We start from the raw sequence: 144,179 nt of genomic DNA, 5'->3' as shown, positions 1-144,179 counted from the left end.
TAGTTTAAATAAACGCGTTACATTTTATTAATTTAAAACGATTCATTTCATATACCATAACGATATATCCTTCTACCGAGCACGAGTATAAATAAGTCTTTGATTCTTGCCGGGTTTAAACCAATGCTTACACCGAGATAGCACAATTGCTATCTCGGTTCAAAATAACGCAATAATTAATTAGAAGAATCACGAGAGCTTAGTAACAGGAAAATTTGATTGAACTTTAAAATAGAAACAAGGCGTTGGCAGCAGTTTTTATGTAAAAATCAAATCGAATAAAATAATTTAATATACCTATAGGGTAAAAGTGTAATTTGTTAATGTAAACTTAATAAGGATTTATAAGAAAATAATTGTCAAGTTCAAATTTACTTCTTACCAAATATTATCAAATTCAGTCCAGTGGTGCAGTCTTAAAGAGCAACAGACAGACAGACAGAGTTACTTTCGCATTTGTAAAATTAGTATAGATTTACAATAATTATAATAAAAAATACTTACCTTTCAAATTATAGTAAGACAGTAGAATTATTTAAGTTACAAGTAGATAATATTTTAGTACAAATTTTAAAAATATGTAAGTGCATTTTATTGCTTTTATTTCTTGCAGCATTGGACACATAAGTTTTTCCCTTAGAATACACAAAAGCGAAGTCGTAGTTAACAATCTATACGGTGTTACGGGATAATCGGGATAATCTGAATTAAATTTTAAAATTACACAGACATGCAGAGAATAGACGAAACCGTGTAAAAATAGTGTCCATTTTAAATTTGTAGCATAATAGTAAATATTCCTATAGTCAGCATGTAAGAGTTAAGTTCCTCAAAGTGTTGACGATTATCAAACATTACGTATAATTTACTTGAGGCTATACGTTTTAGTGTAGAATAATCTCCTATCGTAGTCTTTAGTCAGTATCTCGCATCCGTCCTCTAAAAGTTAACATAAAAACGAACCATATAAATTAATTCTTCATATCAAAGAGGAACAAGTATCGTTTAATTTAATTTGAAGGCTTAAGTAATTTGACAAAACTTCTGTAATAAAATTATCGAACATTGACCGTGGATGCTGATAAACAGCGAGAGGTTGACGGGGAATCGAACGTGCGACCGGACACAAGTCCCCATGTTAATACACGTAAAACGAAGATTATCCATAAAACCCACAAAAGGTGCCGAGCCGTCTTCATGATTCTCTCGGGTCCGGTTACACAGTAAAATAAACATCTGATCTCGAATCGCAGTTTAAAAGTGTCAACAGTCAATATTTATCCAAAATTTCGTCATCGTTCGATACGTTATTTAAAATTTATCGTCATTTTCGTAAACATTCAACTTGCTAGTAACATTGTTTTGCGTTCAGGTCTAGAGATAAAAGCGAATAATTATGCAAATTAAACATGAAAAAGAAAAAAAGCATAGGTCGTCGAGTAGCGCGAGTCTGTTTTGAGACGCACATAAATGCTTGGATGCTAATAAATTTGCATTGCTTATTCATCAGTGAAACGCGATCCCCAGCAAGCACTTAAGCACTTAGCGTAAACACATCGATTCTCAATACTCGGCGAGCTCCCGAGGGACCGAATGACAATGTAAAAACGCGACGAAGCCGAACGCTGCGCCGCGTGATTCACTTATTTGCTCTCCTGTGTGGTGAACGAGCACCGCCAGTTAAACTAGGGTTAAGATTGCGGAGGGTTTGCCCCGGCTTTATAATATTATAACGTGTAAGGAGTAAAAGAGTCGCTCTTATCTCCAACACGAGCCCGATTCCTGACCACTTTAATGGGAAAAGCATGTTAGAATTAAACTAAACAAAGACGACGCATCAATTAGGGGCGCTCCTTTTTTTCTCCTTTTCCAAAAAGGACTTTTAAAGCTTGTACGTTGACCGAGATGCGTTTGGGACTGTTCGTTATTTTTTACTGACTCATTTGATTAGATCAATCTCAATGATTCTTGTATGGATTTCAATTAAGCCGATAAAAAGATAAGTGGGTGCAAACATCGGCCTTTGTTGCTTTTAGTTCTTTTTTGTAAAAAATATTCATATATCAATCGCATTATATCGATACACATCGAAATCTTAAGACTTATGGACAGTTTATTTATAAAAACTCCTTATGAGATTCGATATAAGCCAAATGAATACGTCTAAATTTTATGCCCAAAAATTATCATCATAACTTCAGAACCTTTTACATCTCTGGCATTAATGCTTTTAATAACAACTTGTTAATCCGTTTTAATTAATCCACTAAAAGGAGAACCGAGTAAAAAGCGCAAATGCAATCACAATGCTGTTATTGCATCATCAACTTTATACGTGAACGCCGTACGAGGCTTGATCATACGAAAAAAATAGGCCATAAAGAAGACGATAATACCGGTGTAATCAAGAGGAAGTAAATATGGGGAACGTATTGACGGATCGTAAAGTTGAAGGATTCGAAACAACGCAAACTGCAAGCAGTTTACGACGGCGACCGAACCGCTTTTATTGTTGTTGTAAAACTCAAGATCCATTATTAATTATTACAGACATCATTAATCTACTAATCTATTTAAGGACGCTCGATAAGAATCTCATTTAAAGTATTGAATGAAGAGTGTCCGTAGTGGACTCGAGATAGGCTTAAATTATCGCAGACGGGCAGGTGAGAAGTGTAAAGATTGTTCGAGGTAAAATAGATCTAATCTCGTTGCGGTAGAGGCGTGATTAGAATGTCAAAGTGGATAGGTTATGACGTTAAGGGGTTTGCTGATGCGAGTCTGATTTATTACAGGTTGGTGTTTAAACGACAAATGCATCGAAACAGATAGGAGCGACATGTCGGACAACGGAGGACCGATGTCTACGTATATAGGCGGATACACCCTATTATCCACTTAAAATATATCATGAGATATGATAATTATTATTAAAAATAATTATTTACATTTTTTTTAAATTAACAAGCCTATATTATTTTATTATTAAGAATTATGTCGTTAAATGAAAGTAATTATAGTTATTAAACATATTTTGTATTAGTCTTAGTGAAAATGGTGTAAAAATTATACGAAAATATGTTTTAAATCAATACAAATGAAATCGAATACCAAATGATTTTATTAAAACTTTATAAATATCAACTTAGTAATCGAAGTAACGAAATGTCTTAAGATTAACATTCGTCTAATCTCATGTGTGTCCGAGGGACCCAAAGACCGGATGAGGATTTCTTTAGGACATAATCTTTACAACAAAATTGTGATCAGATCGTGCACTAACGAAGCAACAGGAACACGTAGATAGATTAGACCAATGGGAGTATAAAATTTTGGGCATAAATCTTCCTGACTATTGTTTTTAAACGGTAATGGTCATGAAAGGAAAGAGAAAGATAAAATCTTTTTTACGTAATAAATATGTAACGAGGTTTCTTATTTTAAATGTAAAAGACCACTATTTTTTTAAATATTTGTTTTTATCTACTTTCTAAATGGCAAACGTCGTTCAATGAAATTTAGAGTTTTAAAAAGCTGAGACAAGTCAAACAGTTTTTTTTTAGACGTTATTAAATATCAAATCCATAAATGCTTATTTATATACAAATAATATAAAAGTCAACGAACAGATATTAAAAATAAAAATAAATTCGATAAACAATGAGTTAATATTAGCAGATATAAAAATTAAAACACAAGTATCAATTAATACAAACATATATAAAACAAATGCTTAAAACATTACACAATTGATGCATTTAAAGTAAGATCAACTGTTAAAAGTACGTTCAACTTATATAAAATAATAACTCAGTGTATGACGCAACGAACGTTCTCGATGTGGGGGTGCTGCAGGGCGCTGTACTGAGGCCTCGTCTCTTCCTATTATACGTGCTGTAGTTATACTCGTTGCCGTCGACCCTGCAGCTCTTTAAAGCCCGGTCATCACTAATTGGATATTTTCAAGTGTACGTTACAATGCTACGTCGGAACAAAGCAAACTATGCGTGTGTTTGCGGTTAATTAAGCTTTTGGGTAATTCGTTTACTTTTATTTTAAACATCGCTACGCTTTCGAATTTTTAACGCGATCTTTAAATAAATTAAGAAATATAATTTTGTTTTAATTTGCTATGATATATAATATAAAAATTAATAATGGATTCGAAGATATATTGAGAATGGAATAATGTTAAACAATGTTGTTTAAATGAAATTAATTCGATTTTAACAACTTCACTTCACTTCGAATAGAGTCAAATAAAAAATATTACTATACTACTGATTAAAAGTGAAAATTTAATTACGGAAACGATATTATTTGTTACTAAATATTCTTAAAGAAACTGTTCTTAGCCTTAAGAGAACTGAGCGGAACTATACCGTCACAGGTTCTTGTAAACGCTGCCACCGGCTTAAAGCAATTTGCAAAACTTCGCAGCATCGCTGAGTCCACCCATAGTTTCAATCTCAGAACAAAAATAAACTTAGAATTAGAAATGGCTTGTAACGGATACATGTGGTACGAAAAAGATTAATATTATTTCAAATATATACATAGATATAATATAACTGTAATTTAAATTATAAAAAATATACTAGTCACTTTAATAATTTTTTTTTTTTTTTATTCGTATACTTGGCTTATTAATTTAATACGATATTCCGTTAATAAGCAAATATAGTTTTATTAATTATCACACTGAAATTAAAATCAGAATGTTCTCTACTCTTCCCTGGTAGAATGGCTTTGTGTATATTACAGATACCGCCAAACAGTGTTCTGGTTTTAAGGGTGATTTAACATAAGCATAAGATTCATGACATTTTAGATCTATAGGTGTGTGGCGCATTGATGATGTAAGAAATGGTTAATATATCTTACTACCAATATTATCAGTCAGTTTGAGTTTAATTCATGTGTTTGATGTCTCTTCTCTTGTAGTCGAAGATCTTAGGTTTTAATAAAGCCCGCGTGGAGATTGCAAAGATATTAAAATTGCTCGCCGCCGATTTCATTTGTTTTTCGTCTTACTCACATTTCTATACGAAAACGAGGTATAGTTATACGGAGTTATACGGATAAAAATATTGCGGTCACCCGTTTATTTATTGACGTTTCATTTATTTTTAAACAATGCCCATTCAGCCTTGATTAGGTACACTGGAATTACTCATTTATAGTTGAGATAATTGGAATAACAATTATTATTTTAAGGTACATACTGTTAACATTTTACCGACTATTGGTTAGTTTTTATAATGCTTAAAAGATTTTGACGTATGGCTAGTTTGAAACACGGAGACGGGCGCCGGGACCGATGCACTGAAATATCTGTTCACAGAAAATACCCGTGTACTCGTAAAATAAGAGCTTTAACAAAATATATTTAATTCAGTTTAAGGCACCTTCTTATCCAAACTTTATCCGCAAGCAGCAGCAGCAGTACGTCAACAGACTATTACTGTAAAAAATGCGTGGTAATAAAATATATATACTATTTAAATATTCAGAATACCTTTGAGCTATTTTTTAAACATTAATTTTCTAAAATAAACATTTCTTACTAAATTACGTTGTACTGTTAAAGGATGAAATTAGCTTTGATATTATTCTCTGAAATTAGTCAACATTATCATATTATAAAATTGTATGTATCAATACCGTCTTACGCCTCAATGTCTGAGATGTTAAAATACATAATTAAATATTTATTTATAAGTGGTAAATTGTGATAGGTATAATTTCCTTTGCTCTAATGACTATATAAGTATTCATTTAAATCAATTATATGTAATAAAATTATTCAAAAATAACGATTAAGTGCGCCGTAAATCTCTAACATAGCTTAATAAATCTTACAGATATTACAGAACTTGATATGCTTAAAGAGCATACTGTATCATTTAAAAGTAGTTGATCCCGGATTTTAGACATTAAAAACGTTTTTAATTAACTTTAGAGCCTATTCTGTAATAGTTTATTATGTAATGTTATTTTAATCTGATTGAAACTTATACAATCTTTTTCTTATATTTGGCTGAGTTGGTGAGTAACTACAGGCACAAGGAACATAAAATCTTAGCGCCCAGAGGAATGGTTAACGAATCTTACAGTGCCAAAGTCTACGGTCGGTGGTGACTACTTATCAGTTGGCCCATTTTCCCGCCCGACTAGCTATATTATAAAACAATAACAGTAACCAACAATTGAATATGTGTTTCAAACTATTGGGGTAAAGCCTAATCCTCCTAATGAGAGGTTTGGAGGTTATTTCCACAAACTGTTACAATGTGTGTTCGATGGAAAAAAAATGTGGCAGGATTCCATCCGATGCAAGCCGCTATCCTAACAAAATTTTTCTTAACCACCTATCACGAAATATATGTATATTTATTATAAACAAAAATGAAAACTCTATAATCTTTAACCGAGTTAAGATTACTTAGTTGGCTGACTATATTCTGGCTAGTAAAAATAAAGACAATTTCATTATTCCTTAATCTATAAACGACAACGTAAAAAGTGTATACGTTTGGATTTCAGTTAATATTTCATCAAAACAAAAACATTTAAATTAAAATACTTCCGTTATATAACTAGACGGCTAAAATTGTTTCCGTATATAGGGCTCAGTTGAAAATATATTAAAAGACGAACATACTAATATATGAAGTTCATATCGTTTCATCTCGTCTAACTTTTTCAACAACAAATTTTTACTCAGCACTTTGTGTTCTATTTTTAATAAACTTTGACATGAACGTATCCGATTAACTTGGGATCTGTCTGGTTTAAGAAAGTTTCCGATCTAGAAACTTCGATATGAGTTCTTACCTTTTTTTAAGTTAAAATGAACTTCCCATGCAAGTTTCAGTGCCTAAAGAATGATACTCATGTATTAACTACATATATATTCCAGTGAGTTTTTTCAATCTCCACACAATAAGCAACGATTTTTTTTTAATTAATGCATAAAAACTACATAAATTTGTTTTAAATATAGTACCTATTTATAAAAAAATATTCGTGTTTTATGTCGGCTTAATGACGTCAGAAATAGGCCTAGGTCATCTTACTTTTGTTGTTAAGACTGAGCTTTATCTCATCTGGGTATCCACCAACTCATAATGTCACCAGGATTTCTACTGTCATACAGATAATTATTTAAATTAACTAGTGTATTTACAGGCAGAACAGAACATATAAGATCTCGATGCTGATGACGCTGCGACGGTATAAGAAACGGCCGATATTTCTTTTTCCGAGGATGTGTTTGTGTGTGAATTTAACTCACCAACGGCCATGTGCCGTATTCGCTTGTTTTCCATTCAAAATAACACATTATTTTATAAGTCATGATATTTTTTCTGTTTGTTATGCTTTCACGGCCCAAAAACTGAACCCAATTTGATGAAATTTGGTATCGAATAAACTTGTACCCCAAGGAAGGATATAGGCTACCATTAAAAACCAAAATTAAACTGTCACCCACCGTCTTCTTAATACGAAGCCGCGAATAAAAAAAATCTACTGGATTTTTATAAATTATAAAAGATAATGATATTAGAATACTTTTGTAGATTTGTATTATATACGTCTCTAAGCTATGTTTCATGATAACAGGTAACTTCAACTGCTTTTGTTCTTTATCTTAAATATTGTCAACAGTTTAAGATAAGTAATATCCTCTTTATAGTCGACTGAAAAGAAAAACGATAAATTTAAAAATGGCTCCGAGTATATGTCGATGTTTATGTGTGCGTAATAGTGTTGTGTGTTTAAATAAAAATAGTATTTTACTAACCTACGAATAACTTCAAACTGTCATAAATGATTTCCTTTTATAATATATTTATTTTTTTATCTTTGAAATTGTAAAACAGTTACTCAATTATATCATCTATAAAAATCATTCTTGGAATATTTTAATTGATTTAGTACTTCTAGTTGTATAAGTCATATATTAAAATATAGTTTTATTTACTCTCCACGTGTGTTTATAATTCATCTCGTGCTCGGCGGTGAAGGAAAACATCGTGAGGAAACCTGCATGTGTCTAATTTCAACGAAATTCTGCCACATGTGTATTCCGCCAACCCACATTGTAGCAGCGTGGTGGAATATGCTCCAAAACCTTCTCCTCAAAGGGAGAGGAGGCGTTTAGCCCAGCAGTGGGAAAATTTACAGGCTGCTAATGCTAATGCTAGTCTCCACGGCTTGATATTAGTATGTCTAGCTTTGATTGGTTTATTTGTCCGTTTCAATTTATTTCAATTGATATCTGTATGAAAGTCTTCTATGATAATAAAACAATATTTCTTTTTATAAATAAGATAGATAAAATAAATTTATTATAAATCACCTGTACTTTATACATACATTTATTGAGTTGAGTCCGTTATAATTCATAAATAATTATACGTATAAGTGATATAGTAATTTTACTATATTATAAGTACAGCACACACATGAAACTATATACAGACCTTATTTTATATTTAGGGTACTAAACGAAAAAAACACAAAACATTCATGTTACATACAACAGATAAGCATAATATTTCACGCGAATCCGACGGGAAAATAGCGGGTGTTCTTAACAATAACTCAGTAACAATTTAGTTTTCAACCCCTAGTAAGTAACGACTTATTAGCCAGTACGATAGATCACTGGCCTAATTACCCTACTTAGTGTATAAATGAAATTACACCCTATATTATAAGCATAGAGTCGTTTTTTTAATATCATTTATGATATTCGTACGCATGTCGTCCGGTACCAGCAATGAATGTGAAATCGGCTTGTGGCATAATAACGTAATTGCTAGTGACCGTTGATATACCTTTGAATAAATATATTAGAAATGGTATTATTTTGTTCGACCACTACGGCTACCTGTATTGAAATATATATTTTCAAAAGCATCTTCTGTTTATGTCTGTTTTATTCGGATGGCGAAGCGTAGACCGGCGAATTACCTATCAGATTATCTGCAAGATATCAACCAATTATGTGGCAATAAGTGGTCGGTGGAACCATGGGAATTAAGAATTATAAGATGTCCCTTGTGCCTTTATTATATTGAGTTACAGGCCGAACCAAAATACACCGGTACAAAGTATTGCTGTTTAACGGCATAATTAATTATTTGGTACCTACCCAGACGGAATATACTTCCGTCTGGGTAGGTACCAAATAAGGTCGTCGTCTATCTATCCGTCTTCAACACTAAATTTTATAAATATTTAGACGTTAGATTGTAAGACGTCTAGGTTTAGGTAGAGCTACCATGATATTTATACTTATAAAACCGTTTGCCCTAAGTGACTATCAACGCACATCTAAAGCTAGTCTAGGAAGCAAGCCAAGACTGGTCTAGGAAGTTAAAATTAAACATAGGTTTATTTCACAACGTATGTAGCCGCTATTAAAGGATATTGGAATTTTAAATTAATGGAAAAGAAATATAACTTTGTCACCCAACTTTGTATGACACATTTTGTTCTTTAAAACTATAAAAATGGATAATTTTAATTCTTAAAAAAATGACATTTGACTCCCACAATCCGTACCACTTCCATTGAGGTCAATAGTCGATCGTAAATAATTATTCGGTACATCGTTCACACTTGACCGTATAATTGCTCAACGTCCAGGGAAGAAATTTTAATAACTAATTGTAGGTTCGCTGAGATATTTATCGAAAAGGTGGTGTTACTTAGCTTAAAATTGAGTACGTCGTTTCTGTATGCAACAAAAAATATTTTGATAAGATTTTTTAACATTTATTACTAAGTTTTATCATTGGTTGTAAATCGAATGTCTAGCTTATAATAATAACAGAAGATTATATTGTTCTAAGTTTATATCACAGATCAGGGCTGTTAAAAGTGATGGAGGTTTTCAAATACTGCATTTTTAAGAATTCTGTATTCTGAAATCACAGGCCTCAAATTTAGTTTTAATTTTAGAATGAAATCATATATAGAAGTTGTTCATGTGTGAATGTACTTTTTGCGAAGCGTATATCGGATTTTATTTGAGCAACTTCGAGCCAACGCAATCATTTCCATTGATATAACCGTAATAGTAATCACGCAAATAGCACGTATGCTCGCGTAGACGCGTTCCTTTGCTCTACTTTTTGAGCTTCATTGCGATTCTCTCCAGAATTTAATTTAATATATCTTTATATATGCTTTGTTTCTAAATACTATGAAACTTGTTAATTAATTTAAGTTTAATTAATAATGTCAGCAGCTTAATTACAGCAAAGATCAGACCAAAAGTAAAAATTATCGCTATTCTTATGATAGTATGGATCGTTTGAAATAAAATAGAATATCTTTAGATTAAAAATGATTTTTAAACGAAATGAAATCTAACGCACGTTCAGTAACATCTAATCTTTCATTAGGCTTATTTAAGATAAAACATCGCCGGTAAAACAAAGAAATAATCGTCTTTTTTTATATAATGTAAGCTCCTCCTTCACGTGAGGCCCAATCACGAGACGCGTCTTATCTTTTTCGGAGAGCTTGCCTTACATTACGATGTTTGTCTAATCTCTCCGTATCAAAACTAAACTTTAAACGTATTAAGCACTTCAAAGTTTACTTACTACCCAAGCTTTATTGTTGAGTTGATATTTTTAATGTTTGAAATTTATGTTTCCGTAAATTTTAAATTAGGTGGGCTTGTCAGTTCGTTTTCATTTTATTTTAATGTATTTATACGTCAATTTATCAAGAATATTTTGAAGTACTTAAATAATATTCTTGTGTTATCTTCAGAGTATAGATATCAATAAGGATTCAAAAACGATCTCAATGTAAATAATAATAAAATGAAAACGAACTGTGAACGAAAATGAGTATGATATCATTTTTTATAATTTTTTTATTCATTGTTACAAAATTATAAAACTCTGTCAAACAATGTCTCGAGTTCCTAAACTATTTTATAATTTAAAATGATTATTAATTGACAATAACAATTTATCTCAAAAAGATGTATGTGTGTATGATAGTTCTAATTTTTTAACCATTAGAAGATAAATAATCGATACGAAAAAAGCAATTTAGTGCAGCGCTAACAACGTCATATTAAAAAATTACCCTCTAATATTCGTTGTATGCTAATGAAAGTAAAATCACCATTAAAAACAGACGCCGTCGAATCCACCAGTGCTCGCACGACGGACACAGTTGACAATGTCGTTTCAATTTCAAAATGCAATAAAAATTCAATTTTAAAAAATTAAACTTCCATTTGACGGCGTGTGCGTGACGAATGAAAACCTAGACAAGGGTTCGTCAACCCTTCCTTCGCATCGGATGCGTTTCGACAATCTGTGTTCGGTATTACGGCGACAGATTTTTTTTTATTATCCTATTATTTATTATAAGCACGTAAATTAATTTATTGGTCCATTGACGCGACGTTAGTTTTAATAAACGTTTATAGTCGGTTGGAATTGGAAATATTGATTGATATATGACTTATTCGGGTTGACTAGATTGCTCTTTGAAAAATGATTCTCTGACGTCTACCATTTTTAATAATGATAATGATTAAAAGTAATGATTAAAAGTTATAGTTATAATTAAATCATCTCGTTTATTTTGAGACGAGTATTTAGTATATGTATAATTAACTTTTATTAAAACTTATGTTTTTATTTATTACTATTATAATTATTAGGTTTTACTCGTAAATATTGGCAGTTACATGTTACACTTCAAACGCATGTACACAACAAAGCAAATTATTGATATATTGGTGGTTTGTACGAACCTCGTTGAAAATAAAAAAAATAATAGTATTGTTTTGAAAGTCAGGAATGCTCAGTGGTTAGATAGACCACGTGAATATTTACCAGTGATTTTTCATTGGTTTATCATGAATCTTTTATAAATAATAATTATAAATATAAATGGTCAGATGAAAATTCGTATCAGTGCGGCATACTGCTGAGTTCCTTATCTATAACTGTTTCTATTTTATATCTATAACTTAATGTGTAATGATGTAAGATGTATTTTTAAATATCAAAAGTGTACTTATACTAATATTTTAACAATATTTGTATATTAGAAATATTCTCTGAGATAAATTTACCTGAAACTTACGTAACGGTTGCACGGATCAATTATAGTACAGAAGTCGCTTAACGAAAACATGAAAACAAATGACAGTTGAAAAAAATATTAAACAGTCTTACCAAAACTCTTATGAATGTTTTTAGACGAATATTAATTATACGTACCAAAGCTTTATGGTAGGAATAGACCTGTAGTTATACCATAAGTAAGTACATAGTGTTTTTTTGTGGTGTGCTGTTTGTGATGCCATTAAACGATTTGTGCCAATGGAATTTAATATATTCAATATGCTGGGACCGTTCACAAATCCAAATAAAAATTAGGTACATAAGAGTTATTTACATTAAGGAATTCGTTAAATATATACAGAAATATAAAATTAATTAAGGTACAAATTATGACCGCGTGGATACTCGTGGACCGCGTGACGAGAATGTTAGCAATTTGAATGTTTTAATATTAAAATTATGAATTAAAATGATATACTTACACATAGAATAAAAGATTTTAATATACCTAGACAGAGTCACGTAGCCATGGTACTTGATGAAAACCCTATTGGGTTTTGTTATTTTGCACAAATCTGTCTGTGTAGATACCTCCCACGCGTCAGATATTCTACCGCCAAACTTCCCAAAGTACCCAATACTTCACATTGTTGTGTTCCGGTTTGAAGAGTTAGTAAATTAAGGGATGGTTAATATTTGTTATATTTTATTTTAAATTAAAAAAAAACCGATTACCAATTTAATTTGTAGAAAAGATCAAAATATAATGAAATATGTGTCCAATTTATCGTCCTCAACAATTACCGTTCTATATTGAATTATTTAGTCGTCTAAGTGACGTTTGGAATGTCGAATGCACTTCGTCCTGTCCCCTAAGGCTCCTACAGTACTTATGTTTATATAAAAATACTAAAATAAAAATAAAAAAATGATGAAATAAAAAATACTAAAATGCCTTGTGCTTGATGGAATATCCCATCACAAACATTGTTAAATAACCCACCGAATTCTCTCAGGTGTAAGTGATTTCTGATATTTTTAAGTTCCATATAAACCTTCAGCTTAAATATATGTAGGTATCGGGTGATTAGTTTAAAAAATCAATTAACAACATTTCCTCAACTCATTAAAGTAGAAGAGAAATGTCAAAATCCGTATTTACAAATACGGATTTTGACATTTCTCAAATTATAAATGACGATATATATCGACGATATTTATCCTTTGAGCTTACCTTATTTTAAACATTTATTTTTGGCTTTTTTATAAATTACATAGGCTATAAATATTAACCGTTCCTCACGTCGCTAATGAAAAAAATGTTATGTCCCCTGTGCGTATAGTTACAGTGGCTTACTCAACGTACAAATCGGAACACAACAATACTTAGCATTACTGTTTGGCATGTGGAATAAAATATTACACATAAAACTATAACCAAGTAAAAAAAAAAAAAGATAAACAATATGATATAATAATATTGAACCGTTGCCAATTATATATTAAATAATTTAAAAAAGTTACTTTTAGCCTCTAATTGAAAATGTACAGGACAAATATTTAATTACCTTAATTCATTGTAATAATCATAATAACCGGATACAGTGTCATTAAGTAATTAAAAAAAAAAAAATCTACGGCTGTAACATCTCACCAAACTAATCGACGTGTTTAATTAATATAGGCTTAGATATTGTCCTTGTGAACGGAGTTTAATTATATAAAGGATTTCCGAGGGATAATCAGAACTAACACTAACTCACTTCGTCACTAGTAATCCCCTTAACGCAATGAATTCTCAATACATAACCCCGGTTAAAACAACCGCAAAATAAATACCGTATTCTCACACGAGCGTGAAACGATTGAATTGAAGTAATTTACGAGTTATATCAAAAAATATGTCTATCCGATACCCTCTTCGACACAGATGGCTACACAATATCGGTCCCCTCGAGGGGGCGAACCACTTATTTTATAAAGTTTGAAATAAGCCTTTAAAAGCTAAGTCCTATAACTGTATGACGACTTTCGGATCCCTTCGAGGGGAAGACCGGGTAGAGCTCACTAGACTCTATAACAAATGTCATCTACAAAAACTAGATACGTATTACACAATACATTATGTTTTAACAATTAATTTATTAAAAGAGTATAATTTTTGAATATATGTGAAATTAGTATAATTCATTACGTCTGAAATTCGAAAAACATAGTTTAATAAATGTTAAGAGCATGTTGGATATCTTTCACATATCAAACATGGCATGGCTAATTATTACCACTCGTTCATTTTAATAGATTGCGGATTCAAATCCGAGCAAGCACCACTAAATTTCCACGTGCTTAATTTGTGTTTATTGTGTATCGTTAGGAAACCTACATGTTTCTTTATATAAATGAAATTCTGCCACATGCGTATCCAATAACCCGCATTGGAGTAGCGTGGTGGACTTAATTCCAAACCTTTTCGTCAAGCGATTTTTACAGACTTGTTTTTTTATTTATTTATATTTCAAATCTCTATTTATAATCTGCATATAAACACTTTAGACGCGGTAAAGAATACATTTGCCGTAGTCACCGTCAAAATAGTTATTTTGTATAAAATAGAATTAAAAAATGGAGAGACAGTTTTGACAGTTGTTTTAAACGTTACATTTTCCGGAATAAAAGTATATCACGTTGGCTGACGCTAGAAACTTAATCTACTGTCGATTTTCATTAAAACGTGTCATATGCTTTGTAAGCTAAGCGTTTTCAGAAAAACAGAAAGGGCTCGGAAAAATTCGGAAAGTAAATGTTTAATACAACAGCACGCGGTGTAAGAAACTGTGATCATCTAATTGTTATGTCATAATTATATTATATTATATTTAATATATATATATGAGCGGCTAGTGAGTTAAATTTCGTTTTATATGGTTGCTGTCTTAGCTACTAGTAGGACTAATTATTATTTTTTGGTGGTTTTTGTGTTCATATTTGTAACTAAGAGTTGTATCCAGTTTTGCGAATAAACTAAAAATGAATTTCATCGGCTCTCTTTTTCCAACCATCACCATATTGTGTATGACGTACAAACATACACTATGTGTTCCGGTTTTGAAGAGTGAGCCAGTGTAAGTCTATAGTTACAGAGACGTGACATCTTAGCTCTCAAGATCGGTGGTGCATTGGCGATGCAAGGAATTGTTAATATTTGTTACGGTACCAATGTCTATGTGCAGTGGTTACCACTAAGCATCAGGTGGCCAATTTCCTCATCCGCCAATCCATGATCCAGAATAAATAAATAAGACGTATCTACTACACGTTTGAGATTGTATATTTTTTTAGTGTTTTACAATAAATATAATAATAGTTACTTGTTATAATTAATTCGCTAAATGTATGATAATGAAGGCTACGAACTCCTTCTAATTGACACATTTTCCTTTAGGAAAAAATATATCCTGTTACTTTAATTTATCTCGAACGAAAATAAAACTATAAACGAATATAACGGGAATTCACCCCAAATAAAAACTAACACAACATAACCTCATAACATCGCTGTCGGTCAAAGTGTAGCCATAAAATATCATCTTCGCCTTATTGCCATATTTCCCTGGACAGAATGAAAGTTTGCGCTGTCGAGTAATTCGTATGTCTACGTGACCCAAGACGTACGCGTATCCGACCATCGCCGTAGGCTTCCTGTTTCATACCAAGTAGTATGGGTTTATCAGAATAGAGTTTGTAAGATTTAGACACGACACTTTTGATTACTGATTTAAAAAAAAAACAGACGTTAAAATTAAGACGTATCACTGGTTAATATAAACTGATTCAAGTATAAGGATTTTTTTTTAACGTTGGGTCTCTTTAAGTTTACTGTATATCTATCGATAAAAACCACGGAACACAAAAGAGTACCTTCGTCTGTGTATGTTAGTCATAATATTCAATATAGAGGTGACAATATAATTCAGATATTAAACTCACACGTACATTTTTATTATATAGAAAATGTATAATTCATACTTTATGTAAATTACTCGAATACAACCTTAGTATTCTGAAGGTGTCCAAAGTGTTCATCTTGTTAAATTTTATTATTGTATTTCTAACCCTTCAAAAATTCTACCACTATATAAAAATCTGTTATATACATATATTTATAACGGCTGTTTGTAATACAACCTAGTTGTAAAAAATATATTTTGCCGCTAAACAGTACATAGGGTTCTCTTTAGTCAATCATAAATAAACATAACTAAAGTTTAATTTATGCCGCGCTCAGTAAGCAGGTGACAGGTACTCGAGAATATATTTAATTAAATGGTTCCATTAAGTTTCAAGCAGAATGCTTCTAGAAATAATTTCAAGTGCAGTTAAGAAGAATGTAATGAAACTTTGGCGTGTTAACTTCAGCTATCATCTCAAGATTTGAATCACTCCTAACATTGCTAAGAGCCAAGTATACATTTTATAAAATGAGCAGCTAAAATGAAAATGTTTTGTTGAAGCGATTCGTCATATAGTAAAAATTACTAGTTGACAATTTAAAATTAGTGGTGTTTAGGCCACCGTAAATTCGACTGTTTTAATTGATTCAATTGCGTTTTTTTTTCCTTTTTTATATTCCGATAACTAATGCTTAAATCACTACGATTACTAAAAAATAAGAAGTACCCTTCTAAAATGGTATTAAGTCTATGGTATGGGTTCTTTTATTCTGATCGCGTAGTAGTCTTCCCGCGCCCTTTGCGCCGATGGCTTCTGTCATCATTGCTTTTTGCACACAGACGTCTGCACATCATTGTACTGACCACCCCGTACCAACTAATGGTGTGAGTATACATACGATACCTCTATACCATATAGAGGATACTCTTTATCCGAGGCAGGTATTTTGAGTGTTTACGCTTCAAATGAAGAGTACCTACATTATATAAGCTCACACAGTTTATATCCGAGGCTTTTCTGGCCATGACACTTATTGTGTACGAATAGTTTTAGTATAGTTTTGGTTTTTATTTTTAATATTTAGAGTATTATTATTATTACAAGGATAATTAATTAATTAATACATTATTTACTCTTCAAAAGAAATTCCAGGAGAATTTACAAAAAAAAACTTTTTTATTTCTATTAGAAGCGAATATAAATTCAAGATGTCGTTACTGAGAACTGAGTCAGTAGTTCACGTGTCAACTTCGATTGAAATGAAACCGACATCCGGTTTTTCTTTTCAACTATTTTGATATTGAAGCGATTATCGGAAAGCTATTTATACACATAACAAAAATGTAACCGGACGGAGCACGTTTGTATATTTTATGAGTATATTGAATAAACTTAACTTACTATATATATTTAAATATAATAGAATATAAACTAATAAGAATTCACGTTTGTCTCATTAATAGACTAAATTAAAAGTGGGTGTAATTCCGGAGCTCAATAATATATCTAACGATTTCTATAAAATGTTCTCGAACCTTCTGTTATCTTCTGGAATAAGTATTATGAAATTTTGTATTTTTAGTAGTATTAAGAATTATATCAATTTTTCACGAATTAACAACAATAAGTCTTTATAGTGTGTACTAGGTAAAGCTCCCAAAAAAACATCGTATGAAATCTTCCATGTGTGCCTGCAAACATGAATTAGTTACATCCCATTTCATCAAAAGGGGAGGAGGCAATTGACCAGCAATGACTACAAGCTAATTTTATATTGAATGTTAACATCGAAGCAACACCTTCCCCATAAAATTTATGTCCAAGTCTCAAGCTACTCCTATTCAATTTCTTTAGAACCATTTCATTATTTAGCCCTTAAAAGTGATAAACAGACACAAATTACGTTAAAATCCTACTAATATAAGTGCGAAAGATCGTATGTTCGTACACAATCACTCAAAAACGACTGAACTTATTTAGATGCAATCGAAATAGGTGATATTGTGGCTCAACAACCAATCCCAATAAAACGTGAAGTCAAGAGCGGACTGTAGCAAATAATATTTGTCTTTTTACAATTGGAGTGCTTGCTATATTACTAAAACATTATTTTAGTTACGAAGTGTATATACGTCTTACACTTTATAACCACGTAAACGAACATCAGGCTTACACGTGTGGTATAAACTTTACGATACCCAGCCGTAACTATTTTTTATTAGTTATCGTAACTATAAATTTCAGTTTTGATTTAGTTCTTTAAGTTTATATTGTCACGGATATGAAATTTACTGCTAAGGTAATTAACTCATTGCTTAGGGTTATTAAATGTATTTTAATTTTGTGGCTAAATACCTACACGAATAGAAACGTTACTGTTTTAATAAAACTGACAAAGACCCGCTGGAAGGCTTGAATGTTATCGTAATCTTCAAGTCCGGGTAAGCTCCAATGAGTTTTCGTTAATTAATTTAAGTTTATGATTCGTATCGTGGTCATTAGATGGTGAAATAATAAATATCACACGTACTTCACAGCCATATTACATCGTCATAGCTCTGTAATAATTTTTAAAACCTTTCCATTAGACAAATATGTACCAATATAGTATATAAAGACTTTAACCAAAGATCACGTATGAGAAATGCAGGAACGCTAGTGAGTTTGTGAAAAGACAATTTAGCAATGAATTTACGTTCAATTCCTTATCCAAGTCAATAAAATATTGACAAGTTTAATCGATAAAGTTACAAAGAAGCCTAAAGAACAGTACTTTAAAAATCTTCATGACGTAATAAAAAAAAATATATTAAATTTTTTTTTTATAATTAAATACGATGTCGACCGACGAGGACTTCCTTAGTCTGGAGAAAAGCCTGTATGTCAATTCAGGTCTAAATTACCATAGATATAAATTGTTATCGGAACTGAATTGAAATTTTACAATTTCATCTCCGTGGCCCAAGGAGACTCTAATACTGCTTTCAAGATTTGACTAAAAAACTAAATTAAGCTTGTGGAAATTAAATTACAATCACTTCCATATTTTTTTCCCAAAAATGAGAATGAAACGACGCAACTATCAAAACAGCGTAATGAAATATACCTACTTATCCGTTTTGATCCGTCATCGAAATAGCTTAACAATACGTAAAATAGAACGAAATTGAACATCGCTTAAATCTGATATCCTTTATTAATATTCCACAAATCAACATACTTCATTCGACCATAAATATACAAATCACTCATTGAAGCGTCATACACACCGCAGGGTAGCTTAACCAAGCTGAATTATAATTAAAATGGCCGATTCCATTTGTCAACGTCATATATAATATAGCAGGGTTAACAGGGATAGCGTGTAAACTATGCTACCACGGGGACATGTTTGTTTACCGCCGAAAGGAGTAAAATGAAAAGTAGACACGGGTCCGATAAATAATTGAAGGCTTTCGATATAGCGTCGGGAATTCCTGAACCGAGCGAGATTCTTAGGGGAGTCATCTTTCAAACCACCCTCCTTGATACTGAATTATTCTGCAATAACACACTTGTTACGGACATTTCTCGAGGAGTGATACTTTTATGATTTACTCCAACTTTTATTGGCACTTAAAGCGAGTATACGATTTATTTTCTGTTCAATATGAGGTGAGGAGTTTAACAACTTTTTTGGAGACTGGGCGTTTCGGACGAACGACATTTATTTTCGGGGCGTTTCCTCGTAATAACGTTTTTGATAAACGCATGCGGCCGATTCGATCAATTTATCAATTCAATTACATTATAGAGTCGTAACACTTTTTTTACAGCTAAGCCTTATTATATTAACGCTTCAAGGACATTACGGCTAAGAATGAAATTAATCGACGTCTCATTAGATAAACTTTTTCAGTCTTTACTTCGATTTGAATATATGCTGTATCGTGTACATATTAAGCGATGCCAAGCTAAACTCTCCGCTGAATTTCTCGCATCGTATGCATACAATCATCAATAGACATACCAGCCGTGCCTAGTAAGTCATCGATACGTCTATTTCACTTTGTTCGTGTTCCGTATACCGTGCCGGAACGTGATGCATATCGTGGAAGGAACGATCGGAAATTATACGAGTCGAACATTAAACTACGGTACAGTGGTTTATTGACGTCACTTCCGCGGCAATAAAATCTACTTGTCTCCGAAATGCATAATTTGTACGACAGTCACGCGCATTACGCTACTAAACGGTGTCTCTGAGAACACATTTCACACTAAACTCTCCGAGGGCTTTCCGATCGTAGATAAAGCATTGTTTTATGCGTTTGAATTAACATCGTCGACTATGTTTATTGCCGAGGCGATTTTAATATTGCTTTATAGAGCACGCACGTCGCCCCAGAGACGAACATTTGCGTCACACGCCACGGCATATGTCGACAGTTCGCGTCTAGGTCTAAAGAGGGAGATTATTTTTCGAGCGGTGTCCTTTGTATGTGAAACGTTTCTAGCGAAACCATTAATTAGTCAGATATACGACGCACCCGCACCGTTTGACTCTCGATTACATCCAGCCCTTTGATGCTTGATTAATTCCGACACAGAACTGACCTATTAGGCGGCTCTTATCGGCTGCGATCTTATCGATTCAAAGCGCCGCGCACGCCGGTTTGGATAGCATCCTGGGATTCCGTAGATGCCGGTCGGGAAAAACAATGACCGAGGCGTAAGACGGAACGGGGGCAGTGTCACGTAATAGCTGGGGCTTCCGGTGCATTTATCAAAAAATTTATTCGGACATTCCTGGCGCTCCGGCGTCTGTCCCGTCGGGTGTGCCGGCATTTAATTTATCTATCACGCTGAAAATACCGGAGATCGGCGCAACGGTTATTGCCGGATCGAGGCTCAGGCCACGCACTTCCGCTATGTCAATGATTTATGGGTGCTTACGGAATTTTCGACGGTCGACGTGTGTTGTCCAATCCATTGTTGGGGAATCGCGGAATATGGACGAGGAGGATCGCCGGTGAATTATTGCTAGGGAAGGGAACTTTTGATTTCATCTTAAGGCTTCCGTCGCTTTGCGAGCATACAGATTTCAAAACGGATTATCCTTTTGCGAGTCAAAACGTTTACATCAAAACGATGTTTGATTATATTCCACGATTTATTGCTTCCTGTTAATTGTCTGAGATAAATACATAACGCAAAAGCTAATACTGATTGAGGTTTTATTACTGATTTATGTTAAAATATATGTGTGATTTTATTTCCTTTATTGTCATATCAGCTTAAACGCCGTAAGGGATCGACCACACTTACGGGACTAAGAGAAACAAAAGCGACTGCAATGTGGACTCGGTTATAAAGATACAGCTAAACCAATGCTATTAAAATTTTACTGATTATATTAATCAAGTCTGTCCAAAATTCTTTCATTATTTAATAATGTCGTAATAAGAATAGTTCGTTTTTTTAATTTAATAGCAATGTAATCAGTATTCAGTCCTTTGATGTTGTGATATATTATCAAGAAGCGATGCTTCCTAGCATAAAAAAAATAGTTTATATTAATTAACCACTAACTTCTTTGAAACTTTAACTTCTTACAAATTATAGATAGAAGTGAACAATCGAACTAGGGGAGGTATTGTAATATCGCTTGTCTTTTTAAAATTACTAAAACTCAAACTCAAACTCAACTTCGTAGTGATGAAATACGAACTTTATTTACTTCTCGATCGCAGCGCCATCTATATCCATCTAGACCTTGATCGAGCCAAATATACACTAATCATTCATCAAAATCGGTCCAGCCGTTAAAAACGAGTTCAATGACATTCACGTATACAGTATATAAATAAACATAGTAATCTCAGTATACCATAGCTATTCCAATTACTTAGAAATATCCTTTCGATGAAATATACCCTTTATAAAATCGACCAAAGATGCGGAACTGTAACGCGTAAATCATCTAAAATCGAAAGGCAACTATTCCTCTAATAAAAATATACCATACTAATTACATTTAACCCGTAATAAATTTAATATTATCAGCATATCTCAATAAGCTAGTTTCGACAAGATCTATATATAAATAAAATGGCGACTTTAATATCAACATTACTATCTCAGATAAATATGCAGTCAAACTTGATTTTTTTCTAATAAATGCAACTCGGCGATCGTACGCATCAAACGGAAATCGAACCACACACAAACGGCAGGTGCTCGATACTGTTTATCTCGACAATGTTGTCACGTTGAAAATGTTCAGAGAAATTTATATATAATTTCATATGCAGGCAAAGAATGAAAGTTAAAAGAATGCCACGAACGGCCGTTTGTAATTTAATTTATTTAATACCAGCTAAGACATCGCAAGGTTAAATTAAATTTTAATTCCAAGTTTTGATGTAAATATCAAAACAGTCGGTTGGCTGACTAACTCAGTAGACTCGCTCAGTTATAAAACAACATAACGTATGTCGTACACTTATTTACATATGATTTTTTTTCAATAACATCTGATATAATTTATGCAGCGACATATTGGAGATAGATTATTTTCAAAAATGTATCATTTTTTTGTTTGTGACTATAAAATGAGTATAGAACATTAGCTAGATTCACAATAGTGTTGTACTAGAAAAATCTATTTAGTTGAGATTTATTTAATTTAATTACAACGTCATATTGTAAAAACATCTAAATGAATTATCGAATGAGTTGATTTTTAAGAATGCAAACGCCTACTTTTATTGGTCGATTGAAGCATCGACTAATCATAGTAATAAAGCTGAGGCTACACAAGCACCAGATAGATTTTAGTTTCGCGATTTAAACCAGCCCTAAAACGTGTCGTATTTGTAACAATTCACATATTTTGTATCGAGTTATTATTCAGTCGTCTATATGTGTTTGTCGCCTGTATGAGAAAACAAACATACAAAAAAAACGCATTGCAATTTTAGTAATCGCTAGTGTCAGCCCTTGCGTGTGAATTGTATTATTTTAAATTAAACTAATAAGACAATGTACGTATTTTTCTAAAAGATCAATTTTCCAAAACATGAGAGATGTCAAAAAACGATTCGAAATTCAAAATGTTGTCACTAATACAGTAGCTCGATTAAACACTGCCATTACTCACATTGAGGAGAATTTAAAAAAATTCAAAATCGATTTACAATCGATTCCTAGTACAACAAAGAGCAGCGCAATATTATTTTACCTTTTTAAGGTTTAATTTTAATCGATTCTCGAGTGCATATTGCAGCTGGTAAATTCCACGGTTCCCCCTCTCGAGGCGTGAAATAATGACACATATTTGGAATATGATCTGGACGAGAATTCCTCGTATATGTGTAGCGCAGACATTAGACAAGGATTTCATGAAAACACAATCATAATTTCGAAATCCATTATTATAATTGGCAAAGAAAATAAGTAATACAGAGATTATTAGGAATAAAATTCAATGTCTAGGCATTAATAAAAATAATTTATTGAAATGTCCGAACTCTTCGAAGTCGAGATCTTCTTTTTGTAAGAAATGGAGCCTACTCCACGATGCTAATGCGAGTTGGGGGACACATGAGTTTCATCCGACACATGAAAGATGTTTTCTTACACTGAAGAGAGTGACATGAATTATAAATACCGACTAGACACATGAAAATTCATTGGTGCTTGCTGATTGAACTCGGAATATTCAATTAAGGTATTAAGTAAGTTAATACAATAAGTATTACTTATTTATACTTATTTATTGAAATAAACTTTTAAAATTACGATAACGTTACGATATATAGTATTAGTTTGCAACTTCATCCGCATGAAAGGGTCAGGTGTTCTGACAGTATGTTTGCAATCTCATAATGATCGGTGTAGTAGTTTAGATGTGAGAAACAATCAGTCAGTTTCGAATTTAGAATATTAGTCGAACGTCTCGTTCGGGATTCAAATTTCGGGACAATTTATTATGATGATATTGTTTTCACATCAAATATCAGTAGCTGTTCGTATATAGAATATGATGATGTTACACTCCGGTTCTTCGGAAAGAACGTACATTCTGCTTGTTTGTACATTGTGCTTGCTTTTTTTATTTCAAACGGATAGGTATGCAAATCTACCAACTGGCACATCATCACCTTCTATAGATTATAGCTCTAAGAAATATTAACTAATCTTTATCCTTAATAAGCCACTAACCACGCTAACGAAGATATTATTTTATTGTTTCAACTCAACCATAACAACACTAAGTATCGCTGTTTGTCTGTAGTATATGTGATGAGCGAGTTCCTGCAACCCCCAATCACCAAGTGAACTGGTCATACGTTTGTGCACCTCCTATAATATCTCCAATTCTGAAATACCATTACAATGAATTCAATTTGTCCTAATAGTTGGTCTATTATAATTACTGAAAATTTTATTTTTAAAAGCGACATAAATCCTGATAACTCTTCAAATCATTGTCATCGTATCAAATCAAAATTCTATGATATTGGAAATTTCAAACATAATTAAATATGACATAAATATTGGATAATAAAGACCTACGACAAAAATATTTACGTACTACCCAGTCAGTGGTCGTCAAACTGTGGACCCTCAATCTATATTCTCAATTCTCACGCACTCAAGCTGTCAGCGTAACAATGACTCTGTCAACATACAATAACTTAAACGAAACGTTCATTAAGAGCTCCATTTACGAGTAACAAGTGTATATAATTACTAGGTCACTATAAAAAAAAACTAATAAACTACGTAATGATTTCGTTCGCAGGTGCTCGTCTGTATGTCGGCCAGCGGGGTATTTGCATTTTAATAAAGATTCATTAAAAACATGAAATAACTTGGTACTTACAGATAATTTTAATGTTTTAATTCTAATTTAGCAATAATTTTGCTAACGGTACCGCTACGAACCCATCCTATCAAATCTTGTTACGAAAGGTTTTAAATATTTTTTCCGCTAATATTGTTATTCCATTTTCAATACATTGATATTACAGTTTTAGTGTAAAATAAAAAGTAAACACAGTCAAACAACAGAACGAAGTCACAGTGTCACAGTGAGTCTACACCACGCTCCACTAGAAAAGCAATGCAATGTCTCATTATTTATAAAATAAATTATATTTCTTGAAGTATTGTCATTAAAATTTAAAGTCGATTAAAAGTGGACTTGCTTTAATATAGTTCTCATTTCTTACATTATAGTTAAGTTTATTCACAATAAATTAAATAAATATTGAACACATTCGAATCGAAGGCTTATATAACGAGCGAAAAGCATGCATTCATTAGAAGAGTGAGAACCAGCACGTCAATATTGTATAACAAACTGTAGCTCGTATAACTTGTTGTCAAATAATATTTCATAAATATATGTAGTAAGTTGTATTTTAAATTAAAAATCCGTGTTAATTCCCAAGCACAGGTGGTTCAGACCATGGCCTAGGTACAAAATTACACATCGTGCAGATCAGCAATAAAAAGCCACGAACCGAACCCATCCTCTGCCAATTAAACGTTCACAAACATTCTGTAAGCCGAGATTATCGTATCGTAACAAGAATCGGGAACCAGCCTCCTTCTCGCACCGAATAAATTAAATAAAAACCATTTATAAAATAAATTAGACATTGTCACCGACGCCTGCATTTCGTTTCATCTCATTAACTTCTGAGTTTTCAATGTAGTTTTTTAAAAATTCACCGGGTCATCAAACTTATATAAGCCTTGTTAAATTTAACGTTCAACTATTAAATTTATTTTATGTTTGAATTTAAACGGAATGTGTTAATTAAATAAGGCCGATAAATTAATTAGGAGCAATGAAATCACTATTCATTTGGGTGATTGTAGTAAGAAAGGAGATTAACTCCAATGATGATACACTTGCACATACATTAGTACTTTTCTTATCAGTATATGTATATGTACGATATGTTGTCTTACTCACTCTAACTGCTGATAATCATGATGATCCTATTTCAGCCATGGCAGCAATTTCCAATGGTAACTGGCCAGACACTTTCGAAGTATGTGCGCAACATGTTAAAAGTCGTTAGGATTAAAATTAGACACGACCGCAGAGTGTAGTATTGACACAAAATGAAAGTAGGACGGATATGCATTGAAACCGAAACATTTAAAAATAAAATAAAAAATAGCAAAAACATGCCTGCATGCATTTTCATGCCTAACGCCTAACGACCACAGTAAAACGCGAAGCAGCGAGCGACAACTAGCTTCCAATAAAAGTAATCCAGAAATTATATCTGACTGACCACGTCATAAAATCGAATTCGTTAGCTAAAAACACACTTGTTTAGATCTGTATCAGAGTATAAATTTTTATTAGCAATTTTATTCAATTTTTAAGAAGATTTTATAACAGAAATAAAACTTTTAATAATCGTGTAAATAAACAGCAGCTTCAAATTTTCAAATAAAACAATAAAAAGACATTAAACCTCTTTTTGAATCTGATAAGGTACCTTGAATACAACATTAATTTTACCGTAAAATAGCAATACCTATTGAAGAGTTTTATTATAAAGGGTTAGTGTTGCCAGTGTAATTATAGGCACCAGAAATAAAACATCTTAGATACCACAAATGTTGCACTGTAAGTATAAAAAAATCTTATAATGTCAGTGTGAAGTAACTCACTATTAAACATAATCATGAATAAAATTAAAAAATATTAATCTTTGATGTGGCCTGTGGTCTGGGCAGTTTTGTATCGTGTGCTTTACCTATTTATCCTGTTATTTTTTCTATGTGTTTTTTTTTAAAAAACAATCATAGATCATGGCTATAATATCATGGAAAACATTATCGTTCAAGACTAAAATTGAGAGACTTTTATCCTATTGCCAAATTAAAATCAAAATATTCTCTATTCAAATAAGCTAATAAAAGCACTTATGAATCGTCACGTAAAAGCGTACATTAAAATATAAAGCTAGCTAGCTCAGTAGAATCTACTTTCCGTACCACTGGTAGAGTCTACCAAGAAGAACCGACAAAGAAACTCAGTAGTCACTCTTAGGTATTTTACAGGACAAGCATTAGAAAATGATTTATTTGTATAAGTTTTCAATGACATATGTAGGTTTTGTTTTGAAGTTCCTTTAATTGTTAATATATTAATTAGAAAGGTAACCGGATCAAATTGTTAGTCGTCACCTTTGAATGAACACCCTGTCTCTGAAAGTAGTATTAACCTCCTCTTGTACCATAAACGCCCAACCAAGAGATCTACTCCTAAGATGTTATGTCCATTGTGCCTGTAAACTGCCTCAATCATCCTTCATCGAAATGTTTTATTTAAAGTAACACCTTGGCATCCAATTCATATACGCCTAAAGAAAAAAGACTTCTTACAAATATTTTCATATTTTAAAAGATGTCACGTATAACGTCAAAGTCTTTTATAGACATACATTCCGTTGTTATAGAATGTTTTTAAAAAAGTCTAAAGATTTTTCAAAATGCTATTTTAATAATTACTTTAAGGTTTTAATTTTTATTTATAATTCATATCATGACTAGCCCTTAAGAAAATATTGTATGTTTTGGATGATAGTATAGCCAAATGTGTCCACCTTACAGTCGAGCAGCGTGCCATTATGGTGTATATCAGCACGCTGATCCTCATCTCAAAATAAGAGGAGTCCAAAGTCAAGCAGTGTAAATTTATAAATAAAATAAAATTATGATATTAATATAATTTACAGCCTATAGTGCTCAGGAATAATGTAGCTTCCCCCCACCGATGATATTTTTTTTTAAATTGATTCTCTATTTCCAAAGTTTACCCGTACATGCAAACAAACAAATTTTATCTCCGTATAATATTGAGATAGATATATCATAATGGTGCTTTTGGAGATTGAGATTTAAATGTGTTACTTGAAATTCTTTTTTTTTTGTAATTATTTTTTCATAAATCAAAAGTTCCTAATATTTCGAACACTATTGGTTCATACGAAGTATGGTACAATTAATTCTAAACTCGTTCGCTTGCTGATTGAGAACGTACGATATGACCAAACATAAGCATTCTTGTGTTATAACTCCAGTAAAACGTGAAAAAAAAATTGACAGTATCTTAACAAATAAGGATTTGACACGCAATACGAGTCTAAATGAAACAGATTCTTAGCCGGCTAATTAAATGGTCGATATTCAATTTCACCTCATTAACACGATGCGATTTGTAAACTAAGGCTGCGTTTCCACTAAAGGGAAACTGACAACTTTTGTTTCGTAATAAGTTTATCGAATTTAAATCTAACTAGTGAGTCGCCAGCGAAACTTCGGATTATTCAACAGATTTTTAGTATTTTCGAAACCAATGACGGGTTTTATTTTGATTTAATTTCATTGTAAGCTGACGTCTGTTCGAACGTTTTTTTTTTTTTTATGTACAGTCACAACGCCGCTCTCTACCCAGCCAGTAACGTTTTTCCGCTCTCTAAAATTATTTTTTTATTAAATCGTAAGAATTTAATTAATTAATTAATTAATGGAAATCAAGAATGCTCTTTATTTTTCTGCTGGCTGAAGCTCTTCAAAATTAGACCTTAAACGATTTTTTTTATGCAACTATCATCCCATAATCAATCATTTATTCAATATTGTCAAAAGAAGAGTCAAGGTGTCACGTAAATTTTGGTGTCTTGAAGAATTGCGAACTATTTTCAAATAGATCATGCTATGCTAGCTATTTTAGTTAAAACGCTTCTTATGAAGGCTGAGTGAGAACGCGTTTTAATTCTGATCATTTTGCGAAAGATCTATGCAAGTTTTATTGAAAGCGTAAATATATCTGATTTTGATATATATGTTTTAAGAACGTTGGAATATTAAAAATAATCATATCTCAAGGGAAATTAGATCTCAAGCTTGAGTATTGATGATGAGCTCTATAATTAATTTCGTACTCGACGTGCATGCGAGTATCATGAAGTAATCGTGGCAGTACTTCATCCGACATTCCTAATTCCATCAATATTTTACCAACTGTAAGTCAGAAATTGTTTTATACGAGTCAATTCAATAACACACAACTTTATTTACTAATATTAACGTAACTCGATTTAATGTGTATATTTTCAGCATGGTGGAATAGACACCAAATTTCCCCATGAGGAAAGGATGACTTTGGCCAACAGTCTTTCACGCCTGTAACTTTACTTTTACTTTTATTTTAGTTGTGTGTGTGAGTGTGGTGACGTATGTTTATTATTATACAAATTTAATATAATATAAGAATGTTAAATGTTGAGTGTTAGATATCGAAGAAAATATTAAAATAATTGCTAAAAAACTATCTTTTAACTAAAATCATTTTAGGACGCAATTCATGTAATTTTGTGTAAATTTTCATTTATTTTCCGTCTGTTTTTTTATTATTTATTTTCAACGATATAGGTAGACATTCAAACGGGCCACCTGATGGTAAGTGGTCACTGCCTCCCATAGACATTGTCGCTGTAAGAAATATTAACCATTCTTTTCATCGACAATGCGCCACCAAAATTGGGAGCTAAGATGTTATGTCCGTTGTACCTGTAATTACACTGGCTCACTCATCTGAAATGTCATCACCAAGTAAAATAATAATGCGTTTTTATTGGAATCACGTAATAAATAACATAAAAAAATGCAATAAATTCGATGATCAAGTATTAATATACGGATACTAAAATCAAAACTATGACTAACAAACTTTGCCCCTGTTTTTGACGCTCCGAGGATGCGTTGTACAATGAAGTTACAAATACGACGTTGTCACGCGACCGCTAATCAGCGATCGCAATGTACTCCGCTGCTCTGAGCTTATTTATGCGTCTCAGTTATCGAACGACAAGTTTTTATTAAGAGTCCGCCCTTGTTATAATTCATACGTTCAGTCGCCGCCTAAATTATATCGCTCGCGTCGATAATGTCGAATATCGGGTGCAGCGAACGAAGAACTTTGTTAAATATAAATTAAGGAAAGTAACCAGTATGAGCTAGTAATGAACCACGGATTTCCTCAATTCCCAATGAGAAGGTTGGGAGTTTAACATCTTGATTTATTTTACCACCAAACGCGTGATTGTTAATTAGCTCCTAAGCTAATAATTGTTGAAATTATATACTGTTAGCGAGTAGCCCTAGCCTCCATTACGGTATTACGTCATACGATGTCATAATTAATTATATCACATTATTATATATAATGATTATAATCGAAACTATTTATTTTACATTATTATGTACTTATAAAATTATTGTTATAATTATTTGTTTAATAATTTGTTAAACTTTAATTAATACTAGTTTATTTGGTACACTTTTTAAGACTGGCACAAATACATATACATACTTCTTGTTTCTAAAAAAGATTGAGCTGTCACGAGAAATAAAGATTTATATTAATTATTTTATTGCATTTTTTCATTATATTGTCATCTTAAACTACTGAAATTACAATACATTTGGTTGAAACCGACGTGTGCTATTTTTATAGGGCTATCTTTAATTTTTATCAGAACATATCCAATACCAACCAACTTGATAGCTCAACGGTCCTCTTTTAAATTAGGATTCGAATCAAGCTGTATGAATGTATATATATTATAATTGACATTGACATTACAATTCATGATCTAACTTTGGTAATAAGTTTTTTGTGTACAGTATTGACCTAGCCTATTTATTCGGCATATTTTTATCCTAGTCTGCACATTGTTGTAAATCGCTTTACGCTTTTTTTTTTGTAATCTAACATTCACTATCTTAATTCAAAATATACATTATTTACTAATTGAGTGATAGCTATTAATAAAAATCTTGTATTTAAATTTTGTTTTCAAACTTTCCGTACTACATGTTGTCTTAATACTGTATATATATACTTGATTAATAAATATCGAAAGAAGATAATAGCGTTACTCAATAAGAGACCATATAAATTGCAGTCACGAAGAAACCCTGCTCTATTTAAGTACATTGTAGTATGCCAATGTCGATCCAGTGCGTTTAAACGTCAATACAAAAAATAACGTCTTAATTATGATAGCAGACGGTCTATCAGCTACTAAGTGTATGAGTTTAATTCGGTCCGAGAGGATAAACAAAGTCGTATTATTTATAATGAAACGTATGGTAGCATCGTGTGGCATTCTCCGCATCACGTGAACTAAATGCATGGTTACACGTTCCTCCCACTACGAGCCCCACTCGCTACTATTGGCTCTCTGAGATCAGACGCCGCCTCCACTCCTGCACACATTTTACCTCAAAACAACTCCATCGACTCAATAAACAAGACTTGAAGCCCATTGTCTCAGCACCATTATGCCGACATCGATGTAGCGCGCACCCGTCATAGATTAGTATTAGAGTGAAAAAAAAACCGCCGACGAAACAGGCTCGACTCATTACGGAGCGCTTATAATCGACCAGTTGCGACGCAACTCAAAAGCCCCCGTGTATTTTTGTCGGAGTATATTCGACGGACGTTTCCTCTTTAATATAGTAGTAGCATTTATTATTACTTGATGAGGACGCTCGGCAACTCGGTACGCGATTGACAAGGTCCGTAGGATGAGGGTCCGGTTCCGCGAGGCTCTAGCGGCGAGGCGCCGGCTCCCGGCGTCGGAAAGGTGTGATCGTGCGAGGGGGTGCCACGGGGAGAGGGGGAGGGAAGGAACACAGTTCCTCGCTAACGCCCGCGCTCCCCGACAAAAAGTCGAAGATGGAACGAAGCAACAACCGCAGCTCGCCTCCACGCGGATAAAATCGACATAGAATTAAAGAGAAATACAAAAATCACTCATTGTTCTCATAAAATGAATGTGCCGGGAGTTGAATGTGAGGCTTTTTGTGAAAATATTCTCATACTTTTAAATGGGATCTCGTGTGGCGCCTTCTAATGGGTCGTTCTTTTTGCATCGGCGCGGACGCCGGGCAGCGCTAGTCGCTGGTGCCTGTGTGTCACCTTTTTATTTCGCTGTTTTGGATGTAAATTAAACAGTTTAGGCGGCATTGTTTTCAGAGACGAACGACCGGAAAGGAAATATTTCATTATCGTCTTTTTTACTTTTTCTTTCACTAATGCCTCGACTGCTGACTTTTAAATACTCTTATTAGGAAACACTTATTCTATTATGACTAATGCTTATTATATAACACGCTGCATTCTAACAGCCTTAAACACTTTTATGGCTTAACACAGGAGCCTTTGTAACTATTAATCTGCTTACTTCTCGCAACACTCCATGTAAGCCAATATTCTTTTAACTCTATCCTTTATATATATCGTTTACGTACTCAAATCGATCTCTTTATAATATTAAGAGATAAAGAGGATCTTTCAATAATATTAAATGAATTGAACACAGTTTCGGAATTATTTTAAAGCTCTGAGTAATAATTACCACAGTTACGTGCTCTGGAACATATTCAATATTTTTATTTTTATTTCGATACCCAAATAATATACTCCTACAGTTACTTAGAATTTTCTTTGCTATGCAGTATATGATTCGTCAAATTTGATTTAAACTTGAAAATAGTTAAAATTACAGCCATTTAATAAGTATGTGCTCAAAGATATAAATTAAATAATTATTTGAGTAATACGCGAACATCGAAATTATTATTTTTTTCTTTTTTTTACATGATTACTTGTGGCTAACTCAGCCTTTCAGACACACGTTGAAATGTTTGTAAGATTTTGTTGTATACCGAAATAGATACGCTGTATATCATGCCGAATTCATAATATATATGTAATGATATTTTTTTTCTTTTTGCGTGATCATGTGTAAAATATTGAACGTATCGGTGTGAGACCAATCGACGTGAAATCGTCCCTATATGGGTTTAGTCTATTAACTTTTTTAATTCCGTTAAATCTTCCCCTTTAACTAATGCTCAGCAAAGCACGTAAGGACTAGTGACTTATTATAAAAAAAATAATAATTGCAATTTATAACCTAGAATAATTAACACACAAATATAGTCGAATAACATCCAGAACGCAAGACAAGATGTCTATCAACGATATTAATATTGTAAGCTTGAAAATATTGAATAATAATAATCTGGAAATTGACCAACATTTTAACCATCATTTTAACCAACATTTTACAAATTAAAGGAATAAGGAAACGAACTGATGCTACTAAAATATATTACTTCTTATTTGGTCCAATGAATGGTCATCACCGCCTGATATTGGCACTGTAGAAAATATTAACCAATCAGCAAATAGTAAATGCAAGACCAACCTTGGGAAGTAAAATGTTATGTATGTGTGTAATTATACTGGTTCATTTCAAATCACAACAGTACTATTGCTGTTTGTGTTTGGTGTTAGAAATTGTGATGTGTGTCGAACGTTCGATGACGGGCTTGCACAAAGCCCTACCACAAATTAATATTAGTAACGGATAGGAGTACATATATACTACGAATATTATATACGGCCAGTCCGTAGTCCAAAAGTCTTTAAGTAGTACATTAATGATTGCCGGTGAAACTTTAAGCATCGAAATAACGAATGAGAATATTAAAAGGAAAATCTTACACGTTATCACAAACGAATTCACTTCGTGTTTATAAATATAATAGTGTAATAGATATTATAGTAACAAACTGTAAATTTCCCACTGCTGGGCTAAGACCTCCTCTCCCTTTGATGAGAAGGTAAGGAGCACAGTTAGCGGAGCACCACGCTGCTCCAATGCAGGTTGTTGGATTCACATGTGGCAGAATTTCGTTGAAATTAGACACAGGCAGGTTTAATCAGTATGTTTTACTTCACCGCCGAGCTTGAGATGAATTATAAACACACATTAAACACATGAAAATTCAGTGGGGCTTGCCTGGGCTTGAACCCCCAATCATCTGTTAAGATGTACGCATCCTAACCATTAGGCCATCTCGGATCTTTATAAACATAATACTCGATGAACTCTGGACATTTTAACAACTAAATTCATTGGTGTATAATTAGGATTAGGTAACTACAGTTTAATGTTTTAAATTTGTTTTCTGAGTTACTAACACAATCATTGTTTTTTTTTTTATTATTCAATTTTATGAATTATTCTTTAATTTACCGCTGCGCATTGGTTTTTGCTAAATTTTGGTCTTGCTTTATTTTGTTCAAATATACTTTTATTGTCTGTAAATAGTTAATATGTGACGGTAAAATACAAATAATGTATTTAGAGGGAATATTAATTACAATTACAAGAAAAATACAACGCTAGAAAAGAACTATTTAGTTTCTTTGACTTAAAGCTTTGCAGTTTCACATATGTTCCAAAATTTATCTTGACTGACATAATATATCTTGAAACATATCGAACTCTAACAACGTTCGATCATTTTTAATCTAATTTCATTAATATGAAAATTAATCATAATAAATTCACATACATGTTGTTTTATTAAACTTAGGTATGAGATTCTAATTCATTGATCGTAATAGTATATATATATATTAGACGTACCACTTACCGCGAGCTGTAAGGCCCATTACAAGCAAAATACATGAACATTAACCGAAGATTGTGGCTTTAGTGGTCTTGGTGGCGAAGGATAACATTACAACAATTTTTATTGAAATTAAACCAATTTTTTTTAACGGATTTAATCGCGTATATTAATTATTTTATTTTAACATCCCGACGTTTCGAGCACTTTGCAGTGTTCGTGGTCACGGGCAGACTCTACAAAACAAACTAGTTTTATTTCAATGTGTAATAATCGCGAAAATCTAAGACAACATTATGTGAACAATTTTTATGTTAATCTTATTAACATATATCCAATCCACTCTGCATTAGACCACCGCGGGAAAAAAATTCATCTCTTCAAATTGAGAGGAGGACTTAACCCAATCTCCTGGACTAGAGTTAGACGACCGACTAAAACAACGATACCTAACGAAAGCAACAAGGTCGCTTTCTCGTGTTTCTATATTTGCCCTGATGGCTGAACTGGAATCCAATTCTAGCAGGGTGTCGCAGGAACACACCCAATCCCCATTACTAGACTAGGCTATTCTATGAGGAGCTCCATTTTGCATCGTCGAATCGTACTGATTTTATCTGATTATGTAACTAATAGTTCCCTCAAAGAAAACAGCAAATTCAATTATAACTCAATCGCAGGATTAACGTCTTCACGTGCTTTTCGAAGCACGAGAACACACTACCAACTTCAAGACTTGGGGCTGTTACTGAGAGTTTTTCGAAAAAAAAAAAAACATTACTGGTCTGACCTGGGATTATTATTATCCCTTTGATTGCAGAACCTCAGTATCTGTAACCTTATACCAAGCCACTAGACAAACGAAGCAATCAAATTACAATAAAATAGCTACACTATGATATCACTTTTCAAGGTAACAAGGAAAACGAATTATAATCATAAAAAAATCACTATTTTGTGATTAGCGGCAACAGCGACCAAACAATACGTACACCTTTGTGTGATTGTATAAAGATGATAATATATTTTTTCTAAAAAATAAAGTAACACATATTATAATACAAGATGCATATTACATTTAAATGCTACTGACTCGTTCGTTTAGCAACTAACATACTTTATTGGGTAGTTCTGGCAAGAAATCCTAAGAAATCTTAAGATTGGGTATTTCTGGTAAGATAGAAGTAAGGTCTACGATAGAACTTACACGTAAAACCATTCGTTCAGTGAGCCAGCACAGCTACAGGCACAAGGGAAGTGACATCTTATATATCTCGAGAATGCCATAGTCTATGGGTGGTGGACTTACCACCTGGGGGCCCATTTGTCAGTCTGCCTATCTATTAATAAATTCATTTTATAAATAAAAATGCGAGAAACCTTATACAGATACAAATATTTGTGCATATGTAATTTTCAGTCTATTCCGTAAGTTTATTACGCATGATATTTAAATTGAACGCTTACATATTACAAAAAAATTATAATGAATGCAGCAAAAATAAATATTGCCTCCCTACGTCGTTTACAATAATTCATTATAAATTCACAATGAAATTTCATGATATGTGTATATTATGTTAAAGAATAATTTATTTTTTTCAAGCAAACACAGTTTATAATCAGTTAAATTATGTGTAGTTCCTGACACCTGATCTCAGTTTAAACCTGGGTTACAGATATTATAAGAATTAAAGTTTTGATACATTTAATTAATCAAATGACATAGGATACTTTTTTATATTCAATTGTATAATTTAAAAGAATCGTTAAAGAGCGTTTGTGTGTAATGACTTTTTAATTGATTGCACCCCTAGGGAATTACATGAAAACATGAAATATATATGTACATATGTACTACTATACTTGTGAAAATGAAATTAAATATATATATCCCGCTGACTTTCTTTCGTCGCTTCTTCTCAGGTCCGAGGTGTTAATAGCCGAACTGGTGGTAGATTTTTGACTATTATTAAACAAGTGTAATAACTTCCATATAGAATAAAGATTTTTGACTGTGACTTTTTTGACTAAAAGCTGTGCAAAAAACAAAAAACTTAGAACACAGATAATGTATTAATGACAGTAATAGATCTTTAATTGTCATTGTTTCTATCAAATAAGTGATATGAATCACAATGAGGCTATTAAATTCAATGATAACATGAACGGCCATTACAAAAACTTCAAATTAATATATTTCTTTGGTCTTATAATTATTAATATGTGATAATCGGGCGAAGAAACATCATAACATCTTAATACTTAATATATATTTTTTTTCAAATATATCTTCGTTAAAGGAGTCTTTATTTATACTTTTTAATTTGGTTACAAGACCCATTTCAGTAGGTCCATGCTAAGTCCGCGATCAGATATTGATTAAACTATTTTATATTTCTTCGTGTTATTTTAATTCACAACTGATAGCTTGTGATTAAATAATAGTAATAATAAAATTAGTAAAGTTTATTTTTAAATTCGCTAATATAAGGTCTTTGAAAATACATACCTTCATTGTATGTATATTATGTAGATATAGATGATTATCAATAAGGTTTTATTTAATGACTTCAGTACTCTGTTGTAAAGCTTGGATATGGGCTACTTTTTATATCTAAAATAATAAAACCCTTAAAACGCGATCGAAGCCACGTTGACAATTAGTATGATATAAATAAATGTAATGGATTTCGAAACTAAAAAAAATATCCAGGGCGCTTTTGAATGATTTTCTATACTTACTTTCTTCTAAATCAATTCAAAATTTACTTAAATTAAGTGGGACTGTTCTATCACTTTTGAATCATCGTGTTAACGTGGTAAAAAGAACATTACACTTTTTTACAACCGTTATGTATTTTTGAATATAATTTATATATTTTCCAATGAAAAACAAATAAAAGAAAAAAAAATCGAAGTTCGTTTACTCTGTCTTAATTAACTCTGTCTGTTACTTTTTACGGCTGACCCACTTAAAATATTTCGATGAAATTCGCATTTTGAGCACCAAGCAAGGACTTGGGCTATTTTATGCGTAACGCCTTTTGACCCACCCCTAAAACGCGGGCAAAGTCTCCGGCGACAACTAGTACTATACAAATATTATTAAGTGATAGAAGATACTACCAAGAATTTATATAACTAACTTTTTTATCTTTCTTTTTTATGTATATCGTAATTTAAAACACAAAACGTATGTAACAACCTTACTGCCTCGCTGCTGAAACTTCTTCTTTGAGAAGATGGTTTGGAGCTTAATCCACCACACTTCACTAATGCGGTTTGGTGTTCAATACAGGAGTCAGATTTTTAACCAACACGTGCAAGTTTTCTCACGATGTTTACCTTCACTATTTGCTCGTATTTTAATGTGAATCTTTCTATAATATACACCTTTTTCTTATCACTGGCCGTGAGACTACCAATACCTAAAAAAAATTTAATAGTATCATCAAAACAAAGATTATCTTTACAATTAATAATATACTTTAAATTTTGTATTAAAAGATGATTACAACCTTCAAATATAAAACGAATATTAGATAAATAGCCGGACGAAGTCAGGAGACGCAACCAGTTAAAGTGATGTCTCCATTTTAAATAGATCCAAGTATTCCCCATGCATGAGCGTTCATTTGTTTGTCGAGTTCAGTGTATATAAATAATAAAACCACAGGCGGAGTCGTGATGTCCCGCTCTCGGTAATGGAGCCCTGACGCTAAGTTTGTACTGAGACCTAATCAAGATCGTTCTCTCTTTTTATTGGTCAAAGTACATCTCATTTATTGTCATTCCCAGCTTTCGTGAACACTCTACGCTACGCTGGTAAGGTTTCTAAGTTTCAGTCCATTTGTGTTTCTGTGTGAGTTTGCATGTGAAATTGTGACTGAGTATGGGTTGCGCTTGCATTAGCGAGGCTCGTAAACACACACTACGATATTAATCTTTTATATTTGTGTCTTGTTTAATTAATTGATTTATATTTGTTCATTCCCAACAACATGTACATTTTACACGGTCCAATAACTTTAACAGGATGAAAAATAATGGAAAAAAATTGCATTCGTTCAGAAAATTATATTTATAATAAATATTGATAAGCACGGTGTAAAAGTTAAGGACATGTTTAAGCAATGCGGCAGCCACACACGCAAAATCAAACTTTACAACCGTAAGAATATCACGCACGTGTGATCGTATCGTTATACAAAATTATCAATATTTAAAACTATGTCCAATATTAAATAAATAAATATGTGAAGTATGTTTATAGCAAATATATGAAAAATATATACGACTAACTATTACCTCATAATGCCACAATGCCAGGTGAATAAATGTGGTAGAATTTAATTGAAATTAGTCACATGCAGGTTTACATACGAAGTTTTTTTTTCACCACCGAGAATCAGATGAATTATGAACACAAATTGAGCGCAGGGCCCGGCTTTGAAGCTACAATCATAGTTAAAATAAACGCGTTCTAACCAGTGTGCCATTCCAAAAAATACCCAAATACTAAATACTATTATTTGAGTTTAAAAATAGATAACGGTTTCATAGCTTGTCTTTACTGTTAATCGAGAAGGTCGTATGTGAAATTATATTTACTTACTAGTATAATATAAATATATATATATATATCATTAAAATGAAATAAGACAGCTGAGATAGCCCTACACGTACATACGACCATCTTAACCGGGGATCACTGGTTCTAATCTGGGTAAGTGTTCTGAGTTTTCATGGCCTTATCGTTTATAATTATTCATCTCGTTGACATTACAACTGATACATATAAACTTTAAACCCTCTACTCGAGAGAACAGTAATCTCTCTAGAGAACCGCTAAATAAATTCCCTTTGCTCTCGTCAATGAATTTCCATGAACCATTAATAATTTAAAAAGTATCATATCTAAAAGCACGAAGTACCTGAAGGGTCATTTGAAAAAGTTAATTATCATCTCGGAACGATAAACGATTTTCGATACAATAGTCTGCGATCGGCCTAATGCATATCACCGAACCCGTGCACTCAGCGACGTTACAAACTGTCGTTTAAGATTAACCCCATCAATTTTAGATAAAGCCTGCTTACGCTTACCCTGTGTGGTCAGAGATACCTACAGTTTGTATCTATGAATGAACCAGTTACTATAAACGGTAATTTAAGCGTTCGATTCGATGAAATCGGGATACTATTTTTATTATATTCTTATCTTAGTTAAATATTGTTAAAGTTTAAGTTTTTCTTTTGTATTCATATATTTTGCAAGATTTTAATTGAATTCGAAATGATTATCAACACGTAATTGCATATCTTGTGGCCGTTAATTTTTGTCATAGTTTCTTCTAAGTAGAATCTATATTCCGAACCGGTGATAACACTACACATTTTGTCTTGTAAAGTCACGTCTGCATATGGGAAATGATTTTATGTCAAAATTCGCTTCAGTAAATTCTATAAATCTATTTTGATCCACTTTGTCTCGTTTGACAACTTAAAAATAGCTCACGTTCGGCGATGGTATTTACAAACATATATAAAAATATACATAAGCGGATTTACAGTTTCCTGCTCATTGAAATCAATTAATAAGGATTTTCTTTATATCTTATTTATGTTTTAATTTCGTTCCGTTCGTAAAATCAAATATTAATATCAAACTTTAGGTAGTTTATCCGCTTCTATATTTCCGCTTTAAATTTAACCGAACCGAACCGGCCCGGCACAGATACGTTTATCTTCCTATTAAATTACATAGATATTTTAAATTAATATGTATACTTTACTATTGAAACAGTTGTCAATGATTTTGTTTGCAACATTTTACAGATCATCAGTGTCATTAATTATATTTTTAATATTTAATTGAATACTGAATTATCTTTTAAATTTAAAGTGCAACATGCAGTAATAACTTTGTCCGTTCTTTCATTTCGCACACAAATGAGAATAGTTCGTATAAATAAAAACATTTACACTAAGAACGAATGTTTAAGTTCTGAGACAGCACGTCTGTCAGAGAGGCTTGAGCCGTAACTGCCATTTTGTAAAACGTAGGAATTATTTATAATATACCTCAATAGCTAGTTGCTATGAATATATATCTATTATATATACGAATGTTTGACCGTCAGTTAAGATTGACTTTATTCCTCATGATAAACGGCATCATGAAAAAGTGCATATTATTTGCGTGTATTGACAGCACTTGGTTTTAAAAAAAATTAAAACAAGAAACTAAACGGTCCATCCGTGACAAAGTAAAATGAGAGCTGGCATCGAGGTTAAACCTGCACTGTTCAGGTTCAATTGTGTACAACGTGGAGTGGAGCATCGTCGCGGAATCAGCCAAGTCTTATCCTCAATAGGACAGGAAGACTTTGCACAGATGGTGGGGAACACAGGACCTGTTAATTACAATTTATATTTTATTTTTTCGATATCAATAAGACTTCTCTCCAATCATGCTCCTATAGGCCTAATATTATTAGATAGATATTCGTTCTTTTTTTTAAATGTTGATGATTTTCTTCTTCAAGAATTGTCAAATACTTTAAAGTTAAGTAAATATATTATTTTTAATGATAAATTCATGTGACGTGTTTTTTTATACCAGCACCCGTTCGCTAACAATTTCAATCCATGGTGTTCACTTCGCGTGATCAGAAAAAGTTAGTAGGACTCAACTTCGACTTGTTCACCTAATTTCATTTTAACGTTCTTCGTTTTCTTTCATTTTGCATTCGTTACAGTGATTTATAACGTACCTTTCGAACCCCGCTTTGTACCGCAACGCGTCTTTGACTATTTTTTGTAACGGTTAGTAATAAAATTGAAAGGTTATTACCCCTGATATTACTGAAGTTTGAATGTCTTTTAGTCCGTGGTATTTCAGACGCTTATCAGATATATTCAAGTTTTAGGCTTTTGTTTATGATTTAATATCAATAAAAAATACTTGATTAATTAACGAAGGCTTTCTATTGACTTTTTCGTTTGTTATTATTACAATACTTAATCGGTACAAGATAAAAGAGATCGTAAAAATGCATGGACGTGTTAAACGTTGATTTTTATGAAAAACAATATCTACGTATAATAATTATAAGTATATGGTTTATATATTTATGTAGTTTTGAAGGTTGAAAGAAGAGTAACTATAGAGTTTTATACAGGTTGTTCTCGAGATAATCTACGTTCTGCACCGTGATGTTGTACGTTCACGATTCGATGCTTGAAAAAGTTATAGTGAAATGATTTTTTTTATTCTTCTCCGATAATATTTTTTTGTATAAAGTTTGCCGTATACTGATTTTAATGCATCGTTAAAACATCAGCAATTAAAGATACATGAAAATCGTTACTGAAATAATGATTGTCAATAAAAATAGATAAGATTCGGCAATTATGTTAAAAGAATGTTAAATCGGTCTTTAACTATAGATAAATTTTTAAGATTGCCCAAAGGGAATCTAAAAACGACAAATCTAAGCGATCTGCCGCAATTCTCCCACGTAAACGGTCCGCCATTATAACGTCGAACATTCTTGCCGAAAGTGGCTGTAAAATTTCTTACTGTTGCCATTTTATTACGCTGCCAACTTCCACTCTAATATGCGGCAAAAAAATGTTTACAAAAAACAGGCGCCACCAAAGAGAATCTCGAGATGAACGGGCGTCGACAAGCTCCAACTCAAATTTTGCATATACTGTTTATACTATTTTCGCGTTACCCATGATGCAATAAAGTTGATAATGGCGTGCACGCGTTTGAGTTATGGATGCTATTGTTCCACAGTTCGGCAGTCGGATGCTTATATTATCGTGTAGCGTATTTTTTACGTGTACCTTTTGTAGTTTTGGGTTTGTGTTAAAATACACACCTAAGTACCATTAGCTATAAACACAGTCCTTTGTGTCTACCAATGGAAGAAATAAGGGCAATAAAGTGGGAAGATTGAGGTACTGAGCGGATATTACGTTAGTGTGGAGTGCGCTTGTCTTTGGACGGATAATATATAATAGCAAACCATACACATAAATTAAACAAGGATGTGTGATTTGTGTTTAAATTATTATTTTCATTTGTACATTTTAAAAAGCCAAAACAGTCAGTCGGTAGAACATGTGAGTCGTACTCGAAATATGTGGATTCGAATCTGTGCAAGCATTGAGTTTTCGTGTGCTTATTTTGTGTTTATAGTAAATCTCATCCGCAACGATGAACACAGGCTCGGTAGTCATCGTAAGAAGACCTGCATATGGCGTACGGATTACACTCATAACTGTACATTACAACAGCTCCGGAGGTTATCAACGGGAATGAAGGTCATTGCCCAGAAGTGGGAATTACATGTTATAATTACATTTTTCGTAAAAAATACAATCCTGAGTATTTCGCCGTCACTCACTCAATTAATTTTGATCAAACCGATTTACGATTTTAAGATATCAATGCACGCTTAACTCTTTCAAAGACAACATTGATTTTGATTTTAACTTTAAATCAATGATATCATGAATATTCATAATGGGCATAACTTTATTTGCCATAATAGAAAAGCGAGCATTCGAAATAAATTAATCGTTCTCACTCGTTTAATTAATAAATCAAAGATCTATTAAAACAAACGACAAACGGAACAGATAGACGTGAACAAATTGTCAATAAATAGCGGCAAATATAAATATTTACTCATAAACATCATAAATTTCACGCTCAAACGCAACATAAACTGTAACACTACGAATTGGATACAAAAACTTAAACTTAAACAAACACGAAGAAGCCGATTCTATAGTTCCTTAAATCCGGACAAAGTGGCAGCGCCTACGCAGCCCGAGAGCCCCCCGCCCCCCAGCCCCCGAGTTCACTGTGGCGCCTTATTATGTTAGCTTTGTTTTCAAATTTAATTGGCCCCTCACAGATAAGCTATCTTGATAATAAACGACTACCAATAAACCGGGGTACGGGAACAAGCGACTGCTGAAGATAAGATTCCCTCTGAATGACATTTAATAGTAGCGTAGAACATACCTGAATTGATAGTGGTATAGATGTAATTCATATCATCCTACCTGCCTTCATTCTATGGGTACTGTACTCGGTACTATGTCCCGACTAACTGGCTAGTTTGAAGTCTGAACACATTTGTATACAACATACTAAATCAACATGGTTACTTAAAGTACGTAGTAATAGTCTTTTTTAATTTGAACTCGTTAGTACTCTTTTTTGTTTATAATTTGTTTTCTAAGCGACTTTTATGATGCTTGGTCGTAGAAAATTTGATGATAAATTCAAGATGATTTCAGATTGTGAAGAGTTCTTAAAGTTATGAAATATTTAATTATTTTAATCCAAATCATTTTGTATTCCATGTCCAGCCGATTTTTTCCATATTTAATATAATTTTATTTGAGTTTAATTATTTCAATAAAAAACACTTTAAGTTTTACTTATACACTAAAACTCGAAAACCGAAAATCGAAGTAATTTTTGAAAATTAATCTAAATACTAAGAAACTCACTGTCGTCCAGACAATACTCCGACTAATAAAATAATATTTTAAATAAATATAGAACATCTTTAAAAAAATAATAATATCGAAAACGATTATTAATAATATTTTATTAAAATAATTAATACGTACACCAATATTTATAAATCATATTCTGTGATCACCTTCGTCGCATACGGAATAGAAAAAAAAACCTTACAAATAGCAACATTATTAAGTACTAAAATATTACTTACTTTAATAACGTATTTATTTATTTAATTAATGAGTTTCCAACGAAAGATACATACTAAATACATATTCTTAAAATTAAACAAGTCTGTAATGAATATAACACAAAATTTTCCAGTATTGATATATTTACAGAATCAGTTGCTAACTTCAGGAAATTTGTGTTAGAACCATAAAGCCTAGATCTTTTAGTTGTTTATTTTTAATTTGCCCTTCTTTCATAGGTTTGTTTTTTTTCTTATTATTATTATATTAGATATTATAATTAATTTTGTTCTGCTCTTATTATGTTTTTAGTTATAAGTGGAAACTTTACTGGTATATGTGCTAATTTTTATGTTATAGCTTTAAGGATGACTTGTACTGTTTGTTGCCCTAATAAAGTAAAATAAAAATAAAATAAAATAAAACAATATAAGGGTTACAAATTTTGTGATCCTTCAGTTATAGGAGACCACAGCATGCACTATTAAGCAAAAATATTCAAATGCAGTTGAGATAAAAAGTGATATAATACACACCAGTAAAAATTAAATATAAATTAGCAACTTAAAATGAAGACTGAGCTTATTAATTAAACATTTTAATTTGTTTTAGGTTAAAATTTAGTGAGACACGGACGTGTGACGGAGTGAATTTGAACAAGCTGTAACGATGAATATCGAGTTCATTGTTACTCCTAGAAAGTGTGTTATATTGTCCACGTAGCCTTGGAACGGCAGCGCTATGCCCTAAGTTTGATTGAAATGTAGGAATATTATATAGGTTATATGCTTTTAAGCGAGGCAAGCGAGAAGGATTAACTTGAATCTTTTATAGCAGATTACTACAATCTGCTTTTTGACTATATTTTTAGATGTTGAAAAAGAGTAACTACTGAGTTTCTTGCCGGTTTTTCTCGGTTCAATCTGCATTCCGAACCGATGGTAGCTTCACTTAATATATGTTGTTAAATGACGATTCAAAAGTGCTTGTAAAAGTCTACTTTAATAAAGTATATTTGGATTTTGATTTTGTCACGCCATGTATTATTTTGTGAAGAAATAAAAGATCTGTAATATTTCTACGATTTATAAAAGTGGTCATGCGATAATATTTGAGTCTGTCGTTATATTATAATTTATAAAAAAATATGTAAGTGAGTGATGAAACTCATTGTGATTCCAAAATCATTGTCTCTGCGAAAGATGATAGTATTCTCAAATATGCATGGTTTGTATGATAAATTTGAAGAGAAACTCAATAATCATATAGAGTAGAAATTCTTAATCACACAGTAAGAACTAAAACTCTGCTAATTGTACCTACACGAGGTATGAATTTATAGCACACGGGAAATATTTGTAACGCTTGATTTTATACAAATGTTTTCCCTTTTCCTTTGTCATATTGTGTTTAGTTATTTCAATCAGATCAGCATGACTATCGCTTACATTAACTATATGAATGTAAATAAATTTATAAATCACAACAAAAACAAAGAGAAAAATAACAAAAAAATTCAGTAAAATCCAAAAATGGACGACTTATAATTTTTTGCCGGTTACGGACGTGTTATAGGGTTTTACATTTGAATCACGATAATTTTTTAGCCTATTTTTACCTTACGTTTAAATAACATTAAATTACAGTTAAAATGTACAATGGCGTCCAAGCTATATTCCTTGATCTGTATATATATATATATAATAATAAACATAGTTGCGGATTTTTTTCGATCGTAATAATCTCTTAGATGCGTCACATCTACAGTCGTAACACATATAAACATTAACCTTGTCAACAATAATACTGTTATTTTTTACAATTGAAAACATAGGTATACAGTATATTATTAGGATAATTGTATAACATAATCAAATAATTAGCATTAGCAGCCTGTAAATGTCCCAGTGAGCCGAGCCGAGATGGCCCAGTGGCTAGAACGCGTGCATCTTAACCGATGATTTCGGGTTCAAACCCAGGCAGGCACCACTGAAATTTCATGTGCTTAATTTGTGTTTATAATTCATCTCGTGCTTGGCGGTGAAGGAAAACATCTTGAGGAAACCTGCATGTGTCTAATTTCAACGAAATTCTGCCACATGTGTATTCCGCCAACCCGCATTGGAGCAGCGTGGTGGAATATGCTCCAAACCTTCTCCTCAAAGGGAGAGGAGGCCTAATCAAATAATTACTAATATATTATGAATCATTGTTGCTTCAGACAGACAAAATATGTAACGTAGTATATGCATAAAAATGCTAGTTTTGATTCTGCAATTTGTATGAAGACTAGATATGACAAATTCGCGTTAAAGTACTAGAATTCTCAGAAGATATATTAAGACGTTTTTGCATACATTTCTCACGAAACTTAATTCTAACATACATTTGTTCTTGCTGAGGTTTTTTATGAAGGACTCACCAATACCAAGAAGTTGATAAACAATTCTTTTTTTTTAATTAGTTCCTCATTTTAATTAAAATGATTTAAAATAAAGAAACAACTTTATGTATTAAAACTTAAAACATTATAGACAAGAATTATAGTAAAACTTTATTATGGTACGTCAATATTATCTATTATAATAATATAAATTCGAAAGTAGCTCTGCCTGTCTGTTGCTCTTTTATAGCCCATGGATCGAATTTGATGAAATTTTGAATCACTGAATTATGATGGCGAAGGATGGCTATTTTATCCCTGACAACTTAAACGTGATCAAAGCCGCGGCTGTTAAAAAATAGTTCTTCTTAAATATGTTCCAACATGTACAAATGTTTTAATTCTACATATTTCATACTATACAAAAAACACTAACACTTCTTACGGCTTATTAAATATTACGGTGTAATTAATTATGTATTTTATTACAGTCTTTCATTAAGAAGGTCTCTTTATGAATTTATACTCTATTTAATTTATACAAAATAAGTAAAAACAGGTAAGTATGTGCAGTGTATCAATGAACGACTGCTTCTTAAATTTATTCACCTAAGTGACTTCGGTTGACCACTACACAATAACACGGTTTGAAATTTTCAGGATCGAAGATGGTACCTTAAGTCTTTAACGAAACTGGGTATGAACTACCATTTAAACTTTATAAATATCGTATAACGACTCTCTTTTTGAGGAAAAGGTGCACCACGCTGCTCCAGTACAGATTTCGCAGAGTTTCATCGACTCATGCAGGATGCCTTCACCGCCAAGCACGAAATGGATAAAAGACGTAACATCAAGTAAACGAAAACTCAGTCCATGTACGGGATAATAATTATCATGTTACATAAATGACCACCAGTTCGAAATTAAATTAGTATAATTCTATTATACCCTATGTAATAATACTTAATTGTTAAAATAATATTTATGAATTACTAAAAAAAAATCAAAGAGAATTTTTCAAAGAAACGATACGAGTAATGTATTAATTAGTAATACTTTTGTTTTTTTAATACGAAGAATAAATTAATTCGCATTTGAGATGGCCGAGATGGCCCAGTGGTTAGAACGCGTGCATCTTAACCGATGATTTCGGGTTCAAACCCAGGCAGGCACCACTGAAATTTAATGTGCTTAATTTGTGTTTATAATTCATCTCGTGCTCGGCGGTGAAGGAAAACATCGTGAGGAAACCTGCATGTGTCTAATTTCAACGAAATTCTGCCACATGTGTATTCCGCCAACCCGCATTGGAGCAGCGTGGTGGAATATGCTCCAAACCTTCTCCTCAAAGGGAGAGGAGGCCTTTATCCCAGCAGTGGGACATTTACGGGCTGCTAATGCTAAAATGCTAATGCATTTGAAAAAAATAAAATAGATTATAAAGTTCATTTTAATACTAAATATTCCGTTTAAGTTACATTATGTTTGTTAGATTTCTTAATTTGTATAATTTAATTACTTCTTCGTTTCATTTAAATCGTAAAGAGGTCGCAGTGTCACCAGCCCGACGATTTCCTGGCCTTAAACAATGCCATCATTAAAATTATCAAGTACATTCGATTCGATTGTTACGAATAACTCAATAATGTTGGCCTTTTACAAAGAGTTGCACCTTGAACTTGACAGGATTGTTATCGGGACAAAAAGATACCGTATTAAAACTCTTTATATGTAAAATACTCTGTATAAAATAATAAAAGCTATATGAAGAAAAATTTGTATGTACTTAATATTTTTTTAAAATTGAATCTAAATATTTCAATTGTTGGTTATTCGTACTGAAGTCGATTAATGAATAATCGTATGTATACTGTGTAGTGTACTTAGTTTAGTGTTCCGAAATATCAAATTACAATATTATTTTAACGTGCTTAAATTATTTTCTTGAGAAAATTGGACTGTGTTGTGCAGAAGTGTACTAACTCAAAAAACCCTGATCAAAGTTGTTAAGATTTAATAGAAAATAACAATTTGATAGTGCCAGTAGCCCTGTTAAATTCTATCTTGCATATAACTACTATATTATACACTGCTGCGTATTATTTTGAAGACGTTTCATATTTTTGAGTCTAAATCTTAACAAATATTAGTGCTTCTGTAGTCTTGGTACATTTGTACACAGCACGGTGAACAAAACAAAATATATTTTTTGAAGAATTTTCGGATAGAAAAAAATAAAACACGCGAATAAGAGTACTAATTTATTCTTCAAACGGTACAAACCTAAAAGAATGATCAAAAGGACTGATTAATTAATCTAAAACTCGAATATCGAATAAACGATTCTTGAATTAAAAATAATGTAACAAACAATTTCTTCTAGTTATTTAATACATATATAAAAATGTGAAACATTATGTGGAACATAAAGTAAATAAATGTCTCGTGTTAAGGACACAGAGGGCTGTGTCCTTAAAACTCAACTAAACTCAACTCAAATTCCTTTATTTAACATAGAAGCATTACACTTACTTATTGATAGTCAAATTAACACTGCCGCCGTTTCGGAAAAGAAAATACCCTGACCTGAGAAGAACCGGCGAAAGAAACTCTGCGGTACTTTTTTTGTCAATTTTATTATTTACAAATAATTAAGATTTATGCAACAAGCAGCTCCAACGTGGTTTGGTGACTACAAATTTGACAGTATTTCGACAGAAACGTCCAATTTTTCAGATTCCCTTCACCGCTCATAGAGGTTATTTTTATGATGACTTACAATCTATGTGTATAAATAGAATATAGCAACATCACAAACATATAATATACCCCATCGGGAATCGTATGGCACTCAATTGTACGAGATAAATACATTTAGTGCCAATGAGCCCATAACAACGGGTTGCTTCTGTTAGCTTTAACTAATGGTCTTAAAATACCATTGAGTTCATCCAGTTAATATGATTGACAAAACTATTTACATTATATTTTTATTGCTTTTACATAATTATCACATAACATACTCATATCTTCACACGCACACAAACATACCCGTTAATATCAGCAATTATTAGTAACAAGACTGATGTGTAATATTTTTGCGTGCGAATCGTTAAAGTAAAAAACGTTTTACTTTAATTCGACCTCAGCCTGATTCTCATCACGCATAAGTAAGAGTTTAATCCTAAAAAAATGGGTTTACAATGATGCTGAATTATTTAAAAAAAATTGTTCTCTTTAATGAGCACGTATGCCTCAGAATAAGATCAGCCGTGGTATTGGATTACCAATAAAACAGCCCATGAGCCTAAATGTAAACTTTCCGCATCGTCTGGTAAAATATATTGAAAAGTTAAGGGTCAGTTCTGCTAACATTTATACTCGGAGTATATACGAATTAAAACATGGCTCGCCTGTAATTGGGTAAAAAGTGTAGAGTCGCCTCGTTTAGTTGACGTCCATCAAATGCTTCAGAGTTAACTTCGCTAACAAGCCGAGAGTAGTTCGGAACAGGCTTTTTGTGGTCGAGCTGGAAATACTTGGAACTTCATATACGCAATTTTATCTCAACTGCAATAGAGAAGTCCAGCGAAAAGTTGCTGTGAATTAAAATTTCTATGTACATACCGATATATTTAGCCGCCATTAAACATTTTATAATTGTAGTAATAACTCGGTGAGACATCTGTTATTTATCATCAAAATAACTAATGAAATTGTGTTTTTTTTAAACAGTTTGTACGTGGACATACGTGGAAATTCCAAAAGAGAACGATTTGACAAATTTCTATTGTTCAAAATTTTGCTTACGACACGTGAAATAAAGTGGATCCTGAAAAACGTTTTCAATCACTTCGGTTACCCTTTTTTTTTTTTTTTGTTTAACGAGGAGGAAATGCATTTACGCATGCCGCCCGGTCGGGGGACCGGGACGGGTATGTGGGACTCAACCGGGAACTAATGCCCCGTGCCAGGGCACGCTAGTGCTAATGCCCTGTCCTACCCACTAAAACCATCCTCGGGTTTCCACCAAGCCGCCGAGTGGTAAGGCCACGGGATCGCCAAGGGCATGCAACCGCGACCCCACCAGCGGCAGCCGCCGTAAGGCGGCTGAATATACATGGAAAGCGCGCCTAGTGCGCGCCTTCCTCCTCATCCTCCACGCGGGAATGTGGCGAACTCCCCCGAGTCCGCCACTGGAGGCTGGGCGTCAACGAAGCTGACGCCCTGCGGCGGATAAGATGGTAGGCTCCGCCGCAAACCGCCGGTGTAAAACACCTGGGAGGCTCGAGTAGCGAGCCCTCCCACTCCCTCCTAGCCAACGAGGCCACTCACATGGTCCGCACTGACGCCGATCAGGGACGTACCAGGAGCAGCCCCGCGGCATCCCTCCCGCCAGTCTTAGCCGTGGCCGACGAGCAAGCTCAAGCCGGCCCCGTTGCCCAGGGTACACCACGAGGAGGTGACTGACATGTACCCCAATACCGGGCTTAGTGTGGACGTCCAGTCAACATGGGCCACACACCGCCAGGACTCCCGACCTCAAACCATCCTCCGGCCCCGACCTCCGAGTAGCCGGATTACAGGAGACGCCACGCTCCCAGTCTCACTTCGGTTACCCTGTATCGTCCAAAGTTTAAGATTTGTAGCGTCCAAATTTTATAAGCACGCTGTATAATTGAACATGACCTATACAAATCTGCTTTTGAATTTAATAATTCCATATATAATTAGTCTCCGTTAAATAAGACAAAGAAAAGTATTATTACAACGTAGTTTATATTTGACCGCGTTCAATCGATGTCACCGCCCTAAATATTCAAAAGTGATAATGTTTAAACACACAAACAATGTTATGTACTGTTCCCGGTTAATATTAAGTTGTTATGAGTGCCGAAAGGGTCAGCGATCCGACCCAAATGTAGGGCTGCCATCTCCGTAATTAGTTTTAGGATAATATATCTGGGATTATAACCCGGAAACGAAGGCGGTTTCGTCACGATTATAAATTTTAACTGGTTTTATCTTTTTATCTAAAAGGTACTTGAAACCGGAATACGGAATTATTTAATTAAATTACCAATATAAAATGACACTTGATAATTTTATTCATTCTTCGCCCAGATCTCAACTTCCATATGAAGTACCAACGGCCAACCAGAAGCCAGCCAGCAATAAAATATAAACATAATTACATGATTATCTTTGACTCCATGGAGATAATTAGCAGTACCTTTAAAAAAACATAAATCTCACTCACCAATAAACCACTTTTTTAATACAACAAAAGACTGTTATGAAAAATAATCAGTGTATCCGTGGTTTATTTCACAATACCTAAACATGGCGACCCTACTTAAACAAAATACTCATTTAAATTTCGAACGATGAAAATTATGAATATTTGCATTGTTATTAATCCGAAGGTATCTATTTAGTGTTGTATAATTTAAAGTTCCTACGAACAATGGTCGGCGGGAAAATTTGCGGTCATCAACATTTAAATTATTTTTAGATGACGGTAGGTTAGCGTATGAGACAACCTTTTCCTTTCATTAGTAACCTTTTACCCACTACCCAGTGTAATATAATTGACTGGTTGTATGAAGTGGATTGATTTCACTATGATAAACAGTTACTCAATTTTAATTTATTGCTTATTTATCATTTATCTTTAAGGCTTTTAAATAAACCGAGCTCAGTGATTTGAAGGTGTAAATCTTAATCGATGATTCCGAGTTCAAACTCGGACAGTTTAATTTTCATGTGCTTACATCATGTCTATAATTCATCTCGTGCTGGCGATGATGGAAAGCATCGCGTTTCCTTCATGTGGTGAATGAAACTCTCTCGTGTATTTCCACAAACCTGCATTGGGAAAATATGGTGGAGTAAACTCTGAACCTTATCCTTAAAAGACCTAAACTCCTTCATCAGACCTAAGCCCAGAAATGAGACATTTGCGGCCATTTACTTAACTCTTTATTACTAAGTATATACAATTTAAGACACCAAAATATTTTCGGTAGATCATGATAAATTTGTACGTAACTTAGTTTCATTCTTTTAAATAAATTATTCGCACCATTTAACTAGGATCAATGAGAATGACGAATGAGTTTGTAAGATTAAATTAAAAAAGGTTATCGATACGTAATGTATATTATCCAGACAAGAACCATCGAGTTACACTTTACACTTTTCTACAAGTTATATTACTTGGGTATTATATATTATACCCAAAGATAGTTGGATGTTATGCAATTTTTTTATATTTATTTCCCTATCATATCATAGCTTTTATTTAAATTAAAATGTGACTTCAAATTGTAGTCAAAATAAACCACAATCGAAATTATTGAGCACATTAACTCTTACAAATGAAACCGAATAACTGCTACAATAACATAATTTCATCTTTATATAATCTGCAATGAGTACCACGTTAATTTCATCTTTATATAATCTGCAATGAGTACCACGTTAATTAAAAACGTAAAACGTTTATTTTTTTTTAACAAGTTTGTACTTAAATATAAAGTTGTTGGAGTCTCCTTTTAAGCATATGAAAATCATACTGGTAAGAAGCTGCTACCATAGGCACGAAAGCGTCAAGCCTTTACTTGGTTTGCTTGGTGCAAGCCGGGCGTCATAATATAAACAGCAGAACTTGGTATCGTTTTGCTGCGGTTTGAAGGGTGAAAGAGCCGGTGTAACTACACAAGGGACATAACATCTTAGTAACTAAGTTTGATGGCGCTGTAGTGGATATTTCTAATAGCGCCATTTACCATCAGGGATCATTTGTCAGTCTGCCTACCTAATTTACAGAATAAAACTGATATGTAAAAATCTGACCGTTGGAATGAATCGAATTGCGCTATGTTACCACGAGCGTAGATATACATCGAATGCTACTTTAATTCTCTCTTGCAGGTGAGAACAGGCAAATGATGGTGACCGAAAGCAAATACTAATTTAATCGATTTAAGATCTAATTCTTTTTAATTTTAAAGCGTTGGATGTAAAATTTAGTAGTATTATAACTTTCTTCTTATCGGATTCTTCTTAACTTGAATCAAAGACTTGTTCAATAATAACGTCTTATTTAAAGCAAATGAGATTGACAATGCTGGGATCGCATTTAACCAGTTGATTATAACAGACTACTACTTACCTACCTTTAATTTGTACTACCTAGTACCTACTAAATTTCAAAATTAGAACGGTTGGATATAACTAGATAAATAATTTAGTTGCTTAGTCGATACACACTAATTTAATTAAAATAAAATGTATGGTAAGTCCCTAAACAAACTACTGTCAAGTTTCGCTCCTTTTGAGAAAGAAGCGCGGTTATTTTTCTACAACGCTGTTTTAGTACAGGATGGACACATTGCTGAGTACGAGATAACTTGCGTTCATAATTTTTATTAATGAATAAATTTATACACATAAATTAAAAATATTAAAATAAACTGTATTATTAATTAGTTTTTTTTTCATTGCATTTCGGCTGTTAAAATAAATACTAGTAATTTTTTTAATACTTTTAATCGATTTTCAATTGGCAAAGCATATAAATATTAATATTTTAATGATGATTAGAAAGAAACACTGTTAGTATAAACCGAGCATTAATCAAGGTATCGATATTAGTTAGAGGTGCCTTCATATCGATCAATGACATTGCACTGAAGTTTGGAGACTTAGTGAGAGCGTAGCAAATAATACATACTGATATCGGTTACAAGATTTACATATTTTGATTCGTTGTTATTACAATGTAATACACTGTGATTGGCCAAATTCAAACCTTTCATTCAGATTTAAACACTGACTATAAATTACAAACAATTCCTCAATTTTCAAGTTCTTGGTTGTAGGGCTTTGAAAGCCCGTCTGGGTAGGTACCACTTCTCATCAGATCTTCTACCGCCAAATAGCAGTACTCAGTATTGTTTTGTTCCGGTTTGAAGGGTGATTGGGACAGTGTAAGTACAGGCACAAGGGACATAACATCTTAGTTCCCAAGGTTGGTGGCGCATAGGTGATGTAAGGAATGGTTAATATTTCTTACAGCGCTTGTTAAGGGCGCTGGTGACCACTCACCATCAGGTGGCCCGTTTGTCCATCCGCCTATCTATACCATAAATTAAAAAATAAAAACAATGATAACTGTTTTGTTAAAAATCTTATGTAATATTTAAAATAACGAATAAATGTAATTAAGACATTATTTAACTTTGTAAATTGGCTCCGACTTCCGTTCAACCGTTGTCAAGGTTGCAGTGCGGGACAAATGTAACAATAGTAAGAATATAAACAGTATAAATTAGTATGTAGTATATTACATTAGTTAAAAATAATTATTTAATCAGTGTAAAGGAAGAAAGTCTTAAGCGACAATATAGTACTTTCGGGATATGAGTTTTATAGTAAAGTTGGTAAACCTCATTTCCCAAAAGCACAATTTTGACACTTCAGCCTTTCTACATTTCTACATTCCCACTGACAATATAATAAATATTTATGAGATTTTATTTAGCTACTTAGTTTTTTAAATGTATTAAGTCCACGGAGATTTTATTCGACTTAATACATATATAAATTATAGGCTAGTCACAATTTGGATGTGGACTGTTCGAGAATCTTTTTAGGAGTAGTTGAGTGTTTTGTGTTAGGGTTGCCACAGCATATAGATAAGTCTATAGTGTTACATACTGTTACAATAGTACAGAAGAAAAACTGTTATTTCACGTAAGAGGATTTTCATAAATTATCAAATCTCTACACGCGTGTTAGCTGTGCTTTTGGTGCGTCCTATCCCATTAAAAGTTAAGTTATTTTCATTTGATACTACACAACTTGAATTGGGAATTAATATTTAAAAAAAGAATTGTTTTCTGTACACCTATTTGTTCTGATTTTTTTTTTGTATGTTGGCACACCCAATTCTTGAACAGTGTGAAGTTCTTCGTAGGCTTCTATTATATTCTACGGACTGTCTGTCTCTGATGATAGATATGCGTGGCTTACACAGATGGTGATGAATATCAGTGGTCGCACTCGTCAATTATTTTCCCACAACAATATCACTTTATAGCTGTATTCCGGTTTGTAAGAATGAGACGGAAACAAACACAAGAGACATGAACTATGAGTGCAGGCGGCAACTTACCCTCAAGCGAGACATTACGGTTCTATGTTAAAAATATCATTCAAGTACTAGAAAATATTTTTCGTCCAATAACTTAAAAAAAAGTTTAGTACATTGTTATCTATCAAATATTTTATAACTCGGAATGCTGCTGGTATGACAAACACTAATTAAAGGATTTAGCATTAGCAGCCCGTAAATGTCCCACTGCTGGGATAAAGGCCTCCTCTCCCTTTGAGGAGAAGGTTTGGAGCATATTCCACCACGCTGCTCCAATGCGGGTTGGCGGAATACACATGTGGCAGAATTTCGTTGAAATTAGACACATGCAGGTGTTTTCCTCACGATGTTTTCCTTCACTGCCGAGCACGAGATGAATTATAAACACAAATTAAGCACATGAAATTTCAGTGGTGCCTGCCTGGGTTTGAACCCGAAATCATCGGTTAAGATGCACGCGTTCTAACCACTGGGCCATCTCGGCTATTAAAGGATAGACGAAGAGAATAATAATTTATTTCAATGTAAACTCTTATGAGTTTTGAAGAGTTTTAAAAATTATAACTAATAATGACGTACATTCCGAAATGTTCTAAAATTACTAATAAAAGCCTATTTAAATAATAATATTATGGTTGTGATTTACATCTATCGAAGCTAAGGATGGGGACCAGTATGTGTCTCGCAAACACGGTAACAGCCTTGCGCTATAAGCCTGAGGCTCCAATAACACTAGCGTAGGCGGTGACTGCACGACTAGACAGAGGACTGCGGAGTGGCTTCTATACACCATATAAAAATGTCTAATATAGAGTTTGCAATTCGACAAATATAAAAAAAAATATATATTTTTAGCAGCCTTTCCGCTCATAATTATTAGAAGTGTTAGTATATGTGTATAATATTAGGAATCCGAATTACATCCGATATACATAGATATCTTCACGATGTTCTCCTTCACTAATTTCTTATTACTTACCAATAAATAAATAAATATTCGCGGTTCAAATACACAATGTTACACAAGGATTTAAATAAAAAGCTTTAACCTGATATAAAGTAACGACCTCTGACTGTCCTCTGATAGTGTATTCCATCATTGCTCCTATGCGGCTGAATAAACATGTGTCAGGGTTTCGTCTGATACGTGTAGTTTAACGTCACCATCAATTACAAGCACATGAACAATCTTCTGATAAGATTTACGGGTTGCAACTTCTAGACCATCTCTGTCTGTTTTTTTTTTCATATAGGTAGGCAAATGTCCACATTATGATAAGTCACCACTGCTCTTAGGCATTGGTACTAAAAGAAATATTATTCTTTCCTTATATCATCACGTGCCACCAACCTTGGTAACTAGGATATTCCTTGTACCTGTTGTCAAACCAGGACACAAAAGTACTAAATATTGCCGCTTTGCGCTGAAATATTTGATAAGTGGTACCACCTACCCAAACCCAAACATGCTTGTACAAAGTTAATTTCTACACAGATAACTACTTTGGAAGAAATTTGTTATATGTGTTAAAACAACAAAACTAGTTTAGTGGGTACTTGAACTGAAATCTGTTTTTGGTATTTTATATTATTTTTTTATGATTAAAAATAAAGCCTGTACGCTTCTCTGGGACTCAAACTATCCATACGAATCTTTTAGTTTAAGCGTGAAGAGGTAACAGACAGAGTTGTTTCCCATTTATAATAATAATATAGGTTTATGTACATATGTCCCAGACTTGTTATACGCGTTTTGTCTGTCTCTTATTATTAATTAATTTCACCCGCACCACCTAAATATCCGAATCCACAACACCGCGATTTTTAGGACATTTTCTGCCTCGCACAACCACTCTGTAGAACCAGCTTTCTCCGGCAGTTTTTCTGAACCGATACGACTTGGGAACCTTCTAGAAAAGAGCGTACTCCTTCCTTAAAGGCTGGCAACACATCTGTAAGCCCCCCGGTGTTTGAAATGTCCATGGTGGTGGTAGTCACTTTCCATCAGGTGAGCCTTCTGCTCGTTTGCCACCTATCCACATAAAAAGGGTACCTTTAATGTTTTTATTACTAGTATTATCACAATCTAAATTTTAGAATTCAAAATCCATAGAATCAAGTATCAAAAAAGTATTCTATAATTAAATTTAACGCATTCAATTGCGTTTCCACTAACCAACATTTGCAAGATTTTGAAAGTTATACAATAATAACTACAATTAGGTTTATTATGACGAATTGCAAGCCTTTGTGAACACTGTTCTAACTATTTGGAAACGCAGCGTTATGCGTTAGGGGCCTTAATCGCGGAGTGGGCGTAGAACATCGCGTATAGAGAGCGCTAAATACACTAGTTTCGTTTAAGCGGAACGTTGAGTTAAACTACGTGATATGCAAATCTTACTGACCATTTAAATGTATTGTAGACATCAGACATTGACACCATATTGTTGATAACGGGACGTATTAACGATAATAAAATTAGTCATCATTCCATCGATATAAATTAGAAATATTTCTTTTTAAATAACAGCCCGTAAATATTATAAGGGACTATCTACTCCCACATAAAAGCGGCTGGAATTTTGAGCACGAATTCATCAATTTAAATATCTAACAATTACATAAGATCACTTGCTTTTTCCTTGTCAGAATATACATATGGACACTTTCATTTAGCATGTTTGTGAATGAATTTTATTTTTTCCCAATTGTAATTCCCGATCAACTTACGTTTGACTGAAAAATAGTGCTTGGTATTATTCGAAACATTGTGTGTGATAAAATAATAGTACATTTCAATTACCGCCTGGCAGCGCACAATGATTTATTTAATATTTATCCTGCAATCTAGACACGTCACGTCTAACGTTTTTGTTTTAAAAACTGACTTTTTTACAAACCAATTATATTCTGGAAAACTTCTAAAGAATCACCGAGGCAAATGTTTTTATACACAATGCATAAGATAAAATGGCATTCATTTAAATACAACAAATACACTCGCGTCATTTAAGCGATACGGTGACGCAAAAAAAAAACAGGCGAAATGGATTGCTGCGTAAAGAGAAATCACTTTAATACCTTCGGAAGTGGTATCGACGGAGCAAAACAACGACAGACAGACAGGGGAACGTTTAATCAGTCTATGTAGCAGACACGAGGGGACTACCTTCTACTAAATGACCAACCCTCTGTTAACCCAGGCCACCGTATCCACAAACAGTATACTCGGTAAGTACCACAAACGATCGAGCTATGGAAATGTGTAGACGCGGCACTTTTGTTAACGGTTAATATATATCTATATATTTTTTTATTAGCTGTAAATATTTTACTGTTGGTCATAGGCCTCTTTTACACTTGTGTCGGTTTAGAGTTTATTCCACCACGACACGTGCGTATCAACACGCACTTATATTACGGATACGTATTTCGTAGAATTTCTTCGACACATACAATTTTCGCTCGGTTTCCCTCCTACTAGGATAAAACTAATTATAAGCACATAAAAACTCAGTGATGTTGGCTTGTGTTTGAGCCCGAAATCTCATATCAAGATCCACGTGTTGCGCCACTGAGCTGACTCAGATCAAAGCTCAGATTTTTTTAAATTAAGTTAATAATTTATAAAGGCCTTCGTTTGTGAGACCTGCAAAGTAATATGACTTTAGTTATCTTTCATAACATAGTTATCAATTAAACATAATTCTTACAAGATTTTATAAATAAAAATATTCTCCAAAGATCCTTTGTCTATCAGTATCGTAATATTTAGTAACATAATGGATTATATACAAAGCAATATAGAAATAGTCAGATTATTAAAAAAAAACCGCTTGCAGGTACTTCTTGGTAAAATTCGTATTGCGAATGGTGCCCTACCAGATAATTTTATCTTGTAAAATGATAATTAAATCGTGCTTCTAGATAGCCAACATTAATTATCTATATTTTCGTTTTAAATATTTAAATTTTAAGTATGTCACATTTAAGTATCAATAATACCTAATATATGAAATAATTATTACCAAGAATATATTCTTATAACACGATAAAAAATATATTTATTCATCTGATAAATATGCGTGTTTATATCAAATATAATGTTTATATAAAAATATAATTCACTCTTATTATCTTTGCTCATAACGCGCCAAAAGATGTTTAACGTAAAAAAAAAAGTTTTGCAAATGAACGCATTCATGTTGAGGTTATTATTTCAATATTATCTGTGGACGTTCTTTAATTTTTCAAATTACTAAAGAGCCTGACGATACAAATTTTATGAAATGATTGTAGTATACGCTTAACCATCAATGTATAAATAAAAAAATACGTGCTAATAAAAAAAAAACTAAAAAGAATGTACAGAATACGGATTTGACGTTACAGTTTAATAATATGTATACATAAAATTATTCTAATTTCGTTACTATCATAGAACTACTATAATAGATTATTTATCTCTGTTTCGATAAATAAATCAGATAAAAAAGATAAGGAAATAATTATCAAGATTTTAAAGATAACATAGAAATCTATTAGCACTTAACTCATTTGATAAATGTCAAATCGATACAAAAAAAATAACATACTTTAAACCATTTTAATGTGACTATGTTTTCTTGGAATTCACTCTACTTCGGGTTATAAATTATGTATTTACGCTTAAAACTATTCGTCGATCTGTTTATTCGAGACATAAAGATTGAGAGTAAGACATTGTAAACTAAATTTCAATTATAATATTATCTTAAAGAGACCAGCGGTTGACGTTTCGTGTGGCCGAAAATCTCTGAAAACTGCCATACTGGCTTATCCTGAATTTGCGCAAAACTCCAATAATCTTAATTAGCTCAACCAAGATAAAAATATAACTACAAGTCCAACGCGTAATTAAAAAAACAACGTCAAATTAATCTATGATAAATGTGATAAAGGCGTTATTAATTCAGCCGATGCAAGCAAACACACTAACAAATCAATATTTTAAATTTTAAATAGAATAATTATATTCTAATGATATTAATACATTTTAGCAACTAATGCTTTTATTGATCATTAAATTACATTTTCTTAAAACATACAAGTTCCAATTATAACTAAATGATTGTCCAACACCTTATGTTAATTTATTTATATTAATTATAGTTACAAAATGAAATAACGTTTTAAATTTAATTTATTAAAATCCGTTTTACGTTTCTTTTACCGTTATTTCTAACGAGTGTGTTTTTTTTTTAATTAACGAAATACTTATTTGTTTATTCTATTTCTGAGAGTCAATACACTTACAACGTTAAAGAAAAGTATTTATTATTCTAATGCGGTCGTTGTATATGAAATATTAACTATAAGATGCCCCTTGCAATCAATACACTAGCCAATTCGTCCTTCAAACCGAAACATACCGATACATATAAAGTATATTTTCAAATTTCGCTTTTATTCGTTTCATAACGTTACGTCACCACTTGTTCCGTTATATAATGTTTTCAAGAAATATAATCCATAAAAAAAAATGCGAATTGTACTCAAAATCCCAGTTGAATCAATAAATGTACTTGTCTAACAGTTTGACGGTCTACGGTTCGCCTCCTATGTTGTTACCGTGCCCTCTCCGCCTCCCCGAGCATCACCCGCCCTCCCAGATTCATTTCTGGTTTTCGCTACTCTTTTTTGTCTTAAATTGTTTTTGTAACTTGTCCCCCTCCTTCACGGAGAAAATGTTTTTCTACTTATATCAATGATTCCCGTCTCTATCTTTGCTGATAAAATTACGACTTTTTTTTTTCTTAGCATTTGTTTTTTTAAATTATTATTCACTAATGACTTATTTTAAGTTACAATTGTCTCTGTTTTATAGCCTAGAATGTTCCATTTACAATATATATAAAACTTTAAAGAACATTAATTATTTATTAGTTTTAAAAGTATTGTTAATTAATTAATTCAATATATTACAAATGACACTTGGTGTGTAAAAAAACGTGGTTAGTGAGTTTCTTGCCGGTTGTTCTCGGTATGATAAATTCCGAACCGTTGGTAGTTTACATTTAAATTAACCTTGTTAATTGTCGAATCAAAAGTAAAAAAGTCTTCTAAGAGAATATTTTAAGAATTTTTATTATGATTTAGTTTTTTGATAACGGTACGAAAATACGTATTTTTAATTATCCATTGATATTGATTTCAATGTAACAGTTTATCGTAATATATATATGTAGTATGTAAGATATTTTTTAAACATAATATTGCTGGCCTTGTAAAAGGGTCATTGTCAATGTCGTGATTTATATTAAACAAGAAAAATGAATCCTACTTTTTAAAGTAAATTAGAACTTATCTAATCTGCACTATTGTTAAAGGCAAACCACCAAAATTTCATTATCATCTGTTAAGTAGATTATGAATGAACTCGTAAATTAAAAAAAAAAAACTTTATTTATTAAGAACAAAAATCTTAACATCGTATTCCTTGTTGGGTTCTATAAGTCTGTGAACTAGTCGTAGCAACGTGTGTCGACTTTTTTCATTGCAAAAACTTGCAAACGTACAAACGATTTTAATCCTTATCGTATATATATTATGATTGATTTTATAGAAATAATTGACCAGATACAATTATTCTTTAGTACAGAATAGGTATTTAAAAACTAATGTGGTGCATTAGGTACGGGCATTGTGAGAAGGCAATTAGTATATTAATGTCTAATTACAAATTGACGATAACGTTACCGTTTTCATACATCACAGATAATGTAAATTACAATAATTTATGCGTAAAAAATTTACTTAAGACTAAGTTATATATATTATATTGGAAACTAAATATGAAAATGATGGCTTTATTTCGACTAATCGTATATATTAATAGCGTAAGCCGATTTTTGTTCCAGTGATTACGGGACGGTAGTTGCACATAAAGAATCGGTTGTGGTCTCAATTCGACGAGCTCGGGTCTAGATGTGCAGAAAAATAAAGAGGATTCTTGATTGAAGTTTACTATTACAATTTAACAAAGAATTGATTTTAGAGAGCGGAAAATAGTTACTGGCAGGTTAGAGAGCGGTACTACGGCTGTATAGGGAAAGAGTATAGTGTAATGAGTGACTTGCAGTTTACAATGAAATGAAATGAAAACAAACCTGTCATACGTTCCGAAATTCCTGAAAAATCTTTCGAATAACCGCGAAGTTTCGTTGGAGACCCACTTGTATATATAAATATTTCAAATTGTCAAATAGCGTTCACTGTAATATCGTGCGGGGTGCGTGGTCAATTCTCTTCGTATATAATTCGTGAAATGTTCACAACCGACTTACGCATAATAGTGATACGCAATTTTGATACGTATCCTTTTCATTATTATAGTCAATATCGCATGTTATATTCTAATATTTACCGCTCGTATTCTGCGATGAGTTCCGAGTATCTTCTTACAGAATCGCCATAGAAAACGTTTCCTTACGCAACAGAGAAACTACTGTAATATTTTTTATTTAAAATTCAATGTTCAATACCCGTTTCATCCATAAAATGTACTTATAAATTAGTATATTCTATATGAGGAAGTCGATATCGTCAAAATCGCTGGCCCCTGCTGGCCGCATATAGCTCAAGACCGAGAAAAATGGACTTCTTTTGAGGAGGCCTGCACCTTCACCTTGATAAAAATACTATAGATTGTAAAAAATAATATGTATTAACTTTCTTTTTCTTTAGAGTGTTAATCTTTTTTCGAAATTGTACGTATAGCAGCATTATGCAAGAAATATAAGGCTTTTTATTATATTATATTAAAAAAATATATCACGTACTAAAATGTTCATATTAAACATTTTACTACATTCTTACAACAATTCCGTAATCAAGACCCAATAATTACTATAGATAATTATAATTATTATAATTGAAGCTTGATAAATCATTACCGTTCAGTCCATTAAACGTTGACCAAGTAAAATTGTGTCAATACTGTAGCAAGCAGATATAAATCTTGTATTGTAATAAATATTTACTTATCACGAAGCGTTCTATATTATATTTTATTTAATGTAATCTTAATATTACATTATCAATCATAGTATTTTACATAAATATTGCGGATTTAAGTAGGGCAAACGCTATTGAATTTTTACTAAGTTATTTGCGTTTATAATAATCTCGTGTGGGAAAACGTTGAGAGAATTGTTGTATGTGGAGGATGATAAATTTGTCCGTGTATCTATCAACCCGCATTGGAGCTACGTGGAGTCAGCTTCTGACTCTTTCTTAAAATAAAGAGAGATCTGAGCAGAGAGACATATATTTAGTTTAGTATATAAGTGTAATTGATCAATGAAATTACCTATATTAAATAGTGTTAATTAATTAGAGTTGTCTAACTAAATGCTTGGAACTTATTCATTGTTTGTTTTGGTCAGAATTTCATATGACCCTTCCCTTTGACAGTTCACGTTATACGATAGGAAAATAGTTTTTGCGTCGGAATGTTTGATTGAAACGTTGTCCCGAGAAACATTAAATTGTTATATTCTGCTCTGAAATGTTGACAGATTTTTATAAAATTAAAATAGACGTTGATTACTTCATGAATTCATGATTTTTTTTATATTTTAGTTATTGCCAGGAATCGCAATGGTTCTTTAAATGTTGTGTTTATATTATTTGATATGAAGCACTACACAGCAACCATTGACAATATTCCAGAAATATTAAGGCAAGTGTCATTTGTCAATTACAATTGTTCCATATAGGTAATATCGATCGCATAAAAATGAACAGCAATCATCTAATATTAATATATATGAGAAGACTTACGTCCGTCTAAGAGTGGGTTACAATAAGGTTTAATTTTTTTTTATTAAAAATACGTACAAAAGCATAGACATAGTTCTGTAATGTCTAAAGTAGGAAGTAACAAAAGGGGTTATAATTTAGTCTTTGTATGTTCGTGTGTTCCCGTGTAGCTCCTAAGCTTATCATAAATTGAATTTTGTGTTTCGTTAGCTTCGTCTTAAATTCTCTCGACATATGTGATATCATAATAAATCCAATATGGCGGATAAGACTTTGGTAACACGCCAAGCAACGAAAATCCGACAAATTAATCGAATTTGGTATCAAAACTCGTGGTACTAATATATATAGAAGATATACAAATTACAAAGTGTTACAAGATAATAAATTTTTATTGGACATAAGTCCAATTAAAATTTATATAGGTAGTCATTAGTAATATTAAATATAAGATGGTGGCACGGCTTATAAAAATGACGTAAATTTATAAAGTAATTTGTTATTTAGTTATATTGTTATTTATTTATATGTTATATTTTTTTTTATTGATATATATTTTTTTATTGATATATATTTTTTTTATTGATAAGATACACCTAACCACGGACATCGAGGTGACCGAATTTGATTATTATTTGAGAAAAAAAATTATACAGATTCCGAAAATGTGTTTTTATAAACTAGTTTTTATGTTTGTTTTTTTTTTAATTTGTCTATTACGACTTCTTTGTTTATATTATATTATTAAATAAACTAAAAGTTAAGTCGATAAACAATAAATGTCCAATCCAAGAGGCCTATTGGTTGTAATTCGACCGTAATTACTAAAATTATTAGATATATTCAATCGAAATACAATAAAAATTAGGCTCAACTAGACAATACCTTATCATTATTAGAATTAAAAAAAAAACAAAGGAACGTCAAAAAACGCGAAGTTAGATATGACGCGTGTTGTCGTTAGTTGTATGAACGTAAAGTATTAATGCTTTAAATTAATTCATATTAAAAAAAAAATTATCCTTCTGCACTGCTTCCCCTATAAACTTTAGCTATTACAAATTCACTCTCAATCAATACGCTTAAAAAATAGTCCAAAGTATGTTCTTTACGCGTATGAATATATACATATCTGTAGCCTAAGTGAGCCGTAATTATTTCGTTAGTTTTTGATTGGACGGGATCACTGATGGAAGATTGATAAGGCGTCTTCCATCTTCATTCATTCATTTCGTGATTACTTCTATCACACCGAGAGACATTATTACAATCATATACTTTTTTGGGATAAATGTATTGCACTGAACTTCCTAACGGGTGTTACTATTTTTTTTTTATGTTTGCGTCAAATCCCCTCCTTGTGGTGCTTAGTTGTGTAATGTTAAATGTTTCACTAACGGCTTTTATCGAGAAATCCTCGACATATTCCAGGAAGACTGCAGTTCCCATCATCGTGAGGAAACCTGCATATATCTAATTGGAACGAAATTCTATGACTTGTGTATTCCACCAATCCACATTGGAGCAGCGTGGTGGAATATGCTCCAAACCTTCTGCTCAAAAGGATCTTTAGCTCAATAGTGGAAAATTTACAGGCTGTTAATGTGTAAATAAATAAATTTAGTAATAACCATATTATATCAAATATGATTGAGTTTTATTCTATTAATTTATGTGGAGACCGTTCCAAAATATAATAATTTTACCAAAATAAACTGTTGCGCTTGTTAATGACAAACATTGACCCCTATAACTGCAATAAGCACTTTACATTCCTATGCATATCCAGAGCGTACTCCGACGTACAAGTCTATTGGCTAGGAGACTAAATCGACTTACCCCGCCGAGGAGGTCCTCGGTATCTGCGCTCACCTTGCTACCAGCAATAATACGAGGTCCGCCCGCGCCCCCCTCAAACAGAACCACATCTCGGTAGCCTCATTTCGTATGCAATTTTATTCATTATTTGTAATCTACTTCAATGGAATAGCTACCCTATATAGTCGAATCACTTTTAGCGTTTACCGTAGGACGTATGTAGATCGACGCTTTCAGTATATTTAGTATGTCTTTGAGACGTTATTAACGCCTGACGTTCGGAAACTCATTTGCCTAAAGCAAATATCGTTGGTCCCTTTTTTATTTTCGAATGCGATCCTTTTAAGATGCCGAGTTTTATCTCGATCTGTCGTTGAGGTAATACCGTGTCTGTATAGTGTGCCCACATGTGTGATATTAAAAAAAGATCAAAGACTTTCATTAAAATCATTGAATAATAATTGTGTGAATAATTACGACGCTACGTCATCTGCGAGCATTTATCGTTTTTAATAATAATATTTGTTTATAGTATTCATTTGATTTTATACACTATGACGTCAAAATAATATGATGGCCCAAAGGTGTTTATTCAAAAGAAAGAGTTTTTATAACGATGTTGAAATAATCTGTGCCCATTTATAAAAAAAAAATATTTGCCTAAAATTATATTATTTTCTGATCCGAAATGGTTCAATGGCTAAAACCAAGTGTGCCTTTCAAACTATTAAAGAACTTCGGCTACGTATATCGGCAATACACGTGCCTCAGAAAGCACGTGGTACCTTTAGCCCGCGCTCGAAATTTCAAGTCGGCGCAATTACTGTACCATCGGGTTATCAGAGGACGGGAACCAAAAGTGCACTTGTGTTTGCTCATATACTCATAATATACTATTATATGGCCTGTGCAGTTATCTGGTCCACCTTGAGAAAAAACACCGTGGCCGAAATCGGTCAAATTGAAAGTATTACCCATTATAATTATTCGTGTGTACTTAGCTTTGATTACGTTTTTAATTTAACACGGTGACGTTTGACATTTAAGAAATAGTATTAACCTAATTTTAATTTTGAATTGATTGCAAAATGAATATTATTTATAAATAATTAGTTAATTCATTAAAATAGATTTGATATCATTAAGTAAATATACGTACAAAGTGAGAGTCTACTTACTGATAGAGTATTTTCAGTATACCTATGTACGTTCAGAAAGCTGGTTTATTAATCGTAATGTGGACATATCACAGGCGTACTTCTTAAATAAAAAAAAATATATTTTATAAAATTGCGGTCTCTAATCCCGATGTACACCACTAGCTTACTTTCCGTACAAATTTTTTTCAAAATTTGGTATTGGAATAAAACTCTCATGAAGTGTATTAATCATGTCTATTAAATTGACCAAACTTTTAAGCCTTCAAAATATCCAACTGGCTATAAATTAACTCACTACGTATAAACTGAAATACTATTTGATTAATTATTTTACGTCTCAAGACCTTTGAAAATTTAGAAAATGAATTACCTAATTGTAAAATTTTTAAACTATTTTTATCAAATCGCTGATTAACAGTTTGGACATAGCCGACGATCCCTGGTCGAGTAGTGTGTACACCGGTTTTCATCAGTACGCCACTCCGAGGTCCCGGGTTCGATGTAGAAAAAGTTCATTAGTTTTCTATGTTGTCTTGGGTCTGGATGGTTGTGCTACCGTCGTTACTTCTGATTTTCGATAACACAAGTGCTTTAGCTATTTACATTGGGATCAGAGAAATGTGTTATGTTGTTCAACATTAAAAAAAAAAAAAAAATTATAATAGTCGGAACAATAAAAAAAAACATTTAATTTAACTAAATACACATACATTTCATAAGTCTTTGGTTAATTAATAAAAGCATACAATAAAAATTAATTCCTTGTACCAGAATAAGTCAAAGCTTGATATGCTGACATAGCGTTACGGCTATGTCAGCATATCCATCTGTTCCCGTGTAACTTCTAATTAGAAGTAAAGATAAATCTATATTATGACAATAAAGCAGCTAGCACTTGAAAGAATATTACAGACATATCAAATTTTGCATGAAGCGGTTATTTTTTTTTTTAATATATGAAAGATTACTTAATATTTTATTTTTGATTGCAAATATACACTGACAATAATAGCAGTAAGTACCCTATACATTTTTGCGATAAGTGTAACATATGAAACTAAATTTAACCGTATCTGATGTTCAAATCTGATAAATATCTTCATTCCTTATAAAGTCATAAAGTCATAAGGTGTAGCGTATTCGAAAGCAATTAGAAAATATCAATCCGTTCATAGATTTAAATGAGATAAAGTTAATCGGTAACAATTTAAAATTATCACTTATGTCCCAGGGCATGAACAAGATCAGTAAAAGTATTCGGTGAGAAGAAACTCGAAACTCACCGCAGGACGCGAACGTGAAATGTCAGTGAATGTTATATCCGACATTGAGTATAATTATAAAATTTATAGGATACACGTATCAAAATGGCGTAACACAGTCGGTTGTCAACATTTCACGAGTGAGATACGAAATGTATTCTTACAGAATCGCACTGTAGGACCAAGGGAGCACATTATTATTGTATTTTATGTGCGCCCGCGTTTTCCAGGATTACCGACTTGTACGTCGCAAATAAATTTTAAACATCGAAGGAAAAAGCGAACGCTAAGCGAAACGAGATAAAAAATTATATATTCGAAAATCATGAATTAAATTAATCCGATAATCACTAAGGTTATTTCGATGTTGTTATGTTATTTTCGATTATAATGTTGGTACTGGAAACTGGTTAATGTACTGCGAGATAAGGGTCGAAAGAACTTATATTTTTATTTCGTAATCATAATTATGATATTTCTTTAAGTTGAAGTACATGGTTTTTTTTTTTTTAGTATCTCAGTAATGTGCCATGCGTCTTGGGTGCAATGCCACAACATACATTTGGAAGATATTTTTATAAACTGTTTAATTTTTTTTTTCTTATGTATTTTTAATTTTTAAGAAGTTAACGATTATGTAAACAGTTTGATTATTATATTTCATCTCATGTATGTATTTTTTTACATCAAATTACATTAAAGTTATTATAATAAGGTTTAAAGTCACATTATCAGTTTGGTTCTTTTTAAAATAAAAGACTAAATTAAGTCATATTCAAAATAAATATTAATTTGGACTAGGAGTTTTATTCTATTTTTTTTATTATAAGGCACACCAAAGAGGAATTAATATTATACCAATATGTATTCACTACATTTACAAGATGACGTCAAACTGCAACGTTACAATATTTAAACGTAGACAATATTACAATGATTAAAATAGACTAATAACATTTATTTAAACAGATATCAAAAAAAATGTCTTTACATATATCTTATCTCTGTTATATTAAATATCCTTAATCTTAATCCTCTTATTCAAAATCTAAATATGTGTTCTTTTATTTACTAATTAGAACGTAAAACATTTAAATTAAGAAAATTTAAACTAGGTACATACTTTTTAAATATTTATATTAGATTGTAATTTGGCTAAATTAAAAATAAGGACGATATCAATTAAATTGTATTATGTATCATGCCATTTAATTTTGAAGAAAAAAAAATTAATTGTAAAAAAGTTTTTTTGTATAATTTTTTTTTATATGAATGAGATATTTTCGTCATCTAATTACTTTAACTGGCTATACAAGATTAAACAATCTTGACATTTTATAGACAATTTTTCTATTTTCATAAATTCATAATCATTTCGTGGCAGTCATCCGTCACTCTACAAAAAGCAGATCACTGTTTGTATTGTAACTCCAGTGAGTCAATTAAAATTACAAGATATAGTAACATTTTGGCAGCAAACAGACTTTATACCCCAGCTAATAGCAATCACAAAGCATCTGACTATAATGTACTTTGCGTCTAGGATCCTACGTACTATACATAAAAAACAACAGAAATAATTATATAATTATTACATAATTATAAAAAAAAACATTATTGCATTTTATTTTTTCAGTTGATGAAATTATGTACGTTTTTAACATAAATTAACTTCATAATCAGTTAAGCTTAAGACCAAATCTAAGCAATATTTAAAAAAAATATATTTGTAATCGGTACAAATATTTAAAAATCGAACAATTATGACTCGCCATTTATATTTAAAATTGATAAATACTGGAAGAGCAATTGAAGGTTATATCAATATTACCAATATTAACATAATTTTCTTTATAAAAAAAGGTTAAAATAAATTCAATGAACTCTAAGCACAAGAATCATATAGGTAGACAAATGTGCTACCGTTGCTAGAATCTAATAAGATAACTATCGATAAATTGTTATTATGCGAAAAGAATATACCTATTGTTATTAATAATTAAATTGTTAAAAAAAAACTACAATTAAACAAAAAAAAAACTTTTTTTTTTTTTAATATTTGCATGTAATTTTATATATTTTTAATTTCAAAATCTATGTAAATTAAATATTCTTAAAGTAATACAGAAGTATAAAAGATAAGCATCTTCTATCTATTTACAAGTTTAAGTAATTATAGTAATTAAGGAACAAGGGGTGTATTACAAAACAGATCCCATAGTTGATGACCACTTACCGGTACTAGCAACATTTGCTCAAATTCACAAAACAAATTTAAAAAAAAAATAGACCGTCACCTTAAAAAAAAAAACAATTCAAAGGGAAATATTTCAAATGAAATTTTACAGTATAATTTTATCAAATTGTTTTTTTTTTTTTTAAATTACTAATTTGCGATCTTTCCATTACGAATATCTATAAACTCGTTAACCGTAAGATTAATTTAAATGTTTCAAGTCATTCCTTTTTTAAAATAATTACATTTACCAAAATTGTAATTAACAAGAATTTAAACTTTTTCTGGGATTTATTCGTAGTCTCATATATAATTTTTTTTTTATAGTAGTAAAAGAGAAATTGACCTTATGCACTCAGTTTATATTTTTTTAATTCGAATTATAAATATCTATATTAATGACAAGACTATTTTAAATTATCAACTTTATTTTTTTATCTAATATGTCTGACAAATCTTTTTTTTTTTTTATATGTAATAGTGTGTCATTTGTATGCGCCGGAAAAAGTTTTGGGTCATATCTGCCAGTCCGCAAATGTTAAAATAAGCCCCTAATTCTTCATAGAATCGAAAAAGAGGCCCTTTTTGTCCGGCTGAATAATAAACAGTGTTTGCAAAAAAAAGTTAAAACAATAAAAATTTGGTATTCGTAATTTAAATTTAGAATGATTTAATTCAATCAAATTAAGAAGTCATTTAGTTATTTAAACTATTTCGATACGGGCCGCCTTAATTAACGTTTGATTTCAAATCGATATTGAAAACTAAAATAACCATAATGAATTAAATGAGCATAATGTATTTATGCTTTGTTCAATGCACTTAATCCCATCGGAATCAATTAATTCAATCTAAAACTTCAATAGCTGCAGCGCTTACAGATAAAAACCCGTTGAAATTTATAATATTATAGCTTACATTTTGTGTATAATTATACAAATATTAGTGTCATCACGTTTTATGTGTTTAATTAAATGCTGCTAATAATGAATGGAGAACGTAAGAATTTTTTTTTTTTTTTAAAGCATAAACTTTGATTTTTTGTTATGAATCCTACGTCATTGCAAGGTGATTAGAGTATTACATAGTGTAACATGTGTTCTAATTTTTAAAATGTATCAGTGGTTTAAGTATATTTAATTTTTAATTAAAATTCGATGGTTTGTTAAGGCTGAAAATAAGAAATGTCAGGAACGTGCGGCGTTGGCGGGAGCTGCGCGTCGAGTGAGCCGGTAGAGCCGCGCGCCGCGCTATCCAATTGGTCGTTCGGCGCGGCCCGCCCAAGGGAGGGGGCCACGCACACAAACAAAACGCTCACCTAAGATAATTTATTTTATGTTATACCGTTTGAATATTTTATATTTGTGTGAGTTTTTTGCGTTCAGTGTGAAATATTCGCGCGATAAGAAAGAAGAGGGGAACAGATCGATCGGGTACGTTGCGCTTTTTATTTCGACACTCAGTTGCCTTATTGTACGAGTTTAATTGTAGTGCATCTTCGGTTAGGTTCTATTAAAGCTTCGTAGTTGACACCCTGTTTATAGTATAATTCGCTCGAGGCTCTTAGCAGCTGACGCTCTCGTGACTTTGTAGAGTCGTTCTATGCAATAAATAATGTTGATCTTATTCAGACTATTTAATGGGGACATAAATAATATCAACATATTCATTAATATTTAACTCCTGACAAAAAAACTTCGACAGTCATCATATATTTAGTTTTTAATCGCATTTTACTTACTTATAACATTTAGTATTCAATTTACAAATTGCTAACTTGTTAAAGAATACTGATGATGTATAAGGCCTTAACAAAAAAAGTTTATATTTCAATATTTTTCAATACTTAATCGTTATATTTTTAAATGCTATTAAATTGAAACAACACGTTATACAAAATGCTATAAGGCTCTCGATACAGTTACTTTAAGCTTCTGAATTATATTTTATATTTGAATATAGCAAGCATTTAAACTTATGTGTCGCATTTGTTATTTCGTTGTTTATAGAAATTGTTCGAGCTAGAACAAAAAATACGATGCATGTTGTCGAACAAAAATCGAGAATCAAAAGGGTAGTTAGTACCATTTAAATATAACGGCGTATGCAATACAGATACAGTCGGGACGAACACATTGGGAGACCGTTTAATGCTGTCACCGCTAACACGCTTCAACCAGTAGAGCGACCCCGGTAATATAACCTATCGAGTACACAACAGACCACAACAACTGACTCCACGAGCATCGTATAGCTATCCTAGTTCAACGTTATTGGAAAATAAAAATTACAAATGTCGTGGTTACCTTTAATCACATGCAAAGCTATCATTAAGTCGACTACGGCGAAGGCGCTCGTCGTGCGCGTCGTCACTGTTAATTATCACAATATATAAGTATAAAATGAAATAAAAGGGACCGCTCCATACCGACACCGGCGTAAAAAATACGAGAAAAGAAAGAGAAGCTTTTAAAAAAGAAAGGAGTGCATCTACCCCCACCTCCGGTGCCCCCACCGAGCGGGGCCGCCCCTGCGGCGGGCGCCACCCATCGCACCGCAAAAATCGAGAGCGTCGGCTGCGGCGCGGGGTCAAACGGCGACGCGAGCGTGAAAAGAAGGAGCGGTGTGCGAGCAGCGACCGACACACACAGACGCGAGTGTGCGTGTGCGCGCCGAGAGGGACGGCCGAGGCGAGAGAGGGACGGCGGCGCCAATTACTATCACCTGGCGGGCAGCTACCGCATTACCCACTGCCGCCGCGCGCGCGACCACGCGCCGCTCAGCACGCGGTCGCTCCGGAACGCTCCGTGTCGGTCCGCGGCCATCCGCCGGCTCCGGCTGCGACTCGATCGATTCTCTCGACGCCTGAACGCCTGACGCCTGCACCCCGTCCTCGCGTCATGCACCGGACTCGCCCCGGACTAGTGCCCGCGAATATGAAACTGTGAAGTGAGTGCGGACTGTGACGAGAACTTTACGTGTTTATTCAAGTTCAACGATCAATTTTTAAAAGTGAAAAATGACGTCCCAATTCGCCTTCCGAGGATCTCCTCCGAATCAGGTAAATTTATTTCTTGTGTTTTATAAGTTTATTGTATTCTAAAATAATTAATATTGTAATGTTTTGCAGAGCGACTTTTTTTTTTTTGAAAAATTTATTACTATATTTTAATGTTGTGTATAGTTATTTGTTGACAAATTTTATATGACGGTATGCTTACGTAGCTCTCCATTCAGTAAAAATCGGGTTTTATTGGCAATTTTCCAAGACTATTAAAACCCTATTATTGGGTATTTACGCTGGCCGCCAGACTGCAATAAGAGAAAAATTCTTCCGCGCCGTTTTTTTACTTTTCACGCTCAAGACCTTTTAGTATTTTTTTCTTTTAATTTTCGGGCCGTGAATAAAATTATTGTGTAAGACGATGACAAATGAATACGTAGAGTCAAACTGATAAATAGTTTAAACATCAAGTTGGTTGTTTTATTCGAGTACACTAACATGTGTTGCGGAGACGAGGCGTACACAATCAGTGACTGATTTGATTACAAATGTAGGAACTTAATCAACTCGACATAATGTTTCATCCAACAGGATTTATTTGAACAATTCGCCATACATAACACACATCAAAATTCATCCAAAATATAATACATTATACATTTCTGTGTATGTGTATTTATTTGTAACATTGTTTTAATATTTTTCATATTTTATTTATCTTAAATAACATTTTATTCACAGGTTATGTTATAAATGTATGTCAATTGTGCTCACACGGTCATATATATATATGTGTATATATTTATTTCTTCTCCTTTTATTACAATGCGTAAAAGTTATAATTTTCTTATCGTGATTATAATATTTTACGATGAAAATTTACAGTTTTATAATATCTGTAGTGGTTCTTTATTCTAAAGAGGCATTTTTTGTGATAACATTTAAGTCTAAGTATTTATTTTTAATATATTAATAAATGAAAAGTATATTTTCGTTTTAGATATAAATATATATTCAATTTGAAACATAATACATTGATAGCTTTATATATTTTTAGTGGTACTCATTTAGTAACTACTTACATTCGATGCTCAAATTAAGCTTTGTGAGATAATTTTAATTTAAACGGTTAATATTTAATAACTTATCCGTTAAAATAAATTTCCGTAATAAAATGTTACAACAATAAAAACACAACAACTATTCTTACAAAACATTATAATGATCTACATGTTAATGCTTTAAAATAATGTCACCTTCATGTTTTTCACGTCGAAATATTGCGTTTATATCGTGGCTAATCAACATTAAACAGTAGAAAAAAATCTGTTGTTTTGTTTATAAAAATCAAAATATAATTCCTTGCACAAAGGCGATACTGTAATAAAAAAATGGTCCATATTCTGAGTTGATTGTACAGTCAAAATGAGACAAGGTTGTTTTCAGTAAATTGGTGTGTAATGGAAATATACTTAATTAAACTAGTCTCTTAAAATGTTAAATAGTTAATAGACATTTCATATGATTAATTAAAATGAAAGCTACCACGGTTCGGAAAGTAGAATCGAGGAGAAAACCGGCAAGAAACTCAATAGCTACTAATTTATACGGCTTATAATCGATACAATAAGTAATTTTAAAAATTATAAAACGTCAATATTAGACGAATGCTTAACGATTGCTAAGATTACTTGAAAACCTTTTAAAACTTATTTGAATTAAGTAAAACATTCGGATAATTAACGTATATATTACCAATATACTTTTATATAACAAGTATTTATTATATATATACAGGTACAAAATATAATATAAAAAAAAAAAACATTATAAAAATGTGTTATAAAATGAAGTGGTTTAGGTCTGAGATTTGATCATTATCTCGACCTGTTTAAAACAATTTAAGGACTATTAATATGTATTTTACGATAAGGATTTTAATATTATTAAAAGTCGGTCTAAAATTTATGAAGACGATATGATTTTCTGTTTCAGAAGTAATTAAAAATAATGTCTTTAGTAAGATTTTATTCAGAAACAAATACAATTACCAACAAGTTTAAAATTATAATTTATTTATTACTAAATTCGTTAATGAAATTTAGATACTATAGTGTTAAACGATTGTCCAAATATAACAATCATTTTAATTAACTATTTACTAGTCATACGGGCTCTATAACATTGGATTTAAACCACGCACTACGGTACGCATAAAAAAAAAGAAAATTTGTATTATTACAATAATATATAGAACTAAACAATGTTCTTTTTTTAAATTCATCCAAATCCGTTTCGTATTTTATTGTAATAGCTTAACATGAAAACATTAAAATAAATATATCTTATATGTAGAGTCATATATGATAGAGTCATGGTATATTTGTAGCACTAACTGTTCGTTGTTCAAATAACAAATACGTTTAAACACCTTGCTATAATTTGAGCAATAGCTAACGAGTAATTAAAGTCAGTATATTATCCTTATAACCGTTTCAATGTCAAATATAAATAAAATTAAAAAGTTTTACAAAGAGCTATTCTTCATATATCATTTTAATGATAATATTACTGTGTACACGCTTACTGTTAATTACTCGTGTATATTGTACGTTAAAATAATAAACAGCTATTGAACGAATCGGTTATTTTTTTTTTTATTAACTTGTAAATTGTAAGCAAAGGAAAAATTATATTCGTTCGAATTTTGACTAATGTTGCTTTTAAGTTTATTTATGTGAAAGCTTAATATCATAATTTATACTGCTAACTTTAACATCATTTTTATTATCACTCAATTTATTGTTGATAAAGCTATTGACATTAATTCAAATAAGAATTTTCGAAACCAGCTAAACTTCAGCTTTTATTTCTGATGTATATAAATATTTATAAAAACAAATCATTAAAATACGTAGAAAACAAAAGTAGTTTAATTTACGGCTTCAAAATCTGTTACCTTTACAACATGAATATTGTCCAGAACAGATGAAAAATACGTAATATAAATTAATAGGTACTAAAACAAATTCAAAAATAGAAGCCATTCTATAAATGTCAAAATTAATATTAAATTATCTCGAAGCAAGTCAGCGTTACTATGAGATTTGACAATAATTGATAAATTCACATGAATCATTGCTTATCAATTCTTATCTTTATAACTTTTATACCAAATTTTGAAACAATAAAATCCTTTTTCGAACATTTATAGCTTTAACTAGTCGAATGTTTAGTTAGTTATTCAGAAATCGACGAAATATAATAAATCCATGCGCAAATATAAATTCTTTATTAATTAGCTGTTTTGGGTTTGGCTTTATACGTTTGGGCGTTTGTATAACCTTTTCTGGATTAAAAAAATATCTCCCGCTATACTTTGATTAACATAATTGATGAAGTTTCCACATAAATTATAAAATAATATATTATTAGCAATTGACTATGTATCAATTATTGCCGTTATAATTAAAAGAATGTAGCAAAGTTATATAAAAAGTAAAAAAAACAATTGTAATTTAAAACAATTAGAACAAAAAAGGCTTGTTTATCAATATTTTATACAACACTAAATCTATCAAAATTATTGTAAGCGTTGTGAGTTTTGAATGAGAAATTATATTGATTTAATTTATTAAAAATCTTTTAAATGACAGTTGTTAATTATTGAGAATAGATTTTTTATCGTTTACGCTGTCCGGATATCTCAACGATTAAGTCATACAAGACACAGGATCACAACAAATTAATAATCGACAAAGGACATAAAAAGGTAATAAAACCACTCATTTCAAGTCAATAGATTCCGAGTAATACTTCAAAAGCTACGAACTTCTTTATATCACGGATAGCGCATACTTGCGAAGTTATTCCGAGCAGCGACTTTTGTTGTCGTATAAATCTACAACAATTTTCTTGTCTCGACCCATTAAAAGAGATTTTTTTTTCGAATCGAGCGCTGTAATTGCGCAGGGTTTGCATAAAAGGGATATAATTAATATACTAGACTTAATTTGGTCTTAAGTAAGCAGTTGGTTTTTGTACTATTACACCGGACACACAAAGGAGCCGCGGTATAAACCACTGTCGAAGTTATTTACTGACTCGTCTAAAGGCCAGCGCAGACATTAGTCAAAACACATGTAATGTTTTCAAGTTAATATAATATTCAAAACCATATATACAACAATAAAAGATAACAAAATATTCGTCACACTTTTCCTTCGTTAGAAGCATTAGCATTGACACAATAAAATTTGTGAATCGTAACATAATGAGTTAAAACATTATAGTTAAATAATAAACTAAGATAAATAAAATTCTAAATACAAGTTTCTCAAATTGTAAACCTGTGTGGGTCTGCAATCCAGAACACGCGAAGACTCAAAGTTTACTTAAAAACGTATACGTATAGAATAGTAACGTTATTCTAAAAATATACCTTTGATTATTACCGTCATCACACTCAAAGAAGATTCAATTTCATAATTCAAATTATACACTTTGATACGAAAGTGTTCAAACATAACTTTAATTGCTGATATTGTGCAGCACGAAGTCTGGTCTAGAGTCTACACTGTCTTCGTAGTGACAGTTTTTGCTTCATATATTTAGCCTATTTGTCGCCGCGGTATTGGACAACGGAACCGAGCTATGACGTAAGTGGGTTCATTATTTAAAGATCACTCTATCTCTGAGTGCAATCCGTCAATAATATATTAAACACAGTCAAGTTTATTTGCTGTGTGATAGCGGTTTATTAAATTTCGCGGTTGTCATATTAATAACGGAGTTATCTCAGATTTTGCCATATTGGAACATTGAATGGTAAGTTAATAAAGATAAAATTATGGTGTAGGGGGCCGCGTGCGTGGCGCGCCGTCTAGTTTCGCTATCTCCACGATAAGGGGCCCGAGCGAGGGCCCTCGTTCGGAGGGATTATCCTCATTATTTCTTATTTTCGAGCTTCACTCCGAATACCTTATGTCGTCACGTTGTGCGGTCAGTCTTATTTCGTCTAGCGTCTAAATGCGCTTAAGCCAGCGATAAAAGCACTCGCACTCAATTATAGAGCCTTTTTAATTTGTAGTCCACCACATAAGCGTGAGCAACGAGATGTTCTTTTATTGTTCTTCTCGTACGCTCGAGATTAATGTAGCTTAATGTACCATCTAAGAACTTTTATTGCCGAGCAATTCGTTAGCAGTATTTACTCGTACGACTGCTATATCTAATATTTCTTACATATGTGCTACAGAAATACAGCCGAATATTAAAAAAATATTTTAGTAACGTTAAATTAATTCGTTATAACGCCATAGTGTTTTATTTATCTGTAATCTTTGTAAAATAACAGGCTAATATAAAGAAATAACGATATAGCGTTACGTTTTTATGATGTAATTAGTATCGTCGAGGCGTAAGTAACTTGAAACAAAACTAATTAAACATTATTTTCGTTAGGTTATATAAAAAAAAAAAACTTCCACAAAATGGTTGCTATATTGTCCACGCGTATTAAATGACGGTATCGTAATATTCGGATACGTGTAACATGCACGATTATAGATGGAGCCTGAACTCGTTGTAGTCTCATTATACTCAGCGTTATAATTTTGTCACGATATCAAAAACAAAAAACGGTTTGAGACTTTGAAAATTGATACCAAATATGTTATAAAGTTTTTTTTTTAAATTATTTAACGGCTCTGGATAGACGACAGTTTAGTTTTTACAGTTTCTAATTAAATGTGTGCTAAAATTGGATTAAACTAGTTTAATGCAGATTCGCCCGCATGGATCTAGTTTTCATGTACACCGTAACTACTGTTACATGTAAATAACATATAAATTTAATAAACATCCAGAGTTGCTGACGTAAAACAAAAAGTTTACTTTAAACATACAAAAGGTTGAACGATAATTATATCTTTAAATCATTGAATTAACTAAGGACAAATAAAAAACATAAACACATTTAAAAAATTAACTTTTTGATAATTCATTGACGGACACCATAATTTTTCCTATCTCTAACGCTTCCGTTTTCGATGAGACTCTACAAAAAATATCACTTAACTTTTGGATATTTTATACTGATAAAAGTAATATGTGATACGCAGGCACTCATCGCCTGGTAAAGGAGGTCAATTAAATTCTTTTATTACAAGTTAGGGTAATTACCTGTAGTAGTATATCTTATACTTGATTAAAAAAACATGTTATAATTGTTTAATTATCTGTCCCAATCTAAACACAATGATTTTAACTTAATCCAGTAAAATTGATAATGACTCCACTAACTACCCACTCATATTATTCTTAGATAAATATTTACGTAGAACCCACTGTTACCTAAAAGTATGGCTATTACGTGAGGCGATATGACTAGGAATTACCACCAAAAATGAATACAGTGTTATATCAAACACAGATATTAACAACAATCACGAATCAATTTTATTCGATCAACTGCTGAATCGAAAAGCAACTTGAACAGTTTAACTGATTTTCGATCAAAAATTAATTTGAAAGCGATTCGATCAGTCTGCCTGCCGAAATGGAAAATTCGAAATTCGAACATAAACAAATGAAATAATGACAAGCGACAGATAATTCAAAAATAACAATTAATGGACGAATCAATATTGCGAATCAATACATTTAATTTAACGTTAATGTAATTTTTAGAATATATACAATTTCAAAAAAAGAAGTTTTGTAGACTTTTAAAAAACGAACATTGTTCAAATTCATATTCCAAAACTAAAATATAACACGTTCAATAAAATTACTAATCGAGAGATACAAGTGACATTCAAAGGTAAGAATTATTGTTTTTTTTTTATTAATATTTTAAATAAAAAGGTTGTACAAGTATGCGTTATACCAACCTCATTGTTCATCTGCTGTCTCACTCTAAAACATATATGTTAGATAAGGAAATATAATGTAACTGATGGTTTCAAGAACTTACTGGCTATAAAAATAATTCAAAGTACTCAGCCTTGGTATGCAATAACTATAACAATATTAAATGTTGAATTAACCACGGAGCACGGAGTTTATAAAAAATGTCATCTATACAGTATGTTCCTCATTGCAAAATGAAACGATCTCATAGAAATAACCACTCATAAGGAAATATATTTTCTTCGTTACAAATAATACGTAAAATATGAAATTGTCTTTATAAAAAATATGTCTCACTGTTAGAGTCGATCGGTCTAGTGCATACCACTTTTGCAATTGTACTTACTCTGTGGCGTTCACGGTACGTTTTTATTTAAACACCAATTAAGAACAAGAATGGGTTGTAAATTTTTATGCTGCCTACGCTTTAAGAGGACTCAGGATTTGATGGTGTTTAAAGCGACTTTAGACCTTATAACGTTCATAATAAGAGAGTTTGAATGTCGTTAATGTATAATTGTGTCGTACACTCAAAATAAACCGTAGGTATTGAGTTTTATTTTGATACGATTCTTGTTCTATGGCTATTAATTTGCCTCACTATAGTATTGTACTTTGTAATTATCATTAACTGCCCACACTTAGTCTGAGCTTTATTTAAATTTTAACATAAATAACAACTCAAATGTCTATCGGTATGCCTGTAAATTAAATCACATAGAACGTATTAACAGATTTAGTTTTTTATAGATAGTACCTACATAAAAACCCACAAAATACTAGCAACAACTATTTTTAGCTATGATTGAGATAAGAGTATGGACTAAAAAATTACGCTAAATACCTAAACCAAATGTCATCTGTAACGCCCTCATCAGTGCATCAAGTTTGTCCATGGCGCGCCGGCGAATTTTAAAGAACCGAATGTTCTGGATATTTGTAGTACACAAAGGTAGACGCATATTCGGGAGCGCTTTCTATCTGATTGCCTTGCTAACCCGTTAGTTTTGCCCCTTTCCCTGTTACACTGGCTTACTCACCCTTCGAACCGGAACGACTAGTACAAAGTATTCTTGTTTTGCGTTACAGCGTACTCGGTATTAATACAACAATGTTGTAAACATACATAACTATTTACATGAATATATTTTTTTTCAATCGCAAAAATCCTTTACAAAAGACGGTTTAAAAGTCAACAGATACAAATCATAGTGTAATTAAGCTCAAATGATTGATAAATTACAATGCAATCTCCCCTTCGCTATCACACTAACCAAATATCAACTGGAATTTACGTTTCATCGGAATATCAATCTTACGTCATTGTGATACGTTCTAAAATCGTCAGTTTACAAAACAAGAGGGTAGAAATCCCAACGTTACCTAATGTCTACATTAAACAGCATCGGAGTTTCATGGAGGCATTCATTGTTTCCTAACTGAATTGTTATTTTTATTTATTACGCTTTTATTATTAAATTTTGGCCAAACATCGCTTTTGACACAGCGCCGTATAAAGGACTTCAGATAATTTATTATGTATATAATAGTTTGTTGTATGATATGTTTCCTTTGAAAAGTTTTATTCGAAACCTATATTGGTATTATAAAAGTGTATTTAGACGCGGTGACCATTTTTACAGGAATATTCGCGGACACTTGTATTTATTTATTCGAATGTAAATACGTTTAAACAGAAAAAAATTAACATATACATGATGAATCTACAATTATTTACTATTGTTCGTTTTTACTACACTATTTCGATACGGCATGTAATTAAACTTAATATCTAGTTAAAGGAAATGGAGACAAAATTTTCATCTTGATTCGAGCAAATAAAAATACATTCTATGAAACAAACTTGAGCTTCAACACATGATAATTTCTTAAAATAAAAAAGGCATTTCTAAACAAAACTCAAGTGGATCCAGGGCAATAACCAAGTTCGTAATAAGCCATCAAAAATCCTTCATTCCCAGCCGTCTTGACCTCTTTTTCTCACGCACAATTTAACTTTTAGTGTTTGCCATTCAACGGTTCTGAAAAAAAAAAAAAGGAATTGTAATTAAGTAAACGTACCTTCCATTGTTCTGTACGAGAGGTTTATTTTTTTATCGTTATTATGTATAAATATAAATGGATTAATTTAAAAGTTCCTTTCTCTCTAGAAATTAATACACTCTAATTGCAATTATTATCCGTTACTATTAATAATCCCAGTGACATCAGCAATATAAATTAATAAATAGTTATATAAATAACACGTTACTATGAAAACAAAAATGATAATGTTCTAAAAAACTTATTTCTATTTGCATTAGCTGTGTACAAAATTGTTTTACATGTTCCACACATGCGATAACAATGTTCAAACAATTTGAATAATTAGATTCTAATGTGAAAACGATAATCCACGTAAAAACATTGTTCTAAAATATATTATCGATATAATATAATCGGTTTCGCGAGTAATGTATCGAGAGAATACGCATATTTTTTCGATAGCTGAATGGTATTAACATTAACCCGATATCGAATATCGATTACGATAATGGTCCGTGAACAGGATCTCGGCTACCCCTAATCTGATAGGCTTTCGGGGAATCTTAAATTAATTTCTCCGAAACGAAGCGTGTGCGTAAGAGTAACCGTGTCTCGTTACATCGACGAATTGCGGCGACTCAGGCGCGGGCGCAACCGGATTTATGCATGTGTGCAAGCTATACGCAGTACCTTCGATCCCGTGTAGCAATTATAACACTAACGCTTTCAACATAGAGTACATTTTTGTACCACTGCGCTTGTTATGAATTATAAATAGGTACTTAATTTTTTCGCACTCCATACTCGTGTTATTTTGTTGTTATTATCTCTTAAAAACACATATGTTCTAGACTATTATCAGTTATGTTGTAATATTTTATTTATTAATTAAAAGCGAATTCACTTTGAAATAGTTTCGCAATTTTTAAACGAGTAAAGTAATTTGGAATATCAGTAACGTGAAAAAAAACAATACATTCTTATAAATTGGTTAACTGAAAAGTTTAAAGTTAAGAAGTGTCATAATGTCGTTTGCGAGCAGATAAACTCGTCCGAGTAATCTAAAGACGTTCGAAATCCATAGATCTATCGACGCTCCAGATTCACAATCACCAACAGAATTGAGTCGACAGACAGTATTATGTGTACTAAAATACACGTGTTTGACAATTAGTGGTGTTGTTTCGCCCACGACCCTGCGACGTCGACAGTCATCGAATCATCGCGACAGCCGCGTTATATACTTCATGTATACATAACACTGTGTACACAGACCGCAATTTATGTTAATGTCATACGCGATAATATAGTAATTTCGTATTAATTTCGACAAACTCAATAGCACCGAATTTAATATGATTTACAGGTAGTACAGATAAGATTCTAACTGATACGGTTCTAATCACATAACATCAACTCCTGCATTTTGTATTACCGCGTGCAATCAAAGAGGGATAACGAAGATTCTGACGATATGGGAACTTCAAAAGAAATTTAATTAGCCGATTATTGTCTTTATCTGCTACCATTACGTGGTACCTTCAGAGGTGTATCGCCGCTTTGATGAATCTCAGATTATATATCGATCGATAAAATTCAATCGTAGATATATGAGATAATAGTTTTGTTTTAACGATATTTTATCGAATAACATTGCTTACAAGTGCGGTACTCGACTCTGAGATTGGATTAAATCGCCGCATTCGTTACTTGATCGATAATATAATCGATTTAGATTAAATTTCCATTGAATATGGTGTAGTATGATACACGTTTCATTTTTAATTTCGGACCTACAAGTACTTATGATATTATTTATATTAAAATTAAAGCGACGGAACGAGAGAGCAAACAAAAAAGCCATTGCGAATATCCGTAACGAATCGCTGCGATTGTACACATCGTATGTTAGTGGCCTTATTGCGTTTGGTATTTGCAGTTATTTTAGTAATAGTGGTCGATTAGTAGGTAACGACAGGGAGCGATAAAGTCTTGGAAATCGCACGGGATGTTTTGAATCGGTAACGCTTTAATGACGGCCATATTCGATGATTCAATATTCGCTAGTGTACATTCGGACATGTGTACGAAACATTGTTTTATTGTAACGTTTCATTTCGTAATTATTAAAGTACATTGCATTAATAAAAACCGATTTTGTGACTTTTCTTGTACGAAATTTGATTAGTTTTATAAAATTTACAACTCGATCGCGTATATGTATATAGAGATAATATTATATGTATATAAGATATCTTGTACCGTAAATAACATGTAACAATAAAAAAAATTGAGCCGAGTGCACGTAAGTTCTGTAATTTTATTCATGAAGCATGTGTTATACAAAGATAGTGATGAGCTAAAATATAAATTCAAAATTGGAATCGTATAAATATTCAAACAAGATTCCTATTTACTTTTTTAATAAGATCCAAGTATTAGAATACTGTTACAGATAAATAATGACGCGCTCAAACAAATTTTAAATTAGGAATATATTTATAAAAAAAATATATATATATTGATTTTAATGGCGAGTGAAATGTCATTGGGGTATTCTTATATTAAAATTTAAACATACATAACACTTAATTCTTAATACTCTTATTCAATAAATACTTTAAATTTAAATCAAAACTATTGAATAAATGGTTTTATGGATAGACTGAAAAAAATGAACTCATTTAAATTTATCTCAAATAAAATAGTTTTCTCGTGTCGTACGTGTGTAGTTTCATACGAACGCGTAGAACATAAACACTGAACCTCCGTACGGAATGTAGGAATATTAAGAACTGAAACGTTTAATATTAGCATCGACCGACACGTGTTTATTTCGCATAAGAGACCAATAAATTCCGCGGACAATCCGAACAAGTTCATTAGAACAAGTTTACAGTGAGCGGGAATGATCGAACGCTCTGATGATTGATGATACGTTTCTATCACGACATTCGGATATGGCTTTTGGTTTATTGGCACCGTGTATCGATTACTTTTATCGGTGAACGGATTGTTTCATTCGAATAATTTCCGCGAGGTTATTGCGAGATAATTTGTATTCGAATCAAGTGCTGACCGATTTTTACTTGCCTTTATTCAACTTCTATGTATGTGTGAGTTCGATATAATACACACATTTTAATTAAACAAGAGCTTGTTTTAATGTAGGGATTTGATTGAAACCAAATCTAACCCACAAATGCAATTTTTCCTCGAAATATATGACTGGTTCCTGAGAAATCAAAACATACCGACATTATATGTAACATTACGCGTTGAATATAACAGGACGTATCGTTACTGCAATAGAGTTTACAAAGCTCATACTTACACGGCAATATTTTATATAGATAGCAAGCGACGCCTTTTACATACCCTTCTAAAAGCAACTTAACACAATCATACTAAACTCATTTAAACACAAATAAAATAAAGATATTGTCATGATAATATTAAGACGTACGTATCAAATAATTAGATTTTCTAAATACACAATATATATAATAGGATTTAAAAGTGACTGTTTTATTTCGAAATTCAATATTACACCCATTGCAAGCCATTGCAAACGTAATGTACACGTACCTTATTCAGAAATAACAACCTAAGGTTTTAGATAAATGTTTAAGTATTTAAATTTTATTCATTACAAGAAGGCTCGGCTAGGTCACATAGGTTTCACCGAGATGCTTTTCAATAGTCTAATCTGTATTTGGAATCACATACTTAGCTGAATATCTCCGTAATTAATATTTTAGTGATCGAACTAAATATTATTTTCCCCAAAAGGAACGCCGTTACTAACTTACTGGCCCTTATTTCTGTTAATCTTCTGAAATAAATACAGATGTCAGATGAAATGGGCATTTAACTCTGTAATGTAACATTTTAATCCCATAAATGTTTCTGATTATGATGAAGTCACATCTCCGGTTGCTGAGAAATCGCAATTTTATGAATGAGTTGTTTGAATGGAATACAATAAAGTACGCTTCGATTACGAACCGACCCGGAAAGCCTTCGTCAAGTAACTTTTAATAAAACAGTTTAATGGATTATAAACTTAATTTTTAAGTCGTTACAGTTCATTTTAGTATCGACCTGTTTATTCGGGAACGCATTCAAAAAAGGTATTACAAGAATTGGGACCGACATTAAAGATTTCAGCTCTCCATAAAACACGTCTTAATAAAATATATCAATTTACACCACGGCTCGCTTCTATAACACGTTCTCATTTTTTTCAATACTTTTCGATTATGATCCGTTTCAAATTTAAAAAAAAAACCTTCGTTGCCATCTTGACCGTAAATGTTAAACTGACTTAGTAATATATCTACGAAAAAAATATATTTTATTCAATGATGCTTTACAAGCATTTTATAATCTTGATTTTGCATGATTATATTACCAAATTGTAAATCTACCAGTTTGCAATGTAGATTCTAGGGCTTGACGTTCTTCTACCGATAAGAACCGACATTATACACCTTCCGACCAATCAATTAAATACATTTAATATTATATATTCTGCCTGAAAGTCAACAAATACTATAATTTTATTTTCGGCATCTGTGCTACAATTACGTACGTGTTATAAATTTAAGATGCACTCTCGTTGTACAATATGATACGGTTGATGTCCTCGTAACCGATTTCGGTCATTGCACAGGATATATTGTAGTACTCAAGTGTGTGCACAAACACAGGTGCACTCACCATTCCCTCTCATAATTCGATGAGACGGCTATCCGACACGACCGGGGAGTGTTCAGACACAGGACCAACGGCTTTACGTACTTTCCGAGGCCTGGGAGTTAACACTATGATTTACACATCGGACTGTTATTGACAGACATATTCTATTCGCTTAAAACATATTTACATTGAGAACTTATATAATATGCAATGTAAAATAGTAAACAATAGCACGGGCATGATAGGATACAAATTATAGAAAGAACACGTCGACCTAAAGATTGTCCTGTGGTCTGTCACCGTGATCCTGTCCCTATTACCTTTCTGAATCACAAAGCATCTGAATCTCATGGCTCATCAGAAACGTGGAACAGTTTCTTATAAAGCTATTTTAAGTATCTGTAGGTGTATTATAAAAAGATAAATTCAATAACTTTTTAATTGAGTTGAACCTCGGGATCGATAATCCAGATATTATAACAACGCGCTCAATGATATGCTCAGCGCCCCGGTGTGGTTCGTCGATACGTTAATACATTAGACTAACTGCAAAAGCAACGATTTAGCTAATACGATAAATCCATATAAACGTCCAATGTGTCAAAGTTCATAAAATAATTAGTAACTATCGCAAAATATTAAATAAAATGTCGAACTTTACGTCAAAATATTCTTCGTCCAATTAGTCTTTTGCGATTATTATTTTCACGAATTCAATTTCAAATGTAGTTTCATAATTCAGACTCGTTTTAACAACCACAAGAAACTCGGTAACTCTTTTTAACTTAATTAGTTGTTTGAAGTTGGACATTTTTTAATTTTGACAAAAGCATATACAAGCTCTATATATATTTTTTAGTTTGAAACGTAAACAGATAAAAATTTAGAACAAATCTTGAGAATTGCTTGATATGAACTATAAATAATAATATCAAAATCGATAGACACCTGATTTACAACTATAAGAAAAATAAATAAATACTTAAATACGGATTTAAAAAAGAAAGAACTCGTTTCGCATTTATATAAATCAATCGCTGTCGTAATATTGGGAAGATATTTTTACTCTGTAATTATAAAATCATCCGGAACCGATGGAAATTGGTCGAATACAAATTAATTATAGAATGCATTTCACAAAACGCCCGCTTTATATAGTGGTTAACCAAAGCTGTACGGAAGTTTCGAACGTTGTCTGTCCGACGTCCCTGACAAACAATTTAAAACTTTAAACCCAAACTTTGAGGTTCAATTTCGTGCGAACACACATTGTGTTTATTAATTTACGTAGTTAAGGACTAAGAGATTTTTTTTGTTAGTTACGTTTTCACACGAATAACTTCGCACTTAAAAATGTTATAATATTATAATCATTTCATTGTCCGTTTCGACACCGCTTCAAGTGATAAAGATTACATTGTCGGTGCTTTTAACTAACTTTGTTTTTGTATGATTTAAATTTATTTTCTTAATATTATTCATTAAGATCTTTGCATTGATAGATGACACTATAAAAAAAGACTATTTAAGAATTATAATTCGTTTTTTCGTCGCTTTAATTCCGAGAATGTTGCCATCGTTCGACATGAATCATCAACCAGATATAATTTTGATAAAATAATAATCAAATCAAAATAAAACTGTTTATTATAATAAACGTAACTAAAATTACAAACACATGAATATTTAAAGAAGTGAAACGGTCCGGCGCGGGCGATCCCATTAATATGCGTTATTATCATTATACACTATTATTAGGTACGTACATACTTATCTTTACATTGCGGGGCATTAGAACGAACTTCCTTCAATATTTATTTATCCCTAATTCGAGCTTAATTAGGAAAGGTGTGAATACATTACGAAAGGTTTACATCTGAGGGCGGTCTGTTATCGGGTCGTATATCTCCGACAGGATACGGCAGAGGTCGACGAAATGACGATACCTGTAATTGTCCAATTAGAAACGAAATTTTATGTTAATAAAATGATATAGTCGAAAGCGAAAGGTGTACGCGGTGATTATTGAAAACGATTTTTATTTCTATTCGATCGATTGTTCTTTTATCTCTTTAATGTGTCTCGACAGAGAGAGGTACAGAATCAGGAGGTGTCATAAATAAAAGTTACAAAACACTGAGGCCAATTGCTTCCTACGCAACGATAGGCATATGCGTAAGACTTTGTGAGGACATCAACATTCAATACTTTGTGATACTGTTCCGGTTTGGAGGATGAGTGACCAAGTGGAATTAAAAGAAAAAAGGATATAATATCTTAAATCTATCGGTCGGGGTGCCTTCGCAGTGCAAACGCCTCAAACCACCACCATTGTGAGAAACACGCGTTTGCTTCTAAAGTATTATTTTTCTATTTAATTTATTATTTATTTTAAGTAGACCATGAATGTATAATACATGCTTTGATTGTCAATAATCTGGCGAGCAGGTGATGCCCTTCATTATGACAACCCAACCTTAGTTAAGTTTAACCTATCAACGTAATCTAATAATAAACACCTCGGACAGATTAAATTACGTAGTTTAAAGAATTATTCAAAAAGGGGCCTTCGATTAACAACTAGTTTATAACAAAGTTAACCGAAACAAATGTTAAGTTAAATCAATAGTCGGTATAAAAACTCCGAATCATATGTTAATTTATTATCATAAAGCGTTCGACAAATTCGATTCATAATTTGCATTTAATTCGATAAAACTAAAACAATATTCTAATCTATATATTCGTCTTTGTCTTCGTAATAGTGATGGATTGATTTGAATCCACGACTCTTTGATGTCCTCAACCGAATCGATCATCGATTCGATTTTAATTTTAAACTATCTTTAATGAATATGGAATAATGTTGAATACTTTAAATAAACAAAAGTTCACATCTTAACAGGAATCGATTTTTGATGCAAAAAATAAGTAAAAAGATTTGAAAGCGGATCGTTAACCAAACTCATTGACAATTATGCAACAGTATAATTATATAAAATGCTTCAATTAATTTCCCAAAATTCGTTTGAGGATAATAGTATAGTCGACCTCAAATAAATCAGTAAAACACAATCAATATCAGTTGGACTTGTAACTGTTACAATGAGTGCTTGTTGGTATATAATTTCGAGACTTATTGTACTCTAAGACACCGGTCACGGTTATCACTAAACGTTAATCCGAATGAGATTAGTCTAACTGAGTTATTACTTTAAACTCGAAAGGGTTGAGGGTGATACCTATGATTATATAAATTAAACTTAGAGTCGGTCTGTAATCTTGTATAAGGGTGTTAACCAGAAATCGTCACTATGATATTAGGATTTATAATACTAGTGCTTTAGCACTTTGATAGGATTAAAAAAAAAGTGTAAGATATATGTTCAGTTAAAAAAAATTAAAACTTTTGCAAATTATAATAAACAATTTTACATTTGCCAATTATTCGATGTATAATTATAAAAAAAAACAACTTAATAAAATAAAAAATGATTTTAGTAGAATCAACATTACAAAATATAAGCTAAATTCGTTCGATCTCTTCAAATGACGTTTCAAAACTGCTTTGAGAACTTGAATAAAGTATTTTGAATTTCGAACACTTTACAATTCAAAGGAACTCAGCTATGTTAATTCGCACTTGATCTTTCCTGATCGATTTAAATCCTTTATCAGGAACGAATTATATCGTGTTTTATATCACAGCATAGCTTGCATAAATTAAGTCTAGTTTTTTGGTTGTGAAACTATTTTTATGACTCACATCGGTCTATCGTTCGCATAATAATATTAGTAGCGCAAAATTTTCGCTTTTGTAATCGTACTTTGATTATTATTTATGTTTTTGTAATTGATACAAAACATGACACAGCTTAGACCGTGTTCTAAATTATTGACCTCGTTATTATCGAGTACTGGAAAATCTTTGGAAACTTGAAAAAGCAATCTGTTATAAAATTGAGCTAAGTTTAATATCACATCAGTTATAAGTGTTTACGTGATATGCAGTGAACGAACGCACAAAAAAATGATATTTTTAAATATCTTGTTTTTACGGTCTCATTACATTTTATTCAATTTTTAGTCATTCATTGATATTTAGAAGTTATCGTAAATTATACAACTAAAGGTCCAATGACGAGACAGTTTCTTCCGCGATAAGTCTCAGGAACAGGCACATGTAACATGTAAATAAAAACATGTGCGTGCCACACGAGCATTAATTAACATTGTTTTTATTTTGAATGTAATAAAATTTTATCTGAAAGTATTTTTAATTGGAAACGTCTATGAAGGGCAACATTGAAGCGTTTGTTTTCATCGCGGCAACATTATTTTGCACTTACGTGTAATTATGTATTTAATGAACCCACCTACGTTTATATTATCATCGTTTCAATAGAATTTATACAAAGAAACGTCAAAATAATCTTACATTTCTACGTAATTTATTAATAAACGTATACTTTTTGTTCTTTATTTGAAATATGAAAATATACGTTTTATTAGTAGAAAAAAAAATGTTGTACAAAATGAGTTCTTAGTCTGGGTTATATGTACATATAGAATTTAAATGAAAAAAAAGTACTTCGAAACAAAATACATTTTCGACATTCGAACAGTTTTGGAATTAGCTTAACTGAATGATATCTCGGTAGACTTAGCGTTATCGTAAATTTAATACTTTAATGATGCAAAGGCCGACTTTGGTAAAAACCCTTCAATACCTGCGCGGACGTCACCGCTCACCGTGCACGTCAAAGTTTTTGCCGCTTGATATCTTTAACGAAATTCATGTCATTGGGTCCGATTTCTCTAAGATTAAACTTTTTTACATTATTTAACAAATAGATCGAACCCTTATACGCTCGAATATTCAGTTACAAGGTTTAACACTTAAAAGAACTTAACGACTACACACATCCTGTGGGCTACAATAAAAAAAGGAATGACAAAAAGACACATCATGTTTGTTTTTTAAAAGATGTCTGCCTGAGATTAGCCAGCGGCACTTTAATCCTTGAACCGTCCGATATTTTAAAAGGATATGATGACAACTTTTTTGTTCTGGTTATCTAACAACGTACTTATATATGTGCGTAACAGTTAGGGCATTACCGGAGTGAAGTGATAAAGAAACACATTCCCTTATCAGACGTTTTGCTGTACCAGAAACATTCGTCTTCTGTTCGATAAACTTAACTTATACCCATTCGAACGTTCACGAACGAATCAGTCACTCCCTAGATGAGATAGATCCAACTTTTATTAATAGACAAATGGAACTTAGAATTACTTTAAAAGTAAATAACTATAAACATCAATCAATATATTTTTTTTTTAAACATATATTATAATAAAAAAATTATAAAATCCTAATCCAATATATCAAGTCGTTCTTTTTTTAAAATCTAATAATAGCTTGCACAGCTTAAAAAATGTGATGCTTATTAAAAATGGGCTATAAAATCATAGCAGCAAGTTTTAATTTGAAATACATCAATCGAAGCGAGAAATCTGGCAGATCGTAGTCCCAAGAGCGTTAATTTCCTTGAAAAGTGATGGAGTCCCTTAAGTGCAAAGCTGTAAAATGTCAACGTTCATCAGATGTTTAGATTATTACCGCTAAGCACCCTTAGTATTGATACTTGAAACAAGACAGACATGAGATACGACACATTCGAGTCGAAGAATAGACATTTAAAAAAAAATTATGATGTTCTATTTTTAAAATATCGTATTTTATTTATTAAAATGATTTTAGCACGTTCTGATTTGAGGAACAGAATAACGTATTAAGCGTCAATGAGTAATATTATTAGTTCCTTATATTATATAGTACGATGATGACCTACATACCGAACCGTATAATAATTAAAATTCTAAATTTAAAAACGTAACAGATTAATCGAAAACGCTAAATAGTTTTAACGGTCATAATATTTTACGCGTCCACTTATTCGACACTAATTTAACGTCACGACAGTTTTGACTAACGCCTGCAATGAATACGTCTGGCGTTGAATTATAAGGAAGAAAGATTTATAAAAAATAAAAAAATACACAAATTATACATAATTTACTATTTGTTATAGGTTAATAAAAATAGTTTAGTTAAAATTTTGATTTACATTCTTTCCGTAGAAAGCGTAACAGTATCTCGTAGAAAGTTTAAATATTTTCAACATTAAAAACTACTAAAACATACATATTAGACGTAAGCGTAAATGTAATTAATTAAATTTCATAATTATGTTAATTGTTGTTATTATATCATAAACACTATAAGTGACATGTTTATGCTTTGAGTAATATCAAGTTAATGTTCTTGGAATGAAATAGTCGATATTAGTTAACGATATATACCAAAACATATATTATGATCACGTTTGAAAACCCCTTAAGATATTATATTATATATTCTACAATATTATTATTTTTAATTCTTTATATTTATTTATATTTTCTATTACATATATTTAATACATACGACAAGTAATATTTATTACATAACTTTGAAATAATTAGTTCATTGTTAAGCTACGGTTACACTAAAACAAAAGAAAAATACAAAGATTTTATAAACCAACACCACACGTAGCCAATAAAAAAACACGTTTAATTATAGAATCATTTTCAATGGCGGAATAAATAACGCATGACGTAATACAGGTACTCCGTCGTTTCAACCAACAAATGCTCGTATCATTCGAACGAACCGTATCCCCTATAAGCACCGGCGTCGATTTCATCCGCATACCACTTCGCACTCATTATCCTCCCTACTCCGTCGACATAAGGTCGATTCCACAAGAAGCTAAACGATATAGCCCTCGAACCCGCGGTATACGTATTGCTGGCAAGGATTAAATAACTATGCTGGGTATGTAATGTAGATAATACAGGGATCCGACATTTAACGGCTTCGGGATTACCTCAATAATTCCCTCGGCACAATAAATGTTTTCAGCCGGGTGGTAACGCGGCCCTCCCATAGGTGATTTTCCGATTTAAAATGGCGGATACGTTTAAGGCGACTGAAGCCATAGGATGGACAGCTCGTATCCTATAGCAGCACACGAGACACTACGCTTACCTACACCGGTTTACATAGCTAGGGGTTACAGAGACCAAATGTCTCCGGCCGTTACACACATGCTTAAAAGAGCTCGAATAATAACTTGTCATCCGAAACGTCAACGATATATCACAGACCTTATTACGACACAAAGATTTATCCCCAAACATAATTTATTTTATCCGGAAACATCCTATAATAACACAGAATGGACACAAAGAGATTTAATTCATGTTTTCTTCCCGATGTCAGGGACTCGTATCACGAGCGGTCGGGTGGCATTTTTCGGTCTCTAATCCCATTGAGTGAACTGAGTCTTTGGGCCGTAGACCATATTTCATTCGAATGACAAATATTTAGAAAGTTATTTATCCACGTATGAATTCGCAGCGCTCAATTAAGAAGACCGTAAGGGCTCGGGTCGCGTCTTCCTCTTTGTTCTCGGACAACGGACGGATGTTTATTCTGCGACCGCGCTATCGATTCAGGTAGTCCCTCGAATAAATCTATTACGACAACAATATGCCCGCCCGGTGCCATTGTCATGTTCGGAATTCATGTATCGTATCGCGCTAATGCGACTACGAGTAATCTAATTCCTTCACACAATGCATCGAAAGGGTTTCGCGAGCGTGTCCGATTTGCCTACGAGTTGACGAGCGACAGTTACGCCCATGCGCCCCTCGCACTCGTTAAATGCACATTTATAACACATCGAACGTTCTCATTTTTCACATGCATCAATACCCGTCGTGGCTGATGGATAGCCATGTGAGCATACCGTCTTGCGATGCGAATCAGCTTTGCGCACGGAGGCCTCCAATTTGTAATGCAGTTCCGCACCAGCGAATGTGAAAACGCGCCATAAAGGCATTTTAAAAATTTACAACTTACAGAGCACCATATCGACAGCCTCCAACAGTCCGCCGCCGACGCAGGCGGGGATGAGCGGTGGGGCGGGCGGCGCAAGCGGCGCGGCGCGGCCGAGTTCGCCCGCCCCCGCAAGCCGCTGCTGCGACACCGGCCGTCCTATATTCCAGGACCCCATCACGGGACAGACTGTGTGCTCGTGTCAATACGAGTTTCTTAACTACCAGCGACTCGCGTCTGGCGTGCCGCTGTCCATGTACAGCGCTCCATACCCTGACGCAGCTACAGCAGCCGGCATGGCCGCCTACTTCCCAGCTCTCGCCGCGGATCAGCCCCCGTTCTACGCGAACACAGTAAGTATTAAGGTTTGCGGTAACATCGTTTACACGAAACTTCTATTTTTAATAGTATAATGTTTCATATAAATTATAATAAACTTGATAAAAAATACAAAAGCATTTGTGTTGCTATCGTGAATTTTATTATTTAAGTCGACGTATAAATACAGATAAAATACGCAGTGTGATACGAAAAACGAAGTGACCACGAATGAGCCTCACGAAATGTCGTCGGCGCGGTTTGACCTACTTTATAAATAATTAGTCATGGGTTATGCTAATCAACACATAGGTGTTAATAACTGGTTACTAAACTTATACTTACGCGAAAGTACCTGTCACAGACATGTAATAAATTCGACTCACTGAATACTTACAAACGACATGTTAAAATATAAAAATTACATTAATTTAATGAATAACTCGAAAAAATTAATACTTACAATAATAGCCGTGATGATGTCTCGCAAATAATTAAATGAATTTTACATCAAACACCTGTTAAAATTCACAACGCACCATAAAAACCGCTGGAAATTTGTAATAAAGATAAATAAAAATTAATGTAAATCAAGTCGTAAAATATCAAAGATTATTTGTTTTCCTTTGAAACGCCAGATTGTAATCACTGCGATTTCTAAAACACACGCAAAAAAGCGAGGTAGCGAGGTAGCGAGGTAGCTGGGCAACGAGTACCTATTTTTTTAAACCGACTTACTTAAAACAACAATTTTATCGCTTTTTTAATTTATGAATACACTCAATCAATTTTGTAATAAAACCTCTAACATATAAATGCCTTGACATATTTTTTTAATCGTCTAGTGAAAAGACGCTAGTTTAGTTTTAATCCGTAGATATCTAGATAAACCCAAAGTTGTTTATGGTAGTTGGACTTCTCGGAAACTACACTTTTACGCATTTTAAACAAGTATTTAACATGTTTCTGCACTATCTTGCCATTATCGGCCAATCTCTGATTATATATTTACTTAAAATATCGGTAAAGTCAAAGATCGTTATCAATCGTAAGCTTTATCTCATTCTGTTTTGCATTATTAATAAATATGCATGTTAGTTCGATTTGCCTCTTGTTTGGGCGGCTAGGAACTTTACTTATTTTATCCACATATAATAAAACACTTATTATAAGTCGTTTTGTATGTTGAATAGTTTTAGAAATTAATTAATTAGTTCGAATAAAAAACAATGTCGGCGTCTCAACGCCGATAAGCTTGTATATATTTTGAAGATTGTGATTTTTTTGTTTGTGGAACATTGCAGAGTTATCATTTATCTCGTAACTATATCGTCCTGCGTGTTTCTTTTTAATTTCATTGAAAACTAATATTCAAGTTGGCGTGTAAAAACATTAATCCTATTGTTCTAAATTTTTCACCTCTCCACGCTTTCAGGGATCTTTGAAGTTCATAAATGAACTTATTGATATTTTCTACGCCATAAAGGGAGATTCGAAAGGAAGCTTAAATTTATTCAATTGGTATAAATAGAGACAGAAATAGAAATATTATTATTTATCATGCCTTGACATTGAACGATTATTTTTTAATAGCGCGATCGAACGTTTTTGATATTTATTTCGAACTTAGCTTCGTAATAGTTTTTTTTACCCAATATTTGTCAACATAATAAAAATAAACAGTTGAGATTATTATGTTTAATTTAAACGTACGATATATTATAAATATAATTTAATATGCTTAGAGTTCTCACTTCATCTTAGGATCAGCATAAATTTAAAAACATCCACAATACAAAATGCTACGGACGTTCGCAAGAATTTTGTTCATTAATAATTTCAAATCGGTCACAAATAACATGATTACCGGTCAATTTAAAAAAAAAAAACGACTATAAAACGCTGATATCATTATAGCTGAATTAAAAACGGATGTCTCAAATTATTTGTATCTCCGATCTAATACACGGGACATACAAATAATAATGAAATCTTTACGATTGTATACATTATAGAAATATATTAATAATCACATTAGAGTTGTAGTGACAAAGCCTTAAGGAATTATTTCGGAGATGATTATTGTACATCCGAGAGGATTATACTCACCGCAGCTACCTATTCTATGTGAAAGGCATTAAGTTAAAATAATTAGTGGCACATGTCAAAACAGTCGTGAACGTAAGAAACCAGTGTTAAGTAGACGCCAGAACTCTGTGTGTAAAGAATAAATTAGTTTGTTAATCCAATGATGTATGTTTCGTTGTATGTCGTAACAAAAAGTTATTTTCTGACTCGGACAGATTTAATATCATAATTCGTTTAACAGGTAAGTTCTCGGTCCGTCCCGTGCGTGTGATACGAGTGTATCGATGGTTTTCGATAACACAGGGTGTTCCGATTCATTCATATTTATAAAGTAAAAAATAATTCCGTTTAAATATTACCTATAATAATATTATTGCTTTTAAATTGTTTCTTATTTACGAACAAAATAACGGCCGAATTGAAAGCATTTCATAATCGAAAATAAAGTTGCGATAAAAGTGACGTATTAAAGCGTCGTAGTTTGAGGTTCGCCGCCCGCCGCGTGGGTGACTTTGAATGATAATGATCATAACAACATAAAAGTAGCCAAAGCACGTAATATATGACGTGTAGTAAAACTTCGAGGAAGGTGTTAAAAGGCCCGTGAACGTGTCCCGGTAGATGATTCAATCATTCATGGAGGAATGGTCGTTTATCATCTGTAGCGAAAGTGTTAACTCCGACCCGCCTTCAATGGCTCCACTTTTTTTACACGCCTTTTATTTCATCTACAATTTATTATACCGTTTTGACTGCGTAAGAATAGTCGTGTTCGAGCGATCTTTGTTTAGTTTGAAATTTAGATGTCGGGTTATGACAGCGTTTCTTTATCGAACAGACAAACAAATATTTAAGTTTTTGTCTGTTTCTCGAGGATTTTACCCTTTTCCACAATACACGTGGAATGTACTACATAGTTCTGTTAAATAAATTAATGTACATATATCTGAATAGCTCGTGTGAACGATATTCTGGATATAATACGAGTACACATATTTTTTAATTGAACCCTGTTTATTTTGTATTATTTGGCTTGATATATAAGGTTAAATTTAACTTTATGATTGTGTAATTTTTTATTCATATAAGCTTAGGTTTCTTAAATGCTATATTATATGATACGTTATAAAATAAAAAATTCAATTCTTATGTAAAAAACGCAATATAATTTTATAGAGACTAAATTACAAGCGCTAAAACATTCATTGGGGTGATTTTTTGTTAAATATAAAGATAAGTAACATTTATATTAAACCTATAACATTTACAACCAGTTTTTGTTCGCAAGTTCATTAAAAATTAATTTCAAAATGTTAAATATACGAATTAATAATCCTATTGATCACGCAATGAATCGAAAAGCCTAAGTCAATCTTAAGACAAGTTTGTTTTTTGCTTGTAATCGGCCTAATATCTTGGAAATCAAAACGAAATAAATCTTATGTAATTTCACTTTTAAGAAAGTAAATTTTCTTTTATGATTTCAAACAATTTTTTGTTCTTTGACTGAACTTTTTCTTCTCATAATTACATTTTAATTCGAAAGTTAAAAAATTAAAATACAAATATTATTCAATACCAATTGATTACAAAGTTTGGACAAAATTCGTGAAATTACGACATTTTGTTTGTAAACAGTTTCATTTCACAACGTTCGAAATAAAATAAAAACAAAACTTCAAAATTCTACAACCTTTGGAGTTTGTTTTTCTTAGGAAGACTTGTAAAAGTACAATGTCAAAAAGTTACCTTGTAAAGATGACCAAACATTAGTCTTTAAAGTCGTCTTAAGACAGCCGTGTCTTAAGTCTGCGAGTAGCCTAAGAGCTTCGCGAGCTCCGTTTGCGTGTCAGCGGGACCGTTCAGCGGATTATGAAACTATTCGTCCCATAAAAATATTCCTAGTTGAACATATTATTAACGTTAATGGGATTATAGACGGATCCATTAAACTTATAGTGTTGCTACCAATAAAGATTATGACCGAGTTTTTTTCAATCCGCACGCCTCACAGAACATTCTTGATTATTCATTAGTCACGTTACTTAAAGTACAAATGTAAATTGCAACATATTATTATATATATTTTTACCCGATAATACGCAAATGCATTACGTTTACAATAACTTGAATATATCAAAGGATTGGAGCTGAAGTCACGGCAACGTTCGGTCACATCGATGTCGCACGCTGCCGATTCCGTTGAGCGTATATAAATCGGCGCCGTGGTATGAAACCAATAAATCCGAGCAAATGCAGATCCGAGTCGGCTTAGCTCGATTATTATTTGAAGTAACAGAAAACGGAATTATATCGGAGAGGTCGGAGCAACAAAGGGCGACAGCGCGACTGGATTACGCTGTCGTACTTGAGTAAAATTTATTATCGGATTTTCGATTCGGCCACCAATGAAGTTGTTGGACAACAAAATCTTTTGATAGATTTATCCTGGCTGACCGCATTAAGACGAGCTCCCGGGTTATTTTTAATGCATCGCTATAAATTTTTTGGACCCGCGCATCTCGACGGGCCGTTTCTTTGCTTTTTACGCGATTTTAAAACGTATATCCTATTAATAACTCGGGACGTACATGAAATTCATCATTATAAATGTCTGCTTTCGAAATTTTTTAATGAAATATTAAAGATCATTCCGCTTTTCGATGTTCGATGTTCGATCGTTGAATAATTATAGCGTTGTTAGCTTGTACGAAAGTATAATATCAATGTTTATATTCGACACAAATGCGTTTTGTCTGATGTAAAAAATATTGTCTTAGTTTGTATTGAGATTTACTGACTTTTAATGATGTGAGGAACAGAGAATAAATTGTTATAATCCTTGAATTGGTTTTTTGAGTATTCCAATACCTAAAATGCCGTTGTAAAATGTCTACATTTAGCTATGAATGAAAAGATTCTATTTTAACTTCTACACCCAAGTCGATCACTCTCTTCGTATAATTTAACTAATATTCCCAAAAGTAAGTTTAAAGACTTTAAAAATTATACTATACTTAATGTATATAATATTTTAACCCTTAAATACAACAAAAACAAACGAAGCTTAATAATACAAAGAATCCGTCTAAGAATCTCTATTATAATTTGTCAGAAATGATTGATGTTCAGACTCCAATCAACCCATTAAATAATAATAAGAGTTGAGACGAACCATCGAAACGATCCATCAAGAAATCAATAAAACTCGGTTCAATAATAGATTTAGTTAAAGCTACCGTGAATGTGATACCGGAACGTCGTTCAACAAGTTCTAGGTAGATAAAGACTTAAGATCTACCGCAGACGAAAACGGCTTAATTGTAACGTGTACTCTACTTACATGAAACATTAAGATTATAATCCAAATATTACCGAACGATAAATTTATTCAAATGATCCAAAACCTTAGATACAAAAAGTAAGTAAGATCACTTTAAACCAAAAACCAAAGTTATCGCAACAACACGAACAAAAAAGCCAATACTAAAAAATATTATCAATTAATAAACAAAATGCGAATATATGTATCATTTAATAATGATAGTAAAAACTTATTTGTACAACCTCTGATAAACCTTCTTCTTCAATCAGGCGGCAGGGATCGAGCTGAAAGAGAATCTCGCAGCTAGTGCTGCGAGCTGGCCCTATCCTACAGTCTATCATCCCTACGATGCAGCCTTCGCTGGATATCCATTTAATGGGTAAGTCTTTAAAAGTTATAGTTTAAGTACTCGATCATCGCACATCAGTCATCACCCATTGAGAAAAACTGTTAGATAACTATCTATATCAGCAGTTGAAACCTCTCATTTAAGATAAAGTTAATCAACGTCTAAAACTGGAAGTGATCTGTTTCCATCATTCGTATGATTTTCTTTCTTAGAAAATAATCTTCGGAACACATTCATTAATAGTTATTGATAGATACTTTTCCAAAGTTATTTATAACTAGGATTGATAGACTCTGACGCTGTGTTAGAAATATGATCAAAGTTAGATAGCTCAGTTCACAAACTAGAAATTTTTCAATGAAGACAAATCTCAGTAATTAATCCCTCAACTCTTAATCATCTAAGTGTATGACAATAGTATGAAACTTCACCAATAATTTCATATGACAAATATAGAATAGGCCAAGATGCATTGAAATCCAATGAATTATTTTCCATAGATATGCCTCACATTAAATTTTTCTTAGTTTTTACTTTGACTATACATCATTAACGCAATACTCCGTATTATATAAATAAATATTAATATCAATTTGATTTTATTTTAGAAAGACTAAATAGACTCGTAACTATCATTTTACTCAAATATCGACAGTATCTTTAAAGTTATTTATTTTCATGCATTTAAAGTTTTAAATAAGGTAATACTTAGGGTAAAACACGATCTGCCGTACAGAGATTTGATTTCCCCTGACCTAGATTGTCATGAATACTATTATTGTATATTACAAATATCTGTCTGTGGGTAAGCTTTCAAACACATATTCTATTACAATTCGTACAAAACGTAAACAAGGCCATTACTATGAAAACATCGAAATGTTTCGAAATATTATGTTTTCATGCAGATTCCGTTTCGAGTCCCGTTTCAAATTTATCTAATATTATGAAATATTATATTTAGTATATTTTTATGTGAATTTCCTGTATTATTCGAAAGAAATGTTTTTGCATTAGATTGTAATTTTTTTTAAAAAGATTATACTGTCTGATATTCTACGACCCACGAGACGAAGCAGTAATATTTATGGCTGTAATAGTTTACATAACCGCAGCTAGTAAAATTAGATATAATAAAATAAAAAAAAAATAAAGAAACTAAATGTTCAAAACGTATTGATCGCTCTATATTAAAGCCGTTACATTATATTCGACTAATAGAAGGTAACCGCTACTATAATTGGTAAATTCAAGTCTTTATCACTACAAACGCGACCGAACACAAACTCAAAGACACATACAAGAAACATCGTTCTTATGTAAACTGATAGCGGCATATTGGAAAGGATACTAAACATGAGTTTATGTGATATGAGCTGTGTCGTGATTATCAACACCTTGTTGTTTGTCGGCGTAAGGGTGATCCCACGTCGTACGAAAATAAAAATTGCAGTTTTAATAGCGAATATTAATACAATTATACGATATTGTCATTTGGTTTTAGGATTATTATATTTTATTGTCACTGTATAACTTCCAAGCTGAAAGAAAAACACTTTCCTTTTCTTTTCTTTGATTGAGATTTCCCAAATAAAGCTGCGTCGATACTAATAATGAAGCATAAAACATTACTAAATTTAAAACATAGCAAAAACGTTTATCGTTAATAAATTCAAAGTCAATATTGCGTCTGAAGTGTTTCCGGCTCTGTCTGTTTTACAGTGACAAATAGGAAGTAATGAGAGTGTGACAGTGCTCATGCGTACACATAGAAAGGAGTCTGCCCACAACACCATCTCATACCATGGTATACCAACGTATCAGATATAAGGATGAAAATACTATGTCCACTACAACCTATCAAATCAGGACGGTGTCTCATACACAATATTTTTTTTAATACAATGATTTTGTTTTGTCCTACGCTTTCCCAGCACGATATGAACGGACGCCCAAAAGCACTCCTTAATATGTCCCGCGCAGCTGACTAGTCTTTCTAAATAATTTATAATTTCCATCCAAAGCTTATAATGAATTTATAACCATCGTGAATCTTGACGCATTACCTCGCCATCCAAATCTAAAAAAAAAAAACATAACAATTAATTATTTTAAATATGCACGAATAAAAGATTCATCGTTTTTATAAAATTTTACTTGTCAAATACGGGCATTCGATGTGAATGTTACGTTCTGTGATTGACAACTATTGTGTCACGTTTGTTGCAAAACGATTAATTGATTGATCGATTTGAACGATGTCAAATGTAATTTAAAAAAAAACGATGTCAACTGCTTTTAAAATTATTGACTTTACTGGATTTACCACAGCATACACCGAAATATTGTCGAAACGACGCATGGTCTTTGCATGATAGTGGTAAATTTATTGTAAGTATATGTCGTGTACATACAACATACTGCAATGAAATAAAGTACAGTTACTTAACACTGGATCATGTGGCTGTTAATTTCGTAATCATTTATTTTAAATAAAATATTCTAAAATTCTCGGAATAAAACTCCCCACCAACCACGGAGACAGATCGATAAGCCGTCTATTGCAAATCACACAACAACACAGATAAATTTTAAACGAAATAGTTTTACTTATAAACTCACAAAACGTATAACAAAATGTCCGTAAAGCGTTCTGATCTCCGAAGTCATCAGCCACCATTTACTCAAATAAATCGAGGATCAAAATGCACAACGCTGGCAATTATTTTAGTTACCTCCAAGCGAAGACCTCAGACAACCAAAACATGAAGTAAAAGAAAAATATTACATAAAATAAAAAAATATGCATTTTTATTATTATTATTAATTATATAAAGGCGAGTGTGGAAGCACTTTAAATAGCCAAGAGCGACTTTAGATCAGACAGGATACCTCCTTTAGATCTATCGCAAATCACTATATTATGACGGCGATCGTTTTATCCGTAATTAACGTTAACGATCGATGATGATAATATCGAACTGTTTTATAAGTAGCCGCTTTTGATACGACAATAATTGCGTATTTATATAGAACGAACAATCTATACACAGATAATCATCCTTGTGTCTTTCTGTTAAACGAAAAAAATAATTCAAAAAGGTTTTATATGTTTGTGACGTCATAAGTATATGCCGTTTGATATAGAATATTATGGATAGGTACATAGCTATCATTATTAATTTCTATAATATTCGTTGATATTAGATTTATGTTCTGATAACCCGCAATTCTCAAAAGCCTTCGTAATATGAAATGTATAATCAGTTCGATACGTAGTATAAGAAAGGTTTCACCATCCATATACTCGGTCTCTAAGCCTATTCTTACTCGGTCCTTTTTTCGAACAATAACCGTAAAGTTACTTCTTATTTTAAATAATTTAGACACCATTTGATTAATTTTTTTTAGCGTCACAAATATCACAGGACAAAATACAAAGCTGTCAAATGTATGTTTTATTCAGCCAAGAGTCCTGTCTGTAATTACTGGTAAATATGTATAAAGGTTGTAATATATACATGTATAAGGAAACGAAACAATAAAACCCAATGAAATACTGACATACATAAACTAACATAAAAAAAAAAATATTAATAAAAACTTATCTTGATTCCGATAATAAAAATGGATAAAACATATGCATACAAGGATTATTTTATCAATACAAGAATAATTACCCGAAGCTATTTTATTTATTCGTCCGATGTAAAACTTAATGAGTAATGTAATTATTTTGTACATAACTTATCACAATCGAAATATTTTAATTTGTCAACGATTTTATGTCACTTGATTTTTTGTTTTTTTTTTTTTTAATAACTGTCAAAGGAAAAGTTTTGACGTATCTTACGGATAGATTTTTTTTTAAATTAACGTTAGCAAAAATAATAAATGTAATTAATATTTTTTATATATGTTCTTCGATTTCGTATATATTTAATACTGATCTAGGCAAGCCAAACTTAATCACATTCGTTCAACTCGCTCACATTTGCCTTTTCGTTTATTGGATTAAGGACTATTTTAGGGACTAAAGGGAATCAAGACTAATTTAATACGTCACGCTGAGAGCGTGCTCTGTATACCGGAATCAGATCTATTAGATGGTGAAATTAATTATTTAAAAATTAACACGAAAGCCTACCAGTACAGTTCCACAGTTATGGCAACTTATATATATAATAAAACCTCTGGGTGATTGTGTGACAGTAAAACATTGACGTTTTAAGGGGTACAGAGTAATATCTGAAACAAAAGCGACTTGCTATCAACTAGCCTAGCTGCCACTCTATCTTTCTACTGCAAATAAAAAGACTACGTCAATTACGATAATGCACAGTCATTGTCACAAAAGCGAGGTTATTATTTTTGCAAATGTAATTAAATTAGGAAACGATAAAATCTAATTGTAAAATTTCAGGTCTAACGTATTTTACTTCTGAAATGGATAATGGTTATAAGAAAATTACTTATTCGGTTAGTTCCCGTTGAAATATATGGCAAAGGAATTTTATTTTAACTCTACATATGGCAACACATACAACCATGAAATATTACGAACTAACAAACGGTTAACACGTTTTTCTAGCTTTATCTGTTCTCTTCATTAACGCTACGCAGTACAGTGGTGCTCGAATATTTTATATCTGGCCGTAAAAAATATTACTCAATAAAAATATATACAAAAGTAAATTAAAAAAAAAATAAGTTTCACGTATGATATTTGTGTTTATTCAACGTAACTTGTGCGAACAATTCGCGCTTGTTATAAATATTCATTCTCGACATGAATGTGATTGAAATGCATTAATATTAATATTTTATTTTAAAAATGTAACTGATCCGAAAATATAAATAGTCAGCATCACACACGATTGACAAAGTTATTGCTGTAACATAGTTTGAATGTCTCGATGGCGGATTGGTCGTTGCTTAAAGTTTGAAGCCGTAACTTCATTTTCTTAGGTCGCTCTGACAAAATGCATAAAAAAAAAAAACTACGTACACGCACAATAATATTCTCACTAGTCACTCATATTTACCAGATTTTATATACTACACACAGAATAAGTTCAATCATCATAACGATATAAAATGTTTATAAGCGTGTGTTTATAATATGTAAATGGTCCGCAAAAATTTTGTTCGGAATGAAAAATGCCTTTGTACAGTTCCATTTTCCAACAAAACTTTATGGCAAACTTCATGACACTCAATTAACAATGAGAGATAAAAGCGACGCATCCTAGATATAACTTTTAGATTTATAAAAATTGTAATTACATATATTGTTTCATCCAATTGTGATAATAATTCCATTCGACATTTTCGAAGTCAGGGATGGTTAATATTTCTAACAGCGCCAATGTCCATGGGCGGTGGTGACCACTTAACATCAGGTGGGCCATTTGGCGGTCTGCCTACCGCATACATTAAAAAAAAACTGACACAGATATCGTATATGTAAAAATGGATGTATCATATCGCTTATGTTTTATGAAAAAGGTTTTATATCCTATAGACTGTTGTGTAACTGGTATCTTAAAAACACTGCTGGACATTTACGTACCATTCAATCGATCGCCATGATAATAATTGGTGGTAGGGCTTTGTGCATACCCTTCTTGGTTGGAACCTCATGACATATTCTACCGTTAAGCAGCTTACTTAGATTTACTTTAGGTTATTGTTGTTTTCCGGTTTGGGACTTCTTAGCTCCCACAGTTGGTAGTGCTGTTCATGTGCTGAATAATATATATATCTCTCTATATATATGAGTGGTGACCTCTTACCATCAAGTCGTAACTTTTAAATTAAAAAAATAATCAAAACAACGAATAAGATATCATAATTATATATTCTTAACAACAAATAAATATTAATAGAATAATTTTGACTTAATAATTCGATTGTTACTGTACATGCAGTTTTTGCTCTGTTAATTACGAACAGACGTCGACTAGAACATTGATCACGATAGGAAAACCATTAACATCATATAAATTCCCATGGTCGATAGTTAGTTGACGATCATCATTCTATTGTTTATTTGCTCAACATATATTTAACAAAACTAACACATTTATATAAGAAGGGTCAGCAAAACACGGGCGTTCTTTTTTTAAATTACGTCGACACATGTTTGTGAAATGTGATATTTATTAACAAAAGACAAAAAGTCTCTTGTCAACCGCTTTGCATCATTATTACATAACGCATTTTTTTAATATCAAAGTTTATTCTAAACAATGTTATGTTACAAAGACGGACCGTGAATTGGCGGTCTTATTAATTAGTGCTACGGGGTGCTCATTTCATTCAGTTTGACGTATATGTTGACATTTAGTTAATGCTCAACTCCCTAAGGTCGAAGTTTCAAGTTATATAAAGTTATGTTCTGGTCGCACGTTTGTCGCGCGTCGATGCACGTTAATACATTTAGATGACGAGCGCCAACGCGCAGCGTGTGCAGAGCCCTGGACTGGTGGGGCCCGGATCAAACAGATTACAAAAATACAAAACAATTTGATAGTTTCTATACAAAACGCGATATAACGAACTCTGTCACATTTTAACTTGAATGTAGAGTAAAACGATGGTAGGCACATTTAGTTACGTAAGTCATAACTAAGTCAAAAATTTACGTTATTTAAAAATATTATTTTTCTAATATTCATGAAAGACTTCTGAATATATCTCAGACTCACTATAACCGATCAAATAAAATGGCGCTGTAACAAATATTAACCACTACTTTCGTCGTCAATGCGCCACCAACCTTAAAAACTAAGATGTGCCTGCCCTGTTACACTGGCTCACTCACCCCTCAACCCGGATCAAAACAAAACTGAGTATTACTGTTTGGCCGTTAAATAAGCCCTACCACTGAATAAAGTAAGAAGTAATGTTTCTGAAAGGGTGTTATTAGTTTTATACTCCAAAATAACTCAAATTCTAAGTATTTCAACTGTAAATGGCATAAATATTTAATATATAATTGGAGACAAATATTTGCGCCGCTGGTTCGCCCCAGCATTTTTCTCAGCGGCTCCGAACATGCCATTGATTCCTTAACATGAGACATGATGTCTCAAAGCATCTAAAGTACTACAATCTCTGTTTCGAGAGAACCAGGGTCAGTCTATCGGATATTTTGCCTTTATGATGACTAATTTCAGAGGGCTCAATAAGAGCAGGAACGTCGCTAGTGGCAAGCGCCTTTTTTGTAATATTCTTACTGAGTCTAGGCATCTACCTTTCTATATGGATATCTGTGCTTAAAGCACAGCAGTGTTCCCAGCCGGAGACCTATTGTTATGCCAAAACCTTCGTCATATTTTGAGGTGGTATCGTAGTCGAGCAGGATCTTTTCACTTGTTAAATTTTGTTCCAAATATCTTGTGCATTGAAGCAATGGTATATCCAAAATAATTGGTTGAGAATATCTTGAGAGATATCATCATTCGTAAACCTAACTGTTCAGTTTATTTATAATTCGATTTCAAAAAATTCTTAACAAACGTGGAAAAATATTTATAAGACCGACGTGTCCTATGCACGGGGCCATCGCGGCTGGTGTACTTGTACATTAAGAATATAAATAAAATAAAGCATGATTCACATCGATACGACTTCTGGAAGTTGTAACGAAACGTAACATAAAAGTAGCCGGCGAAGGAAGTCGTCCATATACAAAGCGCACGTACAAAGTCGGGCTCACCATATAGCTGTGAATAATAATGTTATTAACTAGTTGTTTCTCGTAATTTTTCTCGCATTATATTACTAGTTTATATATCTGTCTATAAATAGTCTTCCGAATCTCATTCCCATATGAAAAATTACGAGTAACGCGTTAATAGGGAAAGATAGTTAAAACGAACACAAACGAAGTGTTCGAATTTCAATGAGGTTTCATTCGTTTTAATAATAATAAAAGTACTTTATTAAAAATTTGCGTTTTTTATTCGCGTTTAGGATTTTCATAGGTTTACTAATGTACCTAATTGTCAAACATTAGCGCTAATCGTACTTCATACATATATATTAACTCACTTATAAAAAAAATTCTGGGCTTAATAAAAATTGGTCGAGGAAGGAGTCTAACGTAATAGTTGTCATTAACATTATAACAAAAAAAAAAAACAATAAAAAGTATGTATGTTTTGCGTGTACACTAGGTAGTTTATTAATGTATCATAAATATTAAATTCTTAGTCACAGTTAAAAAAAAAAGCAATATAATATTTTTTTTATTATTAATTAAAAAAGGACATTCCGGTCTAAATTCCATTTAATGATTAACGTCGAGTAAACTATCACCGCCAATAAATTCTTAACTTCAACTACAATTAAAATAAATGGGTGTAATTATATATTTTTTTATTACAGTACCAACCTATGAGAATAGATCGGTGCAATTGTTTGTCGTGTCTACATACATACTTCTTGGATCATTCGTGTTTTCATATCTAATTGTATTTTATGCGATAAAATAGTTTAAAACCATTAATTTAAAGTTATATGTTATAAATGTAATAATATATTATTATTGCTATACTGATTTCAATCACGGTGGCCAAACTCCGACAAGTCATCTGCTCTAGAGATATCTGCTCTATAGTGCACAAGTGAGTACGCAATGGCAACAATGTAATCGAAATTATTCTTGTGATGTTCGTTAAATCACTACAACGAATAAATCACACTGTCAGACCGTCGGAGACGGCTAAATAAGGGCTATTAAATAACCAATTAATATGTTATAAAACGCAGGGTGGCTTCACTAATAACGGTGTAATAGGCGTTCAGAATAAAGGCAGGTGTGGCAAGATGGCTGGCGATATCTGACACTATCTCTAACTTTAATCATTCGTCGACAATCACTATTATTGAATAAACACAAAAGTTGTTGTAATTATATATTTTTTTTTAATATCGGTCGCCCGTAACGGTTGAACTCTAACAGGTAATATTTAGGCGAGCCTTCGACGACTTTTTAAATAACATCACTACCAATGATTAATGGCCTAAGCTTTATTCGTAATATTGGGAAATTTGAATCTCATGGTAAATCAATAATGTCTTTTGATAGATGGATTTTGATGTTTATGTATGTTCGGGTTTTTTAAATATAACTTATGAAGGCTTTATGTTATTAAGGTATTTGTATCCTGTTTTCTTTATTTTACATCTCTTCTTAGTGCTATCTTAATTCTTATTTTACTAATAAATATTAGTAAATTAACAATATTATTATATTTCTTATAGCGCCTTTGTCTATGGGCGGTGGTGACCACTTACCATCAGGTGGCCAATATGCTCGTCCGCCAACCAATGCCACAAAAAAAGTACTCTAAAATTTAATTATTTCAGTAGTAAAGTAAATCGTAACAGTAAGACCGCTGAGCTAAGGTCTCCCCTTGAGGTTCGGAGCTCATTCCACCAGGTGACTTTGAAGCACGTTGGTGGATACGCATATAATATAAATCTAGACACGTGTAACCTACACGTGTCTAAATTCCTCGTGATGTTTTTTTGTTTATAAGCCTGGTATATTTATTTGTTACAGAAAAATAAGTTGTAATTCAAACACTTTCATCGAATCAAACGATACTATGATTTGATTCAATATATCTATAATAATTAGTTCATAATTGAATCAGTATGTGATTTACTCTAATGAATACTGTTAGCACTGATACCTATAGAGCTTCAGTGCTACAATTAGCAAGAGGACGGAGGTAACGAAGAGTGACAGCCTCACTGAGAATAATTCACACCGTCCCTCAGCACTAACCGGTCAATCATTCAGAGAAAACGCTGACCCTTACTCGGGTTGAGCTCGGTTTGAGCTCGTTAACTTAACTCAATCTCACTTAACAACTCAACCAAATCTACTAGTGATGTACGTTTCGATAAAATTATTTGACTAATATCGCCTGAAATATTTTTATCCGTATTCTATTAAAATAATTTAATTTACGAAATACATTATAATATTAATGATATAACTAAAAAACTTCATATATCTCCGTTGTCATATTTAGAGTTCGCAATTCATTTTCACGGGAATGATTAAAACAATTTTTTGAGTAATTTATTCTTAATTTAAATAGTTACAGTAATTAAAGCATAAAATACGTGAGTTTATTATGTAGGTACATAAATATAAACTATACACTCGAACTTATTTTAAGTTAAATTTCGCAGTGCTTGTTCCACCACGCTGTATAGTGTAATAGATGTCTATCCCGATTTCGTCCTGATAAAATTCATAGAAAAATCCTATCATTAAAGATTTTCAAAATTAAGGTTTCCGTCGCGAAAGAAATAACTATGCTTTTTTTTCAATTTATTTTATAATTATACGTAAATTACTTGTATCCTAAGCATAAAGAAACAAAAAATAATGTTACACGTTAAAGTTTATTATAAAAGCAATAATAAAATGCTCAATACAGATTCGTTATCAGGGAACTTAGTTAATTTTTATTTAATATACCATGACATGGCGCTAATAATGTGCTGTGTTATTACTTACCTATGCGTATATATGTGCGGTCTTTGGAACGCCCTATATGACTTTACTTAAAACTGCATATAAATCTTTATAATATATATATATTTATATTATAAATGCAAAAGTATCTCTGTCTGCACCTGACGACTAACCTCTAAAACCCGAACGAAGTCGCGGGCCAGTTGTAAATAAGTCAGAAGTATAGATATATATTTTCGAAACATACCCTTAATAATAGCGGTATTATTTATATAAGTAAAGTACGCATAGCGACTTTACGGTGTCGTATAATTGCTTATTTTTTCTCGATCCGACATATCGTTAACGTCGCGCGTCGTCCCGACATTCATTAAACGCTGCAATACGAAGGCTAATAATAATTTACAAAGTTTATTCGGACGCACCGTGTCGGTGCCTTTGGTCTCTTTATTAAAAATTTGAACGAACCGAATGGCGGAAAATCAACAAAAACTTCGTTTACATTCTCAATTAAAATAAGATTAAAGAGTTTCGGAGTTATTCTCTTTTGTATAATAATTACAATTTAATCTAAATCCACTTGAAGATACAAAACTTTTCAATTGGAATCATTTTTATTTTTAAACTTAGCAAAGCAACCATCCATTTGTACCAAAACAAAAATAATTAAAACATATTTAGTTTAACGTGGAGGGGCGCGCCTTCGTGAGTGAATAGATATTTATTTATATGTTGGCAGTATGTATGTTGGCAGACTGGTAAACGACCCACTTAAAGTGGGCACGACCAATTGACATTAGTAATGTAAGAAATATTAATTCCTCATAACACCGATGCGCCACCAACCTTGGGAACTAAAATGTTATGTCCCTCATGCCTGTAGTTACACTGGCTCACTCACCCTTCAAACCGGAACGCAACAATACCAGGTATTGCTGTTTGAAGAATAGATGGGTAGGTAATACCTAATCCTACCAAGTATCTACACTAAAATTATTATGATAAAATCATTATGCATTTTGGTATCTCAAGAAAAATACATAAATATTATATATATATATATATATATATATATATATATACTCGTCATAGTTACATAAGCTGGTGATTACATGGAATCTCACTGCAGGTCGTGAGTTCAAATTTCGTTATGAATATTTGAATTTTCAAGAGATCGAATGAAGATGTCTCGAGACACTGTTAGACTTGTCTAAGGTCTGTTTATGTAAATGAGGCTGACTCGTTGCTCTTGTGGCTGGCTTATAATTCAGGAGGTCCATTAACTTGGGTTCTATACCCAGACCGAGTCAATACAAAGTTACGGGGTTTATTCGTCAAGTAGCTCTATTATCACTTTCAGTAGATGTGTAGATATTAACAGTTCCCAACTTCACCTGGCCAAAGTGTATCTGATGGAATTTAAAAATTAATCAATAACTTTACAAAGGCTCAAAGTCATTTTTTTAACTATTGTGTAATTGATAAATTGTTATTAATGTTATGTACATGTATATTTTGAATGATAAAATAAATATATTGTGAAGCCTATGTATCCGATAAGCCCATATGTATAATTACTATATCTGCTACTATATCTATATCAAAATACAAATTGCGTTGAAGCAGAAATTATAATATAGATAAAAAAATAATATATATGACGTAAACAAAAACGAATCAATTTTTCGTCATCATCAAATAAAACACAAATTCTAAACTAATGTTTTGATTATTTTGCGTTACAATAACGCAATGGAAAAGTATTCGCTTCTCCGCTTCGTACGGAACCAGTTCCAATGATATTTTAAAAGCGATTACGGACAAAGATTGTCTAGGAATTCTGAGGAACGCTGAAAAGCTTGAATATTCGACTTAGCCATCCTCCAGTGAAAGGCGTCTCATTTATCTGTTTCGTGATAATGTACAAGACATTCGCAATAGACATTATTTCAAATAACGTAGTAGCTGTATACGGTAATAAAATAACTTCATGTAATATAATGTGACTTTGTTTAATTATAGCCTTTATGTTTAGAGGTGTAAGATTTATATTTCGATTGTTCGAATGACAGGTTAGGATAGTCCGTGGATGTCGGGGATCAAAGGGTGATAAAGTACAAGGATCACTTACTTGGATTTGAATTAACACGGCATCATGTTTGGTGTATATATTTTTATTTTAATAGATTTTCAATATCATAACTGCAATTGGATTAAAAATTATCTAAACATTTAGTCCAATAACAGTCTTCAATCGAAAGCTAGAATTCCTTGTTTAAATATTATTTGTATAATAGTGTTTTTTCTACACGTGAATGATTAGAGAGTCACGTTGATAGATAATATATGTAGTTAACATATATTGTCAGTAATAATCTCATGGCATAGCTATATAAATATAATGTATAAAAAAGTAACAGCCTGTTGATGACCCCGTCTGGTTATAAGCATTTCATTAACCGTTATAAAATATATAACTACAACGTATACGTTTATTATCAAAGTTGTTTAAAATAATTTGAATAATGTTTAATTTAAATCAGATATAAATACGGTCCTGGAACGGCTCCCTGAGTAACTCACTAAAACAACGATAGTTGATTATTTACGAGGCCTATTGTGCATTTAAATAGAGGTCGATTCGCTTCTTTTCGAGATTATTTCGAAAATACGGACTCGCTCTTCGTGCTTGTAATGCTTAATAACCCGAACATACGAAAAGGCAATGCGAATAATTTAAATTTGTAATTGTTGCGGCAAATCAAATAATTTTCAACTGAATATATCATTAATACTGTCGTTTTAGTAATGGTCCCTTGGTACAGTCGCGCCGAAGTCCATACGCGGGCATGAACCCGTTACCCGTTGGTCGTCAACCGCGCCGTGACCAGTGTACCAACGCGTACCACCACTTCCGCTCTGCCGGCATAATTATAAGCGGAAAATTCAACACCACCCGACTTAGAAGAAATTTGACGGACCGCTCACATTTAATAACCACGTAAATTTATTCCTTATTATTATAGCACATAGAATGAAAATTGCCTCGAACTAATCTAGATAGGTCCGTCGGTAAAAGAAACGAGAATCGACTGGTTATACACCACAAATATCTGCATAAGAAAATAATACTTAACGCGTCAAGAACAAGAGCGAATTTCCTGTCAAATAGAACGGCTAGCGCTGTCAACAGAAGCTCTGTGGATTCAAAGCACGTATCAGTCTATTTGGCCCCCAACGATTCGATATTGTGATCACAAAGTAACGATTACTCATACTGAAGTTTATTTAAGACAGGAAGAAATTGCAATTGTATTCCCTTAATGTTTATAACTTCCCAATAAGACGGTTTTTGTTCGCACAAATCGTAATTAAAGGTTTGTTTATTACGAGATTGAATCTTAATGAATTTAGCGAGACGGCGTGAAATATTAAATTGTGTTTACGGAATGTTTTATACGATGTCTTTGTGGTCAGTTGTTTTCTTTGAGCTAATCGAGTTTTTACAAGCGAACTGAAGCGGTCTGATTAATATTATGTTAAAAGAATGTATCCAAAAAAATATTTTTAAAACAAAACACGTGCTAATGGAACCGATGGAGGGTATTGATGCTGTTTTTGTGATTTTATTATTTTTATTACAACAGTATTTGAATTGTTTTATTAATTATATATAATATGAATAAATATGTAGTATTTTATAGTTATATGAGGTACATTAAACATTTTTACCAAAATAGATAACTTCAAGTTACAGTTTAAAAATTAACAAGCAACAACGATTTAAGCCATATCATATTCACTGTTAAATATTACTCGAAGTTTCAATACATATTATAATGTTAACAGAAACGAATATATTTATATTAACGATGCAAGCAACGACGGGGCCGACATGGCTGTGACGTAGAATACTAAGAAGCGTGTTCACTTGTTATATTACAACTATCATTACCTATTGTAGGTATTGTATGGGGCATTTTGTGACAACCTCGTTGGTTTAGTAGCCTTCTCATGAAATACAGGCAAATTTAAATATATCTACTTGTTATGGAATAAAATTCAGTCAATATAACGTAAAATTTTTTACGTAAACGAATGCAATCTTTATCGTATGTATATTGTTGGTTCTGATAATCTATTCTACATATTTCATTGAAATCAATTATACCTACTGTTATTCCGACAAATAATTATTCATAATATTGTGTAAGTTTTCCACTTATTATTAATTAACCAATCAGCAACGTTTGATTCTTCGAATAAACATAATATGAATTGCTTTTAATTTCATTGTATACAATCTCTAAGCTGAACTTACTGAACATTGTTAATATATCGCTATCGCTTTCTTACCTATGATGTTTGAAAAGGATAACAAGCTTTAGTTAAATAAATAAATATAATATCTAATTATATTATATAATTGCGTCTGGAACATTTTTAAATAAAATAATGCTTCGTGGTTTGAATTTAATTAAGTTCCAAATGGTCTTAGTAAAGTTTCTTTGAAGTGTTACACTATTATAACCTCAAATAAAAGATGCCACGTGACGTAGTCTGACGGACACCATGTAAAAATGTAACTAAAATAAATGCATGTAAATAATTAATATAGATTATATAGGTATTCAAAAAGAGAATTGTATGCGAGATAGGTTTTATTTATATTTAAAACAATAAAATATATACGAAATACATCCAAATTAAGTATAGGTAATAATTGTCAATTATTAGAGTAAATATGTTAGGAAATTTAAAATAAATTAAGTTAAGACCAGATGAGGTTAAATTTAAATACAAGAATACTAGCGACAGAATAAACAGACAGCGTGAAACTCGGTTTAATGCAAATGAATGGCGAGATTTCTTCGAAGACAACTTGGCGATACACTAAGGCTCGTACTGGATGATGCGTCATCTGGAACGTCGGAACGTGCGCCTATAAAGTCGGAACGTACTCACGTTTCGTGTCGTTCGCGGACATGATGTCACCGGTGCTGGCGGCGTGTACCGACACGCTCCTCCGATACAGCACACAGTTAATCGAGGATACGTGTACGGACAACGATTTACAGCACAAAGTGGCAGTCCTCCCGTGTATTACCAATCTATGGAACAATAAAACGTACGCGGTCTTGCATGACAATGAGTACGGCGTATGCAGGCAGCGCCGCGCGTGCCATTAGTAAGCGGCACTCGGTTCGAAGTAATTGACCGACGGGCTAATTTCATTCTAGCCGCATTGGTGGCTTCCTCTTTCCTCTTTCCTATCGGTCAGCGGCGGCCACGAGGCGGCTCGGACATGATCTGTTACATACGTAATTGAATTTCTGGGTTACCTTTTTAAAAAAACCTCCAACGACTCTGAATTATCGTGGCTTTTATACGGGATTCAATTAAAGATAGGGATCGAAAATCAACGCATGTATGCACTTGTCGGATCGTCCCCTAATAGAGAAGATACATAATAGAATGATCTTATTTCATTCAACCGATTTTTAAGCCCCAGCGCTTAAAGACTTAACGCGATTAAATGCGCTAGAGAGTGGTCTTATTTTTAATAGATAGATTTATTTTGACGAGGAGTTGATCACTTATTATTTATTAATGTATACATTGGTTTAAGAATCAACATCGACATTTAAATTACACCTTGAAATGTAACTAAAACGAAATACTAATAAACTTATAATAGCATTATTAGCATTAGCAGCCTGTTAATTTTCCCACTGCTGGGCTAAAGGCCTCCTCTCCCTTTGAGGAGAAGGTTTGGAGCATATTCCATCACGCTGCTCCAATGCGTGTTGGTGGAATACACATGTGGCAGAATTTCGTTGAAATTAGGCATATGCAGGTTCCTTCACCGCCGAGCACGAGATGAATTATAAACACAAATTAAGCGCTTGAAAATTCAGTGGTGCTTGCCTGGTTTTGAACCCGAAATCATCGGTTAAGATGCACGCGTTCTAACCACTGGGCCATCTCGGCTCAAATCTCAACTTATAATAATAAGTTGAGACTTGTTTAAAATACTTATGTAATACATTTTATTAGTTAATCTAAACTATGAAAAAGAAAGCCCGTATGAAAGAAATATATTTTGTCATCAAATACTCAACGGCAAATTTCAATTTACAATTATAAACTGCGAGTCGTGCTATATGTGAAAAGGGCGAGATAATTTGTTTTTAATTAACATATACGCCATTGTTTCCAATCCATAACGATTGTACTCAATTATTATTTCTTTTGTACTGAATTTTTGATGCTCTAAATCTGTGTTTACAAATCATCACACCGTGAGTTGCAAACTTGGATGAATATCTACCACGCGAGTATCAACCCGTATTAAACCAGCGTGGTGGAATGAGCTCCGATTTCCCAAAAAGAAAAAGCTAAGTGGGGTTACTTTTTTTGAATGACAAGGGTCCAGTCGTTTAAAGGCTTATATCTCACCTCAGTCGCTCGTATCTTCTGAAATCAATAGTAGGTAACGAGCATATCGAATAGTCTTAGTACACATACCGAACATCTGCAATTTGGGGTGACCACAAACTAATAACCATTCATCGTGTAGATTGGTCAGTCTACTCATGTATTACACCTAGGTAGCTGGCAAATGACAAATTAGTGGTCACGCCTGATCACTACAAAGCTATTTACATAAATGAAGATAGTTATGGCGCATGCTGAAATTGTTATCAGCTTAAACGCGAAATAACTGTTAATATGTATAACGGTGTTAGTGTCAAATTATGTTGGATAAATTGACTATTTATTTTAAAGTCGTTGCAGTTTGAATATGGAATTAATTCTATTATTATTTAATTTGTCGGTAAACCGAGTTTTAAATTTTATATTACATTTTGAATTTCGAATGTGTTATTTTTTTTTTAATTGACAACATAAATTCCAAATTAGAACAACATTTTATATCGCTATTTGAACATGGCAACTTTATACATTAGCTACCTTTACATTAATTTAAAAGATGATATTGTTTGAAACATTATAATATATTACTAACTAATAAGTTATGTGCTAATAAACTAACAGTCTTTAGAAGAAGTCATGAATCTCATTGCACCACCCTGCTCTATTGCATATTTGGCAGAATTATATCTGTAATTAGTACAAGAATACTCAGTGGAAATTACTCTCTTCTCGGTCGTGTAGACAGTGATCTTGGAACTTTAAAACACCTTGACTGATAAATACTTTTTACCCCGAAAAAATAACGCACATGTAACTTTTTCATCAGAAAAAATATAATCTACAACTATAAACAGCCCAAGAAGCCGAATTATTCATCCTTCATTTATTTAGCAAAGTAATCAAATTTATTATGAATACGTTACTAATTAAATTCAGACATTGAAACGCTAAAATCCCCTTATTATAACTGTGTTAATGTTTTTGAGAAGTCTTAAATGTATTTTAACTTTCGAGTTACAATCAATATATTATAATAATGTTAAACTCATTCAATCAAATATTTATCAATGATATATTGATTTAATAATTATTAAAAACTAGTTGACGACCGCGTCTTCAATCGTTTTTAGAGGTTCTTCGTTAGGCGTTAGTTATAAAAAGTAACCTACGTCTTTCCTTAGTGTTCAAGCTAGCTTCATGCTTCATCAAATTCGGTTTTTGTTCAGTGTTACAGACAGACGGATAGACAGAGTTACTTTCTCATTGATAATATTAGTATAGTTTATGCCAAGTTTTATATTACGTTATTATATTGTAAGATATTGGTGTACGTAGTGTTACATAACAGCTTACATTTTTCCGCTAAAACGACACAAAAGAGACATGTTTGTGTCACGCTTGGCCTCTATTCGATTAGTGAAAACGTACTTAGCTTCGACCCTGTTGTTTAAGTACATAATCCAATTTCTTGTAACATGACCTAAGTTGATAATGAGCGTCAGAAATTTGTTTGTTTCAAAATCTAATTAGAATGGACACACATTACATTTTTCGTATAGTTACGAATTGTTAAATTTTTTGTTATAAATCACGCAAGAATTGGTTCGATGATTTGTATATCTAAAATGTAAATGAAATTAGTTTAAGCCAATAGAAACAAGTAATTATATAAAGGAGAAATAAAAATTCTATATCACCAGAACCTCTTGCAAAGACTTAGAAATATTTTTTAGTAACAACAGACACGTTATATAGTTATCCAACTTACGAAGATTTTTCTTGTAGCTGTCCCCTTGTCACAGAGTCAAACACTACTATAAATAATTGCGACATAAACAGTTTAGTATCATTATTATACTAAGAACCGATTGCTCAATGCTATCATCGAGAATATAAATGGAATTGTGTAACAATGCCTTCCAGCTTCGTAAAATTCTTCGATATTAATAATATGTCAGCAATAAAATAAGACGTGACCCATGATAACAAATGAACCGTGATCGCGACACTTAATTTTCACTAGTTTATACGTTCCACATCGAACGACTTGTGAGGTCCAGGAACTATCGGCAAAACTTGGCGCCAGAACGTCGTAAGAATGACGAGATGTTAGACGGGACACGCGTTCCAACCGCGACGACATTGTCTTCACTTGGCATTATATTGCGCTTAATTTAAAATAGACATACATTTTATTTAAAAAAAATAAAACATGTGCAATAGTGTACCTTTATTTTGCTTTATTATACTTTGGGAATTATTGTAAATCTATAAAGTCATGTCCGAAGTCTAGGCGAGTGTAGTTGCGGACATTATTCGCTCCAAATAACTTTGTACCTACAGCACTTTAAGCGGCTGATGGTATTATCTAAGAAATAGCGCTTATAAGTACGAAATACATTTTTCAATGTACAACGTTATTGATTCTACGTTATATACAGTTTAAACTGAAACTAGAAACTGTGAACTAAACTTTGGTACGTAGTCTTTACAAACAATGTTGTCTGATATTAATACGAAATGTGTGTTTTATCACAATAATTTTACGTCTTGGGAGGTCTTAAAATTACAAACGATAACGCCTAATACTTAGAAGCAGAAATTTACAATGAATTTATATGTAAATAAAAATAAATCAAACATCTTAATAATTAATAAAAATACAATGATTGTATATTCAACTTAACTTTAGTTCAGCACATAGATAAGAGAAGATGGACGAAGGAGGTCTTAATGCGTTGAAATTAATTAAATTAAAACAAACCTCTTTGGTTATTTTTTTATTAAGAGCATGGCAATTCACATATACTTCCTAAATTTTTTAAATTTAATCGAAATAAAATTCACTAGTATATATTATAAATCAATCAAAATAAATGATTAATTGAAGTGATTTAATGATACCTTTATAGCAACTATTAATAATATTATACAAAAAAATATATACATATTGTAAAGTGCAATTGCTTGCATGTCTTGTAAATGCAATTATTAATAAACAATGTGTTCTTGTAAATTTCGTGCTATATTAACACAAGCATAACTATCGTTATGCTAACTGCTAACTAGCGCTACGCTTCAATTAGCTTAAATTAAAAAAGAAAAATATTTTTTCAATTTAAAAATAAATAGTTATTATTATTAAGTTAAAATCTTTCCCGATTACAGTATTAATTAAATTTTACATTTAGAATATTTCAAATTTGAAAACCTTTAATGTAAAATTCACGATCAAAATAAACCAGACGACCTAATTTAGTTAAAGCTTTAAACATGAAATCTCGCTAAATTAAGGAATACTAAAATATGACATTTCAATTTACTATTAGGAATTCATTCTACATAAATCTCTCGAAATAAATAATGCTTCTAAAACCTCGAAACGAAAATAAGGTATTTATTTTAATATTTAACTTAATAGAGTTGATGATTTTGAATTGTCAATTAACTTTTATAGTAGCAACTTGACGTTGAAGCTGGCTGAGGCATAGATAAAAAATGTTGATCATAGATAATACACTAAGCGGCCGATGGGCCATGAGCAAATTTTTAATTCAAATCAAATCAAGTTTATTCAAGTAAACTTCACAACGAAGCGTTTTTGAATCGTCAATATTAAAATACTAGCACCGTTTCGGAAAGCAGCCTCCAGCGAGAAGAAACGGCAAGAAACTCGCATATTTGCTTTTTTCAAATAAACAGATTTACAATACCATTTTTTTTACAATAATTAGTGTCTCGTGATGGAAACTGAGCCTAAACCGCCTAAATCCAGGCGTTTTTTTCTAAAAGTACTCTTTTAATGAATAATAAGACTATTTTATTATTGTCACATGAAATAGGTATAACGAAAAAAAAAATGCATTGTGCAAGCATTAAACATATATCTATTATACAAGAGATTCCCAAGAATAGCGTATATAGTCTAAATTTAACGCTCTATAATGATTTATGCTAAAAAAATCTCCGCAACGATGTTTCAGTGTTTATGTATTTTGATTTAATAGTTTTTTTCATTTTGGCAAACAAAATATCTGCTCATTTATTAGTAATGGCACTAAACTACTATCTATTTCATTACTTTAATTGTCATTTTTATTTTAGTAATAGTAATTTTATTATTCAGCCCCAAAATCTTTCAGTAAGATTCGGGTTGATTATTATTTAGACAATCAAAGTTAACATAAATTTACGAAATATAAAATAGTATATAAATAACATTATACTCTCTAGATTGGCATATTTACCAATTGTTTCTGAAATGGAACATCAGAATATTGGTAACAAAACTAAATTCAATGCTTAAAATCAATTTACAGACGAGATTAAATATATTGACATAATTCTAACTCGGTTTCATTGGTGACAATATTTGATTACGTCTCACGTGTACCGATCACTGATACGTCTTCGCTCTTTCATATCTTTTTATTCTGGTTTCCTTCTTTACTTAAAAAAACCAAATCAATAAACAATCTATTCGATCAAATGAGCATTATTAACGTCAAAACAATATAAATAAATATCTTCCTTAATTGGAATATTCTCGAATTTGTTTACTATATATAAATTATGGAACAAACGATTTAAATCGGATCGTAAACGTCTCTAATGAAATCGATTTACATAAAGTTTGTAAAGAACATCTCTTACCTCTTAGCTATAACGCGAGTGCAAAACAAATACGTCCCTTTATTTTTATACTAGTTCGCGAACGTCGCCCGCGTATGAGTGGGGGGCAGGTGTTAGGTACCGTGTGATCTTTTGATTGCCCCTGACAACTTGTATGCAGAATATCATAACGACCGGTTGAGTATTTAAGACTTCAATGTGTAAGGAACTCACTTTTACCTATTTAGGATAATGGTATATTTGATATGTATGTTTAACAAGAGAATTATCTAAATTACTATTGGCTTTTGGATCAGTTCCACCCAACCCGTCGAGACGATATTTTCAATATTTTCGGGGATAGTACAATTCGGTGTGATTATTATTATTTCTCACAAAGCTATAGTTTTAATACGCAATTGTTTTAATAATGTATTTTAACTTCTTTAACAATACACACGGTCTTGTAAGTGGATCACTAAATTGATTTTTCTTTTCAATATATTTGATTCATAAAGTACAATGATATGTTTTGTTTATATTGTTTTTGTTTTATATACAAATCTCTGCTTTGACGTAAAATATGCCTGATAAAGAAGACACGTTCGATTCTAAATTCAAAATCTTATTTGATGTTACGTACAGAAAAATATAATACGCAACAACAGTTTGTATCTACACGTTCTGTTAAACATGAAACAAACAGTGACATATCTAAACAGTAGCAATGACTGCTTCCAGTATCTGATATACTCGTAACTCCGTAATTTTAAAGGCCATGAGAATTGATTTTGCCGTTGACATATACAATAGAATATATTTTAATAGAGCTATATTACATAAATACGTGCATAATAAAAACCGAACTGCATTGTTGCATTTTATAATAAATAATTTAATTAATCAACAAATATCAAGAGATTGTTTATTAATGAGAACAAGAGTTGTACTTACGGGATCGTCAACGATTCGTTTATTATTAAAATTGTTATGAGCCATAAAAAACGTTATTCATATACATAAGTAGTCGTTGAACACACAGCGAAACGCATTAAACATCATTTTTATCTGTAAATTATTTTTATAAACATATTTTTATATCCGAATGGATATTTATTTATAAAACTTTAAATCAAACACACGCTTTTATTTATAACGTATCAGCTTTATATGTTTTTGAAGTCGAGGCAAATAATGAAATTATTTTTAATATATATCGTATATATTGAATCGCATCGCTAAAATCTTAGAATATATTTATCTAATGAAAGCCATACCACAGATAACCGATGCATTTTCGCATGCCATATTTATAGGGTTAAAAAAACTACCATTGTTATTATGGTAATACAATAAAAAAATGATCAGATTAAATTTGATGGATTATATCGGTAAACTGATTGCAATTACTAAGCGACTGCGGTGAAATTATATTTTTTTTCAATTGCAAAGAAGGCGTTAGTAAAGCTTGTCGACCACCACTGTGCAACAATACTTATAACGCGTGTTTATATTCTTCAGCGATATAAGGTAACATAATATGCCCGAGACAATGTTTCGTCCCTTGTAAGATTTTCAAACAGTTCACCTAATCGTTGAGATGATAATTTATCATCATAATATGAAAATTATTTGCTTGGCTTCCTCTCATTGAAAATTACTACATTACTGTTTAAATAATATAAAAACTGGATAAGAGCAGGCAATCTGTGTATATTTAATTAGCATTTTGTTGGAAATCTAATTTTAAATTCTACTAATACTAAGAATGACGTTTTACTAAAATTGAACTGCAAATTTGGTTAAAATCAATATCTCATTCGCTTTTATAGAGAGAAAATTATCGGTCAATGTCAATTCGTAGCTTAAAATACCGAGCACTTTCATATGCATTCGAAAATTAATTAACTTGACCTGAGACCAATAAGTGTTGCCTACAGTAAAAACCCCAATAGCCTCATTTCTGATTTTAGTTTAGTCGATAAATCATAACGAGATTGTTTAGAGCTACCTGATACTTATTCATAGCACTGTATAGCATTAAAACATATGGTTTGTTAACCTAACCGTTTTTTGATCCCTGTGAACGTAAAACAAAGAACCGTTACGAGATAAAAATTAATACATTGTTGATTAAACTAAAGAGATTAATTGAATTTACAAGCCGCTTCAAACACTGTATGTAGCTATTGAAAGGCTTTTTTACACGCGAATAAACTAGCGATATTTGCCGATTTTGTTTTAATTAAACCTATGCCTTATTAGCAGTTACGATTTAAAAAAAAGTAGTGTTCGAAAATTTCGAATTGTGTTTATTATTCGAACAGTTGTTACTATAAGCTTTTAGTTTAATTAGCTAGATACTAAAACGCCTATCAGAGTAAAGTTAACTAATTTGAGTTTTATCTGAATGATCATTGGTTGTTGGCAGCTGATGACGTAATACGCGACCAATGAGCGATCAGTATTTAGTCAGTTTACAACTTCTAATGATTTCATGCTTTAAATATAAAATAACGATTGATCTACATATTGCTGGTGGTTATAAAAAAACATTTAAATTAATTTACTTTGCTTTCCATTAAATAAATAATAATAATATATTTTTTATCTGTGTAATTAACGAATTATTTTCATTCGAATTGTCAAAACCATACAATAAAAATAACTGCACTACAACAGGCCCGTTGCACTTATTGCCTCTCTTGATATTATGTTTAATTTATATGTAAAGACAATAATTAAACACTCATGTGGACATTGCTCGTAACGCGTAATCATTGAGCGCTGTACCTACCGCATTATTATCACACTCTGTTATTGTTAAATTAATTAATGTTCTATATATGTATAGTAGACATCTTTATCACTCTTGAGGTCAAATGCGAGTTAAACAGAAAAATAATTTGCCACAGATAATGTAACAGAGATGCTTCTTGTTTTCGTTAATCGGAACACACAGATTGTTTTATGTTTTATTTTTATAATCGATCAGTTTTTGACCGCGGTATCGCTCGTGTTCGTAACAGACAGACATACAGACCTACTTTCTCATTTCTGATATTCGTAAAGATTACTAACGCTAGTGACTTTTCATCCTACGGATGTTTTCTGTACGTTTCTCGTACTCGGTATGTTTCTCGTACTCGGTATCATCTCGTTCAGCTTTCACTGAAACTATTTAATACTCTCTGTATTATGAACGCATAAATAGGTGAACGATATTAATATTGATTCACAAAATAAGGGGCCTTACAGACAATATCAGATGAGACCCAATTTAATAGCAGTTTTATTATTAAAATTATACATCTCTGTTATATAAGATGGTAGTCTGATAGGTTGATGTATACTATTATAACCAATTCACAATAAATAAAATATATCTCAATTAATGTTTATATATACTTTTTAATTCGATAAAACCAAAACGCTACGTCGATCAAAAGAAAAATGTCAAACAAACGGTAAATATATACGAATTATGTTTTATTGTTTACGTGTTCCCGAATAGAATAATAAAACGTGTACGCTAAAAGCTATAATCAAGAATGTCATCTATAAAAAACTAACAATTGTTTAAATTGTAGAGTATTTACGCGTGCAGCTCAGTTAACACAACACATTATTGATAGCGAAAGGGAATTTCGTTTACACACGCAACACACACGGAAATCGTACCGAATAACAAAGAGACACCCTTAAAATAAAAACCAGTATGGGTGTTGACAGCCGGTGGTGGGTTAACGCTTGGCTTCGCACGAAATACGCGCCGCCCAGTCCTGATAACACGCCCTTCTCAAAAACGTACCAACTTACCCATTGGCCCATTTACATGCGTCCGAAAATGTTATACGGATTACAGGTTCGTATTACAATCCTACTATTAAGGGTATGAGTGGGCCATAAGTCGTGTGTATCATATACGGGCTACGTACTCGTGCGGTGGGCCGTAACAGCGCGTCGTTGGCTCGTAATGTGATTTTGTGCGGCGCGCCCAAACCGCGATATCTACCCGACAATATTTACTACCTGTGTACTGCCTTTTAAACCTCCCCCATAACCCGAGATTGGCCTTTGCGTGAGCTCATTTCGATATTACGACGACGAATAATTAGCTTTATCGGATACCATTTTTACGAACCGAATTATTTATTGTCGCCTGAAAGGCAATGTGAGTTATTCGTTTTAGGAAAGTATGTTCGCTGTTGTATCGGTTCGGTTAGTCGAAGGGACTTTTTTTCCGAGTCGATGATTAAAAAATAGCATTTAGATTTTCACCATAGACGGTCTCGTAACATGATGTCTAGTCGAACAAGTAACTCGATCTTCTTTACGATCTCCGACAAATTCTTAACACGAGGCTGTCAACGACAGTTAGGACGAGTCTTTAATTTCATAGGCCGTGTGTCATCGGACTGATAAACCCGTTGGAGTGGAAGGAAAAGGTGTACGTCTATTACCTCACAAAATATCTTGTCGTGTAGTTTTATATGGGTGCCGACGATGTCAATGGTAATTTCAAATTGTAAGGGTAACCCAATATGCTGGGGCGGTTTCGTTCTGCCTACGTGAGTCGGCAATGCGGCACTCGGTACTAGAAGGTGTACAGTTACATTGAACTTGTTCGTATCTTTTTCATTTATGCTAAATGACACAATGTGTCGCCATGACTTTTATCGCCGGCAGCGTTTTTAATTGCATGCTCTTTTTTCTATTTAAAAACACATTATGGGTAATTTTAGACGCGTTGTGAAGATTACGTGATTTATTAAATAAATATAGCCTATATATATGTGTGCGCTTAATTTGAAAAAATGTAATTTATATTGTGTTCATTTTAAGCTTTAACAATTAACAAAACATATACAAATGCACTACTAAAAAGATGTAAGATTAAAGAATAATTAATCATCAAAACGAATGATAGAAAGTATTATATTTATGTTGTTTAAGATATCCTCAAGTGTCATACATTAATCTAATCAAATATATACGAACGGTTAATATTTACTACAAATAATCTATATCAAATAAAATTTAACAAATTGTACTCTTTAAGATTTTATTTTAATGCGCATTGGATATACCGTCCTTCAAACTCAATATAAATATACCCTGGACGTCTCTCGAACCATATTATTTATACAACCTACAATTCAACATATCAAACTAAAATAACATAATATAAATTCTGAATAAACTTCATTGAACATAAATAAACTACTGAAGCGAAGCTTCGAAAGATTGTTGAAAATTTTTAGTTATTTAATAATAAGCAGAACGAAAAGTTTTCATTCTATAAACTTTGAATATAAATAATTTTATTGAATAAATAAATGTGTAATGAAATGTGAATGGTGTAGATCTCAAGTCAAGGCAAATCAAAGTTTTATAATTCACTACTTTTAATATCAAAGTATTCATCCTACAACGTACAAGAATCAATCTTAGGGTGACCATTACTTTTTAACTACTGAACCGATTTTGAGAAAGTTTTCTGAAATAAAACCCGTGATATATACTAGGCGGAGATACGAAAGTAGAACTCTCTAACGAAGCTAGTTTAAAAGATATTAGTTTTTAATTAAAAGTTGAGTTCATTTTAAATTTTAAGAAAACATTCCCGGAAGAAAAATTGGGGGAAGTATATTATTCGACTTCATTTTTGATATTTTTTTATAACTAGCAACGTTATATGTATTTGAAAAGTGTAGAAGTAAGTTAGATTGTTTTCGCATGAACAATAGGTTACGATCACCATCAACGAGTTGGAATGTAAGGAGATGACATCCAGACTTTACAGAGACAACAGAAAACGTCAGCATTAAATAAACAATGCTCAGAGTTTCTATTGGTTTCCCTTTTCAAACATTGATACAGAAAGTCACCTAGAACTTGTAATTTGTCAAAACTAAATCTTATCATATTGGAATTTAGTTCAAATTCCGTTATCTTCACATCGAAACAAGCTTGTATTACAGTGCCTCGAGGCTGAATTCCGCCACTTGCCACTTACGACTCAAGTCATGTAATAATGTTTCACCAACTACACATTTAATCTCATCTGCATAAAGTTGAAAGTCGTTTGACAAATTATATTTATTATTGTAATTTGTCCGCAGCTACGTTCATGTGGTCACTGCAAATAGACGCACATTTATTGACTATTCCATTTATTTTCCGTTATAAAAGTGTTCAATACAGAATATCTAATATAATATAATATTTATTAATGAATAAAGAAAATTGTTGCTTTTATCTATTTTGATCCAAGGCCATAAACTTAGCATTCATACAAAAGTGATGATGATGATCTGGTCCTCCTGACTGATGGCGTGGCTTCCCATGGAGGACAATCTCAAGGTAGACTAGCCAACTATGAAGGGCATATAACACAATGCATGCACAAGTGTGTGCCCAAACAGACACCTTCTGCCACTGATAATTTTTTTGGCTGAAAATCCCAATAACTTTTAATAAGAACAACCTGAGGTTTGAACCCAGGTTCTCAGAATTAGGAGCATTATCTATCCACGATACCAACAAAGCTATGATAGACCCTCACTTAATCAACCACGCTGCTTGAATGTGGTTCGATGGATATTCATTCGACGCTCGCATCAGAACGGGTTTGAACCCACAATCTTCAGCTATAGGATAGCTACATAAATAAATTATTGTCACAGTTTTTAAGTTTAATCAATAATCATATTGATGCAGTAGGCACATGACGGTGAGTACTCGGACTAGTGGCTGCACTCCAAACTATTTTCTACATACAATCCGTCAACATCGTCGTTCATCAATTTCAGTTTTCAAGGAACAAATTAATAGTCAGACTTTCATATAAAAACGCACGACCGTATTGTACAATACGTAGTCGTAGTAATCTTTGTTATAAATGAGTTTCTAACTCATTTATAACAAAGATTTCATATAAATTTGAAACTATGAAATTTAGGTGACAATAACTTGGTAACATTGAGCTGATGATTGAGCCGGGAGAAGGAGTAATATGGTCAAGTTTAAACTCCTGAAACTTAAATTGACAAGTCCTTTAAATTATACAAATTAAACACCTTTTGTTTACACAAACCTTAATGAATACTATTCCTAATATATTGTTTACAGCTATTAGTAATGAATAGTTGTTTTATTTGCGTTACTTCTCAGTATTAGCATATTAAAGCGTTTTTTTTTTCTCAGATACAAAAACAAAATGCTAAAGGTGATAATACAAATAAACTTCACGTTTCGCCGCGCATTGTTGATACAGTCTTCTATCACAGTCTAGAAATTACCACAACAACTTTAACTTCGTATAAAACTGGTCGATTTAAATATATAACAATAAACATTTTGATAGTTATTATATATAATGACCGTTATATTTAAATGGGAGCTAACTTTCATATATTTTTATATTAAATTATTATTTAGACTGTGTCTACTTTTTAAATATAATGCAATTAAGTTTTTGTTAATAGTCGTAGTCGTAGTCGTTAATACTCTCCGTTGTTGTGATATTGCAATGTTTTACATGCTTATTGTAGAAATTAGACCGGGTGCAGAACGAATGCTTTATTGCGCTTAACTAGGCCCTTATGATTATTTTGTTACAATAATCTATTTTTTTTTTAGATAAGCATCCTAAATTCGAAATCGTGACTTTAAGAAGTAACCAAACAATTTAATTACCAGACCAATGAAATAGTTACAGTTAAATAATAAAATCATAACCAGTAACTCTGTATCTACGCGTAGCTAAAAAAATAAATCCATTTTGATCACGAGTAAACACACTTGTCCAATTCATGACAGCCTAATTATATTCCTCGTATGAAAACTTGATACTAGCGTGTTCAATTTAAATTTATAACTTCTTTCTTATTCGTTCTTTCTTAAACAAAAAAAATCTCGAGGAAAGTATAAAATATTTTCTGTTTAACACTTCATTTTACTAAAAAATACAAAGTAATTCTACACTTTTTGTACGACACAAGTACTTGCAAACACTTTTTTCATGATATAACATTGTCTTTGTTGGTATTAATCTAGAATGATAGGAAAATATAAAAAAAAAATATACTATTTCAACACGCAATTGATAACAGAACTGTTCTTTTTTCAATTTGATTGACGTTTGAACTTTTCAAAATGTAAATCTTATTGATAATTATAAATGGATCGTTCATGCAATTACCGAAAGTAATTACTAAGATATTTGCAATGTAAGCAACATATTATATAGAAAGTATTACTAAAACTCATTAAACAATGATAACAAAACAAACCGACCTTTAAATTCTCAACTTTTTCCTCAACTTTTCCCCCACGATCGATCCGTTCCGTGTGTCAAGATCATTGAAACCGTAGCGCGTCGATTTCGCAATAACAGCGATAGGTGAGAATGATATTTTTATGTTTATCTCATTTTTATGACTTCAAGTAGGAAGCGAGAGGTGGCGAGCTACATAGACGTTTAATTGAAGGCATAGGGGCGAGGGTGAAACACCCCCTGAAGGCGAAATAATAAAAAAATGAAGCCGAGCCATCCCCGCGAGCGCGGATGCCATGAAAGTGGCACGCCGTGGATAAATGAAGGTTTTTTTGTTTGTGGAATACGCCTAAGCTCCGTCGCTCCACTTTAGCATTGTCGTTTCAATTCTGTGAATGTTAGTTCATTCATAGCCCGTGAGTCATTAAGTGAAGCTCGAGCGTTGTTTTATCCAGAAACCATCGTATAGCACCCGCCTTTTTAATTACTGTTAACGTTAAAACGTCTGTCGCGGTTCGATGGCTGAGGCTTATTAAATCCGGCCACTTGATAATGGAGCACCAACGAAAAAGATATACCATTCCATATTTATTTACGAGTATCTCATCCGATGGAGGGCGAGAATTAAGTCAACAACAAACTTAACAAAAGAGGCCGAGTTCATTTCGTCCGATCGAATTTTGGAAATACGTCGTTATGTCTGCGCGACAGAGTCCACAGTCGCGTGCAGGGTTTCGAGGCGAGGGGCGCAGCCTGTCACTTCTGCGATTTAAGTGACAGTTTTATTAATTTCCCATAGTACTCATCCCTATTTTCCACCCTTCTCGGCTACAAACAATGCTGCATTGGCGGCATATGGACGGCAGTGTTTGCGCTAATCTTCACCGAGTAATATAAAATTCAAACGAACCGTGGAATAATGTCTTAAACCAGTAATCGCTTTGTTAATTAACTTCTTATTTATGGAGCGTTATATTACATTAAATCATTGCGACTAAGACGTTCAATCATGTTCCGAGACAGATAAAAAAGTTACATTCGCATCTTTCGTCTCATTCGTTTTCACTTTATCAATTTCTCAAAAAGTGTAATTCAAGCGATTTCCTTCATCGTGTACATTAATCTTAATAGAATAATGATACGGGCTTTGCATCGTAATAAAGATAGTAGTCGGTATATGGGTGCGTGGTCTGCGAGCGAATGCGTACGGGGCTAACAGATAAGCTGCAGCTTAACGCCAGGACAGCAGCCGATGGCTTATCTCGATTTCAATTATCATGGCGCTTTCATTGGCCCGCCGGTGGGAGGGCGAGGCGTGCGGAGGGCGGTCACGACCCAAGTTATCTCAAATCTCTTCCAAATCGGACTACGCCATTTACGCTCGTGCCCACCTTAAACTTTAGTTACGCTGCGTCGTCTAGATGCTAAATAATTGTGGTTTGATGATCACGTAATGTTAATGAACGTGCTTTCATTTACTAAACAGATCAACAAATCTTTTTTGCTATAAAGCTCTGCATTGTTTATTGTTTAATTTGAAATTAATGTTTTCTATTTGTTATTGTTGGTATATTATTATTTTTTATTATTAAATAGACATTTCTAATGAGATCGTTTGTCAGCAGATACGGAATGGATTTGAACGGCGCAAGGAGAAAAAATGCCACCCGAGAAACCACAAGCACGCTAAAAGCATGGCTTAATGAGCATAAGAAAAATCCATACCCGACTAAGGGTGAAAAGATAATGCTAGCTATCATCACGAAGATGACTCTTACACAAGTGTCCACATGGTTCGCTAATGCGCGCCGACGCCTCAAGAAGGAGAATAAGATGACCTGGGAGCCCAGGAACAGGGTTGATGATGATGACAATAATAATGACGATGATGACCACAAAAGCAATGACGGAAAAGATGCTTTGGGTAGGTTTCCCCTTAAGATAAATAGTAAACACAATTTTTCACAATATTTATTTAATCCTAATTGTATGAAAAATAACAGAATTTTAAGTATAAGATTACATTAATTACATTAACAGCCTGTAAATTTCCCACTGCTGGGCTAAGGCCTCTTCTCCCTTTGAGGAGAAGGTTTGGAGCATATTTCACCAAGCTGCACCAATGCAGGTTGATGGATACACATGTGACAAAATTTCGTTGAAATTAGACACATGCAGGATTCCTCACGATGTTTTTCTTCACCGCCGAGCATGAGATGTAATTATAATCACAAATTAAGCACATGAAAATTCAGTGCCTGGGTTTAAACCCGCAATCATAGGTTAAGATGCACGCGTTCTAACCACTGGGCCATCTGGGCTCAAGTATAAGATGTTACTTTATATTTCAATGTTTTTAATTTAAAATATATTTTATAGATGGAAAAGACTCCGGCACAGGATCCAGTGAGGACGGCGATAGACCCCAGCAAAGGCTAGATCTTTTGGGACAACGAACAGAATCTGAATGGTCAGAATCACGTGCAGATAGTGGACCGGAATCACCTGAGCCATACGAAAGACCTATTCACCCAGCATACCAGCATTTACCGTCACGCGCACCACCTGGAAGTACACCAGCCTCAGCTAAGCCCAGAATATGGTCACTCGCTGACATGGCCAGCAAAGATGGGGAAGCGCCAGCACCACCATCGGCTGCATCTGCTTTCTACCAGTCTGCAGCAGCAGCGGCAGCGGCCCGGCTCGCACACCCCTACAGCCGACCAGAACTATACCGAGGCCTCTATCCGCCGACTCATCCCGCTGACGCGCTGCTGGAGTACTCGCGCTCCCTCGCTCTCGCTGCACCAGCGCCTGCTCCCCCCGCTCCCTCCCCGTCCTCGTCCTCGACCTCGTCGCTTGCCGAGCCGCCGCCTCCCTCCCGCGCCTGACCGCCTGCTCTTCGCCCGCCGCTGGCGCACCGACAATAATCACGATCTCGGCCGACGAGCGCCGCAACGGCTTTGACGGCATCACGTCTGTAAATATCGACCTATAAATATAAATATATATATACATACGTATATACGTGATAATAAATAATTTATGCACCGGTAGAGAAGCTTAGATTTGTGATAGTGGACACGTGAGGTTGACATCTCGCTTACGTCGACGCTGCGTCCGCGCCGACCGACCGACAATACTAGGTGCTATTACGAGTTGGACCTTGCGACACGTTGCGTAGTTATTACTGGAAGTGGTTAAACGAAGTGATTTAATAAAAAAAATAGGTATTAATATGTGTTATGTTTCCTCTAGGTAAACGACACTTTTAGACTATTATTTCATATGTAGAGTGTAAATTATTATTTTTTTTCGAAACGTTCTCCTTATATTTAGTGCCTAATTACGTCCAGTTTATCTCTTGTTTGATAGTTTGGTAAATATCTAACGATTCGAATTTTAATATTTATTGGTACGAGGTCAGTAGCTGTAACATGTTTTCGTTTAATGTACTATTTTAATATAAGAAATACTGATGGCAGATTGTGAGATATCTGTATAGATTCATTTCTAGTCAGAAGACTATGATCGTCTATGATAAACATATAATTAAAAATGTCATTATAGAAGGAAGCATTTTAATTTATAAGTATTTTTTTAGCTACGAAATCAGTTTTATCTGGCGTATTGAATCTCCTTTGGAACAAATAAAAATATGAAAATTTAATTAATAATCCAAAATTGTTTACTATAAATAAATCACTTATTATAATAGTTATTATTGATGATTCGAATTCGCATTTCGTCATCGTTTGAATTTCTCACGAAGCAAAATGTTAGCGGAATAAAGCAATAGCGAGCATTGTATTGTGAATAAATTTAGATACAGTATCACACTCAATAAATGTAAGAGATTAATAGCGAGTAATGAAACATTGTAAAAATCTACTTTTAAAACGAATACCGTATAATTGTTCTTATAATATAAATATCAACGAATATTTAAAGTTGTCATAGACCCGTTTGTCCTGAAAAAAAAAAAAATACAAATGACCTTGTATATTTGTAACAAAATATTGTATAGGTATAATCACGGTTTGTTCCCGACACTGTAAAATATGTTTTTTTTTTCAATAATGTAGAGACTGAAAGTCCAAAATTGAGTCTATAATTTTGTACATACATACATCACTGTTGTAAGTATATACTGGTAACATAAATATTTAAGAAAGGTAAACGCAATAATTTTTCTGTATTAGCAATCCTTTTGATGTATATAAAAAAACGGCGGAAGACGGGAATAGGTTATAAAACGTATGTCCGCACTTGCACGATAACATTTCAACCGTCACGACATTTGTATAATTAAATCACAAAATAACATACGAACCAGTACCTTAGTTATTACTGGACATCGTGACACAGTCGCATCGATGTCGCGTCGTGAATTACAATAAGACTTGCAGGAAAAGGATCATTTGGGATGTACGATCAGTACACCACAATCATTTCAGTGTAAAGATTTGTGCAAAGCACCGAGTTACAATGACTGACGTGCAAGTGTAGACGGTCGTAATGCTCTCAGTGTTGCACGATAATATGTGGTATGATGAAGTTACTTTCCTCTACGTTACGTATAACAATGATAGTTCTGTGTGTTAGAATAATATCGAGTATTAATCGACGTTTTACGTTTATTTCAATGTTAACTATTATACGAATCCTAATACCTTCGCAAATTAAGTTATTTAGGATATATATTGTTTGTAATTGTATTTTGTTAGCTTCAATGTCTTCAACCGTTCTTCCGAAAGGTGTGTGAATAGATGCAATAAAATTTAATACAGAAATAATACCAGATTTTCATTGTCGTCGAACCTCGAACCTCCACACGATATGTTATTAGTTTAAGAACAAGGGTGTATCTTGTACTATTAAATCATAAAACAGCTACAACACAAATATTATTTGATTTCTCAATTTCCATTATTATTAAGTTATTTTAATATACTACATATCTCAAAAATTAAGGCAAGAGCGTACTTAATTCATCTCCAGCAAAAACTAACTCCTATATCAAAAAACAAAGTTAATAACTTGTTTGATTAAATAAGATATTCTAAAACTCAAAATAAACTCAAAATATTCGAATTGAAACCAAAAATTTGAAGACTCAAAAAGCCCGGCTTAGAGTCAATTTCCATTCGCACACACATCAAATAAATTAAATCAATTAAAATAGTTCCAAGTACTGTCATACAAATAAAATATCGTAAACTCAGACATGATAACAACAGGATGAGGAGTCGAACGAAAATATTAGTAATTACTGCATGTATCCTTGGTTCTGCCGCTGTAAATCAGTCGTCAATTATATCGTCTAAGTAAATTCCTTGTGCCCAATTAGACATCAAAGTCGGGTTTGCTTCGACTATTTATTATGAGAATACACAAATTTTCCCACTTATAACTAAGCCGACTAACAAATACATATAAATCATAGCTCACCTTTGATGTGACTGTCCGGCTGACGTCAACAGGACTGATATGTCGAGCGTCACTTGCAATATCTCCCGACTCTGTCTATTGATATAAGAAAAAGCAAATCGTTTGGATAAATCCTTACTAAAGCTTAATTGACACCAGATCTTATATATAGAAATATCTAGTACTTAATCAAAATATAAGCTGAGAAAATTATCATCTCTATAAATTCCATAATTTATATGTATTATAAGTTACATAATTATTTAAATAAGTAACACGCAAACAATGTTACTTTCCTTATTAATACAATTACATGAAACTTATTCAGATGAATATACCGTGACAAAATATACTTTAATTCGTCGAGACAATATTCATTGAATACACATCAATTCGATTATAAATATATAAATAATATTTGGTCACGTAGAGCAGATGAAAGGCATTTGTTATATAAATAAACAAATCGTGTGAAACTCGGTCTGTGATAGTGTTGAAGGGCGTGATGGAATTATACTGGAATTCATCAGAACTGCTCTATAGCCTTCGTCCTGTTTTAACGCTAGTATGATTTTAATGATTGATTTATAAGTTATAAAGAAATAAAGGCGATTATTTACAATTCATTCGAGTTTATATTTATAAATAGTACATTGAACACTACAAATAAATTCATTTTCTCAATAATATCTATACTTTTAATATAAAAATTTCAAAATGGCGACATGTGTGAAGAAAAACACAACGCATACTTGCTAAAAGTTGAGTAATTAATATAATCACTAATAAACTTACGATGTAAATTTAAACATTAACTTTAACGTAATCGTTAATGAATAAAGACTAAAGCCGCAAAATTGTACTTTCAATAATGAGATTTAAAGTCAAAACTTTAAGCCTCATTTTCCAAAATAACCGATATGTTATTACATTTGTAACAGATGATAACTATGATAACAGATAACTCTTTTTCACTGTGAATGACTATACTGAATCAAAATTTAGGTATTTGTTTGGACAAATAATGATGTCCAGTGATCTTATATGGCTATGTAGTTAGACTAAAGGAATCATAATCGAAGATTGCGGGCTCAAAGCGGCACCAATGAGGTTTCATGTCGAAAATTTATGTTTATTATTATTCTCCTGATCAGCACTAAACAATAAATACACCCTGACTATGTTTTATACCAGGAGTGGGACATTTACCTACATTTACGGTGGAGTATATTTTATTCATGATATTAAATGACAAAACTTCGTAAATTATAATATTCTTAGTTACATACAGCATGTACAGCCTGTGAATTTACCACTGCTGAGCTAAGACCTCCTCTCCCTTTGAGGAGAAGGTTTGGAGCATATTCCACAACGCTGCTCTAATGCGGATTGCTGGAACACACATGTGTTAGAATTTCGTTGAAATTAGACACATGCAGGTTTCCTCACGATGTTTTCCTTCACCACCGAGCACGAGATGAATTATAAACACAAATTAAGCACGTGAAAATTCAGTGGTACTTGCCTGGGTGTGTACCCGCAGTCATCGATTCAGATGTTCGTGTTCTAACCACTAGGCCATCTCGGCTCTCCTTAGTTAAATAAAATTATAGTAATTTAATAGGTGTTACGTGTCCGCTTCATTGAACGTGTATTTTTATCATTTCTTACACAAATATACACATCTACCGTACATACATTATTTTTCGAGTCTTTCAACTACTTGTACGCAATGAGGGGACACATGGACGAACAATTCATTCCGACTATAGTTATTCACTGACGAAGGCGCGCCCTTCCACGTTAAATTATCGGCGAGCATTGGTGTGAGTGACGCCCGTCCTTAGAAGATGGCCTACCCGCCCGTGTGTGCGTGACAAGACTAACAGTACAGACAGCAAAATACAAATGTAATTATAAAATTAATATTATCTAAAATAATAATTAAAGGTGGAGAGGTAAGCCTACGTGACCGAATAGACCTATACGAACATAGTAAAATATGTATATTATTTCAACTACCGAATCATATTAATCCGAGGCAATGACTCATTTATTAATAAACTAAAAACTATTTTCATGTTTCGAACTGCATTAAAGTCGCGATACGCCTACAATACAAATGACAGCATACTATTTAATTATTAATCTTTGAATATTTTTTATAACAAACATATCTCTCTATATCTTTGAAATAAAAACAACTCTCTTCGAAGAATATTTAAGAATGGAATATACGATTTCATACGTAAATAGATCCAATGATTTCTAAGTAGCTGTTTTCTGTATCAAATATCTTGAAATCTTGTATCTCGGTTTATACAACACGGCTAAAGAACTTACAAGAGCGGCGACTCAGCCGTGGGAAATTATATCTTCGAAAAACAAGCCGATGACTGTTGGTACATTATTTGAGTGTTGGCCGCTATTGATCGAAACTGTGCAATATGAATGAGGCATCGAGGCCAATCAGCATTTTTAGATGATGACTCATTCGTACATGTTTAAGTTCTCATTTCAATTACAAACTCTCACACAGCAATCACGTGTCATTGTCACCTCGAGATGCTAGTATTGTTACCACCACTCCGTACCATTCGTCCGTCATTCACTCATAATAAAGCCATCGAACGTTTCATATTAAAAGCAAATCTAACGTCGCTAGTGACTTGAACATTTTATTCATTTGAACGCTGACCGAAACTCAATAAAGGTCGGATTTATTTCTAAAAAAAAGTGTCCGAACGACGTGTTGTGTAAATAGTCCAACATGTTTCTGTAACAAAGAAATCTTAATAGCCGATGACGGGCAAGAGTCAATATCACAATAAAGGACTTGATTGCTCATAATTTCCACAGCACACATGTCGCTGGAGGCTCCTACAGTATCATTCCGACTTTACACGTTCGAAAATTTGTAAGTTATGCTTATGTTTGTGGAATTAGTATAAAATACTGTTATCTATTGCATACTTGCTTACTAAAACGTTGTCTGAACGTCTCGATACGGTCTTTGTTGGGACGATTACGTTGCATTGTGAACTCTATAATTGAATAATATATAGACTGTTTTTCAGTCGATTACCGCGGGAATCCTTGAGTAAGGAATTCCGATTCCGTACCGGCGAATGCTATGCGATCTAAAATATTGGACATCTCCATCTTGAATGGTGTTTTGCTCTTTCTTTTGATGCAAACAATGAGTCGGGACCGTCAGGGGAATGTGTGCATACTTTTAAATATGCTAAAACTTCTCCCACATTAATATCATTTAAAATACAATATATCTAATAAAAATACAAATTGATCAAGTTTTAGTATAATTCCTTTGCAATGTATTTTTAAGCAGTATATACAGTGAAAAACAGTTGACAGAACAGACGTCGATTTTTATCAGATGGAAAACAAACTCGTCGAAAAAAAATGCATGGAATTCATAATTGCTGGACTTCGAATTAATTAATTGCTATTTTTTGTATTATCAACTGAGTTTCTTGCCAGTCGTCTTCATAAAAACACTTGCGAAAATCTTCCGAATAAACATTTCAATTTGATTGGTTTGATTTGAAATCCTGATGAGTATCGTTTGGCCTTAACTTTGCAAGAACCATTACGGTTATCTAATTGCAAAACGTCGTTTCCAAAGATTGAATTCCAATTGGTAACTAGAAAAAACCTTTTTAATTATTGATATGAATTCTTAAAAAAATACTTACCATAGAAACCGCGGAAAGAATAATGTGAGCTTACTAGTCGTTATTGTTCCCTTTTATTATCTGACATACGACCTTTTGCACTAAACGAGTGCTATTCCTTATTAATTAACACGGTAAACTACACAGTCTGGATACAGAAAAATAAATAAAAATTCTCTAAAATTATATCATATTATTAGTCAAAAGTTGATTCTACTTTCTAAAAAGGAATTGCACAAATTCGTACCAACATCAACCACCGGTGCAAATGTACATAAAACATATTGTGAAGAAGGTCTTGAGCATGAACGTGGATGGATATAGAGGAAGTAGACGACCAATGAAAAGATGGATGAATTGTGTGAAAGATGATATGGCTGGAAAGAATGTTACTTGTGAAATGACGTCAGATAGAGAAGTATGGAAAAAGACATGCTGCGCCGACCCCAAGTAAATTGGAATAAGGGCAGGAGGATGATGATGATGACAGTGTATACTATACTTTATATCTTCAACTAATTTTAACAATTAAATAATAGGTAATAAAGTAAACTAAGTACAAACGAGCAATATAAAATCACCAATGAAATACCAAAGCGCATACCTTCATTGTAAAGCCATTTCATTTTGTCGACATGTCCTAATAATTAGACAGTATTTTTTATGATCTAGTTAGATAGATTGGCAAACGCTTTACGAAATGTAAACTATTCCTTACATCGGAAATGCGCTACCAACCTTGAGAACTATGTTACGTTCCCTGTGCCTGTACTTCCACTGGCTTACTGAGCACTTAAACGGAGAAACATAGAGATACTATTTATTGTTGTTTATTGAAAGAATATCCGATGAGTGGGATGCTTGAGTACCACCCACGCGTTTTTATAAGTATCTATATATATACAAATTGATTTTCCTTTTTACATAAAAATATGTAGGGCTAATTCTATATTTTTTTAAAACTCATCGCAGAACATTTTTTTTTAATAAGTCTGTTAATTTCCCACTGCTGGCCAAAGGCCTCCTCTTCCTTTGAGGAGAAGGTTTGGACCATATACCACAACGCTGCTCTAATGCGGATTGCTGGAATACACGTGTCAGAATTTCGTTGAAATTAGCCACATGCAGATTTCCTTACGATGTTTTCCTTCACCGCCGAGCACGAGATAAATTAGAAACACAAATTAAGCACATGAAAATTGTGTGTGAAAGTGGTGCCTGCCTGGATTTGAACTCCGGGCTCCGGAGAGCACGATTGCAGAATAACAGAAATGAATAAAGTATATTATAATGACCTCTTCACAAGTAGTTATAATATTTAAATAAAACATGAATCAAAACAGTACATCACTAAGGCTTGTCTCAATATTTCAAGAGTAAGGCGCATCTTTCTCAGAAAATCTTCCAAGGTCACTCATACCGCAACTGATCTTCGTCTAAGAAAGAAAACACATATTTAAGTCATAGAAGGTATTCAAGATCACGTCACTCGTAAGTGCACATAGATTTATATCACTTTTATATCGTTATTTATATAATTTATTTATAATAAATGCAGCTGTATTAATATATCAAAACATATTGATAAGATGATAATGTCCTTTTAATACAATAGATAAATAAATTAGAGATTAAACTTTGTATAAACATACATTTTATAATCGTATTTCGTTCGTGTCTGCGTCGTGATTCGCTAAGGTTGGCAAAAACGATGCAACTGTATCGAACATGCAACTATATTGATGCATAATTTAAATTGTACGTCTGTGTCTACATGGTTATCGTATTAGTGAAACCAAGCTTTTAATAAATGTATACATTTTTAGGGTTGTAGTCGTAATAAAGGGAGATATTTTATTTCAATATTAAATTTTATCTTACAGTTCATACATAAATATACGATTCAGATTTTGCATTTTACTGTGACGTCATTTGAGCTGTTTGTTATTCGTAAACAAAAAAAAAGACGAAATATGATTTAAACATACAAGCAACGATATCTCCAATAATATTATATTTATATATATAAAAAAAAACTATATTTACAAACGGTCACGACCCATTACATGCCATTACTTTTACATCCCAGCCTGAATTATATTTTACTCAAAACTACTTTTGATAGGTTAATAAGCGTAGTAACTACTCGAAACTATATATACATAATTCATAGCAGTATACACACGGGGACACACACACACACGGTACACACGGACACACGGACATGTAATACCCAATTTCAAGACATGCTTACAGAAATAAAACTAATCTAATCTTTTTCATGCAACTCGACTTAGGTTCATCGCCAGCTTGAGATCCAATGAAGTGGTTGTAATCTACTAAATTGTCATGTATGGTAAGGTAAAAAGGGCAAGCTTAGTTTAAGCGCATGAAAACGAATTACGGAGCCCATTATTCGTACGCTTGGCTTTTGGGAATTGAGAACCAAAGTATTTAATGATCTTCTAATTTAAAATTCCGTCCACCTAGGTTGTGATGAACGCAAAAAAAAAAAAACTAAATAGAAATTTTTTTTAGAACAAAAGATTGATTATAAAAAAAGAGGATACCTTTTTTTGATGGAAATTTGAGTTAGATTTCATTATTAGGAAAGAAATCATTGAATCGTTTCAGTATTTTTTTTACATAAAATATTTAATTCAAGCGTTTATTTAATTTGACTCATTACGATGCGACTCAATCAAAACTTAAGATTGAATATTTAAGTAATCCCAACCGATCCGATAAAGATAAAGCTGCAATTCACACATTTTTGTCGCAGATTAATTCACTCATTCTACGGGTCGTTGAAAATTGCCGTTGATGATTCTGTAGACTGTACATTAACAATAACTCGTGGTAAAGATACACCTAATACAAACAATTGAAATAAAGTTATTAATTAATGAATTACAATTAGTGCATTGTCGGTATGCCAAGCTTTATACCATGCTGTACCGGTTATCACTAGTAATATCTAAACCAATCTGGATATTAATAATATTATTCAATGATTGATTTGGTTTCATTGGAAATGCTAAGTCAGCCTATGCACAGACATTAACGGCTTATAAAGTTTTAATTCACATTTTTTATTTATCAATGTGCCACCAACCGTCACAATTGAGACATTACGTCCCTTATGCGTAGTTACACTGGCTCACTCATCTTTCAAACAAACACCGCATCGATGGATGGTACCACCAGACAGGTTTGCTCAAAACCTTACCACCAAGTAAAATATAAGATTTTTTTTTATTTAAATACAATTAGTTACCCACGTTATAATATTAATTCTACGGATAATATACAATTATATCTAAATAACATTCTCTAATAGAACTAGTATTTGAGGTGTTGTGGTGG

At 32.4% G+C, this 144,179-nt stretch overlaps 1 protein-coding gene across 2 annotated transcripts; it reads left to right on the top strand.

Annotated features, from left to right (window-relative positions):
- The first annotated feature begins 73,866 nt into the window (after nt 1-73,866).
- Nucleotides 73,867-136,537, top strand: LOC125076086 (homeobox protein caupolican). Of its 2 annotated transcripts, none has more exons than XM_047688037.1 (5): nt 73,867-74,221; nt 95,817-96,127; nt 101,775-101,884; nt 133,314-133,612; nt 134,068-136,537. In XM_047688037.1, exons 2-5 carry the CDS (start codon nt 95,849-95,851, stop codon nt 134,577-134,579), a joined length of 1,200 nt encoding a protein of 399 aa, XP_047543993.1. In that variant the 5' UTR covers nt 73,867-74,221; nt 95,817-95,848; the 3' UTR covers nt 134,580-136,537. The 2 variants fall into 2 exon arrangements, with proteins under 2 accessions (XP_047543993.1, XP_047543992.1); XM_047688036.1 differs by having other exon boundaries at nt 73,868-74,221; nt 95,801-96,127.
- The last annotated feature ends 7,642 nt before the right edge of the window (nt 136,538-144,179 follow it).

Source organism: Vanessa atalanta, chromosome Z (assembly GCF_905147765.1).
Source record: "Vanessa atalanta chromosome Z, ilVanAtal1.2, whole genome shotgun sequence".
Classification (NCBI taxonomy): Eukaryota; Metazoa; Arthropoda; class Insecta; order Lepidoptera; family Nymphalidae; genus Vanessa; species Vanessa atalanta.
Note: the sequence above shows the minus strand (reverse complement) of the source record. Positions and strands in the feature narration are given on the sequence as shown.

What these genes read in the sequence shown, in the direction of transcription:
- LOC125076086 (XM_047688036.1), top strand. Translation starts at nt 74,180, where the DNA reads ATGACGTCCCAATTCGCCTTCCGAGGATCTCCTCCGAATCAG. An exon ending in GCTGGATATCCATTTAATGG is followed by an intron (nt 101,885 to 133,313) that starts GTAAGTCTTTAA and finishes GTTTGTCAGCAG; the next exon opens with ATACGGAATGGATTTGAACG. An exon ending in TGACGGAAAAGATGCTTTGG is followed by an intron (nt 133,613 to 134,067) that starts GTAGGTTTCCCC and finishes TATATTTTATAG; the next exon opens with ATGGAAAAGACTCCGGCACA.